The sequence below is a fragment of the Archocentrus centrarchus genome, chromosome 21, assembly GCF_007364275.1.
Source record: "Archocentrus centrarchus isolate MPI-CPG fArcCen1 chromosome 21, fArcCen1, whole genome shotgun sequence".
Taxonomy (NCBI): domain Eukaryota; kingdom Metazoa; phylum Chordata; class Actinopteri; order Cichliformes; family Cichlidae; genus Archocentrus; species Archocentrus centrarchus.
Genome location: NC_044366.1, coordinates 8,122,107 through 8,266,285, shown reverse-complemented (window position 1 = coordinate 8,266,285; position 144,179 = coordinate 8,122,107). Strand labels below are relative to the sequence as shown.

Here is a 144,179-nt window from a genome sequence, read left to right as displayed (position 1 = left end):
AATGCATGTCATTTTCATGGCTTGAAACTTGGCTCATCTGTTCCCGAGTGGCTGGTGTATTTCTGTCTTGTTCTCAACCTCCCAGTGGAACCTCAAGTAACATTTCAGTCTGCAAACAGGCAGCCTGGGAGATATGAGCCTAACAAGCACTGCCTAAAAGAAAGGAAATTAACTTCTTGGGATGCTGTAGTATAAAATCTGTACATCATTCAATTATTCCATCTGGCATGTGTTGTAAAAATATGAGAAAAAAATATTCTCAGGTACATAGGTCTTGTTGTGTACATCTGCAAGTCATGCATTGCCAATTTGTCTTCTCACAACATTAAGTAGTTTCATCAGACCCGTCTCACGCTCTGCGCTCTGGAGCCTTACAGTGTGCTGTCTCTGGAGACGGAGGAGAAACAGAGGCAAATGTAGAGCACAGAGAGATGGTGGGAGAGAGGAAGTGAAGGAGGATATATATATAATATATATATATAATATAGACACAAATATAGTATTGTGCAAAAGTATTGAGCCACCCCTTATTTGGTATGACTCCCCTTATTCTTCACCACAGCCTGAACTCTCTTAGGCAAGCTTTCTCATAATTTCTTTAAGTGGTCTTCAGGAATAGCTCTCCACTTTGTCCTGTTTCTTGACATTTTTTAAGGACACATTGCACACCATAGTGAGATATGCTGCATTATCAGATAATAACTCTTTGAGAATGACATTGTTGGTGCAAAACTATTTTATTCTTGTCAAACGGTGTCGGTGGCCTTTTTTTTTTTTTTTTATAGATTCACCGAAAGACACAGGATCAAATTATGTATTTTTGTGACAGGCTGCTAGTAACAAAGTGCCTAAAGATACAGTTTCAAACTGGTTATTTGCTAAGTTTTCTGTTACATGCAGACACCACATTGGTTCATATCCCTCAGGTGCCTTTTTTTAATGCAAGAACCATTCGTAGGTCGGTAAAAGAAGATTGAAAAAATAAATTTATCGGAAAATTGTCAGGTATAAGGACTGGACTGGAAATGAGTGGAAAAGCAGCCAATGCAAAGAAATGAGAGGTGGCTTGAGACTTATACGCATGCACATGGGTGCACAGGCATGCACACACACACACAGATATACAAATCCTACACACAAGATATTTCTGTGGGTAAGGCTGTATTTACGCCAGGCATTGCTTGAGCACGACTGTCCCCCGCGCTCACATTCACCTTAACGATCTATGCTGCGGTTTGTGTCAGCATCTCAGTTCCTCTCTCATGATTGCTCTTCCTCTTTCATACACTGCTCTGAAAAGTGCTCTTGCAGAGCACGGGTTTCATGATTTCATGCATTTTGTGGTTTAATTGGGGGTGGCAATCACACTAGTCATGCAAACTGGACTTTGAGGGTTAAATGTGTTCTGATGCAGTACAGATGGTTTAGTGTGAGTATGCCCTAAGACTAAATAATTTTTTTTATTTTGTATCCTCTAAAGTTCGCCATGATTTCTGTTTTAGGTTAAATGCTCTATGATGAGGTTAAATTCACATTAAAAAAAAAAAAGCACATAGTACAGAACAGAAATGACCTGAAAGGTGAGGAAGTGTAAAGTCTATCATCCATTTATATTTTCCTGTGTGTAAGAACACCTGCATTTACAGAAACCAACTGAGACCACTTTGTGCCATTTGAATCTAATTAGTAGCCAAAATACTGTGTGCTGGAAAATTCAGAAAATGCTCATGAGGTCACCGGTGTAGGATGCAGTTGAGAAGAAAAGTCTTGGCAGAAATATGTCTCTTACTATTTGCATAGCAGTGCAGAGTGGGAGTTTTTGCTTTTCCTTTTTTTTTTTTTCTCAGAAATTTGAGTTTATCCACACTATTGAGGAAAAACAAGCCCACAAAGAGAAACACTGTTTCACAGAGAGTCCAGAAAACAAACGCACAGTTTGGGGGATTATTTTTGTTTATGCTTTCTTACTTTAAAGCTGACAGTTTAATAACAGCTCACTGAGCTCAGCGCTGCTGCATTAATGGTATAATTATATGCATATGTAAAAAAAGAAATGTACTTGAGACACCATTTTATGGCATTTCCTGTCCTTACATTTATGATCTTTGACAGGAGATAAAAACAAAATATTGACTCAGATGCTATTGTTACTACTGCTGTACCACCACAATGAGCACATGCTTGACGCCTGCAACAACCTATAAATAATAGATAGTTGAAAAATCAGTCTTTAAGGTTTAGATTATACCCACTTGATATTCCAGACATGCTGAAGGACTGTGGCATGATTATTTTGTTTACAGTGACTGGAGCTCTTGTGTTTGGATTTATTTAAATGACAGCTGAAAGTCATTTTTCCTACAAGAGATAATCTTAGTCAGTGCACAGCATGCTGCTGGATGTGTGCAGTATTGTTTGGCCTGATCATAATGATGTTGTGGGTGATCGTTATACTACAGTATGTTAGAGATGTAAAATTCTGCACAGTGCTCACTGAAGTAAATATTTAAATGCTGAAAAGAAGAAAAAAATCCACATTTGCAGCTTGCGGGTGCTGCTGCTTTTTATTTTATTTTAACACAGACATATTTTTTGATCTTCTCTCCCTGCACAAAGCGCTTTGATGTGCATTTGTATGACAGTGTTTCATGAAACTGAACTAAGTGGATCAGTTTTGGAGTTGGTAGAATGATTTTAGCATCTGAATGATCAGGAAATCACCGTAAAGCTGCAGTTAAGCAATAATGTGAAAAGTACATGCTCATCTGACATTAATGTTGTTCCGATCCAGCAAAGCAGCAGAGATAGTGCTTTATTTAATTACAGTGATGTGTTCATTGTTTCTGTTTCTGTTTAAATTGGCATGGCTGTGTGTATTACTCTTTGCAGTCTGCCAAGCTAATCTCACAGCACAATGAAATGCCTCCCACAGCTGGAGCAAGTGTGTGGGCAGCTTTTGAAACAGAACAAAAGGAAATAGAGAGGTACTTACTCTTAGACACACTGTGAAGCACACATAGACACGTGTGAGCCCATATGCATCTGCTCATTCACACACACACACACACACACACACACACACACACACACACCTGGACCTGAACATAAATAATTACATTCAACATAGATGCAGCTCTTTCTTGACGTTTCCCAGAAACGGAAAAGCAGAAACTGCTCTGTGTGACAAATGTGTCTAAAATGTGTGAATGGCACACATTTTAGACACAAACGTGTGAATGTGCAGCAACAACAATTTGCCCTGTGCCTGCAACTCTGCAATCAAGAGAAGTTATGGTTCCTTTATGTTTAATCTTTGTATTATAACACATTTATTTCACATTTAATTTGTGAAATATTGTTGTTTGCTACTGCTTTGTGATGTGTGTGGTTTTTTTATTGTTTTGTTTTTTTTTGCCTGTCGGATTACATGCACAACTGAGGGGGTGACTACAAAGCAAGATTAATGGGTTAGTGGGCTATGGTGAGCTTAAAGTCAGCGTTGTCAGTGTCACAAATGTGGCTCTCTTTTAACCTGGCTAAAATGTGTCAACCTGCTAGTAACTAAAGATGATGCAAGGAGGTCTTCAGAGCATCACAGTACAGCGGGTAGTGGCTACCAGAAACCACTCGCCTATACACACGTTTCCCTACCAGTGGCTACCCGGTGGTCACTCTAGGCCTGCATGAATGGGGCTTTAGCAATCAATTTCATGTCAACTACCAGCAACCCCCAGAAACCACTTGCCAACCACTTGGTCAGTGAATACAGTGGTTGCCAAATGGTTGCTGACCCATCTCTAGGCCTGTGTGCCTGAGACCTAAATCACCATGGTAATTAATGCTGAACCCATAACCTGGTTCAAAGCAGGTTAAGAGTTTTGACTTAAAATAGGCTGGAAGCACCATGTTTTCACTGATTTATTTACAGTGAACTTTAAACATTATATAGATGCTGAAGGAATGTGTTACTGTGTGCAACTTGTTGAGCCACATCTTACTAAAAGCAGTGCATGAAAGCCAGCTGAAGAGCTGTAGCAGCACAAACTCTACGCATCACATTATCACTGCATGTATTCACGTTGTAGTGCAGAAAATACTGTTTTTCATGCTTGGTTCTAAGTCTGATTTACGTTGCTGGAATTGCTGCAGATAGATCACAGATTAGGAAACTGATCAGTTACATTTGTAGGATATTTATCACCAAGAATGCTTATTTATATACTGGATAAAATGAGCTTCACTTTGACATAGCAACAAACTAAAGTGATTTCCACATTTCCTTCATCAGCCTGCTGGAGTGAGACCTGAACACACCGAGAAACTTTTAATGCTTAAATGTGTCAAAAGTTTCAGAGCTCTGATTTTCAGCTATCATATCAATAAACAGCGACAGCACAACGGGCGGTAAAATAAATAAACATTCTTATTCTTCTTTTCTGCTCAGTTCACTTGTGGTGATCATGAATTCACAAGATTAAAGATTTTCTGCAGCATTACTCTGGTGTTGTTTTCAGCAACAAGTGCTCCATTTTACTGTTATTTTTTTGTTTTTTTTAAATATTCCTTATAGACTTTCATCACCCTTCATCTGATATTATGTGATTGGGGTAGGCGCCACTCATTGGTCCATTTTGTGCAGTAGAAGAGTTAAATGGTCCTTTTTATGTGAGCGTGCTCAGAGCCTGAGGAAGAAAGTTAACAAAAGAAAGCTGATCGTGATGCGCATCGCTCAATGCTAACAAAATATTCTGGTGTGTCTAATGTAAGCTTATGGGTATTTGGCAATTGTTTAATCTATATAGATTTGTCACAGTTGTAGCAAAACTATCTTAATCTTTAAGGGTGAGATTTTTTCCAATTAGATTTGTATAGTATGTTATTTCCTAGACTGATGAAACATATGGTAATATGCAGAATTATCTGCATGTTATATATATATATATATATATATATATATATATATATATATATATATATATATATATATATATATATATATGCTACGATTATTCGATTATTCTAATAATAAGATACAACCTGAGATGAACTACAAAAAATGACATAACATAACAAATGACATAACAAAAATGAAGCCAAAATGTAGAATCTGATGTCCATCGCTCTACAGTGAGAAAGATTATTCATAAATGGAAAACATTCAACACAGGTCTCCATCTTCCCAGGAGTGGACGTCCTAGCAAGCTTACCCCAAGCTCAGGCCATGTTGCAAAAATAATTAAATAAATTCATCTCAGACTACGAGCCTCAGTTAGAGTTGCATGTTAAGTTAATTAAATTAGCATGTTAAAGTTCATGACAGCACAATTAGAAACAGATTGAAAGTGTTTCCTCTTCGCTCTAAAAGAGCGTGGCAGCACAGCTTAGGTTTGCAAAGTTGCATCTGAACAAACCTCATGACTTCTGGAACAATGCGATTTGGACAGACCAGAACAAAGTGGAGATGTTTGGCCATAACGCACCACATTTGGAGTAAACTGGAAGCATATCAGCACAAACACCTGTAATAACACACCTCATACCAACTGTCAAACATGGTGGTGGAGGGGTGATGATTTGGGCTTCCTTTGCAGCAGCAGGACTTGGGCATCTTGCAGCCATTGAGTCAATCATGAACTGTACACCAAAGTATGCTAGAGGTCAACCATCTGACAGCTAAAACTTGGCCACAATTGGATCATGAAACAGGACAAATCTACAGCAGAATGGCCTAAAAACTACAGCAAAAAATAACAAGAGTGCAGCAAATAATTTCATTTATCCAATATAACTTAATTTACCACTGAAATCACAATTAGTGTCTGAAACTTTACAACTGCTGAGACATAAATGAACTCTGAAATACTCGTGCAATAGTTAATGAATACTAATAGGTCAGATAGTCAACATGTTAATGGGTGTTGAGGGTCACAGCCATTCTGATCCCATAGAAGGAAGGCTGGAAAGTCATCTCCAGGCTTTTATTTTATTTTTTCTGTATGCTCACAGTGTTTTAGCTCCATGCTGAAATCTTGTTCAGAACCAGTGAGCGGTAAATGGCTGAAGAAATGAGATACAGCTTGGAAACAGCTAGAAGCAGTGAGAGTGGCCATCGAGAGGAAGTTAGCACAGAGCTGAATGATGGAAAGACAAAGAAGCAGCAGAGAAATAAGCAGCTGACACTGAACGCCCACCAGGTCACGAACGCAAACACACACACAGACAGATGGACAAAAAAAAAAAAAGAAAACACACGACACTCACATGCACAGTGAATTAAGAAACAAAGACTAATAAGATGAATCTTTGGCATCAGATCTGTCCTTTATTCTTTAGCTTCAGTGCTGACTGACATTAGTCATTTCCCCTCCACACTATACATGAGTCCTCCCAGATTGACCTGCCTTCCATATTTAGACAAAACTTTCACTCTACGACACATAACATGCTGCAGATGCACAGCCAGAAAAGGAAGGAGGTAAAAAATAAAAAAAATAATGGTACTGCCACTGAAAGGAAAGAAAAAGGATATTTTGTTCTGTAACTGCCACCATAAGATAACCTGATGTGCATGTCAGCAGGAAGTGAGAGAGTGCGCATACTGTAGGTAGATAATGATCCTGTTCAGACCGTTTTTCAGTGTGTGTGCTGTGCCTAAAAATAAAAACCACTGGGAATTGCTCTGATGTAACCCCTCACCCTACTTCAACCTTCAGCAAATGAACACACACACACAGTCAAATCCTACTGGATGCTGATGGTGACAAATACAATTTACCTTCTCTGATTATCTTATCTGCTACACTGGTTTCACTGCACATCTGGGGATTGTATCACTGCATCTGTTGTTGTTGTATAGAAAAAAAAAGGAGAGATGGGAAGTAAGTGTGTGTGGGGGTGAGAGAGGCTGAAAGATGAAGGGGAAACGAGGGGATTCAAACTTCTCTGACAGGATTTTCAGTTTAGATAAACATGAGCGCCCCTTGGCTTTACACATTAATTACTTCAGACACACAAGGATGACATATAAGGATGAGTGATTTATTTAATTGTTGATTATCTGACACAGTCAAGTTTTTTTTTTTTTTTTTTTTTATTTATTCTTCATGTGCTGGTTTTAACTATATTTGGAGCAGTTGTTAGATAACATGCCCTTAAAATTACAGCTTATGCTCAGGTAGTGAGGTTCAATTACATAACATGCAACAGAGCATCACATAGCTGAAGATCCACTGAGTAAAAGACAAATAAATTTAAAGGTATCTAACATCATTTTGATGCTAAAATGTACTATATGGACAATAATTCTCTGGATCTGGACCAAAAGGGTGCATTTAATTTTGTTTTAAAGACTATAAATAACTCAGAGTAAGTGATTACACAATTTATGTCATCAGGTAATCAAATAGTGCAACTATAACATCACTGCACAAACTTGTATCTTTATTATTGTTCATTTTCCCACAAACTACTGAAAAAAAGGACTGTAAGGACTGCACATTTGCACTGAGAAAATTATTATTATTTTTTTCATAAAAACCAATATTTTTATTTGATGCATACTATTTACTGCATTTTACATACACGATACATATACGCTACATACTCACTGTACGCTTTTTTAGGTCCACCTTGCTAGTACAGTGAACTCATGATCAAGAAACTACTTTGAGATGATTTCAGCTTCGTGACACTGAGCGTTATCCTGCTGTAATCATCCAGCAGCTGTGGTGGTAAAGCATCAATGCTCAGGTAAAAAAAAAAAAAAAAAAAAAAAAAAATCAGTAAGGTGGAAAGAAATCAGAATTTATTCCATGTTTAAAAATAGTGAACCCCACATCTTTGAGAGCAGGTGCTTTTGACGTAATACTGAGCCGTATTAGAGGAGGTGAGAGACTAACAGATGAACTACCAGGATTGAATGAAGAGGTGGATTTTCTGCCATTTCTCTGATAGTTTGTTATTCAAGCAAAAAAAAAAAAAAAAATTAGTTTATGCTATTATGGTCTGTTTTTAATTGTTTGTCAAGACTGAAGTTTTCTTTCACCATCAGTTTATTCATATTTTGACTAGTAAAACTACCTACTCTTGTATACAGTATTTTAATGGTTGAATTATGTTCTATTTTGATTTACTACATATTTTTGAATGGCCTTTTTTTGTCTTTTATATTGTTTTGTATTTTCTTTTTAATATTTTTTATAGAACATTGTTGAGTTTTGTTATATGTTTGAGCCTCTGGCTTTTCGATTTTGAGCACCCTCTAGGGGTTAAAGAGATACTTTGCCACAGGTGTTGGCTGGTATTTAATCCTGACTGATGGTGGCTTGGTCAGACTCTGATGAAGACAGAGTCGATCGGTGTTGGCCTGTTTTGCTTGCTGCATTGCTCCAAGAATAAATTTGTTATATGATTTTATCCTAAACAGAGTGCCTCAGCAACTTACTTTCATAACTACTAACATTCAACATCAAGTACAGATTTAAATCTGTTCTTTGACATTATCCTCTATCAATATTAAGTACCAGGTTACAACACTGGCTGACTGCACAGAATTTGCCTGACAAATAACCCATCATTGGAGCCCATTCATCTCTTCCCTAATGTGGTGCTGAGACTGGTGTGGTGTCCACAACGACTCTGCTGGGTCATAATTTCAAGTTTCCCATTATTTCTTTTACTGCATTGTATTTATTTATTTATACCTTTGCTGTTTAAGGATATGGAAACATCAGCTTAAAGATAACTGGGTGGTTAGATTGCATTCAGGCACTGCAGGTGAGTTGGGACTGGAATATCCAGTGGAGAAATATGATTTATAGCACTCAGCCTTCTCATTACTCAGTTGAAGCTGTCAGCTGTCAACGTACACACAGGATCTCCATGAGGCTGTATAGCCACAGGGCAAGGGTACAGTATGATTGTGCATCCTCCAAAACCGAGCGTAATGACAGGCTGTGGGGATGACTGACAGATGTCAGCACTGTCTGTGTCCCTTTTTCAGCCAAGTCAAATCTTTGAAAGGCTGACAGTTGTGTGCTGAAGTTGCACTTTGGGTTTATGTATGCACAAAGGTGTGAGCAAGCAAATGTACCCTTCTCTGCTAAAATGTGCCTCCAGCTTGGTAAAAAGCAGGGAATTAAAAGGTAGCAAACATATTAATACATTTTTATAAATATTTGAAAATTATGTTACAGAGAGGCAGTTCTGTTGCTCACTTTTTAATTATTCCAGGTAATTTCAAGCAATATTTTTTCAAATCGTATTGAAATTTTATTAATTTTTATCTTAATTATCAAGTACTATCCATGTCTTGTAATTGCCCCCTTCACTGTGATTTAAGCTCTACTTGGAGCTCTAGTTCTTTTTTTTCCCCCTCTACATAAATCTGGAGTCACTGTTTTTGAAAATTCAAGAATTTGAAAAAAAGAAAAAAATTATTGCAGCCAACAATTAAGACACCTCAATGAACCCTTTGTTGTCTCAGTGTCTGACGTTCCACAGTGGAAACTAAACACTGACTGCTCGATCAAGACAAGAAACAAGACACATTCGTTTTATTTATATACTCTTTAATATATCTTAAAAAATGGATATACAATCTGAGAAAGAAAATGTTGAGGATTTAAAGAAGAACAGACTGTTAATCTCGTTCCTCTGGCCCTGGAGTTAAACCGAAGTGAAGACATTTCCCAAAAGCATCCTAGGAAGGGAAGGAAACAAACAAACAAAAATCCCCCCCAACACCGCTCACTGCCAAACTAAAGGACACCAATGACAAGATTTCCAACAGGAAGCAAACGTATTATTAAGGCTGATAAAAAGCACAGAGTGTTTGGGGCATGAGGCAAAAACTACCATGACAAATTGCTGTCAAGGTGGTTACAATGTATGGTTTCTTATTAATAGGCAGTTACATAAGCCTTCAGTGTCCGAGTGTATGTTAGACACAGAAAAAGCATGGAATAGCCATATTTTTGATTGCTTTTAGTGGACTTTTTATTTATTTATTTATTTTAAACTCTTGGGTCCTTTATTTTGGCAGAATCCAGTGTTTTATGTTGTTCTGTTTACTTTTGCTAAGAAATTAAAAATAATTTGCGCTGATGAATCCTGGGCCAGAACAAAAAAAAAAAAAAAAGAAGGGAAAGAGGAAACCAGAGCATGCTAACAAATCACATTGTCTCCACATCTCAAACTGTAACTGTCCACATACAACCACCCACCCACACGCGCACACACAGACACACACACTCCAGAAGCACAAAATGTCAATTTTTTTTACACACATACTTCCTACACAAAAATTCAATCTTCTGCCACTACGTTTCTACATCCTTGATAAACTTGCAGATCACATAGACTTTTGCCTCATGCAGACATGTGAAAACAAAGCTGAATGGAGTGAAAACAGGCAATGCTTACAGACTCAAACTGGAGGCACAGCGATAGCCAGGGCTGGGCAAAAGCCACTCACAAACATATGCACTCTGCACCCTCACTGGCAAATGGATTCTCTCTGACACACACACACAAACACAATCATTGGCCAAAATTCACAGCAGCAGAGGTTCATGGAGACAGTGACATTATCTGGTTATTCCAGAATTCCTAGAGGCCATCCCACAGACTAGCGCATGTCTTAATCTGCTCTAGTCAACCGAGAAGCAGCAATACAATTTAACTAGCTAACTAGCACTCGAGGTAGCAATTTAATCCAGTGTCAAACATGCCAACTGCCTGAAGAACATTTATACCAAATTTGTGCAGAGTTATAGCAGTGGGGATGTGACAAGTTTCCTCTTTTTGACTGTGACTAAGCCTACAGTGCTTAACAAATTTATTAGACCACCCCCCAGTGTAAGGTTTATGCCACAGCTGCCCTAAACAAATAGTATTGGTAAATTTTTTTCAGAGATTTCTAAAATATGTGTTTTCCTGTTTTATGGCAGGTAATCTAATAAATTTGTTCAGCACTGTATGGGCCTGCTATATTTTATGGATATCAAGAATGGCACCTTCCTAGTGAAACTGTCTCCTACACAGATTTAAAGCAAGCTGGCTAGCTAGTAATCCTGCTAGCATGTCAGCTTACTGATCATCTAACCATGTGCCTTCATGCAATCTGGAAACTGTGTGCTGACCTAGCTTCTGCAAATAACAGCCAGTTCTTCTGGGCTTCTGATCTAGCCGGTGGTTATCTGGGCCAAGAATTGCTATTCTGTTGGCTGGTTATTGTTTATGAATGCAGATTTAAAAATGAAAAAAAAAGCTATTATAAAGCAAAATTGTTAATTATAAAGTAATTATATGCAATTCCTCATTATGCTCTCCACACAACTGTTTACCTGCATGTAACTGTAGCCTGCTCAATGGTCACTGGTCAGGAGAACGCCGACTGCAAGTGGCCTACAAACAACAGAAAGGTTCGACTACAAGAACACTGTCTCATTCCAGCAGAGTCTGCATACTCATATGCAGATATCCATTTATAGAGTAGTCTTTATGAACCTCTGCTATTGTTTTCTCCACACACATTCAGGTAGTGAAAACATACAGACCACACACAGAGGAGAGATTGGAATAGCGTGGTTTTTTTTTTTTTTTTAGAAAGACACGCTCGCAGCTTGGGGAATCTCCCTCAACGACCAGAATGAGAGGGTTTGTACAGTGCAGTCAAAAAAAATTATTAATCGTTTGGCTCTGCAGACTGAACAGTGACAATAAAATAAAACAATGAGTTTAAAGTGCTGACATCCAAGTTGTAAGGCTGTCTTCACATCTATTGTTCTTCAACAGAGACAAATTTCAAGCCACTTTCACACATGAACTCTGGAGAATATCAGGACTGTCTGGTAGGTGTGGGGACACGTGTAGCACACAGCAGGAACCTATGATACATTCTCATTACTGCAACTACCAGAGTAAGCAGGAGGAAGGGCACATGATGCCAACTACTTGCTGTGAATTCACCTGACATTTACCTGTGCTTTTTGTTCTCAGATGCACTTCTCTCAGTAATGTTTAGGAAGGTTTGGAGCTGCAGTGCAATGTGAAAATGGCTCAAGTGGCTGATAATGACGCACACACTTCAGTCATTATAAGTGTTGCTTATACACACATCCAGGAGTTACATTCATTAAGAGCTGTGTTTCTGTCCACTTGATGAATTTAAGTCTGATAATCATTAACATTTTCACCAACTTCCCTGTTGCCAAATTCTTTACTGTTTACCAGTTAGTTACTTAGTGCATTTAACAGACTGAAATTATACATTAGTTGAATTTAGTTGATTGAACAAGGGCTTATGGTACAGATGTAAACTAAATCCAAATCAGTCCTTTAAAACCAGTAATCGTTTCATTTTAAACACAGAACATGTAAATGAATAGCCGACATGCCAAAAGTACTTTTTGATTGTACTGTTTAAACCTCTCAACAATGGTGACATTTACATGTGGTCACCTGGGCTGTGTTGTAACAGACAGATGGAGGAAAGACAAAAAGAGGCGAAGAGGGCAGTGGTGCAGAGAGAGGAGATGAAGCTGAAAACTGAACAGTGCATTTGGCTGTGGTTTTTGTGGCAGTACTTTATGTCAGTGGAACTGAAAACACACAGAAGGTCTGTTTGTCATCTGTGCGTGTGTGTGTGTGTATACACATGCAGAGAAAATGACAACAAAATGGGTCAGTGTGGTCATTCACATGCTGTCTAATGGGGCTGGGGGGGCTGCAGGCTTTCCGACTCCAGTGTGTCAGAAACCTGTGTGAGTTGTTCATGTGCTCACCTTTTACTACAGGGTGTGACACTGTGTGTGTGTGTGTGTGTGTGTGTGTGTGTGTGTGTGTGTGTGTGTGTGTGTATGAGTGTGTATGTTTGTGAACTCACATGCATTTTCTCTTTAGTGACACAAACATGGCAGGCACTGGAACAGAGAACCAATAGTAACATAATCTTTCTCTTGATTCACCAAATTTTAAAAAACAGCCGTGACTTCTTGTCTTCTTCAGTAAAACAATGCATCGAATTCCACCGCCACATGGCTCGTTTCTGACGGGCTTGCCGGCGAGGTGGCGTCATCCTTGCCACAATGGACAGACATTGCGGTCGTAACACTCAACCGATTAGTTAAAGCATTATTTTCTTTTGTATGCAAGTCCTCTCTTAAATGCGTGATTTTTTTTTTTCTTTATTTTAATTTCATTCCTGCAAATGTGAAGTTTTATTGCAACTGGGTGAACAGAAGGGGGGCATAGCCAGGACTGTGGTCAAGAGGAGGGGAGTGGTAAGAGTCAAAGAGTCAGCTGTTGAGTCACACACGTGGGCGGGGAGTTGGCCAAGATAAGCGGAGGCAAGGTAGAGCAGTTTGGTTGGTTGGTGCAGGCTGAAGTAGGTAGCCAATGCTTTTATCATCTGGCATAGTGCTTGATGTAATCTTGAACCTTATTCCGAAAATCCTCCTGAGGAGAAGAGAGAGGAAGGTAAAGAGAGGAAAAGAGTTAAATGGAAAAACTACAAACACTAATTTTGCTGTGCCGTCTACTATGTTAAAAAAAAAAAAGGAAAAAAAAAAGAAAATGGCTATAAAGCACAAATCAAAAATATCAAAATTGTTTTTTGAACTTTTGAACACATGGTCAAGTGTACATCAATGTGCCTCTACTACGAAACTAAAAATACATAATTGACTTTTGGTAGATGCAGTTAATTCCCTGCTGGACAATAACAGTACACTGATATAAATGTAACATATATAGGGGTACAATTAAATGTATAAGCATTGTTATGCAAAAACAAACACCCCCCCCCCCAAAAAAACAAACAAAAAACAGCTGCTGTATCTTACAACTAAATTTGAAGTGTATATGTGCACAGTATCAGTCCCATCCAGCTGTTACACTGTAGGCTTTAAAAAGTCAGCATTTGAACTAATGCCAGCCTGACTGATTAGATGAGTGTGCATTTTAATGTAACTGCATATTATTTGAAAATGAGGCGCATTAAATGAATAGTTCAAATGAAACCTCCAAAGTAAACCTTACTATTTGGGTCTTTTCCTTTAATTATTAATCGTTAGTCACATTGCTTGCTTGTATAGCTGATCACGGGAAAAAAAAAAAAAAGAGAAAAAAGTTAAAAAATTAAATGCCATTTTGGTTTTTTTACATTTTACGATTACAGTTTGATCAGTTGAGGCATATCCAGTGCAAGAGAAGTGGACCCCTTCACATCTTGATGATAATGTCTGTTCTGACTTGACGTTTCTTGGCCATCTCCCTTCTGGTCCTTTGTGCCTTCTTCTTCCTTTACCATGTTTTTTTCTTCTACTAGATCATGCCCCTTCAGGTTATGCTTGACATCTTTCCACCCCCACCCACCACACATGAATCCTATAAACTCCCCTCTGTCGCTCCCTTGACTCATACCTCCTGGTGGCATCTGGTCCAAGCAAGCTCAGTGTGTGACCTCTACTCTCCATCCTTTTTTTTTTTTTTTTTTTTAAATATAAAAACACCCCCTAGTTGTGTTCACCATTTAAGTTTTTAATTCTTCTCATGTAGTTTGGCTTTTCTTGCCCCCCCAAAAATTATTCCTTTAAATATTGATTCAATTCAGCTGAATTTAATTTTATTTAAATACCTAAAACTGGCTTTAAATTGTAGGGTAAAAACCTGGTTATATTATAGAGAGTAATGTGAAAATTCCCTTTCAGCAAGCACTTTGTGACAGTCAGAATACATTATGACACACACACACACAAACACATGGATTATGATCAAAGACTACAGGCTATTAATTTGAGCTGCAGCGGCTTCCCTCTCTTGTGAAAAGGTTTCCTTTATTTAGTCTCTATAAGAAAATGCAAGGCAAAGCAAAACTTTTCTGTTAGCTACACACACATTATAAATCACTGAAACTGCTGGCCAAACAACTACAACATGGGACATTTTAATGATGTATTAATGATGATGCAGGTATGACTGAGGCAGTGGCAAACAGCTTCCCCAGCAGTGAGGTGCCAATAGTAATGCCTGTGCAGAGACTGCTAGCATTTCCTGAATATGTGGATGTGGGGTAGAAATTAGGGCCTGAATAGCAGCTTAATCTTACTTTATGTTTCTAATGAGAAACTATGCACTACAAGTTCACATGGTCCTTGCATGAATGTATTTTGAGTAAATGACCTTCTTCCCAAAGAACAGCACAAATCACTCTACAGATGTATTTTTACCCATGTTTGCTTTTTGTTTAATTGCTTTCCAAATCTCAACTGGCCATTTTGTTTTGCTATAAATATTTAGCTAGCTCATTTATTACTAAATTAATACTTTTTTTATCTTACTCCAGAGACAACAGAACTGGTTTGTCGACCCACTTCTTAACCCATTTGTGTTGTCCTCTAGCCTAGGACCTTTCCACGAGTCCCCCTCTTGTCTAACCTTGCACTATAAAGTAACTGGCACTGACATCGATGCCCTGATTCATGCCACAGATCGAGTGTGGACAGTTTGTGTGTACGAACAGGGAAGACACACATGAATGCTGAAAAGTTGCCAGGAACAATAACAGAAGTGATGACAGCAGTCTGAGAATTGGTCCATGGAGGGATGATGGATCAGCTATTCTGCTGTTGAAGGATTACTCCCTTAAGACTTTAATTAATGGTGGAAGAGGAATGAGCGCAGTGTGCTGGAGTCTGGGTACCCAAACAGAGTGTGTCTCTAACTGAACCTACTATTTTGGTTTATTACTGGCTGATTGTAATGTTATGTGCAAAACAGTGAAGTGGGATATAGATCGGATTGCACTGATTAATGTACTCAGCCAGTCACACTGCTTGCCTTGTGACACTAGCTTTAAAAAAAAAAAAAAAAAAGAGGAGGAAGAGAGCACTACTGAGAATGGTAAAGTACCTTTATCATTAATTCAGTCTTGGGTTTTTCTTTAGGCATCTAATAAACTGACTTGATGCTTTCAATATCAGTGGTTTAAATAATTACATAATGTCCCCCCCCCCCCCCCCCCCCCCCCCCAAATCTGAGGTAATTTAAGGTATATAGTCAGGCTGTACTGTATATAAAAGCCTGTCATTGCCACCAAGTTTGAAAAGTGGCACTAATGAGATAAATGAGAAAATGATCCCACTTACTAACACCTAAGTGAAAGGAGCCCTATTTAAGTTTTAAACCTGTTGTTAATTAAAAAAAAAAAAAAAAAAAAAAAAAAAAGTATGATTTGAGAGTCTGTCCAGCACCTTGTTGAATCTGTGCCACAAAGAATTGAGGCGGGTCTAAAGGCAAAAGGGGGTCAAACCCTGTAATGCAAGGTCTAATAAAGTGACCAGTGAGTGTCTGTAATGGTTGATAGTTCTATTCCTACATCCATCTGTGTAAATCTATCCAACAACAACCAGGAGAATTTTGTAAAGGTAAAAAAAAAAATCACAAGCTCACAGTTTATCACCTGACTTCTTTTATAGTAAAAACCTGCACATTAATACGTAGCATGACATGTTATGGCCCTCTTATCTCTCCTTTGCAGGGTGAAGTGACACCAGACAGGGAATAAAAATAGGCAAATATGTGATGGCAAAATTACACATTAACTGTGCAAGTAAACACCGACAGTGCACACAGATTTGAATTAGAAACTCTTTGTCAACTAGCACCAATTAAGATGTCCAACACAGATTAGAGTCTGTGGATAAATAACTTTCTCTCCAGAATAAGAAAACAAAAAAATTTTTTATTAAGTTATCACACCAATAGGACGGGAAACAGGATAAGAGCAACAACTCTATTAATGTCTACTCACTATTTGCATACTTTGACCATATAAGTTTCTCTTTCTTTGTTCTCAAATTTTCTCTTATAGCAGAAAATTGGCTCAAACTGCAAATAACTTCATTCACATTCATTAGATTTAATATTGCAAGTGAACTCTGCAGTTGATTAAAAATTTGTTGGACTGGAGCTTAGTTTTCTTGGCTCCATTTCACCTAGAGAACGCAATTAACTCTGCTCCTCCGGTGATCTGCATAGGTACTCAAAGTATGTACCACCATCAGTAGGAAGAGAATGCAAATCAAACTCTGTGGGTTAAAATGGTTGTTTAAAATCTGCTAAAACATAAAAACTGAGAAACAGAGAGCCACTGAATGTATCAGGTAAACAGACTGTGAAGGGAAAATTTAAGGAGAGATATGAACAAGAAAGTAAAGAAAGGATCGCAAACAGAGATGTCAGCACAGGGTTTCTACCAGTATACTGCAAGCTTGGCAGCCTGCCAGTGATTTTTTTTTTTTTTTAATTGCAAAAACTGTAACTGTTAAATATACAAATGCATCTAATTAGCCAACTATTCCCACTAGTCTTTTTAAACATATAAAACTAGCCTGAAAAGAAAAAAAAAACAGCAAAGAAGGAAGAAAAACAGAATGAAGAACCAGCCAAGTGTTATAACTAAATCATGCCCCCCCCCCTCTCTTTTAAGCTGCTAGAGTACATACACTTGTGTCCATTAATCAAGGATTTCAGTACCCTAGATCATTCCTTGCTGTGCATAAATGTGATTTGATGTTATCTCACTGATATAATATGGAAATGTAAACAAACTTCCAGGTATCCCTCTCTCTTTCCGCACCTAACCATCTCAGCTAAAGCTCGTTTAGCATTACAGCAGGTGAATAGCACTATATTAATGGAGATATAGAACATGTAGCCACATCATTTTGTTTGAAAAACCTATACTGGAATTTCACTATGCCAAAGTAACTCTGGGCTTGGTGTTTCAGCATTAAGAATGACAGATCAGTCTGAACAGAGGTGGTGTAGAATTTGGCTGCTCAGAAAGGCTGAAATTGTGTAGATTAAGTCAACAAAGTGCACTGTATGGCTACAACAAAATTGGCAGGGTGTTGGCTCAGCTTTCAGTGTTTCCCTTGCAAGCATGTGATAGCTGCTACACAACAACAACTAGTGTAGTGGCAAAACATTTAAGGTGGAACTTTTGTTTTAGAATAGCAAGTCTGAATAAAACTTCTGACAGTAATTTGTTGGCTCACAGGGTGTAAAGAACTGATTTAACATTTAAACAAATGTGTATCAAAGTGTTTTGGGAAAAATAATTGTAACCACTACACCCCTACCAGTAGCCAAGGAAATAATAATCATTTACTCTGCACTTAGACTGAAACTGACAAATGTGCACTGGGGCTGCTGGAGGCTCAATCAGTACTGAAACTGGTCACCACTCTTGATTCTCTCTGCTTTTTGAACCTGGCTCTTTAACCTCGAGAAAGGCCATGCTGCTCTTTATACCATTCTGTTGTTTCTCACATTCATTTTTCCACTGACTGTTTTCTGATCATTTGCACAAACATTAAAATTAAATTTGCTTAACTTTGTTTCCACTTCAGCAAGTGTATACAGGTAGGGCCCAAGCTCTGTCTCGCCACTTCTGACAGAACATCTTTTTATTGGATAACAGATCGAGTTAAAGTCCTTAATAGAAGTCCCAGAGAAGGGTCATTTAACATTTCTACCTTTGGAGCCCAGAGACGGGTCAAGTGACCTGAAGGATTTTAGCTAACATCCTATAATCAGGTGTGAACAGGCGCTTTTGTTCTGTAAATAAGGCCATTACTGGCGCACCACAGGAGGGGGGAAAGCTTAACTCCCAACTAACTGTCTAGTTAGTTCTAGTCAGTATATTGTATTTTATAATATAAAGATTATATATATTATATTTAGCTTAGTTTTATTTTAGCAAAAAAGCACAATGAATTATTTTTAATATTTTAAATGGAGAATTAGAAATTTTACAGCCAGGTACAGCTGTGAGCAATGACCAGAAGTATTTGTGTCTAAGTCAAGAGGACTGAAATTCCAGCATGAGAAATATACAAAAGAACAACTGTTATTTGTTTAAATGCTTTTTATTTTTGTCATTAAAAACGATACAAAAAATACAAGAAATAAAACAATTCCATACATATTTACACTAGGCACAGTGGGGGGCTGCGTGTGTGTGTGTGAGTGGCATGTCTTTGTGTGACTGGCATTTCAGCACTCACTCAGCAGTCTGTCTGCACTGTCGGAACATACCTGGCACTGCCAGGGTATGTCCCTGGTACATTTGCCACATGTGTATTTGTAGCAGTCAACACATCTCACAGTTGCACAATTGTTCGTGCATCGATGGTTGACCTGACACTTCGCCCTTTTGCCTGGGCTGGGTGTGGAAGGTTGTTGCCGAAGCAGTTTCTCCTTGTGTGCCTTCTTCTCACTCACATGAGAGTTACCCAACTCTTTGCAAGCTCAACCAGGAAGTCCACCCGTCTCTCCTGCACCCCAATGCATGCCTGATAAAGCACATGTGCATTCAGTGCTGCCATGTCAATCATGTTGTAGAACACGGCAACTGGCCATCTCCGTGTTCCTGCACGCACGCTGTACTCCCGCACCATTTGGTCCATCACATCCACACCGCACTTTGTTTTGTTGTATTGTGTGACCGTGTTTGGCTTCCTTTTGGTGGTATCCTCAGTCTCAACCACGCTGTGCATGCTGCTGAGAACGTAAACGGCCTTCTTCCGTTTGGGCGCATACACTGTCAGCGTGGCACCAGTGGTTGAAAACACCTGAGTGGTGAATTCAGTGCGATCCATCTCACTCCCCAACCGAGCTCTCTTTTTTGGTAGAGGGAGAGTCTCCTCATCTGCAAGATAAACAATTTCAAATTAACTTTTTGTTTGGTTCTAAATAAAAAATAGTCAGGAAAATAAAATAGGTAGGTTGAGAAATCTAACCTGAAGACAGCTCTGAGTCCGAATCCGGTTGAAGGTCTTCTCCATCTGAGTCACAAGGGCTGACATTGCTCAGAATCAGTTCCAATGCCTTCTGAGTGGTGAACCTCTTCTGCATTTTGTTTCTTGTGAACTAAATAGGTGAAGCAGTCACCTATTTATCCTCCACAGCACAAAAGGCTGCATGCAAATTTGCATGTGCAAAGTCTCCCAGATCTGCCCCAGCCCCCCACCCCTCCCCACACTCAGGAGCAGCTTACACTCTTTTGCTTACACTTTTTGCATGACTTTTTTTGAGGTGGATCAACACAATTAATTTGGTTAGTTTATTTCTAAACTGTCATTTTGAACCCACTTATCTTTTTTTAAAAGAAAAACATTACTAATTTCTTTTAGAAAAACCTTTGCATATTTCTTGAAACAGATTGTATGTTTTGCAAACTATATGTACAACCCTCTCTGCAGAGCATTACCTACAGGAGAGTCTACTGTAGAGCTGCCTCCATCAAAGATCCCACCCAACCCCAACATGGACTATTCACACTCCTACCTTTTGGCCTGACGGTACAGAAGTGTGAAATGCTTTTGTGAGTTCGCTGTCCTCCCCCCCTGCTGATTCCTCAGGCAATGGCCACATTTACAATTGAAGGGATGCTAATTGGAGCCATCAGAGTCGTCAGTTTGGACTAAGGGTCTTTTGACCCTCTTTCAGGACTTGAGGGGGGAGGTCGAAATCCTGGGGACTTGTAGTGTTAACAGACCGTATCACATACTTATTAAGTCAGCAATCCTGCCTCACAAAACAGAGACAGTAGAAGCGCTACTGTCCTCTCTTTGCCTGACGTTGTTGTCATTCACTGCCTTGCTGCCACAGCAGAGCTCTGATGCTAAACTGACAGAACAGGTACACAACATAAATAAGGTGACTGGAACCACTGAAGACTCTGACAGTGTGCTTGTTAACCTGTGTCAGAGCCTGCTGTGTAAATCCAAAGGGCAGTCTCCCCTGTATGACTTCAAAAATGGACATTAAACCCAAGTAAATCTCACCTGCTGTGTACGAAGAGAGCAGAAAATAAGTTGACTGTTCACTGTTACAAAAATTGTTTGTGTTATTTTGGGATCCTGTTTTACACCACACTCTCCCACATTCACTCATATTCCAAACTTCCTGCACTATAGGTTAAAAGACAGTGAGAAATCATGTCTATGCAGGTGATGCCCGGAACTTCCAGTAAATTTAAGAAGTCCACTCTTCAATCAAAACAACAATGAACGCTCATCCACCAGCTAAATCTTTCAGTCATTCAGGACAGTTCTTTATATGCTGACACAATTATTCTGTTACCTCTGCCAAGGAGGTTGTTTTTGGTAGCGTTTGTGTGCCTGCATGTCATTCTGTCTGTAAACACGATAGCTGAAGGTCAAAGTGATAATGCTCGATAGAGCTTATTAGTAAAACTATGTTTCTTACTGTCATTGTTTGTATTGACAACATATACAGTAGGCATATTGGGAATGATTTAGGTGGATTCCAAATATCACGTTACTCTGGACCCCTGACCTCCTCTTCAAGGTCAAATAAGGTCAAACTTTCATAAAATGTCTTATCTTTCAAACTGTGTTTAAAATTCTACTGCCGTTGTTTGTATTGATAATATTTAGGAAATGATACTTATATATAGGGATTCTATATATCACATTATAGCTTGCATCCAAAAATGTCACATTTTCAAGTTGACTCAAAAATGTGTTACACCTTTAAAGAACGTATTGTCAATAGAAAGAGAATGAGGTGCCTAGTTAGAAATATACTGCAGTATATTATATAATAAGCTCAAGTTATTAATGCTGGTTATTCACAAATCAATCCCTAGCATCCATTATCTACTCCTACATAATGTTTGTGTAATCAAAGTAAATATCTGTCATGCTACTCTTATCAGATTTTTACTGCCCTACAAACTTCTTAAAGTATGTTTAAAAAGAATGAAGAAAACAAAATTAATATACAAAATACAATACTGTTCGCGCCTTGAGGCGACAGTTTGTTGTGATTTGGCGCTATATAAATGAAATTGAACTGAATTGAATTGAATTGTTCCCCTTAAAAAAGTAATCACTGCCCAGGGAGTGAGCCGCCTGGGGGACTTCTGCACTCTCAGAGTGCTTCTTGCTTTTTTACTGTTGTTATTCTACTATTTGACAAACTGGACAGGTCGCCAGTCTGTCGCTGGGCTAACAGCGCGAGACAGACAACCACTCACAATCACATTCACACGTATGAATGTGTGAAGGTGACTGCATGTCCTTGACCTGTGGGACAAAGCTGGAATACCCATACAGACATGGGGAGAACATTCAAACTCCACACAGAAAGGCCAGATGGCAGTGGATTCAAACCCAGGACGTTCTTGCTGTAAGCCAGCAGTGCTAACCACTGCTCCACCATGCTTTCTTCACAAAACCATCTGTTCAAATCTGATCGGATGATACCAATAACTCAGTAAAATTAGCAGGTATTTTTTTTTAAATTGAAGGTTACAAAATAGCATAATGGTAATAGTTAAAACAAACAAACAAACAAAAAATAAGAATATTAGAACGTAAAACTACATTCATGAAGAATGAACACTGTCTCTTTGTAGACAGCCAGACCCAGGAAAAAAAAACAAAAAAACAACCTTGATATATGGTATCCCTTTGTGCTTTAATGAGACCCTATGGGTCACAGCAATCACCATTCATTGACAGAAAGCAGATGAGAAGAAGAGAACCCAGATCAAGATATGGTAAAAGGTGAGTGTGTGTACTTGACATGTCTGATTACTGACTGAAGAAGCTTAGCCACTTGAGACCCAAAAGTGAGCATCTGGGAGAAGCACAGAGTTAGGCTCTAACCGGTCAGTATCAATAACTGTGCAAAGAGGGATGATTGTATGCTCTGATGTATAACCAGTCACAAACTCTCCAAGGCTTGCCTATTACAAGGTCACTCTGCCACCCCATATGCTTTGGGATTTGGACAGATAGTCAATACCACATTATAGTATGCTGCACAAATCTCCCAAGTCTCCCAAATATCCATCCATTCCCTTCCGCTTATCCTGTTCAGGGTCCTCTGTCATAGGGCAAGAGGCAGGGTCCAGCCTGTCGCAGGGCTAACACAGAGAGACAGACAACCATACACACCTATGGGCAATTTAGAATCACCAATTAACCTGACCCCAGTAACTGCACGTCTTTGGTAAGCCGGTAAAGCGGAGTACTCGGAGGAAACCCACACGGACACGGGGAGAACATACAAACTCCACACAGAAAGGCCCAGGCCAAGGTGGATTCAAACCCAGAGCTTCTAGCTGTTCTTCTAGCTATGAGGCAGTAGTGCTAACCACCACACCACCATGTCCCAAATATGTAGGTTCCAATTTATATTTCATATACACTGAGGTTTAAGTGTTGTGTAAGAACGCCCTGAGCCTTCTGAACGCTGATGGTTCAGTTTGTTGACATTTTAACAACATTTGACATTTTCAGATAGTACAGATGTTCCTGTATACTATGCCAGCCACTTGGTTATGGCGCTCCATGTATGCCCTACCTGCTAGCATCTTGCACCCTGCTGTTATGTGCTGGATTGTCTCAGGGGCGTCCCTGCACAGCCTGCACCTGGGGTCTTGCTTTGTGTGGCAGACCCCAGTCTTTAGTGATCTTGTGCTTAGAGCTTATTCCTGTGCTGCCACGATTACTGGCTCTGTGCTGTCTGTCAGTCCAGCTTTGTCCAGCCATTGGTAGGATTTTTTTTTATATCAGCCACTCCTATCTGCCAGTGGTACATGCCCTGTTCTTCCATGCTGGTTCCTGTTCTTGCTCCTCTTCTTTCTCAGGTTTCTGCTGCCTGAGGAATTCACTAAGCACATGGTCATTTGTGGCCATCTTCCTGATGTACTCATGGTTATATGTTGTTTCTTCCAGGATAGTGGTTCTGACACTCGCTAGTCCTCAGCCTCCTTCCTTCTGCTTAGCATACAGTTTCAGTTTGCTGGATTTGGCATACAGCTTGATGTCCATGTAGAGAAGGTGGCTGACGTTTGCTCCATTCCATAGCCTGTATCCGTAGCCAGTCTTGTTAATGAGCTGGCTGAGGGGGTTTAGGCCTATGCAGAACAGCAGTGGCAAAAGAGCATCTCCTTGGTAAATCCTGCACTTGATGGTAATTTATGCAGTTGGCTTGAAGTTGACCTCTAGTGTTGTTCTCCACATTGCCACTGAGTTCCTGATGAAAGCTCTTAGGGCCTTGTTGATCTTGGATAGGTCTAGGCATTCCAGGATCCATGTGCGAGGCATTGAGTCAAAGGCTTTCTTGTAATCAATCCAGGTGGTGCACAGGTTGGTCGGTCTGATCTTATAGTCTCGAGTGACAGCTCTCTCTACCAGTAGGTAAAGTTTTGCTCCTCTGGTATCTCTGCCAATTCCTTTCTGGGCTCCATTCATGTATTGAGCCATGTGCCTACTCATCTTAGCTACTATGACGCCTGACAGGAGTCTCTTGTTGTACTGAGGCAGATTATTGGCTGGTAGTTGGATGGGACTGGGCCCTTCTGGGGATCCTCGAGGATCAGGACTGTCCGGCCTTCGGTCAGCCATGCCGGGTGTGTCTTAGCCATTAGCAGCTAGTTCATTTGTGTTGCCACATTTTAGTAGACTTTTAAAGGGTGCCTCACATAGTCTTGGTGATCGGCCACGGAGGGTCCAGGTTTCCAGCTTAGCCACGATCTTCTCTCCCAGGTCAGCTGCTCTGCCATTCAATGTACCAGGTGTTCTTGGGGCTTGGTACCCAGTTTTGGAGTGTGGGGATGATGATGATCATCCTGTTCTTTGTTTAAAACTCAGATCTCAGGAACCCAGATGAGAGCCAGTCTCATCTTTCACACAGTTCTTTATGCTGGAAGGATCGTAGTATTATTTATAGATAAAGATACAAATTTTTTTTTTTTTTTTTTTAAATAAAGGGTCAAAGAAGAATGCCACAAGGAATTCACACAGAGAAAGATTTTTTTTTTTTCCCCCTTCTGGGCAGCAATGAGCCTTTCGTCAGTGACAGTTACTCTATCATACATTGATTGGTTACTATAAATAGAACATTTTAAATTTAAAATGTATATTTTGTATATACATACGTATACACACACACACACACACACACACACACACACACACACACACACACACACACACACACACACACACACACACACACACACACACACACACACACGAAGATTATCAGACAACATTGTTAAACAAATGTATATGTAAACACAATCACCCTGTCCTTTTTAAAGTAATTTCTGAACTGTTTGTTGTACAGATGTCTATGCATGTACACAGGCAAAAACCCACTCACATCTAATAATAGCACAATACCATTATAACCAACAATGGGCACACACAGTTTCACACACACACTCATACTACACTGATCATAAGGACGCTTCCTTTCAGCCACTTTAACCAGCTAATGTATTCAGAGAGCAGCCACAGGAGGAGCTCCACTTCAAATGCCTCAACACAAAGAAGCACACGCATCTACATTCACAAGCATATTTGTGTACTGACACACTCCCACATCTCTATCCACTCACTGCTGAAGTTGATTACAGCAGGCTTTGACTCAGTGGGAGTGGGTCATGGTTGGATGACTTCAGTTGTTGTGACTCCGAAGAGCCACAACAGGCAGTAAAGCACCACTAAAGCTTACTGAAACCCATTTCAAGACTAGAGATTTCTATCATTAATGTATCAAATGAGTAAATTTGTTAACTCAGAACTATAACAGAAAACAGATAAATGCACTGCCTTTTGGTGATTACAATAAACTTTACCTTCACAAGTGATCTGATTATACATCTTGTTTAACATCCAAAAGTCTGTTTCAGCAGAAATTTATGTAATTAATCAAAGACCCAGCGCTTGGTCAAATCAGTGGGTAGATGGAGTGTCATGATGCTTTGGTCCTACGCAGAGATTTGCAGACCTTCATTTGCACATTGAAGCTGTGTACTGTCACCAAAATATGTGGAACAACTAGTCCGTGGGTTACACTTTTTGTGTTTTTGCTGTTATTGGCTCTTCAGCTTCTTGGAGAAGACCAAAGTTGTAATAGTCAAAGAAGTCTGTAGTGAAGGGAATCGGTTTATCTCAGCCACTGCCTGTACCAGCTTGACTAATAAATATATTAAATTTAGGCCTAAATGTTTTGTGATTGTCACGTTGTGTGGTCACCTACTCTGGAGTGGGGGTAGGGGGCACACGAGAGTGCGCTGTATGTGGTTTCGGGGAAAAGGTTTATTGACCTATCAGAAGCTGACTAGACTGTATGGAAATGAGTGTTTTGACATCCCAATGACCTAATGAACAAGTGCATTAAAATATACTACCTGTTATATGGGTAAAACATGAGAATAGTGCAAGATGAAACAGGACACTGGAAAATATTATTCTTTTCAAACTTTGCTTTTATAACCAGTACTTAATTTGTAAATCATTTATCATTTAAATTTTAAAACGTCATTATCCAGATCAGAAAAACACATTTTAAGAAGAATAATATACAGTATGAGGATGAAAGTAATGGGTCACCTACACATTACATGTACAGAACAGTGTTAATTTCGTATTTTCATCATAGTTTTCATCAACGACCCTTTTTTTCATGTCGAAAACGAGACGATAACTAAATAAAAACTAAAAGGATAAAATGATGACGAAATTGACATTTTTGTCAACAAATGAAAATGAAACGAAAATGCTTGGCTGGGATGACATCCAATCAGAACTGATTTAATTTTGTGACAGGGCGGGACAAATTAGGAAAACATTTGCTCTAAACCCGGAAAGACCAAACTAGCCTGTGATTTGTCTTTACTTCCAATGAAACTAAGTTATGTAAACAATGTCAGCAGGGAGAAAGAGAAGAGCCAATGTATGGACACATTTGTCCTTAGACGTTGTGACAAACAAAACGATATGTAAACCATGTGGGGCGACTATCTCGGGTAAAAACATGACAAATCTTAATCATCATCTGCAAACCAGGCACTCAGGTCTCCATGCAAAGGTAAGCATTTTAATGTCATGCAGGGTAAAGTGTTTTTCCCAGTTTAGCGTTTGTGTTTAGAGAAAATCTCCACACCACGGTGGATTAGCCGTTCCTAATCTTAGTCCTGAACACTGCCCTGTACCTTTCAGAGTGTGTCCTGCTGTAAAACGCTGGTTTTATCTCAGTAAGGTGATGTTAATGATCAGGTGTGTGGGAAGGAGGTGAAACGCTAATGTTAACATTATTAATAATATTCCATAACTTTTAATAAATGTTTAATTTTGTCTAAGTGTGTATAATGACTAATTCAAGGGAACTGAAGAAAAAACATTTACATTTTACACTCTTTATATTTTAGTCGACTAAATTGACTGTAGATTTAGTCGACTATATTCTTACAATAATTCGTTGACTAAAACTAGACTAAAACTATTCAGATGACTAAATTATGTCTAAAACTAAATTACATTTTCGTCAAAAGACCATGACTAAAACTAAATCAAAATTTGCTGTCAAAATTAACACTGGTATAGAAGCTGCTCAGTCATGGAAACATCCCATGAAGCTCCTGCCACACAGATACTGTGCTGAAGTTAATCTCAGAGGAGGTTTGGAACTCTGCAGTTATTAAGTCAGCAGAGCATGTAATATTTGTAGGCAGGTTTACTGAAGGAATTCAGCAGTAATAATGTTAAACATTTATCATGATGGCAAATGTGCTCAGCTAAGAAACACAAAGAAAAGCTAGAGTGAACCAATAAACCACACTCACTTGACAAATCAATATATCAAAGGTGTATGTTTCCAACCATTTAGTGGATGACTGAGTGGACGGTTGACAAATCACTATGTAGTAGAGCAGTCAATAAAAGAACATCCCTTGTTGTTGTTGTTGGTGGTGGTGGTGCATATATAGTGTGTACTATAATCCTATGTGCTTGTATATAAAATTATATCATCTGCATGCAGAGAAGTGAGACATCCTAACAGCTGCAACTTCTGCCATAAACACTTTTTAGACCTTCACCCTTTCAAAAACCCATCCACAGTCAAACCTGCATTTCTAATGGGGGCTCACATGGCAACCATCATCACACACTGTTGGATACACTCCAGTGAACATGGGAAATTGTATGTACAAAAGGCCAAAGGTCAATGATGTACTTCAAAATGCTTTCAGTTTGTCCCTACTGAGGCTCATAATTATTTCAGTGGTCAGCAGACTCCCTGCAGAGTTTGGCTAGGAATCTAAAAAAGACATTTATGCAATCAGAATAATCAAAATGTGTTTAACATTTTTTAACATTAAATCACAGGCAGGTGATGATCAAGTTAAATGTAGATGGGAGGGAAGTAAGGAGATGCAGAGGGAATAATTTATAGATCAATCAACCAGGATAAACACGTATTTTTGAGCAATCTTTTTTTGGGATTCCACTTTTCTCATGGCAGCTCAAATCGTATTATTACCCAATATGCAAAAAGGCTGCTAAATTCCTGGCATTTACCAATATAAGCTTGATTAAATATACTAAAGTTATAGTCAGAATACATAATTAGTTACACAGCATACAAACCATGAAGGAAAGAATAGCGAAGCATGTGTGCATTCAGACATCCAGTTTAGGTCGCTGATTTGACTTACAAATTCCAGAGCCTGCTGCAGAGGCAGTGAATTAAGCAATCCTGCATGAACAAGTACCTCGCTCGAAAATACCATATGCACCTTTCTGTATAGACGGTTCTGAAGTCATAACGTCACTGTCTGCTCAAAAAGGTTGCTGTGTGCTCTTTGTCTTCAGCCCACTGTACCAGATTAAAGCGCACTCAGCTATCACATAATTCCACCTACAAAAGCAAGTGGTGTGTGCAGTGCACCTCTGAAAGTCACAGCAGAAATTTAGTTCAGCAATATAAATTCTAAATAAAATTTCTATGCAGGATATCCACTGCAGCAAGAATTCTTACTATAAAGATTACAGAATTTGTATGTCTGTTCCCTAACTTCTCCTAGACACATTAATCGATCTGGATGAAACTTACTATATAAACTGCCTAGGGGACCAGGATTATCAACATCTATATAGCTTTTGGAAATTATTTTAACACCCTAATCCTTAAAAATTATATATTATTATTAGGGGTGGGACTTTAAAGCGTTAATTACGATTAATTAATTACGGGGAAATTAACGCGTTAAAAATTTTAACGCATTTTAATCGCACTTTGCACCGTGGAACGTTTCTTAGTGCACGAGTTCCCGGCATACAGATTATATCGACGCACAATGTCCAAATTAGGGGCCGCATCCTGCGAAGGACCCGGCCCACGTCTTTCGTAGCCCACGAACACCACAAAGGCCGGAAGTGAGCAGCTAGCCTTCATATCACCTGCCGTCACCTCTGCGTAGCTCATGTCGCCTAGCAACCGTGAGTGCGAAGCACAGCTGTGTAAAAACAGCTGGTTAAACGGAGAACGAACTTTTTCTCCTTTTTGTGGTTTAATTTTAAGTATTTAATTCAAAATAAGCTGTTAAAACAAGCATAACACATTTCAACATCAAGGAATACAGCTGAGAGAATGATTAATTTCCAACTATAACAAGTGAGACATTAATGTAGAATAAAACTATCCAGTTACGATGCTTAACTTTAATTTCAGGAGTTTGTTTATCACAGGAGCACTTCCACCCTTCATTGGTCTGTGTAGTAGACTGGTGGGAAAATAAACAACATTTTGAAGTTCAAGCTTATGTATATTGATTCATTCATCAACTAAACTTAAATTAATATTTATCATGTCAAATATTGAAATGCGATTAAAATGCAATTAATTTCGATTAATTAATTACAAAGCGTGTAATTAATTCGATTAATTTTTTTAATCGAGTCCCACCCCTAATTATTATGTATATTAGCTGATCTCAAAATGAACGGCTCTACTTTACATCCACATTACATGTACATTGTTGTACATTTTTACCTTTATTTTTACCTTTAGTGCAGTGGCACTTCACTGGAATGTGTAGCCATCCATATCTGTAAATAAGTGTTCATCAAATAGTGATGCAAATAGTGCCTATAATTGATTACTTTTTCTTATACAATGGATATAAAGCGTGCAATGCAGAACAATAAATATATGTTTTTATTATTTATTTCTTTGCCGTTTAGAAACAACCGTTTTTGTCGTCTCACTATATACAGTGATATAATGAAGATAAAAACATGATAAATTATTGAAATAATTGAAATAAACCTTTATTGTCATTGCACAATGTACTTGTACATTTGCACAGTGAAACTGGATTACACCCCCCCTCCCCCCTCCCCCCTTGGTGCAATTAAAAGAAAAGAATATGTAAACATTAATGAATTTAAAAGAGCAATAAACAATTTAAAAGAACACAAGCATAATTTAACTATAAGATATCCTATACACAGGTGTACAACTGCAGCATCAGTTATTGCACATGGTGCTTTTGCAACCTAAGTTATTAAACTTGAACGGAAATTAGATCTGCCTACAGGTGAACTATTTTGTTTTTGTTTAACATGGATATGGCCCTGTTATAAAAACTGTCTCTCAAATGGTTTGTTTTTGTTTTTAGTTGCCTGTAACATTTGCCCGAGGGCAGCAGGTCAAACATCCGGAGTCCTGGGTGTGTACTGTCCTTGATGATAGTGTAGGCCCTTCTGAGACAACAAGTGCTGTAAAGGTCCTCCAGGGAGGGGAGTGAGTGTCCAATGATCTTTTAGGCCGTGTTGATGACCCTCTGTATGGCCTTTTCATGTGCTGTGGTACAGCACACAAAACACAGAGATGCAGTACGTCAGAACGCTCTCCACGGAGCAGCGGTAGAAGACGGTCAGCAGTTTCTTTTCCAGATTCAGCCTCGTAAGGATCCTCAGGAAATAGAGATGCTGCTGAGCCTTCTTCACCACCGTTGAGGTGTCGGAACCCCATTGGAGATCTGCATCCATATACACCCCCAGGAACTTGAAGCTGGACACCCTCTGCACACACTGTCCATTAATGCAGATTGACTGCAGGTTGGACTTCCTTCTTCTGAAGTCTACAATGAATTCTTTGGTCTTGGAGGTGTTAATGACCAAGTTGTTCTGAGTACCACTCCACTAGCCTTTGTACCTCTTCCCTGTATGCCGTTTCATCGCCATCAGAGATCAATCCGATCACGGTGGTGTCATCACCGAACTTGATTGTGACGTTGTCTGAGTGGCTGCTGACACAGTCATAAGTGCACAGGGTGTAGAGGAGTGGGCTCAGCACACAGCCTTGCAGAGATCCGGCGTTAATGCTGAGAGCTGTGGAGAGATGTGAGCCAACTCTAACTCTGTACACAGTCTGAGAGGAAGTTTCTTAGCCAACTGCAGATGGTGTATGGAAGACCAACGTCCATTAGCTTAACAGTCAGTCTGTCTGGGAGTATAGTGTTGAAAACAGAGCTAAAATCAACAAAGAGCAGCCTGGCATATCCCCCCTGCAGTTCCAGGTGGGAGATGGTGGCATGGAGCGCTGTTGCTATGGCATTTTCTGTTGATCTGTTCGCGCTGTATGCGAACTGAAATGGGTCGAGGGTAGCTGGGAGGCAGGACCTGATGTGGCATCTCACCAGTTTCTCAAAACACTTCATGATAACTGGTGTCAGGGTGACTGGTCTGAAGTCATTTAGGCTGCCGATGCTGGTTTGTTTAGGTATCGGCACAATTGTGGCTGACTTCAGACATGGTAGGATGAAGGACTGGGATAGAGATGCATTGAAGATCTTGGTGAAGACTCTAGCCAGCTGGTCTGCACATTCTCTGAGGACCCATCCAGTGACTCCATCTGGTCCAGCAGCCTTCCTGGGATTCACCGCCTTCTTTCAGTGTGCTCCTCACCTCATGTTCCTCCACCATGAAGCTGTAACCGTTGCAGTTGGATGATGAAACTGCTGCTGTTTCTGATCGTTCCACGTCAAAACGTGCAAAGAAGTGGTTCAGCCTCTCCGCTAGGACTGGATCATCTTCTGCCTGTGCTGACAGCTTGTAGTGAGTGAGATGCTGGACCCCCTGCCACACTTGCCTTACGTTGATGGTGCTGAAGTGGTCCTCTAACTATCCTCTATCCGCCTTTTGTATTCCACTTTGGCCTTCCTAATCCCCTTATATATATCCATTGTATAACGTACATGTCTGTGTTTTTATACATGTGTGTGAAGAGTGAAGCAAACAAGCACCACTGGCCTGGCAAAAACCGCTCAATAAGTATGAATAATGAAGGCTACGAGCACATCTTGGACACTGGTGATGATTAATAAGTGTGCTGATTTTATATCAGATGACAAACTAGAATTAATGATCAAGACAGAATCAGCCTGAATGTGTCTCACCTTGTCTCTCAGATGATGTTCTGCTGCATCAATGTTCAGTGGATCATCAAAGTTCAAAAGGTCCTGTGGAAAAGGCAAAGAGGGGGGAAACATCAAAAAACCAGAGACCATCTATTGATGGGTCAAATCACACCCGTCTTCGAAGGTGGCCTTTATTTGGATCTTAACTACACATCTGTAAAGTCTGGAAACTGCATCTTGCAACATTAACTGCTAACAATTAGACATACACATAATCTGCCTATACTGTACACTATGAGGAAACACTCTTGCACATAGACAATGTCAACAACAATGTTAAAATACATCAAGAACTGACTGTTTGCAGCCAGAGGACCTCAGATGTTTACTTGCTTGCTTTCTATAATGTCACCCTGGATGCAGCAACTGTGATAAACAAAACAGCAAAAACTGAGGTGTTGCCTTAGATGCTACAAACAGCAAACATAGCAAGTGGGTTATTATAGAGATATAGCGAAAGCCTGTGAAGTTGATTTAGGGCATGACCAGATATTTTAATAACCTTAGGGACTGTTTAGATATGTTTGAAATGCAATGTATTCAAGTTATTCAAGCTTACGTAAAGTGACTGAAATAAATATTACTTTAAGCTGCTTAAATCTGTCTTACTATGGCAGTAAACAACCTATTAAAATGCATTTCTATTTTATTTGAAAATCACATACTTCTGCATGATCACAGTCATATCCACAGAATAAAACATTGCATTTAACTGCATTTAACATAGCTTTGAACGGATAACATTTTTTCCCCAACATGACCCTAAATCTGATTAGTTATCAATTTCCTTCATTTCCTGAAGAATTTGTAATCAAGTAGTCCTTATCTTTCCTTGTAAGACCTGGAACAGGGAGACACCCAGAGCCAGCTGGCGCTGCATCTCAATAATGTAATATGTAATCCAATTTTCTTGCTTTTATTTCCCATTACCTCAAAGTGTTCATCATGAGGAAAAATATAATTTCTCTACAGCTGTAGAAGGGGAAAAAAACAATGATCTTGCTTAATCTGATATGAGTTTAGAGTAATGTCATTAGCATAACCTACATACAGCAAGCAGCTTCAACAGTAAGAATGTATTTGTGAAGGTTTACTCTTCAGTAAAGTGATTTAATTCAATGAGGCCTTTAGGAAGGGCTTTAGTTGGACTTTCCCTAATTATATGTCAAATTAACCAATGAAATTGAGTGTGCATGTGTAAAAACAAGCAAAAACTTACAGTAAACAAGGAGTTCAATCCCCAGACCACATCCTAGAAAAATCAACAAAAACAAATGAAAGAACATTAATGATCAAGAGTCAAACTGTAACAAAGAGCGTATACTTGCTACTTTTTATATACACAATATATTTTTTTTAATCCTCATTCCTATTTCTGACCACCATTTTTGTTTGTTAATTAAATTACATAAAAACTAATAATCTGAATTTGAGATGACATAAAAAAATGACAGCACAAAATATCTTACAAGTGAAGGAATTTTGCATGGAAGTCTGGCAAGACTCATGAAGATCTATAACATCTTTCAAAACCTCAATAAGTCATTTCTGCTTAACTGCTTAACACTAGTTGAGAACATGAGTTTGTGTCTCTAATAGAATATAATATCTGATGACATGTTTGTTGAATAAAACACTTAAAAGGCCAGCTTTCCTTTATTTTTGTACAATTATATTTCTGTTATCTGAAAACACACTTAAAGCTAATAAACTGTTTCCTTGTCCAGAATGTCCAAACATGTTTTCAAAATGACATGGTTACTTTTTCTACATGACCTTTTATATGTTTTAACATGTTTCGTCTCTTGATGGGAGTATGAAGGATTGAGAGTAATCTTAACCAGCAATAACTGGATGTCTTTCATATGTCCCCTGAGACAAAAAACACAGCAGTAGAGTAAAAATGTAAGTTTAAAAATTAGATCAAAACTATGAACCTCGTGGCACTTTTGTTTTGTTTCCCCTCAATGAACCACAGTTACATGCAGGTCATGCTACATCCTACAAAGCTGTAGGCTTGTAGGACCAAATATAAACCCAGGATCATAAATGCCTGGAGAGAGTCAATTAGGAACAGAAATGACACAGTTAGAAATTATATCAAGATAATTAGAAGACACCATTAGCGACTTAAAAGATTGAACAGACTTCATTTCACTTGGAGTTGCTATATACAACTGTCAGCTGGTCTAAATACTAACAATTTTAAATTAATGCTTTCAGGGGTTCCGATTATCTTCATTCATGCCATAAGCACATATTTGTTCATTTACATAATTATATGGATTTCTGAATCATTATTTTGAAACACAAACAACTATCAAGCTCTGAAAGCATCTATTGCACAGTTTGTCATAAAAGTAAATACTATCAAAAAAAAAAGAAAAAAAAGGCTGAATTCACAAAAGAAAGATATATTGCCTTCCATGTATCTCCTCACTGTCCAACACATAATACTAAAATCAAAAGTTTTCTTGGTGAGCTAAAACTAAACCACTTCCAGCTTTTATTAAAGTCAGTCTACAATGATAGGTTATTATTTTTAGACACTACAGATTTCTAAAAGCTATGATAACACTTTCAAATCAAGTCCAATGCATTTCTTAAAGCTATAAAGTATTGTAGCCAGTGATTTGCACACTTCTAAGCAGAAGACAGTTTGTGAGTGGCAAGAAAAAGATGTTTACACAAATCAGTGGTGAAATTCAAAGTGTTTATGTATTAAAACACTTTAGAGAAAACATCAGCAAAACAAGGAAAGTTAAGTTTGTAATTTTCCCAAATAATGCCAATTACTAGAGGCTTTCATGTAGGTTTTAACCTTTTTTCAAGCCGGTTTTCTCTTCAAAAATTGTCTATAAAAATGGTAAAATGTTCAGTTAAAAGAAAAAATAAACTGATGTAACAAAAAAAAATTGATAAAATCTTCCTTTAATTGTTCAGATCAAAAATTTCATGACTTTCGAAGAATTTGCTGATGTTTCAAGAATCTTCTCAAATATTGCAATTTTCAACCAAACACTCTATCTATAATTCTAGAACCTTGTAGAACAAAAAAAAAAGGTAAAATTTGACAGGAATAATGGAAATTTTCTATTGTTTTACAATAAAAATAACACTTGTCAAAGACAGTGTTATATGAACAAAAAAAAAAAAAAAAAAAAAAAAAAAAAAAAACTATGTGCCATTACAACTGATCAACCAATCTCATTTACTAGAAATAAGTTTAGGCTTACAGCAAATAGTTAGTCAAAGAAAACAACTTTGAAATTTTCTTGAATTTTTTGAATTTTATAAAAACTATGGTACACTTTAAACTCTTCCTTAGAAAACATCAGATTTAAACTGTGAAACAAAGATAGCACTCTCATTTAAGAAAGCATAAATAATGATGGAAGTTTAACCAATGCCATTTTTAACACAAAGAGCCTCTAGCAGCATTAATGATTGGTCAGCAAATATGTTTGAAATAAAAGCATGAAACTGCAGGATTCATAATATTGGAACCAGTGATTGTTGCCATTATAAGACCCACAAGGACCTAATCTGTGAATAACCTATTGAAAATAGGGCTACAGTGATTCAAAAATACTAATAAATATTCTTAAATAGAATTAATTAAAAATAGATGCACATGGGCAGTTTTTCTGCTGAAATAGCAAACCTCACAGCAACAAAATGGTGAATATGACATGACTATATTTTTTATGCTCATTGACCTACAAATATACACTGTAAAGCTATTTCATGTAGCAATGTGTGGGCTGAAGCAGTGGAGGCGGCTGGAGTGGTGACCAACAGAGACTGCATCACTGACTTGAGACAATCCTTTTGTCTCCCCCCCTTATGACACTTGCTGATGCACAACCCGAAGTCAACACTTTCACACATAAGACCACATTCACACCTACTTTTAAGTAAACAAACCCAGGTCACATTTTAACTGCAACCAGGGTCACACAGAGGAACAGGCCAGGAACAGATGGATGGCCACCAAAAACAAAACAAAACAAAAAACATTAAGCAGTATATCTGTGAGCATCACTGAAAGCCTTTTATTTCTGTCATGCATTGTACCACCAGATAATCAGTGACAGAAGAAGTTTAACGGTAGGCATTTTTTACTAATAAGTAGTCTAGCTGACAACTTTGCTTTGGATATGTATTCACTTTGCAAGTGATACAAAGCACAGTAAAAATCTGAACAGATTTCAAGCCAATTTAAGGCTAAAGCAGTGTTGGGGGTTGTTCATTACAAAGTAACCTTACTATAATGACTGAAGCATATTTATCTACCCTCTATTTACCAATCTGCACAAAACTTTGTACGAACATACACATAACATTATTAACATCTACATGTAAAGATTTATTATAAATCCCAATTCTTTTGATTTTTTTCCATATATATTATGTTCATCATCCCCCTATAAATGTGATATTGCGTTCTATGTTTGCATTATGTATCATTTGATTGGAATATGATATGGATACGCAAACATATGACACAACTTTTGACTATCAATCCAATCACTCAATTCCCCTATTATCGCCCACCCAACAAATGGCGTATTTTCTCATTAAAAGAGAAAAAGCTTTTTTGGTGACTTTGACTTTGAAAATGAAATTACAAAGTTATATTGCTAAACAGACAGACAAACAGGGGTGAAAACATACCCACCCTCCCCTCCATTGGTGGGCGAGGTAACAAAACCTGAATGCGATTAAAGTAAAATGTTACTTAACTGAGATTTAAGCTTTTACTTGTGAGGTTTATTTCACTCACCAGTACAGTGGTAAATGAATACTAGGCTGTGTATGCATGTCTGCTACATTGCCTGTTATGCTACACCAAACCATACAACAAAAACTGATTATAACCACAGCCTATAAAGACTAAGCAACTCATGAGATCTATAACCCCAAGAAATTGTGACACCATGCAAAATTTAATTAAAAACTGATTACAATGACTTACTTAAATGCAACATAAGTAATGTGACTGTTTATCAAGAGGTTTAAAAAAAAAAAAAAAAAAGGAAGGCATTCGCTACATTCTGAAATGATTAATGGGATACGCAAATGGTTAAGCAATTTAAGAATATTTTTTCTCAACATAAAATTGCAAGCAATTCATTGACTGTGGTACATAATATATTTGAAGTTTATACACAAAAGACAAAACCAATTTTGAACTGCAATGATTTCCAGGCCCTCGGGCAGTGATGCAGTAAAAAGGCACAATTTAGTTGGTGAAATCAATGTGTGCGCTCAGAAACTCTTTTCAAGAACACTGATAAATACTTTCATTGAACTGCATTCACAAATTCAAGGTAAAAACTCTACAATGGAAAAAAAAAAAAAAAAAAAAAAAGACATATATACTACCCCGCCTATTTAAGATCTTGGGAGATGAAGATATCCTGCAGTCCGACAAATCAAAACTGGACATTTTTTGAAATCACAGGTTTGGGGAATTGTTATCAGCTCAACTGAAAAACCCGCATCCTGAGAGATTTCTGTGTTTACACAGCATCCCTTGGATTGAAATGGGGCTATATATATGCCTTTCACAAATCACCACCATGCAAGTTACATAAGCAGCTGAAAAAAGAACAGTGGGGATATTTAGTTTTTTTTTTTTTTTCAAAGAGGAAATCAATTTGTAGATGTTAAAAGTAGATGTGTTTAAAGTCATTACACCATGTGGTCCTATGAAGTTTTTAGGTAGGTAGGTTATAAGACTACCTTTCCCAACCATTCTTCTATGAATTCTTATAAAATTAAAAGATAAAAACTGAATGAGCTACATTGTCTTTCTGCTTTAATTAATTTAAAAAGCTAAATTAATTTTTAGATATGCATGTATTTTATTATTGATTAATGTGCAAGATTTTTTTTGATTAAAAATTATTTTTGATCTATTTTTCATATTGTGCAAAAAGAAAAGAATGTATCTTCTTCAGAGAAACATGAGGATAAATAACAATGTCTGCAGAAAACACCAAAAATAGGGCAAGGGAATAAGGCTAGCCTGGACTGACACATATATAAAACCTAAAATAGGAAGGGAACTCTGAGGATAAGACAAATCCTGACAGTAACTTCCGAGAAGAGCCTTTGCAGGAAATGCAAGGGTATTCAAAGAGGATTTACTGAATGACCCTCTAAACTTGGAAATCCTGCACTGGAGGAGGAAAGCCCACCCAGTACTTCAAATGCATACATGCATATATTAGCATATTTCTATAATTACAGGAGCATGCCAGTGCAGTGAGTGAGTGGGAGCATTTTTGATATAGTCTTGAATCTCTGCAAAGGGGTCTTATTTAACATGGAAAGCAGACCTCCACCCTACAACTACATTAGGTTTTAGCCCGTAGTTTCTATCAAACATGATCTTAGTCAAATCTTAATGGAGCTAGAGAAGGACGTCCTTGCTTGAAACTTCAGCAGCCATTTCCTAAGAACTCCAAAAAAAAAAAAAAAAAGTGCTAAATTGAGTGAAGGGTGAAGCATAAAAAGTGAAGGCTCTCTTTTATATGCAGCTGAAAAGATTTTTTTTAATGTGAAGCTTACCTTATACAACAGTGCAATACTTGTGTGTGTCCTAAGAGAATGCCACAGCTCTGAGCTGGATTTTCTTATGCTTCTTTGTACATTTAAGAAAGTGAAAAACAAACAAACAAAACAAAAACCAAAAAAAAAAAACTTTGTGTCAAGGAGTGTCATGCTCATGTCTTTTCGGTTTTAAATCATTTACAACCCCAATTCCAAAACAATTGGGACACTGTAAAGTGTAAATAAAACATAATACAATCATTTGGAACTCTCAAAAACCTATTCACAATAGAACATAGAAAAAATGTTTAAAATGAGTCATTTTACCATTTCATGAAAAATATTAGCTGGCTTTGAATGTGATGGCAGCAACACCTCTCAAAGTAGAGATGGGTGACAAAAGGCTGGAAAAGTAAGTGTTACTTTAAAAAAAAAAAAAAGCAACTGGAGGAACATCTTGCTATTAATCAGGTTAAATGGCAACAGGTCAGTAAGATAAATGGGTATAAAAAGGCCATCTTAAAGAGGTACAGATTCTCAGAAGTGAAAATGGACAGAGGTTCACTATTCTGAAAAAAATGTGACAGAATAATGCTGCTCAACTTAAATTTGCAAAGACTTTGAATATCTCATTTACACTGCATAATATTATCAAAGGACTCAGAGAATCTGGAGAAATCTCTGTGTGCAAGTGACAAGGCTGAAAATCAGTATTGCATGCCTGTGATCTCCGGGGCCCTGAGGCCGCACTGCCTTAAAAACAGGTATGATTCTCTTTTGGAAATAACTGCATGTGCTCAGGAACACTTTCAGAAATCATTGTTGTGAATAAAGTTTGCCGTGCCATCCACAAATGCAGGTTAAAACTTTATGATACAAAGAAGAAGTCATGTGAACGTGATCCAGAAATGGTGCCATCTTTTTTGGGGCCAAAGTTCATTTAAAACTGTAAAGCAGAAAACTATTCTGTGGTCACATGAATTGAAATTTAAAATTCTTTTTCAAAAACATGGATGCTGCATCCTCTGGACTAAAGAGTAAAGACACCATCCAACTAATTAGTAGTGCTCACTTTACAAGCCTTCATCTCTGATGGTATTGAAGTGCATTATTGTCTATGGAATGGACACCTTGCACACCTGGAAAGGCACCATTAATGCTGAAAGTTATATACAGGTTTTAGAGTAACATATACTATGCTCCCAACCAGACAATATTCTCAGGCACATTCATATTCAGCAGGACAATGGTAAACTGCAAACTGCATCTATTACAACAGCAGGGCTTCATAGTAGAAGAACTTTCACCAAAACATTTGGGGTATCACAAAACAAAAAAAGATGACAAATAACCCTCAAGACTGTTAAGCAGCTAGAATTGGACAAGAGTGGGAATTCCTCTCCTAAAAGTCCAGCAGCTGGTCTCCTCAGTTCCCAAACATGTAAAGACTGTTGTTAAAAGAAGTGGGGATGCTACATAGTGGTGAACTTGGTTTTGTTCCAACATTTTTGAGATGTGCTGGTGTCATCAAATTCAAAATGACCATTTAATTTTTACATTAAAATGATACATTTTCTCAGTTTAAACATCTGATGTGTTTTCTATGTTCCACTGAGAATAAAATATGGGTTTGTGAGATTTGGAAATCACTGCAGTCTATTACGCAGCATCCCAACTTTTGCAGAATAAGGGTTGTCTACCAAGTTTTATGATATCTATATTTACACAAGAATTATCTTTATTTTCTTAAAGATTTGAGCACATTATAGCCTATGTTGCAGGGTGTCAGACTGCCCTTAAAAATCACTCATAGCAGGGACAAAGCAAAATGAGAGAAGACCTAGCCTTGTGGGATAGCCATGTTTAAAACAACCCTGTCAGACTATGGCACCACATGTTGTGTGTTCTGTGTTGGATAAAATTTACTCCAGACAGTTGATTATCAGTTATCATGAGCTGAAAGAGAAGCTCATAAATAAAATGATGCATTGAGAATAGTCCAAATGTTTGTTTGTTTTTTTGTCATAGGGCCTATCACTGTGAGGCAGTCACTGCTAACATTAGCAAGTACAGGCAAACTGGACTGGACCCTTAGCTTTTAACCACATGTTCTGTAAAGGTACCTGGACTTGACCCCTAGTCCACACATAAAACACTCTGATGATCATAAGTTACAGAGTAACAATTACAGTTAAAAAATATAAAGGGAAAAAAAAAAACTCTATTGAAGAAACTCAAATTACTTACCTTTAATGTTCTAGTGGGAGCCCAGCCTGTGCCGTCAATAGAGTGCTCCCGCAATAAGCTGCACAAAAAAGAAATGTACAACTATAATAATTTGCAATACTGTAAATGTTTGTACATTATATAAAAGACACTTTGTGGCAGCTTTTCATTGCTTTCTTAGAACAGACTACAAAATTGTTTTTGTTATGCCCATCTTTGGGAACAGAGGTGTTCCCAAAAGATTAAGATTAAAAACTTGTTTTACATCAATTTCTAGGCCAAAACAGAAACTGACAACATGAGATAAAATATTCCAAAAGTTATGCAAATAAGAAGCCGTAATGGGGACATCACACATAATTTACCTTAAACAGATCTCTCCATTCTCCGTGATATTAGGATGCCATATTCTGGTCAGACATCTCACTTTAGGAGGCTGGAAGTTTTCACACAAAGAAAACCAACAAATTAGGAAGAGAAATAAGAGATGCAGAAGGAAGGAAGGGTGGAAGGAAGGAAAGAAGAAGGGAATGTAGGAGAGACAGATGATTATTTTAATATTAAGTAATGTTTTATAAACAAGACAAGTCTTGATTCATTTTCATTTAAAAGCAAGAAAATGTAAATAAATGTATTATTAAACTAACAGAAAGGTGTATTAGCAGTCAAACATACATTGATGGCTCTCCAAACTTCCCTAAGGACAGTATACACCCTCCAAACCATCTTCTGCACTTCATTAATCAGACTTTATTAAACAACTGACAGGACTCCAACACAAAAATATCAAAAATAAAAACCAGTTAGAAAACAAACAGGAATCATGTTAATATGGTTAAAATGTTTCAAGTATTTTCTCTTCAAACATTTTAACCATAAGTTTCTGCTTTTATGAGATTGTTCTATAAACAACAGTCAAAAAGCTTAGCCCACAAAACTCAGCCAACTATGGTCCACAGATGGTCTATTCATTATTTCTGGACAACAAGGATACTTCTGAGCCTTTGATGCCCCAAATCCCAATGTTTCAGGGTTTTTAAACTTCTCAGTTTTCTTTGTTATTTCTAGGCTACTGTAAAATTAGTATAACATTTCATCTGAATTTCAGTTTTCCTCTGGCTTCACAGGAGTGGTGGCAGAGATATTGAAAAGTATAAAGAACAATGTCAAGGTTTCTTTTGATCGCTTCTTTATGCAAATGCCACTTTACTGCAATTCACTATTCTACATTCTTCTACAGTATTATGAACAGAAGGCTAGAGCATATATGCCAGGTTAATGCTTTTTTCCCCCTCCATTTTCTTGTAACAAAGCCTACAAATTTTTCTCAATCACCTTAAAATAGCCTCTCTCATAACTGTAGCTCAGAGCGTCCTTACAAACACTCAACCAAAACACATTAGCTGGGGTCTCCCTCTTTTTGAAACCTGTGTTAGGAATAAGACTACCATTATTTTCTATGATCAGCAAACTATCTCATTCACTGTAACACTATTCTTTCCCTAATCTTTTTTTCTCCTTTCTGGAGCCATGGTTGTGTACGCTTCACTCAGTATTTGGCAAGCTGCTGAGACTTACAATGTCTTGACTAAAGTGATAATGATGTTTTAGTATTTCAAGATGCTGAGTGTTACAAGTATGGACAAACAATAAAAACATTAAGCTGACAATGACCACAATACCAAACACGTCTATGAACTAAAGGTTGTTTTTTGTATCCTTGCACACATTTGTAGAATCATTCTGATGTCCTGCTCTTTACAAAACTGGATACCAAAAAACTGCATGATGTGTTTTTAGAGGATATTTGGTGGAAAATTAAATTATATGGTTTTCATTTCTCAACTTCGCCTTTTCTGTATTATAAAGTTAACTCTTACACTGATTTCAATCACATTTTGAATCCTCTGTTATTTCTGCAGAGGACAAACTTAGCACCTACATGTGACAACCTGCAATTAAACTTGGAGACTTGCAGTCAGCATATTCAAACCAGAACGAGGCTCATAAACATAAATAAGTACTGCTGCATTACATTTAACAGGAACAAGAAAAAGTAAAGTGAGGGGCATTTCTGGGACAGGTGGTGCTCAGAAAGTCCAACAGTTATTCACTTACTCGAATTTGAAAATCTTATCCTTTGCTTGTAGTGAAATGCTGTTTAAGAGGTCAATCAGACTAGAAAAGCACAATGCAAATGCCTGTTCATTTACCATTAATTACAAGTGTGTTTGAGTTACAGTTTATCAGCTGATTCACCAACTTTAAGTTAATGGCTATTTGAAATTAGCAGGTTGTTTTTTTTTTTACTTGTAAACCCATAATTAATAGTTTCTAGCTCAAAAGCAAGGTGAATGTCAGTATCAGCTAAGATTAGCAAGAACTTTTTTTTTTTTTTTAAGTGTCAGTCTGATAATGAATGAGCACATTTGTTATTTCCATAACAGCTGACATTTTGAGTTGTAAGGTCAATCTGATTAACTGTTCATAGAAATTATTTTCCTTGGTGATTTATTCGTTACAGCTCCACAGCTCCAAGCAAAGCTTCATTTCAGGTTAAAAACACACATCAAACTGAAAAGCATTTTTTTGTGTTCAACATTTTATCATTTAGTTTATCATATTTATCATATAGGCATACAGGCATGTGGGTGTAATAATGGGTGTATCAATTCCAGTGTAAAAATAAGTGTTTAATTGGTTTTTCATTACAGGGTTTCTTCCAAATCTGAGGACAGGAGACCTATGAGTTTATTTTGCTCTACCATGAGAAGAAAGTCCTATTTACATGCTGGAGAGCACAGACTCATGGCTAACCTTGTTAGCATGCAGTAATGAAGGATTTAGCCTATTTTATAATGTTTAAATGCTTAACTACTGGAGTCAAACCAGTAATAAAATTTGCCATATTTTTTAACTCACTTTTAAGTCACTTTGTCTTTACAGTCCTAACATTAGGATCTAAACAGCAACAGTAAACTACTTCAGTAAACTGCTGCAGCTTCTGCTGAAATAACGTCTTCAATGTTGAAAGACTTTCAGATGCTTAAACCCGGCAGGGGTTAAACTTGCAACTTGGAAAAACTGGCAGAAACTCTGCATTAATTAAAATCCCATCCAAACAACATTTTCTGTTTTGAGGTGAGTTTCTGAGTCATTGCTAAACAAATTACTGTTAGTTTCTTTGTGCACTTTCCTTTTTATATAACAGCAGAACTAAATTGTATTTGCTTTTGCTTATGGATGAAAACCAATTAGAACAAGCTCTAACTCAAATCCTACATGCGTTGAAAAGAAGCAATAAAATGTCACTCATAAGGGACTGTTGCAATATAAATTTACAGGTATGAAATCAGTATAGATGATTGGCTTCATATTTTAATTGAGGATTCTTTGGGTGGGAATTGTGTTTAACAAGAGCTACCTAAAGCAGTAAAGTAATTGCTCTCTGTAACTACTAGCAAAGCTTAGAAGGATTATCATTCTTGTTACTCTGCTGTAGCAGTAAATTTATGTAGTAAATCCACTTTGACTTTATTGCAGGAGATACACTGATAAGGCACACTACTAAATATTCACCTCTCTACCCTGTCAGGCTTCTGCAACTTCACTTAAAAACATAACTTTATGATTTCAATTTATGCAGAAGGAATTGTGAAACTATTACAAAGCACTACATATATGTCTATTGACATATATGGTGAATGAAATGGTGAATCTGCGAGGAAATGTGGAGCAAAAGGAGAAAAAGAATAAAACATTTACTAGAAAACAGCAGAGTATCAAAATAAAGCATTGGTAGGAAAAATGAATAGAAGAACAAACAAAAGGAAGAGGTGAGAAGGCTAACACACAGACACCCGCGGGCACAGAAATGTGCTTTTCAAACCAACCCACAAGAGAAAAACTGGACTACTCACCACCATGTTATAGGCTTCAGGGACATCTATTTCAAATTGAAACCTTCCACTTTGGTAGTAACCCTCATCTGGAGAAAGGAAGGAAAGAAATATTTTCAGTCATCTACAAGAATACATGATTCCTGGGAAGAGATAGCATTCATTCATCATCAAGTACTGGTGATGAATATCAAAAATCTACACTAGAAGGATTGCAAAGTACTTTGGAAAATGTGCAGGAAAATTGTTCCCACTAAAGGTGGAAACAATACGTTTGTTTCACCACTTGAGGCAAAGACACCGTAAAGTTCAACCAGGATATGAAGGGATGTGAAGAGAAGATGCTAGCAGCTGGTGTGCGACCCAAAAGTAAACAAAAGGCCGAGCACCACTGGAGCACTTGCTAACTGCACTCCATATGCCAGCAAAAGCAAAGAGTGGATTGAACATACTGATACAACTACATGGTGGAAATACAGGGATTTCAGCAGCCGGGTAAAATGGTAGACCCAAGATACAACAACCAGGTAGAAAATACTGTACTGTAGCTCATTGGAAAAGGAAGACGGAAATGCCCTTTATTTTGTTTGCACTAATAAATGCTACTGAATGCAAGCTGACACCCCCCCCAAAAAAATATATCGTCAGAGATATATCATTTTCAGGCTCTTTCATCCACCCTTTAACAAGACAATGTTTGCATTAAACAGTCTGAATGGTTCTACAAGTCTGTTGAAGCCACTGGAGGCAATGGAACACCATTCTTCCAAAAATCCATCCCTTTTCTTCTGCTTATCCTTTCCAGGGTCACGGTGGGGCTGGAGCCTATCCCAGCTGTCATAGGGCGAGTGGCAGGGTACACCCTGTACAGGCTGCCAGCCTATCGTAAGGCTAACACAGACAGACAACTATTCACACACACATCCACACCTACGGACAATTTAGAATCACCAATTAACCTAACCCCACTAACTGCATGTCTTTGGACTGTGGGAGGAACCAGAGTACCCATAGAAAACACGCAAATATGGGGAGAACATGCAAACTCTAAACAGAAAGACCCGGGCCAGAAATATTTCCTTTATTTGGCATTTTTATGATTGTGTTGAATGCTGTTTGACACTAAATTTCCCATGTGTGATTAACTGGGTGATCTGCTAAACATTAAGATTATAGTATACAATTCACGTCATACTGAATTTCCCCATTGTGGGACTAATAAAGGAATTACTTATGTCATTATCATCGTGAAACCATTGAATGACCCCTAATGCCCTATAGATGGAGAGCCATCATTGTTGAAGGAACCACACTTATCAGCGATGGTAATGGTTTCATCATAGGACAAAGGTGATCACCCAGAACAGCATTGTATTGATTAGCTGTGACCTCTTTCCTTTGAAGTGGAAACTAAACAATACCAGCAGATTACCTCAGCGTTGGTTGTTGTGGTCACCTGTACACTGTTGAACCAATTTCTGACATTAATTAGGCACTGTCATCAAAATTTAGGAGTTGGTCCACATTTATTGGCATCTTTCCTGTAAATCTAAATACAGATGCCTCTGTGGTCACTGCTCCTAATAGAAAAACTAGCCAGCTGAGCAGTTTTTATGACTGAAGCTCATTTCACTCATGCCCTTACAAGTCACTTAGATCATACTCATACCAGCCATGGTAGCTTTGTACTGCAGGAAAACATGAATTCCCCCACTCCCCTCTGGCCTGCACTCACACTGCGCTTAACATTCCAGGTCCACAATCGCTTTAGTTCATGTATTTTGCTCCCAATGTTTCACTCCACTGCTCTTCTTCCCCATGTGTCTTTATCTCACACTTCAAGCAGAACCCCTTCCCCTCTCTGACCACAGAATCTGAGTTTTGGAGTTAAAGAAAAGAGCTCTAATCTAAGTACTCTGTGCCTTAATTGTGCTCATTTTTTTCCACTCACCTTTTTTGAATATATCATTACTTAATGCAGTGACTGTTTTGGTTATGCTTGATGGATATAGCTACAGCTGTTACATAGAGGTTAAATGTGCTCAGACATGTTAAAGCTTGCCTAGTTTAAGTACATTACAATCAGTTTCCTTTGCCATCTAGACACAAATCAGGCTTGTATAGATAAAGAGCATGATTAGCTGTTATTCACCTAATTATTCAATGAGTGTTTTCATTGTTTCTCACCCAATTTTTTAAAGATTTTTGCAGATTATGTAGACTGTATCTGACTGTCTCACTGCAGTATACTGCTGGATGAGGTCACACTTCAAGAATAAATTAAGAACTGTTCATATTTCTTACCTGGCATTTTTTTTTTCTTTTTTTTGGTCTGAGTTCTCTGTGAAAGGACCCCTGCAGTGTCAGTGTAGGTGGATGTGAGGGTTTACACAGAACCAGAAGCCACTGCACCCAATCAATCTGTGACAGGGGAGCAAATGAGTGGCCCAGTTGAAGGACTTCAATCTTAATCTAGGGGATAATAATCTCAGAGAATCTGAATTACATTTGACCACATTCTGCAGGTTAAACATCACTAATTTCAGCTTTCTGTCTTGGAATAACCAACTACTGTGAACATATAATTAAACTACATGCAGAGAGATCTATGGTTTTTGATTCAGCAATCCACACACTTCCTCAGATTCTCATGTAGCCTTAAAAACTCATTACGGGCTTGTTCAGACACAGGATCAGTTTAAAGGGGTCTTTAATTAGCTGCATGGCATTTACATTTCTACTCTCATCTTATAAGGCCAGATGACTTGAAAAGGATAGGCATAAAATAGCTACGGTGCCATCAAGGATCACAGGAGGAGGAAAAAAAAAAAATTCGAGAACAGAGGTCACAAAGGTGGACTGTCACTCCTGACAGCCTGCTGAAATTAAGGTGAAAGAGACTGAAAGGAAGGAAAAGCACTTGGTAACTGACCATGAAATGATCTTACTCTGTGTGTGCACGTCTATGCGCTCTACTTTACCAACCAGTGCTCAACAGATTTTCAGATACTGTAAGTCAACTACAGTATAATACGATTAGGCCTGCTCCAGCAATGTAACCAGCAATCATTTTGTTAGAACTGCACTGGAAAGGAAAGTGTATGTCTATTTGTGTGTCAGCTGACTTCAGAAATATCGGTTTTCTTAAAATCAGTATTGACCCCAAATATTCAGCATCAGGTGGGCTTTATTTCAAGATTTAAAATGTTTTTTTTTTATATTCACATTCAAAATTGCTATTATGACCCCCACACCCTTTATGGTCTCATGTGTACCCAAACACTGAGCAATTTGAGATAAGGACTTTGCAAAAGGTGCCATCAAAACCTCACTCGGTTCTATTCCATGTAACAATGACAGGGGGACGGTTTAATTAGACTGCACAGTCTCCTCTGTATTTCAAAAGGGAAAGGACACAGGGAGAGAAACTGTGTGGCACAGAAACAGCTTCAACATCAACAATAAGGAAGAAAGAACCAAAACCAAGACATAACAAAAGTAATAAACATTTTTCAAAACCCAAAACAAAAGAATAATATAAGTAAGAAGAGGACAGAGTGCATCTTTTTTCCTAACAGCTGCAGTCAGGAGTCATAAATAATTCATAACTGTCTCCAGTACACTGGAACACTCAGTATTTGTTGTGACTAAACACTTGACTTCTCATAAACACTAAAACAAATAATCTTAGAACTGAACTCCAAATTTTCCAAGTGATTTTTTTAAAATGATTTAGCATAATTATGTATATTGCTTATTGCCTATTTAGGACACTGAGGTGATTGCTGCCTTGACAGTGCTTATGTTCACAGCAGTTCAAATTTGGGATACAAAACCAGCACATGATCATGGTTGGCCGGCTTTGTTCTTTACACCAAGTATCCTATTTAATACATATATGCCACCCTTACTGGGATCAACAATTTGACCCCCTAATTGTATCGCCCTACCCTGACGAATTAGTGCATTTGTGATTTTCCAGTTGGGAATCCAACGTGTGAAAGTGATACCTGCAGCGCATGATTGTGTTTACAGATAATTACCGCTTTACCGAAAGATATTTTGAGCACATTTCAAACACAATATAATGACGGAGAACATCTAAAAGCTAAAAACATGACAGCAAAAAATAAATACGAAAACAGAACGGAATAAGAAGGAAGTCATTTGTTCACATTCATTTGTCCTCTAAATATAAAATGCTGAAAATATGTTGGTTCTGACAGTCTGACATTGCCTAAAGCTGTGCGCAAGCTGTGCATAACTGAACTTCTGATGACTGTGCTGCTTTGTAGCCCCTTTCCGGCCATTTCTCAACCAACACCACCACAAAAAAATAAAAACAAAAACAAAAAACAAAAGAAAAAAAAAATGCAGTTGTTTCCTCTAAAGTACCTCTCACTGTTCTGTTAGCTGGCGCTTTTGTTCTCCATGTTTATCAGTCTAATAACGTCCCACCAGGCACCAGCAAACACTGGCAAACAGCTTAATAACCAAAAATCAAAATGCAGAAAGTATTCAAGCCAAACAGAAGACATAAAAAAGGTCAAAAAGCCAACTGTTGTAATTCTGAAGTTGACTAAATCTGAAGATACGATTGCTGCAAAAGGCCACTGATACAAGATGCAAATAACAAGAAAAGCATAATCAATTTTTAAATGTGCTTTACCAAGACTGCCCTTTCACTGCCCCCGAACTTTATTCACACTTCCAGATCTGTTCATACATTCTGTATGCAGATTTCTGCAAGTGCATAACAATACCGTAATTATCCTTCCACGCAACACAAAGACCAGGCGATTGGTACATCAGTTTTCCTTCATCGTTGCATTTCTAATAATGATAACAGTGACATGTGAGAATGTGTTCACCCCGGCATGCTGCTGGTGTCCCCATTCCTCAGAGACTGAGGGGTCACGGCACAAAGTGTTTCATGGGAAGAGAAACAAAACTACAGACATTCCAACAAACAGGCTCAACTAATGTGCTGTCTACCACCTGCCCCGCTTCAATTAGATCTGGGAAACCAATCCAATCCAAGCTATGTTTTTTGATAGTTGCATTCATGTGTTCGTAATATGATTTTGTGTTGGTTATATTTGGTCTTTGGGTGATATGAATGAGATGATTTGAGTGAGTCACTCAACGAAAAATGATTTAAAAAGCACTTTGGTACCAAAAATATAAGAAAGAAAAGCGACATTTTTTGTTTAATACATTTGAATTAATACTTGTAGTAATGTAGCATAATAAGCATAATGACCTTGAGATCTATACTTGTGACTGGAAGAGAGACACTTTCTCTGAAGGTGGACTTTTTTCATGTTTTATATTACTGGATAAAATTACATGAAACCAATTATTAAAGATAGGGGTGGGCAATACAATGACCTTGTGTCTTAAATGACTTTAAATTAGCATATAATCTGCTTTTCACAGGAATCACAAAGCTGTATTAGGAAAATATAACAACCTTTCCCACACCAGGATTCTGACTATACTTATTAATATCAGTGCACCAAAATGCTTCCTCACCGTGGCTGAGCCAAATGAATTTGGCTTTTTGTGACTAAAAAGCCAACAAGAACTCTTTATCAAACCATCTAACAAGTTTAAATATGTCAAAGTAATATTTTCAAAAGCTGTATGCAGCCACATTGCTAGCATTAACTTTTATCTTCTCTCTCCCATAGTTTGTGTTTTGTCATTGGTCTCTCTGTGTTATTCCTTCCTCCCCTCTTTCTCTTCAGCCCCCAACCAGTCATAGCAAATGGCTTTTAAATCAAACAATCAAGATGTGATTAAAGTGCAAACCTTCTGATTTAATTCCAGAAGTTTAACAAAAGTATAACATTAACTGTTTAGGAATTAGAGCTGTTTTTGCACAGAGTCCCCTGTTTGCCAATGATTGGGCAATTCACTGACAAACAGTTTAATGGTCAGTGAGGCCAGTTCCCTTATTATTATTATGACAAATTAAACGAGCTGTGGAGTTGATTATGTTGAACTTGCATTTGGTTTTTTTTTTTTTTCCCCACTGGAAGTCTCAATATGAGGGCCAAAGAGATATCAATACAAGTGAATGAGGCCATTAATAAACTAATAAACCCATCAAAAAATGCAAAAAAAGAAAAAATTAAGAGCAGCCTTCACGACTTCTAGCCAAGTCAAGGACAGTCTCAAGGAGGTAGGCATTATCAGAGTCTACAGACACCTTCAAAAATGTAATTACAGAGGGTTTACAGCAAGGTGCGAACCACTGGTGATACTCAAGAACAAGAAGGCCATTTGTAAAAAACAACATAAGAACATAAGAAACACCACCTAAAATAGCCTCCACAGTTCTGGAACGAAAAAAAGAAAAGAAAGATTCTTTGAACAGATGGAGCCAAGATCAACTTTGTACCAGATGAAGAGAAACGTATGGAGGAGAAGAGAAACAGCTCATGATCTGAAGCAAATCACATCATCTGTCAAACATGGAGGAGGCGATGTTATGGCATGGGCATGTGTGTGTCTGCCAGTAGAACCAGGTCACTAGTGTTTACTGATGATGCGACTACTGACAGAAGTATGAGGATGAATTCTGCAGTGTAAGCTACTAAAACATTTTAAAAATACAAAAAAATCCTAGTTGTCTAGGCCCCACAGAGAGTCAGCTTTGAAATAGTGGGCCCCTGAGGCTGTGATTCACTGGGTGAAATGTCACCCAAACTTTGATAATAAAATTCAAATGAATACAGGATTCGCTAACATTATCATATGATCTTTAAGCCACAGTATTTTCCCCTAATATTCCAACACATTTGGCAGTAAAGGGATAATGCACAGTCTGCTACATTCTGAGCAATGCATTTCACTCCGTTTCTAACCTATAACACGACGTAGCGAGTTTTATAGCAAAAAATTTTAAACCTTGTAGCAAATATTGCTTATGCAGACCAAGCAAGAGATAACAAGAACAGAATATAAAAAAACATGGGAACAATGTTTTTATTAAAAAAAAAAAAAAAAAAAAAAGAAAATCGCTTAGCCTTGAGCTAAAAATTTCTCTACATAACAAGTCAAGCTGATTTTACCTCACAGTGCTAAGAGATATCAGGCAGCCTGCATCTGGAGGAAAGTTCCTCTTGCATTTGATTTTTCGTTTTCCTGCCTGACTACAATTACCTTCCCTGAATTAAAGTTACTTCGTGGATGTCAACTTTACTCACAATTCTTAAAGGAAAATTATCCTGAGACACAACTTTATATAACACTTCCTTTAAAAAAACAAAAACAAAAGCTGCACTATTGCTAGACATGTTGCTAACTGTACAGTGACAGCAAGCACCCAAAATAAATTACAGTATAAAGCTGCCATAGCACCATCCTTCAACATGCATTACAGAGACTAAAAATATACTCCTGTAACAGTGCTTCTGTTTGCATGCTTTAAGATATACATGTAGCTATTAGTATTTTGTGTTTTGACAGTAGGCAATATTTTGTTTTTTCCTCATAACTGAAATATAAATGACCAACAAATGATCAGGGTCATTGTGTTAAACACTATACTGGTACAAGTGCACGAGGTCTGAGGGAGCAGCACAGGAGGAGGGCAAAAAAAGAGGAAGATTAAACAAAGAGAGAAAACAGAATTGGCAAAAGAGAAAGGAGCATGCACCTGAGTGTGGTGCAGGTGGAGGGGAGGTAGCAGACGCCAAGAGAGACAACGGTTTTGAATAATTGAGAAAAAATTTTTTTTTTTCCGAGAATTCAATCTTCTTAGCAACATCTCTTACAATAACCTGACACCAAGCCTGTTTTCTAATTGCTGATCTTTGCTTTTCTCTGCAGATATTGCTTACAAAGAACTTTGTGAGCACTAACCTGAAGTTTCAGAGCCTATTCAGTGGCAAAGAGATGGATGAATCACAGAGACACAATCCCAAGAGCACACATTCATATGTGCACACTTATGCAAGGCTGAGGCAGCTTACAATTTTCAAGTTAATTTATTAGTTACCAAATAATAAAGTAATGTAAAATCCTAAGCTGAATGAGCTCCTAAATATCTATTAGCAAATCTACCAGACCAAAAAAAAAAAAAAAAATTCCAGTGTAAAAAATAAGTTAGATAAATAAGACCTCATTAAAAATGTAGTTCTCTAAAGTCATGTTCAAGCTTTAAAAAACTGCTACTAATAAATGAAATTAAAATGCTTTTGATTAGACTAAATGGTACAATCTCAATCTTTTTAATAATAATTTGTACCCAATATATTTGTGCCTCCAAATTATTCTATTATTTTTGTGACTGCAATTAAATTTAATTCATCTAAGGAATAGTGCGAGAATGTCAACTGAAAAAGGGAAACAGCCAATTCATATGAAAAACATAAAGAATTTAGCATGATAATTTTGTGTTATAACCAGTCAAAACCTAATACAAAATCCTCACTATACTAGAAGTATAACTGTCACATATGGATGCTTTGTCAGGACTCACTGGTGTCACGTTTTAATGTACTTGATACACTTAAGTTTAATTTTTCAGAATGCAGGGTTAATGTTGTAATTAATAATCATTTTCTTAACCAAGTAGTTTCCTCTAAACCTAACAAAACAGCAATATAAGCAGAGAAAAAAGCAAGTGAAAATAAAGTGGAATAACATGTAAAATACAAACTTAAATGGAGACATGAACTGCAGTCACTTAGTTAACAGTTATTTCTGTTGGTTTTGCAGATAATCATCTAATTAATCCTCTCTAAAGCATTCTTTCAGATGGTGCAGTTGAGGCACCCATGCAAAGTGTTGTTGTAAATGATGAGGTGGCGAATGTGGACGTATCCTTGCTCTCAAATACAACAAGAAATCAACTCAAACTTTCCCAAAACCACCTCAAAAGCAAGACCAGCCCTCATCCAAATGACCTCAGTGCACTTACTCAGGTCCCTGGCTGTGCAGCCGCTAAGTTTGAAGTGGACTGAATGAGTAGCTGTTGAGAAATTCAAAGGCAAAAAAAAAAGACATCTTCCTTAAATTAATAGCTAGATTAAATAAAATTTATTTCAATAAAATATATTGATTTCTCTCACTGTATTGCTCAAACATGGCTGAGATTTGTCTCAGTCTATGCTTTGTGTTCTCCTTACCACATTTATTTACGAAAATGAAAACAGACTGTTACATGAGGGAAATGAGAAGGAGACACTGGACAGGAAGAAAGTTTGTGTATGATGGATAGAATGCAGGAAGTGGGAGGTAAGAGAGCCTCGAGAGATCTAGGTAAAGCCACAGCGGCATGTTTGGTTTGTACAATATTCGACAAGTAGCCCACTGTGTTTGAAACAATGCTGATTAAGCACAACTGCCTTGGGGAGAGAAGACAGAGTTGCAGTAATGTGAAAGTACAGAGAATGCTTAAGTACCTTTCAAAGGGAATACTTTAGGACACAAAGAGATTGAGAAACAAATTGCTAACACTTGCAGTCTCCTTCTCCCTCACACAAAATAACCTCAACCCTAACAACATCCTATTAGAGATTCCGTTGCTATACCATTAAATCTGGGTGGTCATTTTCATTTCATATATTTAAATGAGACAGATGTAAAAATTCTACTTTTAAAACTAGAATAACTTTTTTATTAAATGTGTACCAAAGCAGTTTACAAGTAAGATCAACACAGTCTCTTATTTTCTTACCAGGAGAAACTGCCAGCTGAAAATGATGCAGCTTATCCTCATCTGGGAAACTGGCTTTGCATGTGCCTGGACACGAACAATGTGGGGAAAGAGAGACAGAAAGGAAAAAAAAAAATTAGAGTCAGATGTTAACGCCAGAAGCAGCTGTATAGAGGTGTATCATTACCACTTGCCTTAGTGGCAAATATCAGCATGAAAATCAATGACATACTGCATTTTCATTCAATCCCTTCTAAGCCCTTCATTTGGTGCAGGATTTGTGCCTTGCCTTTAGAAGTCCCTGTGGCATCATATTCCCCCCTGGTGTCCAAGGACAGGTACTACATTTAAAACCATTAAAGAACCTCTCCTTTCATTAAGTTACATAATTACCAGCTTTTCCACAAAAAGAATCCCTTTACGTCTTGAAATTGGCTTCACACCACACCCGATGAAAAGATCTATAAATACGCAAATGAGCCCCAGCCTCTATCCTGCAGCTCTGCTGAGTGCTCACCATTGACTTTGGTCAAACACCGTAATAATACTCTCTCCTGCACAATGACAAGTTATAATATTAGAGGAATTCAGCAATACAAGTTCAAACCAGAAACGAATTTTTAAGAGGATCAAATTATGCAGGGTTGGCTACCGGTCAATGCATCAGAATGTTAATATAATGCATTTTACACGCCGCTCCCTACAAGATTAGAAAAGAAGCCACAGCATCAGAACCGATGTATGTCTTATATTAGATTTTAACTTCTCTCCAACTGCCACCCTGACAAGTTATTCCCAACCAGCAAGCTGACGGGATTGATTCCTTTGGCATTTTAATTAATGAATCAGTGCTGTTAAACAGCCCTAGAGAAATAAAAAGTGTCCTACTCGCTCTATGGGAAGACTACATATTGCATTTAAACTATAGTTGTCAAATAATTAATGACTTTACAACCTTTCTTAACCTCACACCTGAATTCTTAATGTCAACTGAAAATGATGCTTTAAAAAAAAGTGCAAATGTTGAGTGATAAGGTTCACATAAACACATCCAAAATAACAAAAAACTATTGTTATTATAGAGTATGAAGATGTGAACATTTAAACATAAGACATGTTTGTGCAGAGAATGTAATCTCTGGAGAACAAATCACTGTGTTTTCATTTCAGTAGTGTTAAATAGTCGAAATTAACGATGCTGCATGGATGTGCAACAGAATCCCAGCTTTCACCTGGACAACAAAATTACTTTGTAAAGGTTGTCAGCCAAAAGTACATCCCTGTCTTTGGATCTAATTTGCCTCCAGTTTGCTTCTTATTTTCCTATCTACCCTCCATTTAACATATTGCTTTTAATAGGCAAAGATCTTTGGTTTAAGTTATTGGAGTTTTCAAGAAAGCGACAGACATAAAAGTGAAAGACAATGCAAACAAAAATGAATCATATCTGTCACTGTTCTGCATGCTGATGTTCCTCATGGTGTTCACAGCAGACTTGGGTTGAGAGAAATCTAGATTTTGTACATCCAAATTTTTGAAATCACACTGCATTAATCACTGCATTAATACTGGGATGCAAAGAACCAATAATCTGAAGTTTTCAGATTTTCAGATACAGAAGTTCAAATAAGCTGCAAACCCCAGACTGCAGCAATGGGTTTAAACACTAGTGTTCTGTTTGGACTGATTGTGTCTTATCTTAAACTTGAACTGCACAAAAACATTTCCAAGAAAACTAATCAGATTTGTTACTTCCCTGTAGGCACCATGGGCATGAGACATTGTTCATCTCTCTGGCTTCCATGCCCCTCAAGGTGCAGAGTCAAATTCATCAGACCACAAACAAAAACCAATAAAAGCAAGAATCCTGGTCTAGGCCACAGCAATTATACTGAATGCTGCACTTGTGCCTAACAGTAACCAGACAACTAACCGAAGTAGACCTGATATATTGGAGTGGAACTTCTCAAATAAAAGCCTGTACTGAAACAGTAGCCAGACGTCTACTTAAACAAACACCTCCCCAAAGAGCAGCAACATAGTGAGCATTAAACCTCTCCAGGCACACAGCACTTTCATTTATATTTAAAAACATGAACCAATTCCAGCTTAATACAGCAACATTTATGAGGCAGACAAGCTGGCTAAAAATGCACAGCTAAATAACGTTAAGCTGTTTTTCTTATCGTTTCAAAACACCCATTCGTCAATCATTTGGATTAATAAGCCTTTAGTGAACACAATTCCAAACACTCATTTAACAAACATTATAACCATAAAGTAATTCTGATCACATTACCAAATTTAAAATACTGGTTGTTGCTGAATAGTTTTGTGGCAATTTAATAAGAGTTTAAAGTAGAGGTTCAAATAGCCGTTACTTAAAATTAACAAAGCAATCTGTCAAAAAGGGAGAATATGAAGCACATATTGGTTTTTCTTCCTGCCTCCTTTATACCTTAACTGAGGAAATTAAGAGCCAGAAGGAGACTATGAGGATTTATGGTAAATTAAGTCAATTACTCAGTTGTCACAGTTTCAGCCGCATTTGACTAGAGGAAGACATAGGGCTGAAAAGACAAAAAAAAAAATAAAAAAAATGCTGCGTGTATGAAAGTGCAAGACATACTTACTAGGAAGATTGGCTTCAAGTTCGGCAACTTCTGTTGGCAGAAAATAAGAATAATGAGTGAGAACAGCAAAAAAAGAAAGAAAAACAGGGTGAAGAATGAGTGACAGAGACAAAAAAAAAGTGATATCCTTATAGAGAAAGAACTCACACTCCCACATCGGTGTTTTTATAATGAAGCCATGTTTTAGTAGCTGCACTGTCAGGAAAGTTTCTCTGCATAAAACATAAAGTCTAATATGAAATTCATGAAAAAAGAAAAAAAAAACCCTCTTACATATGGCACAGTGCAGCAGAAGGCGCACGCAGTGAGTTTCACAGTGGGCCAAAAGTGGAAAAAAAGGGAGATCGGGGGGGAAAAGGAGGACAATACATGAAGAATAAAAGGTTGTTTTGTTCTTGTTGCCAGAGGGTGAGGTCTGGCTGAATTTTTAAAAGCGTTCAGGTTCTGTTTTGTTTTCTCACTACTGACACACTTTCACTGCTAATTTGTGTCAGCTGGTTTAACACCTTTACCTCCCAGAAACAAAACACACACAAAAAAACCAACTTGTTTTTATTCCCTCTTCTCTGGGCAGCCTGTGCTGCTGTTTTGGTTTGCCCTGCTCAGAATTTTATGCTTCCATTTACATAAATATGATCTCTCAGACGTGCAGTTTAATAATAACGTAATTCAAGTCACAGGAGTTTGTTCTGTTTCTCAACACTCTCCCCCTCCACACAGGATATGCGTACAGATTCATCTACTTAACAGCTTCCTCAGAGATAATACAGACTTAGTGTTTTGCCCACAGAGACCAACAATGGGCTTTTATCAGATTAAGAGTATCTCAAAAACAAACTTTAGCCAAAAGTCAAAGTCCCATTCATATATTGAAAACCTTCCTCCTTCCTTCTGGCTGAAGGTGCATCTCTTTAAAAAAAATATTTGTGTACTTACATTTTTATAAGGTCAATTTTTCAAGATGGCTGCCACTACCTTTCTTTTTTAATGCATCTCGGAGGCCTACAATCCCTTCTACTGTAAATCACCAAATTATAGAGCCAACATTTAAACACTGCTCAGCTAATGTTGTAATTCCATCATCAGTGGGATGGATACTAAACATCGCAGATATGCCAGGGCTGCAGCCAGTGATCAAGGTGAGAATGCATCATTTGAGGAGTTAATTTTATGGTCAAAAGGTTTACATACACTCATCATAGGCATTAATATTAAGGTAGTTTTGGGGCTTTTAATGATTTCTTTGCACTGTTCTTTTTCCAGGGTGAAATGATTATATACTCAGCAACGCTCTAAGAAGGAGAACCACAGATTTACACAATTTTAAACTTTTTTTTCCCCGTGTTTCTCAACACTTATTTCCTAATATTATTTTGTGTCCATGAACACAATTTTTAATCAGGTCGCTCTCATATCAGTTGATTAAAAAGTAAGAAACACTCCATATATGGAGGTTGGAGTTGTAGAATAAGTCATCTTGACCTTCATGCTGAAGCAAGTTCAACTCATACACATCAGAGTTTTTTCACCTATTGTTTTTAAACACATATTAGAAAAATACTGTGCATTTTTTTCCCCCCATTTACATAAACCAGACCAAACACAACAATAATACAATGTTGTGTTGTGTGTAGCTTTTCTGTTGGAGGGCTGGAAAGTATCCTTTTATAGTGAGACTTTCAGCATTAGCCAGCCTGAAACGTGTGTTAGTAGAGTTAAAGCTTTAGGAGTGTAAAACCAAGGAAATAATCTTCCTGCCCACTTTAAGAGTATGACAGGGACAGTATGATTACATGCCTGATAGTAAAGTTACACAAAGGTGAGTTTGAAAGTTACCTTATTTTAAAAGTTATTTTCTGTCTTACAAGACAAAATGATTGTGATAAGGACTCTTCTCCTTGGAATTGTGGTATCTCAGCAAAGACGATGACCATAAAAGAGCTTTTCTACAGTTCTGTGCTGGAAAAGAGCAGACGGCCTGTATTGATATGTAGCGATGTCTGTTCAATGACGGATTTTGAAAACTGCCCATTTCAATATCAAGAAAGTAATAAGCCTGTATTTCTTGGGTCTTATTGTATCATTATGAGCTGCAGCTGCCATTATTCATCCATGTGTGACTGGCAAAGCTGTCACCTGCAGGAGGTCTCAAAGAATTTTCTTACTGCTGGTACCAGAGTTGTAAATAGACAGAAAAGGAAGCACATATGAGTTACAATTCGCGTATTTTTTCCACACTGCTCAAACAAAAATTTAAATTACTAACGATTATATTAATGCTGATAATGCTATTAATACTAATGTATTACCTATAACAAATATACAAGGTGCAATCAAAAGTTTCCATGACACCACCCATTTAAAAAGAAAAGAATACTTCTGGCCAGATCATCTCTGTGTGCACCTCTGGACAGCTTCCAGCACTGCTGCTATTGTAGAGCCCACACTTAAAGTCCCGTTTTAACTACTTGCACTCTGCCCTGCTATGGACTAGATCTCCTGTACTGTGTCTAAAACGCAACTCTTCAACTTGAGTTTCAATTTGAAGAGGAAGTTGAGTCATGGAGAGCAGAAACTCACAAACAGAACAGGTGGGCAGGGCATGGGTGTCCACTAAACGTTTAAACGTTGCTGCTCTCGCTAGTCAGTTAAACTACTTGTTCCCATTTTATTACTGTACAACACCATTGCCTGCTGTTTTGGAAATGCTACTACATCAGACGCTGCAAGCTCAAATTTAAAATATGATTTGAACATGATTAATTGTTTCAAACAGCTCTTGAATACGGACGCAATATTTGTACAGACAATATTTAACCTCATTCATTACACTGGAGCCAATTTAGACTGTTTCCTGAGCATTTTATTACTGTGACACCAGTCAGATTTTGTTCATCCATTTAAACCATTAGTAAATTAGTTGCAAGGAACATCTCTACTATTCACGTTGCTCTACACAGTGAATGCTTTGTCTCTGTAGTCATAGCCAGAGAGCCAACAAGCATACAAGTGAATCTCCCCCGAAGCAAGTGAGCACAAATGCTGGGAAAGGCTGCAGCCAGTCCACTATGCTAAGTTGGTTAAACAGTTAAGAAGATGATGGATGGATTGACGCCAGACGCACGGATCGATAGCACAAGTGGTCAAAATAGCTCTAAGCAGTTGCACAGGAAGCTGTTCAGAGGTGCCAAGGAGATGACTTTGAAAATGATTTTAAAAAAAAATTAAAAATCAGACACTATTATTTCTGAGGGCAGAAATAATACAACCCTGTTACAACCCTGCTGAAAGCTTGTTTTGTTCCCGTACTTCAAAAAAAAAAAAAAAAAGTGCTCTAAACTGAAGAAATGTTAAATGGACATAATGCAGAAACCCAGGTACCTTTGGTAAGGAGGCGGTCTCTGATTGAGACCCTGTGGGTGGAGTCTGAGGCTCCGGAGGCACGGCCTGTCTTTCCTCCGTCTTCTTTCTTCAACTTACTGGCCAGTGTTAGCATGGCTACGTTGGTGTGATATGACTGTCCGAACCACGGTGCGCCGTGCTGCAATGCACTGCTGCTCAAATGCCTGCCAATCACACAGACCATAAAGAATACAGTGCTCAGTTGTACCATAATACACAGAAGCAGAGACATAACATAATGACATAGTAGTCAAATAATCCTGAATTACATGAAAGGAGTTTGCGTTTTCACTACAAATAAATGTTACTACTACTTCTTTCGGCAGTTCTTTTTACGGATCGCCACAGTGGATCAGCTCACCCTGTTCCTAGTATCCTCCTCTGTCACAACCAACCCTTTGCATGGCCTCCTTCACTACATCCCTGAACTCTCTCTATGATCTTCCTGTTTGCCTCCTGCCTGACAGTTCCATATTGTCTAATTGATCCACTATCCTTCCTCTACACATGTCCAAACCATCTCTTGCCTCTCTAACTTTATCTCTGAACCACTCAATCTGATTTACTAATTTCTCATGCCTCTCCTTTTCACTGCCAATGAAAAAAAAAAAAAAATCTGCCTCCTGTCTTCACCTCACCCACCGACAGGTGGAGAGGTTATGTTTTCGGTAGCGTTCGTCTGTTTGTTGTAATGTCACTTCTTAATTCCAATTATTCAAACATTCACACTGGTTTCCTCTGCAATCTAAAAACAAGCACAAAGACGACCCATCACTGATGGGGATATCCTCGTGCCACTGATGAAAATATTAAATAAAATTAGAAGTCTGGATAACATTACAGCCCCCTTTCATAATAGAAAACCCTTGAGCAGACATCTTATTACCTTCTGCAAGCTTATTTTGCCCTAAACTTTTATCCAAGTACTACTAGTTGCCCCTAGGTTAGTAAAGATATAATACATATTCCAGCAAAAATATGTTTTCAATGTTAACAATACTCACTAAATCAAAACAATTTTAAGCGTGCTGTAAGAGATTCTGTGATTATCTTTTTTCATTTCTACAAATACGTTTTGGTAACCACATCCTAGAATAGACAAAAAAATTCCATGGTAAACAAACTAGAGAAAGTACATGCTGCACTCTTGGGGTGTATACTCCATAATGTCTTTCTATTTATATAATCTTTAACAATAAGCCAGATATAATGCATACTTACAAGGTATTCACATCATATTATACTGTACTGTGTACAGGAGTATTACTACATAATGCACCCATACTACATAATCTGCTTATATCAAAGCATTCTGTATAACATCACTATAATCATAATGCAACCATCTTGTTTGCATTTGAGCAATATTGCTGAGCAGTAGGTATGGCTTTAATATTGCTCAATGGTGAGTCATAGTCTGTACTATTTATGGCCATGAGTTATCCCTGACCAACATGTTAGACAATGCTCAGCCAATCAGAAGACAGGATCACAGGCTACTCAATAAGGTTGCAGCCTAGAACTGATTTACTCTTCATTGGGATTCCCCAGTTTCTCACTATCTAGCTACTGCCAGCTGTTCAGTGACCTAGATCAGTTGCTACATATGGGAAATCCCCACTTTCTCCATTTCAGTCAATAATGGTCAAGTAGGTATAGCCAATCACACAGCACAATATGATCACATGACTAGCCTAGGCCAATCAGGCATGAGAAAGATGCTGTATCTCTCTAGCATAGCATTAGCAGCCTGGGATCCCCCATGTTTTGTACTCTACAGATAAATACAGCTAAAGTGTACAAAAGGGTACTAAACATCCAGGAATATGAATATCATGTTGCACATCTTAGAAGCGTAAAAAAAAAACACATGCAAATTTCATCATTCAATTCCTCGAGTCCATAGACCAAAAAAAAATTAAAAAAAGACTTTAAACCCATATTCAGCCTGTCTTACATGCAATTCTCAAAGCAAACTTGTAACTAGAACTGGAAGACCCTTTATAGAAACCTTATCTTTTCTTTGAGTCTTAAGTCTTCTCCTTGAAAACCTGACAATAGATTAATATGACTAATGAGACAACTTAATAATATTGAAATATTAAAGAGCCTGATATTAGAGAGCCTAACTTTGAGTGCATCTCCTGATGATGTGGACAGACATGTCTTAAATCTTCTGAATTATAGATCACATATTTTCATAAATTACATAATTTCAATTCAATTACATTTTATTTATATTGCAACAAATCACAACAACAGTCGCCTCTAGGCGCTTTATATTGTAGGCCAAAGACCCTACTAATAATACAGCAAAACCCCAACAATCAGACAACCCCCTATGAGCAAGCACTTGGGAACCATGGGAAGAAAAATCTCCCTTTTAACAGGAAGAAACCTCCGATAGAACCAGGCTCCTATTCTACTTTTAAATACCTTAGGAACCCCAAGTAAGCCAGCAGTCTGAGATTGAAGTGTCCTGTTGGGGTGATATGGTACTGTGAGGTCTTTAAGATAAGATAAGGCCTGATTATTCAAGACACTGTATGTGAGAAGAAGGATTTTAAATTAATATGTGCAAAACATATCTTAGTCAAAAATGCCTCCAAGATTACTCATGTTGTTACTGGAGGACAAAAGTATCTGGTTAAACACCACGTTTCAAAGATTTGTAGGGTCGAGTACAATAACCTCCACTTTGCTTGAACTTTGAAGCAGGAAATTAGTGGTCATCCAGGCCTTTATGTCTTTAAGACATTTGCGCATTTTAACTAATTGATGTGTCATCTGGATTCATGGACAGATAAAGCTGGGTATCACCTACATTGCAATAAAAATGTATGCTATGTCTTCTAATAATACTGCCTAAGGGAAGCATGTATAATGTAAATAGAACTGGTCCTAGCACGGAACCCTGTGGAACTCCATAATTAACCTTAATGTGTGAAGAAGACTCTCCATTTACATGTACAAATTGGAGTGTAGATAGCTAGATAATGGATAACATCTTTTTGATCTTGTAGCTACAGTCTGGTTGCAGGGGAGGAGTTAATTTAGTGAGAATCCTGCTTTTTTGTTTGTTTTTGTAATGATGCACTAATCCAATATTTGAATGCAAAGCCAATCCTGACTCAGAAAGCAGGATAGGGTATAGGGTAGTAGAACACCCATCAGCAGAAGTCTCCACAAAGCATAAGGACTTTGCAGACATTCCTTTTGACTGATAAGATGGTTGCTGTGTCAGATTAAGACATTACAGTATCATAACTTATTGAAGGGTCATATGACTACAAGCCCAACATTTTGGCCCACAGTCATAAGTTGGAGGCTTTCGCAATGAGAAAAAAGATGGACCTTGATTCCAGGAACACAAATGTAAACAAATAATAGCGTCTGAGGCAGGGTGTGACCCCGGCTGCTGTTCAGGATATAGAAAAACAAAACACAAACAGTTAAGGGTAAATCATCAGTGGGTCACAAATAGAGGACAACAGTGGTTTGCTGTCACTTAGACTATTCCATCTTTTTCCTAACATATTAGACTTTTCTTTTGAACAACATGTATTCTACATACAATATTTGTCATCTAATCTGATCTAACATCAGACTTGATCCCTTTTGCTCTTTTGAAAACATGCGTCACTGCCCTCTTACTGTGATAAAGCTCCACAGACAGTGCAGGCTGCAGCTCACGGTCAGGGTCTAGGCTCTGTGAATCCAGTCTGAGAGACATGGGAAGCAGATCGTAAAGGTATCAGTTATCAGTGGGGACCGTGAAATGTGCGCCACTGGGCCTGACTCAAGGCCCACCTGCCTCAGCCGTCAATCACTGCTGCACCGTGGTGTTGGTCTCTGACACACAGCACCTGGATGCCAGTCAGCTGTAGGGGCAGTAAGCAGGCAACATATGACACAAGTTCCTCTTGCTTTGCAGTAACTTATTCACCTGGGTTTGCCACATCATTTGCTACAAAAGACAATTAATTCCGTTCAAGCGATCAGCAAAATCGTTTTAAAATATTCCCTATAACCTAAACCAAAGTTGACCCAAACTAGAAGGATCAGCTGCCTTCTTATAACTCTCAAACAAAACAAGGGCGCAGTCCACAAAATAAACCCTTGTCCGGCGCTGAAAGCGACTCAAACACCTTTAGGACTCATACTAAAACTTTTATAAGTGAAGTCTCTGCCTCTTCTCTGTACTCTGGGCTGCTTGTGTTACCGTAGAGAAAAACAAATCGCTCACACTGCCGGCACGGCTAGCTGGTCACCGAGTACCAAGCTTATAAGCAGCCTCGGCTCGGGGTTATTCCTCTCTAAACGCAGGTGATAGCACCAGTCCAGATGAAAGTTGTCCACAAAGTCTCTGTGCTAACTGCTGTTAGCCTGTGTTATCTGTTTGTTACCTGCTGTCTCAGAGCTAGCACTCCGTGCTACACCATAATCAGCCGCCCCTCCTCTGTTCTGGTCGCTGTCTGCAACTCCAGCCGGATGTGATAGCAGCTTCGTGCGTCTGCAAATAACCTCAAAAATGACGCCCTGGAGGCACGAAGTGGATATAAACTGATTTAGGAATCAGCTGTCAGAACTTCGCTCCGGTGTCATGGGCAACGGAAGTGCAGTGAATGGTTTCTTTATTTTTGTCCGTGTAGACATGGCATCCGATGAACAGTTCCGCAGGGCGGCAGCCGTCTTCTAGTTCGTTCTGGTAAGTTCCAGTTTGAAACAAGCAGTAGATTAATGATTTAAAAAGATACAAAAAAAAGAAAAAGAAAAATTTTTAAATTACAGTGTATCATTTCATTTACACATTTGTACATTAGATATTACAAGAGAGAACCATCAACTGAACCATGAACTGGACTGATAAGTTTGTGTTTTCACTGACGGCACATGCCACAAATTCAAGCTGTTAAATAAATTCATTTCAATCAAAATACAGGTCTACCACAGTCCAATGCCCCTTTAGTTTTATCTTTTATTTTTTGGACTTTACATCTATTTAACCCCCTTCCTCCTCCTCTTCCCCCTCATCCTTAGAAGAGCTATTCTTACTCACCAACTTTATCTTGTAGTGCAGCCTTAAAATGTTTTTGTTCATTGTCACTGGAATCTGAATCTGAATGGCTTACAGAGAAAACGCTCATTCTGTCTCTGATTCCTGCACCCCTCCTTTTTTATGCCATAAAATAACTTTTCCACCACAGAGGAAAACATTGTTTACATAGTCATAATAGTAATATGTGCAGTGAATATTAAGATGTGAACCATGTGAAATAAATTTTGAACACAGTGATCAACTTTCCATCTTAATCTGGCAATATCATTTGTTTCCAAAGGAACTCAACAACATAATCTTTTGACAGTTTATCAATATTCTGTCATGTAACTGGTTGAATGCAGATTCACTGGCAGGACACAGAAAGAAGTTTAAGCAGGTTTATTCACAGTGTAGGAGGGCACAAAACAGGCAGCAAATGACAAGACCAGAGATTGGTCAGGGGAATCACAAGAGAGTCCGTGGGCACATACTGCCTTCTAATAGCTCAGGAGAGGGCCAGAGTTTCTGGAGCGGTCCATAGCTGACACAACAACCCAGCAGCAATTGATGTCTCTCCTCAGTCTAAAATAACCAGCAGTGATGACTGCATGAAGAACAGGTGAGTTAATCAAAGAATCCATTGCAGCTGAGAGCTTGGCAGGAGGGCGGGGAGACCAGGAAGGAACACCTCTGAAACAGGTAACCACTGACCTGTATACACAGATAGAGAAACAGAAAAAGGGAGAGAAAGAGAGAAGGCAGGCCAGCACGAGAGGACCCAGGGACCATCACACATACAAAAGCAAAGGTCTTTATTAGGAACCAAGTTATGTGATCCACAATGCACATTTTAAAAGAACACAAATTCAACAGGTAAAAGAAAAGGAAAGCTGTTATATAGACACAGAGGTGTAAACACAGTCATGTGACTGAAGGGAAACCAGAACACAGGACAGTTTTTTGAGAGTGAAATAGTAGAGCACATTTGATTAACTGTGTAAAATATCAGGACATAAAAGAAAACACTGAACAAAACTAGAGAAACAGCAGTGCAAGTGAATAGTTTCAATATGTCTTTGTTAATATAAAAAAAAGTCTTTTTATGAAGAAGCTGGAATCACTCAGTCAGGCCATGTACATGTTTAGCCTAGAGTTGTGTGAAAGGGTTTTCACAGGACTCTGTGCAGCATTTAAATCAGGGTGAGGTCTGGACTGTGACTGGGCCATTGTAATGCCTTGATTTTTTTTTCTTTCAGCCATTCTGTTGTAGATTTTCTGCTGTGCTTGGGATCACTGTCTTATGGTATGACCCAGTTCCAGGCACAATGTAGCTGTTAGACAAATGGCCTCACTTTTGACTCTAAAATAATTTGGTGTATAGAGGAGTTCATGGTCGACTCAGTGACTGCAAGGTGCCCAGTTCCTGCGGCTGAAAAACAAGCCAATCACCACTGTGCTTTACATTTGGTATGAGGTGTTTGTGCAGATGTGCTCTTTGGTTTTCTCCAAATGTGGTGCATTATGGCCAGACATCTCCACTTTGTTCTCATCTCACCAAAGGACATTGTTCCATAAGTTCTGTGGTTTGTTCAGATGCAACCTAAGCCGTGCTGCTATGTTCTTTCTAGAGAGAAAGAGGCTTTCTCCTGGTAACCCTTCCAAACAAGTCATACTTGTTCAGTCGTTTTCTAATTGTACTGTCATAAACTTTAACATTTAATATGCTAACTGAGGCCTGTAGATGTAACTCTTGGGTTTTCTGTCCACCAATGCACAGTCTGACCTTGCTGGGATGGCCACTTCTGGGAAGACTGTAGTATTGTGTCAACATACATGTAAACGCTCTAGAGGAGCAAACTGCCAGAACTTCTGTTCTTATAGAGGTGGTCAGACTTGCTGATGATCAGTTAATCAAGTGCATTTGAGTAGCCGCACCTGGCTGCTACCTGCCCTCTTTAAACACAACAAAGCAAATTTAAAGAAGTCCCTTTTTTTTTTTTTTAAAGCTCTTGAGCCTACCGTGACCTGGATGACTGAGAATCTACACATACCTGCTTACCCTCTTAATTCCTTTGGAAGCAGTGAGGCCAGAATTTCCTTTTCACACAACTGTAAATGCAGCGACACAAAGAGACTGCAGAATAAAGAAAAATGTATTCTTCCTTGTGAGAGTGTTTTCTTGCATTGCAGTGCAGGATTAGGGCTCGTGAATTTACATGATGCATATATGTATGTATGAATGGCGCTAAGGAAGAAGCATCTACGAGATGAAATTGCCTGTTTGCCCCATCCACGCAGACACAAAAGCACACACACATAAATATAAAGAGGAGCATTTGCTGTTTGACGGAACAGAGCGTTCTTCTTGGAGCAACCCCAGTTCACCCTAAAGTATTTGGACAAAGCTGTGACTCATTCAGCCACTTGTTATGGGAACATGGGTGGTGCTGTCAGTGAAAACAAGTGGATGCTCTTGACTGACCTGTCTGGTTAGCTAAGGGTTTTTAAAAAGAGGAGCGTGTTAATCTTGCAGCGGGTGCATATTCTGTATTTCATCTACATGTGTTTAGACAGGTGTTGACCATCAGGCTTTCCGGCCAAAGTATTTGCCCCGTGACCGTGTTATGTTCCCTTACTTTCCTCACATGGTGTGCTTCACACATTGCTTTTGTTATTCAGAGGATGTCCAGTAACAACAAAGCGTACATCTGCATTTATTTGTGGGAGTGTTAGTGCTGCACTGTAGAGATGGAGAACCAAAATAAATATTTATATTAAATCATGCAAAAATAACAACCAACCCATGAGGAAATAAATACCCACATGAATCAAGGAGAGTTTAAGCCTGAAGAGAGTGAGATAAAGAGCACGGTCAGAAATCCATAAGGAGTCAGGAATTCTGGATTATGATGACAGTTTTCTGAATATAATAAAGAATGGACAAATGAAACTTTCTGTCCTTAAATGCCCCAAATCCAGTACTAAACATTTTTAAAAAATCTAATAGAAAAAAATAGCATAGACTACCACTTCTGGGCCTCAGGGATCAAAAACAGAGTAAAGAGGGGGATTTAAAATAAAGTTTGTTGCACTTTTATACCCAAAGGAGACAATTAACTGACAGGAATGTCCCTTAAGGAATTTCTGACTTCTGTTTATCTTTTCAGAAACATCTTGAAAATGAAATGTTTAATTAGCTTCTGTCAGCTTTGATGTCTGAAGCCCATCGGTGACTTGGAAAATATTCAGCTAAAGTGAGAAAAAAAACAAACAAAAAAAAACAGCTGCATGTTCTATAGAAAAATATTAGGATTTGTCTTCTGCTGCTATGTTGTCTACAAGTCAGTGGCTTTGGAAGGTCCTTGAAGGCAGATCTTTAATCTTCATTTCCCTTCTGTGACTCAGATTCTCTCACCCTGCGTTATTATTTTATGACTCTAAAAATCTGAGGCTGTGTACACTCCTCACAGTGCACGTACAATTTTGTGTACTCACTCAATTTAATGTCCAACTAATTTGGCATTTGAAGTCCAGTTGTGGCCACTGCTTACCCCATTTGGTGACTTTATGATTAAATTATAGCAATACTAATCTGATTCTCTAAACCACAGAATACCAATCATCACATTTCCCTGTATTTATTCACTTCTGATTATAAAACTGCCTTGAAAATACTTTAGTTTATTAGACACAAGCAGGCACCAAAGTGGATTATTTAAACAATCTGCAGCTTTGTGAGGCCGTACTTAATGAACTCGTACTAACATCCTACTTCCTTGATCCCCAGCCAATAAAATAAAATAATAATGCTAAAAAGAAATAAAGTAAATGAACCTAAATTAATGACATTCTTTTACATGCAGGTCCCGGTGATGTCAGTAAATCATCAGCTTTTTTATTTTTTAAAAATGAATATTGATTCAAATGAACTGGCATCCTAATTTTCCCCCCTTAATGCCAACTCCAAATCTTAAAATACTGATGAACAAGTTCAACAGACACTGAACTCTCGGCTCAGCCAAATTTTGTAGCTTGAAATGGTGCTGAATACTTTGATCATTTCTGTCTGACCCAGGGTTTGAGGTATCTTTGCAGGGAACATAACTCTTCCACCCAACCAGTGCAGGACCATTTTTCATTCCTTTTGGACCGACTATTGATCAGGCTCAGGATGACGCACCCTAACACAGGGCAACCTCCAACCAGGAATAAAGAGAACTCCCCCCTCTACTGCCACCTGAGACTGATGAGGCCAAGAAGCTGGCTGAAAGCTTTAATAGTTCTTCCTCACTCTCTTTATAGGGATACCCCTAACAAGCTCAGATCACAGGGTTCCCTATTCCACATCTTCACATATTATTTATCTTATTTTTCCTTTTGGTTGTTTGACCTACTTCCTTGTAGGAAGTGGCCCTAATTCAGGTTCACTTTTGTTTTCCTTCTTAAATGTAAGGTCTTAGGTTTAATTCTTCCAGCATCAGCATAAAAAGGATAATCCACAGGTCACCTGAATAATGTGCAAACTAAACTAAACTGCTGCATGTCATTTCTACTGATTTTCTATGCTTATAGCCGGGAACGGCTTCAAAAAACAACTGTCTTTGTTATTGCTAATTAATTTTCTAATTGGCACATTAAACAGCTGAAGCTGCTAACGGGAGAACCACAGACTTGCTCCTATTTGTTCATAAATCAAAGTATTGAAAAAAGGAAAAACAGAGTTATGACATAAATTTTAAATAACTCCTGAAACACCTCTGGTTACTGTGAATGTACAATAAAGTCATGTCTGGCTGTCAATTCAGATCACACTGTGGCTGCAGCTGCAGTGACATCAGCCCCAGAGGCTCCAATCTTAATCATGCAGAAACAAAAAGTTACACTTGGGGCTTTGCTCTCCCCACTGGACCAAATGACCCAGATGTCGGTACAGTTTCTACTCAGTTTAAAGGAAAACTTATCCACAAGAATATGAGTAATGCACAAGTTGTGCCATTTTTTTTTCTTTATACTGTATTTTTTTTTCTGTTGCACAGTTGCTGTTATCAAACAGGCTTTATGGAAAATCAAGACATACTGTACGTTACTTAGTTTGAATGAATTACTATTATGTGAGAATAAATGATCCATCCATCCTTTGTCCATCAATGGAGTACACTGTGGGCAAGATGCCAGTCTATCACAACACTAACGCATAGATACAGTCAGCCATTGACACTCAGGAGTCTGACAGGGAGGGAGGCCATGCAAACACAGTGCTGACCATCATCTTGCTGCCTTTTCTTTTAGACTAATTTATGTAAATAATGTAGAATAATTTTATAAAGTGATCTGAGCTCAAATTCACTTCAGTAGTTATGGTTGAGCAGGGTAAGACCTGTAGTTTAGTGTTGGTGGATAAAACATGCCTGACACCCTTTTGTCAAATCAGAAAAAGACATACATTTTGTGACAAACACAAAACAGGCCAACAGTTAGATAAGTGGCTCCAAACATCCACCTTTACTCATGCCATTAGATGTGCGGTTATTTTCTTAGGTGAGCTTTAGAAATAGCCAAGAGCGTGAGCAACATGATCTGGAAAAATGCTGAAAACAGAATTTTGACAAGAAATAGACACTGATGGCAGTATTTGGTCATCCTGTCCTTGGGCATGTGGTACGCTGATGTGTAATCTGCAGCATTTGCAAGTACCAAAAAAAAGCAGACTTATTGAATTATGTGAGGACCGTTTGTGCTTCTTTGTGCTCACTTTACGATGGATGCTCTATTTGGGCATTATTAATATCCCTGCTTTGATTGTTAATGCATAACATTCAGGGCTGCAGACATGGAAACATCTGTAGAGCAGAAACAACAGACATGCTCACTGTTTGACAGAATATCTCAGTTGGTTTGAAGTTGGTCCAGCAGATTCTGCAGAACAGAATGAGTTATTATCTGAGCCTGGCATCTCTGACGTAAAGCAGCCGAGTTTTCTTCTGTCACAAATCACCACACGTGCTGTTCGACAAAACTCAAACTCTTCCTGAGCCCTTTTGCTTCTGTTTAATCATTGTTTATAGAAGAGGAACAAAGGAGAAGGGAGAGGATGCAAATGAGCTCCAGCTCATATTTGTATATTCAAATATATAAAGTAGTTTTGTTTGATGATCCATTGGGATCTGTGTTTGATTTCTAAGTTATTCTTAGCTTTCACATTATTTTTTTAGTAAGTTACCATTAAAATCAGAAACTGCAACATAGCTAATAGGTTGTATATGCATGAGACTGAGACTGTGCATGGACAGAGTACCCTATTGTGCAAAGGCACAATTCAAAAGCAGATCAATAAAAATAAATCACTTCAAGCTAAGCTTTGCCAGCAGCTTGACAGAACAGATGTGGTTTCAAAGGACAGGCAGCTACAGCATGCTGCTTATAATGAGGTCTGAATGGAGCCCATACACTTGAAACATGAGACATAAAGGAAGACCCAGATATGCCACATAGTGCCAAGTTTTTAAATATGTATTTTTAAACATCAATTTCTTGTATTTAGTGCACAAAGGTAATATTATACAGTACCAGTCAAAAGTTTGGACATACTCACCCATTCACATGAATGAGTGAGTGTGCAAATATGCCTACTTGGAACGCCTGAGTCAAATCATGACCTCAAGTCATGCCAGCATCAACAAGTGGCACCAAAGCACTGACTGTTTAACACTCCTGCACTGCCGGTATAATGTATTTATAACAAAAGTCTTCAGTTATAAAGTCAGGGGACAGAAAGACGCCAGGCATCACAAGAAATTAATAAAGGCTGGTTAACCACAAAAAACATGACAAAGTTATTAAGATAAAATTGGAAAGCCAAACAGGGGATTTATCTGCTGAAAAGAAAGCTCACAATCACTCTGTGCAAACAAGAAATAAAAAGGCGTAAGTCTGGAGGAGACCATAAATCCACTGCGGTCTGTAATGTGATAAGACCCCAGAGAAGTTGAAAAGTTGAAAAAGAACTGTTGAAAGTGGTAGCCTCTCCAAACCTTATTGAAATTTATGTTTCTGGAAACTGGAAGCAAATAAAATGTTCTCACTAAGATTTCGCACTAAACAAACTTCAGAAAAGTTGTGGAAAGCTTTCAAAGATTGTGATAGCTGAAAATGGCTTACTGACATTAAGATTAACCACAAGGGCTTCATTTACACCCTCTCATAAAGTGGACTTCTTGCCGTTCACAGAGGCACAGATTAACTGTGAAATATGAACATGTTACCAAGGGGGGAAAAAAAGCACAGGACTTCTCGGTCATGCACCTAATATGAAGCCCAGCAGGCACCACCTACTTGCAGTGATGATGTATCTGATGATGTATCCCAGCAAACAGCACGTGGGTTTTTATTGGTGGTCCTTTTCCAGGTCACAGACCTATGAAAAGCTGATCGGAATAGACTCATCAATAGAACACACGATCAAGTGCCTCCCTCTAGTGGCACTTCATGAAAACAACACATTAAACTGTTCATTTTACTTTTATTTGAAGATTACAAATAGCTTAATAATTCAAATATGTGTTCACCTAAATCTCACATGTTTCTGAGCATTTACCAAATTAACCATCCATATACACATATAATTCTGAAGGGGAAAGTAAATACTATGTGCTTATAAGAAAGAGTAAACATTCAACAGCTAATCAGTCAATCTACACAACCTGTCTTTGCAACTTTACTATAAAAAGGCTGGTGTTTGGAAAACATGTAGCTTAACTTAGCACAAACACAGGAAATAAGCTCTCTAATTAAACTTCATATACTATTTGTCTTTGAAATTTAGAGTTCAACCTTGTACATTAGTATCTTGTCCTAAATTTTAAGTATCAAAGAGGAACATCTTTGTACTGAAAAGCTGATTTAAAAACAAAAACAGGACATTAAGTATCCTAGCACTCTTTTCTGTGTCCTTAATTAGGTTCATAATAAAAAAATAAATAAAAAATGGAGGTGTCAGGCTTCCTGCGGTTTGCAGACCAAAAGGTAGAAATACTTGACAGCTACCACCACCTCTGTCTCTGCAGAGGTCACCTTCATTACAGACATCAGCCTATGCAGAGAAACACAGGAAACAGAGGAAACAGGGTGCATGATAATTCAGCTCAAGGGAGTCATTTAGAGAACACTGAATGCCAGACTAACTTTTAGTGTAAAACAATCACGATCACCCACAAAACTTGCTTGCGTTTTTGTCATGTTGGTTACTCTATGTACTGTAATACCTTTAACACTGAGGAACATTAAACTGTGAATACACATGATTATTCATGTATGTGTATACTGTGTAAAGGATCTTATGCAAAGGTCACAGTTTACCTCTGATAGATGTCCTGGGAGAGTTTGGTGGCCTTCTGTGGGTCATCTCTCAGCAGAGCCTGATAACTGGAGAAAGACTCCACCAACCCCATGTAGCTGGACAGAGGCATGGTTAGTCTGTCCCATACACACTCCTGCCTGTAACACAACAAACACTTATCTATATATGCACTGACTGTATACATGATACACAGAATACACATTTTTAAATTAATTTTTTAATTGTATTAAACTTTGAGTTAAATATTTACAATATTTTCTGTAAACAATATAATCATTACAAGATAATCATATACAGTCATATAGAGGTAGATACACTCCTGACCAAATCTTAAGACCAGTTAAAAAAATTGCAAGAATTTGCATTTTGCACTATTGGATCTTAAGAAGGTTCTAAGTAGAGCTTCACAATGCTAAAAGAAGAAATTGGTGCAAGAGACAAAAACTTTTAAAACTTAAAACGTTCATTTTATGTAAAATTTGGCTAGGGTAATTAAATTGACAATATATTGTTCACTGCTGGAATAATGGAAATTGGAGAAGAAGAATAATACCTCATGTTCTCTAAGTACAATTTCTTTACCAAATGTTTTTTTAAATCTACCTGAAAATCCTTTCAAAACACAATCGCTGAACAAATACGTGCTCTCGAGTTTTCACCATGTAGTTACAAAAAGAACATTTGTTTGTAATATTAGGGACATATTTACAAATAACAGAATTCAGTTGGTAACATTTATGTGTAATTTTGAATAATCTTGTTGGGCAACAGATACTTTGTAAGGAAGAGTAAAAACAGAGTTCCATATTTTGTCATTAATAGTTTGTTCGACCCATTTGCGTTTGCCTGCTGTTCCGGATCTGGGAGTGAGTGACTTTCTGATGAAGGTGTTGTTGAACTTTTTGTCCAAGATTGAGACGGCCTCAACAGTCACATTAAAGTTATTTAAAGTAACAGAGTCACATAAATCTGTGCTGCATTGTGACAGAGACATGATGCCAGATGACAGTGCATTTATTATAGTACTGTGCTCCTGTTTTGAGACAGGAACTCTGTATTTCTGTACAAAATCCCCATAAGAATATGGAAGCCCTTCAGAATTAAAAAGCTGTTTCACATGTAGGATGTTGTTTCACAACCAGTTTTCAAAAAATAATGATTTGTTGCTGTGTGTGATGTTGACATTGTTCCACAAAGCATACACATCAAACATGCCAAGGGGATCTTTTAAAAATGTAAAATGAACATTAAATAGTTAAAGTAACAAATAATTTATTTGATTTCTCGCTGAAAATGTTGGAAAGGGAAGCGGGAAAACTTATGTTACATTAGTCCTGTTGGTATGATAATTTTCAAAACTTTCTACAGTAAGATTATGTTTTAGGATTAGGATTACTTAACAAAGAGAACCATGGGGTCACTCACCATTCTTTGTCAGGGTAAGGAATAGTTTCATAGGCCTCCCGGTACAAATCAATAGAGCTCACACCAAGGTGGGGGCTGCGGTATGGATGCAAGGCTGCATAAAACTGATTAAATTCAACAAAAAAGGGATCATTTGTATTTTTCATGACTTCACAAATAGCATGAACCAGATATACACAATAATAAAGTATCTATCTATCTAGTCCCTCAATTAAGGTTGTTATACCAAAAACATCCGCTAGATGGCAGTGCATTTCATTTTAGTTTCTTAACAACAAAGTGATCCAAACATAAAGACACTGATGATTTATCGTATATTTCCTCTACACTAACAGATGTTTCTCTGGATGATGAGACAGATGAAGTTGGTGCTGTTGCATAAAACACCTCCAAACGCAAAGAGGAAATGCATCCTTTATATTCCTTAATTGGCTTTAAGTATTTTTACATTTCATTGTTTTAATAATCCAGTAATATTGTACAGCCATTAGACTGTGAAGAGTGGTAACAAAAACACTACACAACACAGGGGTTAAGTCTATCAGTGTATGTTCACGGCAGTTTATTCTGGGTGAATATTGTGTGAGCACCTCTTTGCAGACTTGGTTTAGTGAGTGCAAGCAGCAGTCAGGGTAGCTGAGCTCCATGTCAATGGTGTAGTTGAGCAAGGCTAAGCAGCCATGGGGCTTCAGGACCCTGTGGACCTCTCGGAGAAAGCGTGGCCTGTCAAACCAGTGGAAGGCAGACATGGCCGTCACCAGGTCCACTGAGCTGTCAGCAAACGGCAACTCCTCGGCCACACACTGTCTAAAGATGGAACAGGAGCAAAGGCCAAATCAAACTTTTGACCAGCTGCAGGATCATTTCTCAGCTTTAACATGAAAAACACGCAGGGTGTTTATGCTGGACTTCTGACAGCATGAAGCTCAAACTAGAACAATGTAACCCTTGTCCTGTCAAAGTTGGTCATGCTGTGAGGCCCATATCATGGAACATTGTCCTACTTGAGCCAAGACTCACAAATGATGTGATATTAATTGTGGTGCTTTTTTTTTTTTTAATATGCTTTTTTATACTTGTTATAAAATATTTTACAGACATGAGTTCTGTTAAATTCAGTCCTTTCTTACCTATATGTGATGTTTGACTCTTTAGCATGCTGCAAAGCCTCTTCTAGCTGGGCAGGACTCACGTCAGTCCCCACCACAGAGACAAAGTGTTTGGCCAGGAGTAGTGTGCCCTGTCCTGAGCCGCAGCCCACATCTACTGCCAGCTCAAAGGGCCGACCTTTCTGACAAAATATTTATTGTAAATGCTTGATGACAATATTCACTCGAAATGTTAATCAAAGGAGAATGCCAGCATTTGTGTCCTGCAAAAGTTCATTATTAAATTAGTGACAAGAGAAGGGGCTCATCATATTGCCACCCACTTACATGCTTTTCCAGGAAGTTGAGCACTTGTTGAATTAGATGATCTGATGGAGCGATCCTGTACCTCCAGTAGGAAGAAGCATGCTCCTTGCCTTCAAACAGACGGTAGGCCATAGCAAGCTGAAGCCCTTTTAAACAGCTGCAAAAGCATCAATTTGAATAATAATAATTATTATTATCTAGTGTATTTTTTTTCTGTGTATTTTTGTTTCTACCAGATCTGAAAAGTAAACTTCTACGCTCACTGTGAGAATCAGCAGTCAGTCAGATACCCACATGCAGCGCACAAACCCAAAAGAGACACACAATGGGGTGCTGGAGAACTGGGAGGACCCAGTGCTGCTGCCAAAACGTGCTGTGTTTCATGATTAGGGTCTTTAACCCTTTAATATTCTGGTCAACCATTTGGTAGAGCACATTTTGAGTCCCTGTAACTCTGAAAGATGTACTGAAATTAACTTTACCTCTTTGAGCCATCTCTACCCCTTTTAAATATTCATTGTTGTTAACATCAAATTTGATCTTGTGTCATCATATACTTGAAATATGAGATCTTGCAGTTGCCAGTATCTAATTTTGACTGACTATCATCCTCCACTCAATGACACGTTGTTTAGAAGCAGCGATACATCCCAAGACCCTCATAACCACTACTAGATCAGTGTGACAGGTGGAATGGTGCTACTGTTACAGGCCCCACGTGTCAGGATTACTGCAACAGTGATGTGCGCAATCTGAAGAACAACAGAACAGGAGAGAGCGATGACGACCGGAGCACTGCTGTAAACGTCCAGACTGCGTCTTTTATTTGTTATAACCAACAAACCTTTCAATGTACAATGTACTTTCAATGCTTTCCTTTACTATTCTTCATAAACTTTATCTTACACACAAGTAATAATTAACTCAAACACATCTCTTTTGTCATCTCTTCACATCACCAACTGTCACTTAGATGGAGACAACTAAGGCACAGTGTATTACACAGGATAAATCAACTGGTTTTAAACCTAATTGCATTTAGCTGCACATTAACTGGTTTAAACATCAAAATGTACACTGAATTTAACCTACTAATTACCAAAAATACAATTACAATATTTACAGTAAATATAACATTTAACATCATTCCAACTTTAACCCTTTGAATTTGCATGCTTAATGTACAAAGAACAGTTTCTCTCTCAATAAATTCAGTTAAACTTACTTTGCTCTCAAACTCTAAGTTACTTTATAAATCACAAACTAAAGCACTGAATATTATTCAAGCAAAACAAAACAAAACTCCTAAAACCGGAATTGTTAAGATATCGCGGTCTTTCGTTCACCTAATCCCGCGAGACTTCCCTAGCGCGGGCTAGCATTCTGCCGATCTAAACCTCGGCTGACTAAACTTGTAAACATTAGCAGAAAAGTGCACAAAACTCTATCACAGTGTCATCTCCTGATACAATAAGAGGTAAGCACCTTACAGAATAGTTTCGGTGTAGTTTTACCGTGTACTGACCTGAAGAACAATAGAACAAGAGGGAGCACTGCTTTTAACGTCCAGACTGTAGTGATGGGTCGGTCGCGAACGATCCGGCTCTAAGAGCCGGCTCTTTGAAGTGAACGACGGGAGCCGGCCCCTGGTAGTGAGCCGTTTTTTTTTTTTCTTTTCGTTCGTTTGATTTTGATTTTGATTTTTTTTTTTGTGGAAGCCGCACGTGATTGGTTAAGATGAATGGTAGCATATGATCGTCTACACTGAGCGAGAGGGGAGGGTCCACGGACACACTGCAGTGAGTAAACAAACACCAGAGAGGGAGGGGCGCTTGCAAAATTCGTTCGGAGACAGGAAAGAGCTAAAGGAAGTTGCTAGAGGCTATGCTCAGAACGGTGAGGAAAATGAGTGACAGAAAATATAGTAAAGACTGGACACATTTTAACCTTATACCTCCAAATATGTCGAAGGAGACACAGCATACTTCAAAAGTGCCGGCGTTTGCGGACTTCTGGCAACAAATACCGTAATACCACTACATGACTGTGAAGTGCAATTTATGAGCTTTCAGGAACCGTTTGATTTTTTTCGATAGCACGAGTGGTCACAGAGTTATGGTAAAAAGCCAGCTGATCAAGTTCCTTTGACCAGCTGACTCTGCAGTGAGATGCTATGTCTTAATCAGCTGTTTGCGGCTAGTAAGGTCAGGAAACCCGCGATTCAGCAGCGAACGCCTGGTGTTAAAGGATTAATGTGATAGACAGACAGGGTGTAGACTGCAAATTTAAAATTTAATATCAAGCAGGCTGCACAAACAACCTGCACAGGCATATACGAATTGTTCATCCCTCAGTGCAATTAGAAGAACAAAACAGGGCAGGTCATCAGGCAGGAGAAACAGGATCAACTCCTCAAAGGCCCTTGTTTTTTCTGATTTCCAATCTTTTGTTTTATAATTTGTATTTAGAGCACTCAATTATATGTTGAGTATATAAAGAAATGTTTGATATAGGCCTAATGTATGTTTTTACATTAGTAATTCATTTTACACTTATTTTTAAAAATTAAAATCTAAGGAGCCATTTGGGAGCCGAAAGAGCCGACTCTTCTTTAGGGGCCGAGCCTAAACAACCGGCTCTCTGAAAAGAGCCGGAATTCCCATCACTACCAGACTGCGTCTGAGGCAGACAGGAGGTCCGCCCAAGACCAATCCAGCGCAACGCTCACTAAACAAAGGTTCCGCTTCGCCGCTATTTCTCTCCCATCCACATCAGGACAGAACTCAATACAGGCAGTTTAATACGCCAAAGTGCAAACAGAATATAATTTGTTCGTTTGTTTCCTTTGAAGACAGTATAAATTGCATATGAAAAATATTTCAATGTTACAACAACCAAAATAATGTGGTGATATTTTTAGGAGCACCACACTACCACTGTCCATAGGGTTTGTAAAGGTGTAAACCACAGAAATACAATATATTCCTTGACTTGAATGCACACCAACAGTGCCTTGCAAAACACTGCCACAAATTAAGGGGATCTAATGCCCCAAAACTTGCTGTTGCAGGTGCTTCTGTTGCATTAAACACATTTGAGGAAGGTTTATGGCTTTTGCTGAGAAGATTTAAGAGAGTCTAAGAATTTAATTTGATTTCCACTGATCTGGTTATGTAGTCTGAATTTTACTATAAAGAGCAATTACAACAATTTGGTAGAAATCCCTATTTAAAAAAAAAAAAAAAAGACATGTTGTTTGAACAAAAAAAGTTTCCCCAATTAATAAAAAATACAAAGAAAAAAAAATGTCATGATTTGGCCTTTAAAGTGCTAAAGAGAAATCAGTTTAACATTTTTATGTGGTTATTTTTTTTGTTCATTGTTATTTTGTTATTTTCTTCTTTCCCTTCAAATTGGGTACTAATATTCTAGATCTTGAAATCAAATCATGGCATTAACAATAAACTGAAAACTGGGTCAAACTCAAAAGCGCTGAGAAAAGGATCAGATTATGGGTCATGTGATGGCATGTGGTCCTGTCAGACCCAATAAAACCCCCTGGAGTTAATTTGGGTGAGTGAGCGTGAATCTTTACCTATTTGTTTTGTGTGCACGACACTTTCTTAGTTAAGCTGTTTTTGAAGCCTGTTCATAATGCTGTAGAGGAGCCGGTCTTTTCAAACAATAATAAAGACAGCACATATTTTCTTCTCCTCAATACAGACTCGTGTGTTGGTCAGCATTTCTTGTTCATTAGAGTAAAATGTGTCCGTACTTCACCTTCTCCAAATTACTGTACCTAAAAGTTTTAAATGTTACCTACAACACCTATTTTTATTTTTGTAAGGGCACTTTATTTTGATGTCTACTGGCCTGGGTCTTACAAAGCATGGTATCACATATACTTCACAGGAAGGGTGCTCCATAATGCTAATCTCCCATGCAGTCCATGATATAGGCCACTATTTTTAGTTTCAAGTTTTCTGGCATTGGGGTACCTTAGAGGAATGAAGGGATTATTTTCATGAGAAAAAAAAGAAATCTAAAGAAGTAAATGTGATGAACTTCAGTGATATTTCTTCTTGGACCCAGGATCATGACAATATTTGCCGGAGAAAACCAAACATGTTATTCACACACCCTTTTGTGTACAACCGCTAGAGGTCGCTTAATTATAAGATGCAATTATCGGTGGTAAAAACGAGCCTGCACAAATAACCTGAGTCAGTTTTACATTGTTTCTATTGGAAATAATAAAGAAGGGACACTGTAGTTACAAAAAACAAGTAGGCCGCCCACAATGTCATAACTTCCCACATGTGACACTGTGGTAGGCTGGTTAATTTCAAAAGATCTTTCCAGGCATGTAACCTCTGAGTGTGCATGTCAGACTAAAAGGGTGGCACTGGAGAATGGTTGTCGGGTTATTCACGACAAAATGAAACACATGTCCTGTTAAAAAACAGCATCTGCTGATGAAACCAAGGTTTATTTATTATGAGTATTCATTCAACATGAACACTCAGCACATCACTGAAGTTTATATATCTCACATTGATACACACTGAATGATGAAGTGTTGATTAATGTGGTTTGGATGCCAGGATGCAGTAATACTCCAGTTCATGCTCTATTTCAGTGTCAGGAGATGTGACTCCCATCTCTTCAAGGAACCTGTAAGAGGTGCAGCGACACAAAACTGTTCAGTTTAGATTCCCAAAAAGTATAACTAACATTACACTAAAAGGCATGTACAGTTAAAATATCTGAATGTGCGTGTGCAAGTGACCTCTTCTGAGTGTTGAACAGCAGGTCTTCAGCACCTTTGGGGTCTTTTAAAGTGTAGGCTTGGACCATGGACCAAGTCTGAATGAAACCCACCAGATTGCTCACTGAGATCAAAGACTTTGCTTGAAAACAATCAATCCTGTTGGAGCAGTAAAATAAATACAATTATTTGGATGAGAAAACACCAAAAATATCTTCCATAAACCACAAGATTGCTTTGTAACACCTAGCTTACAAAATTACTTCAGCTTAGGCTTCCATTAACAGGTTAATACTGCTTCAGTCTGTTAGGGGCAGCAGATAACGGTAGTTTATTCAGCTAGATTAGACATTGTTTAAGGTTAGGTTTACCTTTCTTTGTCTGGAAAGGGAATGGCAGAGTACAGCTCTTCCAGCTTATTATCAGCTACAGCTACTGGGTTGCTTGTGTATGGCTGCAGCGACTGCTTCATCTGAAAGTGAGTTAAGACAGATGTGTTTAGGAGTTAAATTGAGCCCCTGTTTGTTAAATGAATAAATTGTTAATTCACTTCAACACAATTTTATTTATACAGCGCCAAATCATAACAAACAGTCACCTCAAGGCACTTTATATTGTAAGGTAAAGACCCTACAATGATTACAGAGAAAACCCAACAGTCAAAACGACTCCCTATGAGCAAACACTTGGCGACAGTAAGAAGGGAAATCCCCCTTTTAACAGGAAGAAATCTCTGGCAGAACCAGGCTAAGGGAGGGGCAGTCATCTGCACCGACCGGTAGGGGCTGAGGGGAGAGAGACAGGACAAAAGACATGCTGTGGAAGAGAGCCAGACATTAATAATAACTAGTGATTAATACAGAGTGGTGTATAAATAGAGTAAAAAGAGTGAAATGAATGAATGAAAAAAAATACTCAGTGCATTATGGGAACCCCCCAGCAGCCTAGGTCTATAGCAACATAACTAAGGGACAGTTCAGGGTCACATGATCAAGCCCTACCTATAAGCTTTATCATAAAGGAAAGTTTTCAGCCTAATCTTAAAAATAGAGAGGGTGTCTGTCTCCCAAATCCACACTGGGAGCTGGTTAAACAAAAGAGGGGCCTGAAAGCTGAAGGCTCTGCCTCCCATTCTACTCTTAAGTATCCTAGGAACCACAAGTAATCCAGCAGTCTGAGAACAAAGTGCTCTATTGGGGTGATATGAGGTCTTTAAGATAAGACGGGGCCTGATTATTCAAGACCTTGTATGTGAGAAGAAGAATTTTAAATTTAATTCTGGATTTAACAGGAGCCAATAAAGACAAGCCAATATGGGAGAAAAATGCTCTCTCTTCTAGTTTCTAGTCCCTGTCAGTACTCTAGCTGCAGCATTTTGAACCAACTGAAGGCTTTTCAGGGAGCTTTTAGGACAGCCTGATAATAATGAATTACAATAGTCCAGCCTAAAAGTAATAAATGCATGAATTAGATTTTCAGCATCACTTTGAGAAAGGATGTTTCTAATTTTAGAAATATTGTGCAAATGCAAAAAACCAGCACATATTTGTTTAATATGACATATCCTGGTCAAAAATGACTCCTAGATTTCTCACAGTGTTACTGGAGGCCAAAGTAATGCCATCCAGAGTAAGTATCTGATTAGACAAAATGTTTCTAAGATTTGTGGGGCCGAGCACAAGAACATCAGTTTTATCTGAATTTAGAAGCAGGAAATTGGAGGTCATCCAGGCCTTAATGTCTTTAAGACATTCCTGCAGTTCAGCTAACTGATGTGTGTCATCTGGCTTCATGGATAGATGAAGCTGGGAATCATCTGTATAACAATGAAACTGTATGCAGTGCTTTCTAATAATACTGCCTAAGGGAAGCATGTATAGTGTAAATAAAATTGGTCCTAGCACAGAACCCTGTGGAACTCCATAATTAAACTTAGTGTGTGAAGAAGTCTCACCATTCACACAAACAAATTGGAGTCTATTAGATAAATATGATTCAAACCACTGCAGAGCAGTACCTTTAATACCTATGGCATGCTCTAATCTCTGCAATAAAACTTTATGGTCAACAGTATCAAAAGCTGCACTGAGGTCCAACAGGACAAGCACAGAGATGAGTCCACTGTCAGAAGCAAAAAGAAGATCATTTGTAACCTTCACTAATGCTGTTTCTGTACTGTGATGAATTCTGAAACCTGACTGAAACTCTTCAAATAAACCGTTCCTCTGCAGATGATCAGTTAGCTGTTTTACAACTACTCTTTCAAGAATCTTTGAGAGAAAAGGAAGGTTGGAGATTAACTAAGACATCTGGGTGAAGTTATGCCTTTTAAAGTAATGATTTAATTACTGCCACCTTAAAATCCTGTGGTACATAGCCAACTATTAAAGATAGATCATATTTAAGATTGAAATATCAATTAATGGCAGGACTTTGTTGAGCAGTCTAATATCACATCTGAGTAGGTGTAACTGGGTGTCATTACTGCTGACATAAATTATTATCTTACCAAATCTATGTTTAGCCTTGGCCAACGGTTTCAAATTTCCTTGAATGTCACCTGCTGTGGCCCCTGGAAGACATGGTTGCTGGTGAGGCTACCTTCATGTTTCTCAAAACAGAGTTGCCAATAACCAGAGGTTATTCCTTGGCAGGTGTCGCCAAGTGGGGAAAAACGGTTAGAGAAATGAACGAGTTGGTGATTTACTGGGGGCTTCTGTTTAGGACTATGCTTCCCCCTCACAGTCACCCAGCCGGCTTACTTTCCAGTGTTGTGTTATTTTTAATTACTCCCTGGAAGTGGCCACTTGTGCATCTGCATTTGTGATGCATGCTGGATCTCTTCTGTGTCAAAACGGGGGCCCTTCAACTTGAATTTTGGCTATAAAACTTAAGACGAACAGGTGGTAATCAAAAATGAAATTTGAGTGCCCAAATAAAGCCTTTTGCTGTGTGTTAATGCACAATACCAGGTCCCACTGTTCTGGGTGTTTAAGTTGAATGTCCTTCTTCTTCTTCCTTCTTATTGTGTCAGTCTGATGCATGAGTTGATGTTTCCTCTCTGCACAAGTTTGAGCGCCAGGGTGATAATGCAAATGCACCCATAAATTTTTGAGTAGAACTGGAGATTTTCTTAAAACTAAGAGGAGCACTGAACATGGTGCATAGACGCACAAGGAAATGAACTTTAACATTACTCTAATTATCAGTAGGCATTGGAGTCTGCACCTACCTCTTCATAGATGTTTTTGAGCCTGTCTCCACAGTCCTGGTAGTAGAGTTTGGTGTTATGATCACTGAAGCCCAGCAGAGCCATGCAGCCTCCAGGTTTCAAGACCCGACTTGCTTCTGCTAGAAACCTTGGCTGATCAAACCAGTGGGCTGCTGAAGCCGCTGTCAGAAGGTCTACAGATGCATCTGAAAATGGAAGCTCTTCTGCTGTCCCCTTTCTGCAAATGCAACAGACAGATCTCCTATGTAGACTACCAGTGTTAAGAGATACTTCTACCTAGTTAGCTAAAAATATAGTACCAATCAGCACCAGTACCACTGAGTCAGATGAATACCTTCGTCTATTTTTTAAACCCAGTTTTCCTCTTTTATGTTTAAACTTCATACATACCCCCCCCCCCCCAAAAAAAAGGAGGAATGGTTTTAGAGGTTGGGTTTTCATGGCTGAGCAACTGTGTCCAAGCCTTACATGGTATAAAACACGATGCCACTGAACTCTAGAACAGTGAAGACGTGTTCTCTGGAATGATGAATTACTTGTTAGACGAATCTTCTGGCGGTCTGGCGGTTGCCATGAGAACAGTACTTGACCCAATGCAGTCTGACTGCAAGTATAAAGTTTGGTGGAGGGGGGATTATGGTGTGGGGCTGGTTTTTTTAACTCCCTATAGATAAATAATGGGATGTTACTCAAGCTCATATGTGTGTTAAGGCAGACAAGCAAATACCTTTCACAATATAGTGTAAGAAACAGATGCTGTTCATTTCTGTTCACTACACACACTCCCATAGGCAGAAGACTGTTAGCTTAGCTTACCTACACACACTCCTACCTGTATGTGATGTTAGAGTACCCTGGCACAGCTCTGGCTTCCTCCAATTGACCCTCACTGATGTCAAGACCCACCACTTCCTTGAAGTGCGGTGCCAGTAGACGTGAATTCTGACCAGTTCCACATCCCAGATCGACTGCCAGCTCATGTGGCTGTCCCTTCTGCAGATATAAACAGGACTTTAGTGCTTGTTAATACCTTTCCTTAAGAAAGGGCTTCAAATGCAATGATAATATGCACTGTGTTAACATTTCATTTTAGACATAGCATACCTTTTTATCTAAATACTGAATGATAACATCCATGAGCCCTTTTGGAGGTGTAAAGCGATACTTTTGGTAGATGCCAGCATGATCCTTCCCTTCAAACAGCCGGTATGCCATTGAACTGCCTTTTCACGCTTCTGCTGCTCTTTACAACTATGGCTTTTCTAATCTGTGCTGCAAAACAGCCTTCTTTGTGGAGCAAAGTTCGTCTTTGTTGTCCTTCAGTCTCTTGTTTGATGTTAATTGCTGTTCTTTTAATGTAGTTTGCCTTCTGTATATCTTCTCTTGTCTTCTTGCTACAGTCCTTGTTAAAGCTGTTCCCTGTCAGGACACACACACTGCACTCTTGTTTGCCTTTGACTTCGCACACACTTGCTGAAGTTGCGTTTTTCCACACCTATCTTGTTTAAAAGAGAAGCAGGGGGAAAAAAAAAAAAAGATCACAGATCTGACCAATCATTAACATCAAGCTGCACTCTCAAAGGTAAGCGTAGAGGTTCATTTAAAACACAGCAAAATGTAAAACTGACACAGAAAAATGTTTCTTACTAGTTGAAAGGTGCCTCTGAAGCCAGGAACTAAACTCAGCTGCAGATTTGTTAACAATGCATAACAGAGGCAGGACCTCCTCCTTAACCCTTTCATGGAGGAATTTCTACAGATTGTACTTTAACTGCCTTATACTGACATATTAACAAAATGGACACATTACATTTTTTTGTCACTACACTGCATGAGTTCAAGTTCAAACACAAAACATGATTATGACTGACACCCATTTTTCCATTCAGATTTTTATTGCATTTTATGTTGGAACCTAATATCCCAAGTTCCTTACAGCATATCTTGAAGATAGATACCTGAGGAGATCAAAACAATTTATTTTAACAAAGTGTCAGCCAGGATTCATGGATTAAAAAAAAAAAAAAAAGATTCTTATCTTAATTCTGCATTGTTTTTTCCAGAATATAACATGCAGTAACACCTGATGGTATAACCCTTATGCCAAGTTCCATTATTTTTTATATTGTAACAACATAATAGCGTGACACTGGGAAGTCTTTTTTAAGAGAATTAAGGACATCCCTTCTGTGGGGCTCCAGGTGGCCTAATGCCAGTTGGGCACAATGTATTTGTCTATAACGTTAGATGTAATGCAGCCCCTTTCTGTTCATTTATAATGGTCTATGGTTCATTTATCATTTCATGCTTGAGTCCAAAGGCCAGCTTTGCTAGAAAGGCATGTGCCATTATTTGCTAGAAAGGCACGGCGCTGGGAATGCCTGGCAGAGACCCCGGTCTGCAAGATCTTCGACTCCCACCACTGGTAGAGCTTCAACAGCATTCCGAAGGTGTCATGGTGTGCTGTGTGGCAGGAGAGGGCAGACCCCAAAAATGCAGGACTCATAAGTGAACCTAACTAAAAGGGTTGTTTATTGAGACAGGATGACTGAACAGAGCTACACAGGGTTGGACGGGAGCCAGAACTAAAAAAACAGACCTAAAGTACAGGGAACACGAGACTGCCAAAATAAAACAGGAAACACTTAATGAGGTATAGGCTTAACACAGGGAACTGGCACACAGAGGAAACCAAACAGGGACCAAGGCACAGGGAAACAGACAAAGAGAAACACAGACATAGGACAGAGACGCCGACAAGTCAAAATACTGGGAATATGAAAACACAGGAGGTCCCGGATATGAGAAAAGGACAAAACAGACACAAGAACACTGACGCAGGGGAGACAGGGCCAAAGGGAACTAGAAAACCACAACTGATAACAAAGCAAGAACTAAGATGAACAATGAAACCCAAAACAAGCTTGGAAATAACAAAACTCAGTGAAAACATAACTAAACACAAAACGCTGGGCACACGGACCAGGACCATGACAGAGGGAGGCTGAGGACACTGAGTCTGAATGGACCATGTTCTGCACATCCATTGTTTAAGCTGCTGCTCAGAGCTGTGGTTGCAAGGTGGTTGGTGCCTGTCGTGGTGGCCAGATGGTGGTCACAGAAGTGAAGGGAGCCATCAAGCTGAAGAAGGAGTCCTATATGGCTTGGTTAGCCTGTGGACTCTGGAGGCAGCTCATGGGTACTGGTAGGCCAAGCGGACCGTGGCTTGGGTGGTGGCTGAAGCAAAAACTCGGGTGAGGGAGGAGTTTGGTGAGGCCATGGAAAAAAACTAACTTGAAGCGATTCTGGCAAACCGTCAGGTGACTGAGTGCTATCCTCACATCTTTTATAGTGCAGGTGGGGCACTGCTGACTACAAATGAGGCTATAGTCAGTTGGTGAAAGGAATACTATAAGGACCTCCTTAATCCCACTGACATGCCTTCTGCAGTGTAAGCAGGGTCTGGAGATGAGGGGGATGACTTGCCTATCACTTGAGGTGAGGTCACTGAGGTGGTTAAACAACTCCTTGGTGGCAGGGCCCCTGGGGTGGACATCTGTAAGTCGAACCTCGGGTTCAGGAACAATGCGGTTTTCGTCCTGGTCTCAGAACACTGGACCAGCTCTTCATCCTCTCAAGGACATTTGAGTACGCATGGGAGTGGCTCATCCAGTCTACATGTGTTTTATGTTCTTGCAGAAGGCATTCGACCGCGTCCCTCTGGGTATCCTGTGGTGGTTGCTGCGGGAGTACAGAGTATCTGGCCTGCTGTTGTAGGTCATTCAGTCCCTGTACAACTGCAGCAAGAGCTTGGCCCGTATTGCTGGCTATAAGTCAGATTGCTTCCCTGTGGATGTTGGACTTCATCAGATCTGCTCTTTGTCACCAATTCTGCTCATAATTTTTATGGACAGAATTTCTAGGCCAAGTGGCGGAAGGCTTCCACTTTGGTGGTCTCAGAATCTCATCTCTGCTTTTTGTAGATGATGCAGTTCTGTTGGCTTCACCAGATGGTTGCCTCCAACTTGCAGTGGAACGTTTCACAGCTGAATGTGAAGTGGCTAGCATGAGAATTAGCACCACTAAGTCTGAGGCCAGAAAAGGGTGGAGTGCCCACTCAAGCTGGATGGATGTTGTGTTAAAAAAAAAAAAAAAAAGATCTGTAAATACAGCATCTGCTGATGAAACCAAGGTTTATTTATTATATGTATTCATTCAACATGAACAGTCAGCACATCACTGAAGTTCATATATCTCACAATGATATACATTAAATGTAGGGCCGGGACTTTAACGCGTTAATTTCGATTAATTAATTACAAAGATTTTAATGCGTTAAAAATTTTATTAATCACATTTTTTTAAAGTTTGGAGCTGGAACCTTTGTATTCGCGTGTTCTAGCACGCCTGTAAATCTGATGCACAAGCGACATTCGCAAACAACAACGATGGACGACAAAGCTAGCTAGCAAGCCCTGCCACTTCTGTCCCATGTGAGACGGTGTTCTCACTTGCTGGGAACATCATCCAGAAGAAAAGAGCAGCCTTAAGATCTGAAAATGTGAACAGGCTCGTTTGTCTCAGTAACTGGCTCAAGGAGAAAAAGTAGCCTCAGTGTTATATGTTTTGGTTGTACAAAATATTGCAGGTTGAATGTTGTGTTAAATTCTAAGCTCTTAAATGCAATATGTTGTTTTGCCATAATTCTGTTGTTACTTTAGAAATAGCACTTTAATTTTTGTTTACACCAGATGTTAAACTCTCACAAGAGTTGCAATATTGTATAGTTGTTTTATTTATTTTTAATTTTTACAGCTCTGTACAAGAAATGGTGCTATCATTATTGTCTAGTGTGCTGTTTACATTAATTTTTTTTATTTTTCAAATAAGTTAAACAATCAGGGGTTCCTGAAATACTTGAAATCTGAATAACTATAATAACACTTTGCCCAATCTGTTGGTTTAATAACAATTAAAAGAAAAACTTTCAAAAAGCAATAAACATGTTTGTTGTTAAGCACATACATCTATTCATTCAAAATTTTAGTAGCAAAAGGATTTTTTTTAATTGAAAATGTTTAATTTGTTGATATATGGATTGCGATTAATTGTGATTAATTAATTACAGACCCTGTAATTAACTCAATTAAAGTTTTTAATCGAGTCCCATCACTAATTAAATGCTGAAGTGTTGATCAATGTGGTTTGGATGCCAGGATGCAGAAATACTCCAGTTCATGCTCTATTTCAGTGTCAGGAGATGTGACTCCCATCTCTTCAAGGAACCTGTAAGAGGTGCAGTGACAAAAACGGTTCAGACAGTTTAGATTCCCAAAAAGTATAACTAAAATTACACTAAAAGGCATGTACAGTTAAAATATCTGAATGTGTGTGTGTGTGTGTGTGTGTGTGTGTGTGTGTGTGTGTGTGTGTGTGTGTGTGTGTGTGCAAGTGACCTCTTCTCAGTGTTGAACAGCAGGTCTTCAGCACCTTTGGGGTCTTTTAAACTGTAAACTTGGAACATGGAACAGCTCTGAATGAAACCCACCAGATTGCTCACTGAGATCAAAGACTTTGCTTGAAAACAATCAATCCTGTTGGAGCAGTAAAAAAAAAAAAACAATTATTTGGATGAAAAAACACCAAAAATATCTTCCATAAACCACAAGATTACTTTGTAACACCTAGCTGACAAAATTATTTCAGCTTAGGCTTCCATTAACAGGTTAATGCTGCTTCCCTCTGTTCGAGGCTGCAGATAATGGTGGTTTATTCAGATAGATTAGATGTAAATTAAGGTTAGGTATGTGTCTGTGTTTACCTTTCTTTGTCTGGAAATGGAATGGCAGAGTACAGCTCTTCCAGCTTATTATCAGCTACAGCTACTCGGTTGCTTGTGTATGGCTGCAGCAACTGCTTCACCTGAAAGTAAATTAACACAGATGTGTTTAGGAGCGTAGGAGTTAACGTGAGCTCTCGTTTGTGAAATTTTTTTTGTTAAGTTTTTCATGGGCGCAAACCACTCAAGTCTGCTGCTGAACCCACAAATGCATTTTCCTTACAAATGTGTAACCATTTAAGGCAAAATAAGCACATTTTCCAACAGTATAAGATTTATAGAAGAGAAGCATTGTTACAACAAAGAAAGAATCAACTAACATAAATTTCCTTACTCTTTGTGTAAGATGTTTAAGATGTGTAAGATGCAGATGTTTAACCTTCTCCAATATATCCTAGGGACTTCTTCCACTTTAGAGGGATTCAAAATAAAAATGAATTACTGCTTTGCTTCGTTCCCTGGGATTTAAGTTGAAAGGCTCAACCTGTCAGTGACTCCAGTACAATCCCAGTGGAGTGTGTTTAACCTGTTAACTGGCAGTGTACCGCCCTTGGTACATTTGTCATGCTTCAGAGTTTGCAGGTTCATATCATCACAATAATGCTACAGTCCGCCATCACGATGGTTTTATATGGCAGGCTAGACCCTCCCAATTGGATTGACACCTCATACGGCCAACCATGTTAAGAAATGGGTTTTCCAGAGCCAATAAAAACCAGAGAGCGTCACGTAGCTTCTCTGGACATGCCCCAAATGTTCTCCAATCGTTCTGATTGGTCAACTCTGACCCAAAATCAAAAACCACAGCTGTATAGCCAATAAAATTCCTGACACGTGGGTATATGGCACCTTGGGGTTTGTTTTCACATGAATCCACAAGCTTCAAGCGTAATCAGTGCTCCCTCCATGTGTGAAACTGAGCAGGTTTACAATACTTTTTCTCACCAACGGGTTGTCAGAATGCGTCAAAAACAGGCTGTATTTATTCAACAAAGTGACTAAATGACTTACGAGAGTGGATTATAATTTATTAGAGGACTTCGTCGCTGATTCGACTGGTTTTACGGCTGAAGAATCCCACAATCAAACAGCTGTTACTCACAAAAGGTGATTATAGTAAGTGTAACTTTTTATTCTCAGCTCGTCTTCGTATTATATGCAGTTTAGATGTAAATATGAATGTAATGGTGAGCTTGACATGCACCATTACACAAAAAATATCACTGTATGCTGTTGTTACGCCACTTATATTGTGAGTGTGTGTGTGCGATTATGTGTGCTGCTGTACATATGGAAATTTACAATAGCAGTCTTTGGGGGCAGGGAAGGTGTGCAATAGGCCTCGATGGGGCTTTGACGGGGGTCCTTATTATGTTTATTATGGCAGGATGCAAAGGACAATGGCTCAGAGCTGATTTTTATGTCTATAATTATAATTAATTCATACTATCAGTAAAGTTGTGTATAGCAGAGGATTCCTCTGTGTATTATATTTCATTAGAGCCCTCATTGATGACTGTATGTTGAAGCATTGAGGAGTTACAGCCATTTGAAGTTTGTATATCAGGCATCGTCCCATTGGTGCCACTTGGAGTCTCCAAATGGCACAAGTTGAACAACACCTGGATATCAACACACAAAAACTTGTCCAAAACAGTAGGTTTTTGTGCTATTTTGATCAAATTTGAAATACAAGTAGACAAGACTTCATTCTACAGTTTAATTTTATTTTCCAGTCCATACCTTCAACACTCAGTGTGTAGTTACATAAAAATAAACATGAAAAATCTAGGGGAGGCAAAAATTGTCTAATTTTTCTTGTGTTCCAAACTTAATAGCTACATAGTAATTACAGTTAAAGCATTTTTGACTGCAGAAATGAAAAATATAGCTTGTCATCTTCACAAAGAGACCAAGCTTTTGCATGTACTCCAAAGAGTTCAAGAACAGCAGCTGATTTAATTTGGGTATACTTTCGGTGCCGCCAGTTAACAGGTTAAGTTGACTGCCACAGAGCTGAACCCCAGTGATGTTTGGGGCAAGGCAAATTCAGAAACTATAGGTTGCTATTTTTGCCTTTGGCATTTATAGTGTGTATAATTTTTATTTCTAACTCTAACACTTTTATTATTCTTATATGTGGGTGTGTAATTTTATATTTATATATATTTTAATCGTTTTCCTTTTCCTTCTCCTTTATGACTCAGCAAAGTTCAGGAGTTGGGAGGGGGCTGTGGTCAAGCCAAGCCATAGTTCTGTGACCAAGCCACCCCTTTCCTTTGCATGGTTTGAAAATTATTTACTGTTTTTTTTTCATTTGGCACCTTTTTTGTTTTTTGGATTTGTGCAAGTGTGTGGCGTGTTTGTTTTTCTCCTTTTTTACAGTAAATGGAGTGGAGTGTTCTCCCCTCTGAGTTTTTGTTGTACTGAGGACCTATTTGTATTTTATTCATATTTTATCACCTTTTATTCTTAATTGTGGCTTATACACATTTTTATTTCATTCAAATGGTTTTTATTACATCTGTAAAACTTTACCTTGTAATAAAATTTCCCCCAAACCTGTCTGTTTTTTAAATTCTAACTGGATAAATTATGAGTCACTTCTGTATTTTTTTAACCCAATCTCCTTTTTCCAGACACTTTAAACATTTTTTTTTTTTCAAAAGTAGTGGACTTTGAGGTGTAATCAAAAAGTGGACTTTCCCCATGAAATTCAAAAACCTTACTTGGTTTAACTTCAGCCACTAACTTATTTAAGGCTGTCTCTGAATCACTTTCAGTTCACCTGCTATTTTTAATTACTTCCTGGAAGTGGCCACTTGTGCATCTGCATTTGTGATACATGCTGGACCTCCTCTTTGTCAAAACAGGGGCCCTTCAACTTGAATTTTGCCTATGAAACTAAAGACAAGCAGGTGGTGATCACAAATGACATTTAAGAGTCCAAAAAAAGCCTTTTGTTGTGTGTCAATGCACAATACCAGGTACCACTGTTCTGGGTATTTAAGTTGAATGTCCTTCTTCAGACACCTCAGGACATTACAGGAGCTTTGTCAAGCACTTGAAGTGATGTGCTATGTTCAGGATTGCACATTATTCTAATTATCAGTAGTCTTTGGAGTTTGCACCTACCTCTTCATAGATGTTTTTGAGCCTGTCTCCACAGTCCTGGTAGTAGAGTTTGGTGTTATGATCACTGAAGCCCAGTAGAGCCATGCAGCCTCCAGGTTTCAAGACCCGACTTGCCTCTGCTAGAAACCTTGACTGATCAAACCAGTGGGCTGCTGAAGCTGCTGTCAGAAGGTCTACAGATGCATCTGAAAATGGAAGCTCTTCTGCTGTCCCCTTTCTGCAAATGCAACAGACAGATCTCCTATGTAGACTACCCACATAAAGATATTATTCTACCTAGTCTGCTAAGGGATGATTCACATCGACATTTTCCAGAGCGTTCAAAGCGTACTGTTTTTCAGACCCCCTGTTTCGTATAGATATCCAGCATGACTTTTTCATCACATTGGGATCTGATGTGTTTTCAAAGTGTTTCTTTAATTTTTTTTTTTTTTTTGAGCAGTTTAGGTTTGCTATTTAGTAAGTACCTTGAGCAGGGAATTTACAGTACCAACAGAAATGACCCTCAAATTATGGACTACTATAAAAACATAGCCCAGATATTAAACAGCAATAAGGGGAACATACATGTCTCAAAGGAGTGGTTTGACATTACATCACAATGTAATGTTACATTACATTACTTTCTTGCTGTGAGTAAGATACACTATATTGCCAAAAATATTCACTCACACATCCAAGACCTTTGGGATATAATAGAGCGGAGACTGCGAGTCAGGACCTCACAAGTACGTGTTTGGAAGAATGGTCAGAAATTCCCATAAACACTCCTAAACCTTGTGGAAAGCCTTCCCAGAAGAGCTGAAGCTGTTGCTGCAAAGTGTGGGCCAGCATCATAATAAACCCTATGGATTAAGAATGAGATGTCACTCTAGTTCATGTGCGTGTTAAGGAAGACAAGCAAGTACCTTTGGCAATATAGTGTAAGAAGAAGGATGCTGCTCATTTCTGTTCACTAAACACACTCCCATAGGCAGCAGACTGCTAGCTTAGCTTACCTACACACACTCCCTTTACCTGTATGTGATGTTAGAGTACCCTGGCACAGCTCTGGCTTCCTCCAATTGACCCTCACTGATGTCAAGACCCACCACTTCCTTGAAGTGCGGTGCCAGTAGACGTGAATTCTGACCAGTTCCACATCCCAGATCGACTGCCAGCTCATGTGGCTGTCCCTTCTGCAGATATAAACAGGACTTTAGTGCTTGTTAATACCTTTCCTTAAGAAAGGGCTTCAAATGCAATCATAATATGCACTGTGTTAACATTCCATTTTAGACATAGCATACCTTTTTATCTAAATACTGAATGATAACATCCATGAGCCTTTTTGGAGGTGTAAAGCGATACTTTTGGTAGATAGTAGCATGATCCTTCCCTTCAAACAGCCGGTATGCCATTGAACTGCCTTTTCACGCTTCTGCTGCTCTTTACAACTATGGCTTTTCTAATCTGTGCTGCAAAACAGCCTTCTTTGTGGAGCAAAGTTCGTCTTTGTTGTCCTTCAGTCTCGTTTGATTTTAATTGCTTTTCTTTTAATGTAGTTTGCCTTCTGTATATCTTCTCTTGTCTTCTTGCTACAGTCCTTGTTAAAGCTGTCAGGACACACACTGCACTCTTGTTTGCCTTTGACTTCCCACACTTGGAGTGGAGTGGAGTTTTTCCACACCTATCTCATTCAAAAGGCATGCAGAGAAAAAAACCCCACAAACAATCATTAACATCAAGCTGTAGTCTCAAAGGTAAAAGTAGAGGTTCATTTAAAACACAGGAAAAAGTAAAACTGGCATAGAAAAATGTTTCTTACTAGCTGAAAGGTGCCTCTGAAGCCAGGAGCTAACCTGAGCTGCAGATTTGTTAACAATGCACAACAAAGTATTGAAGCTATGCTGTAGTGACGCGAGACTTCGATTGATTACGAGAATCTTGGCAGCGTTGAGCATGACGGTGCTTCATTGATAACAAACATTAGTTTTCTCTGCCAATTTATTTACAGAAAGCCTTAAAGTAATAAAATATAAATATAAAATATAAATATAAAATATTTCTAGATAGATTTTCAATACTTTTAACATGCTGGAGCATGGCGAACAGGATCTGGACAGTTTAGTGTTTCGAGCCAGTTGTCATGGGGAAACCGGACAAGACGCCGACTCCCTCCACCAACAAAAGAGCTCCGTCCACCAAGGGGAGCCACCCTGAAGACTCCCCAGATGCGGCCTCTCCACATACTAAGCAATGTCGTGGACATTTTGGAGTCAATAAATACCAAACTGTCTAGCTTTGATGCCCACCTGGCCTCAGTAGAAATCCTCCACAAAGAGTTTCAGGCTCTGTGGGAGTCTGTAGAGTTTCGCCAGCAGCAGGTGGAAACACTCACCGCAAAAAACACTGTCCTTGGAGAGTCAGTGAAATCCCTCACTGAGGGAATGACCTAAAAGGGTTATCGAGCTCCAGGCCCGCAGCATGAGGGAAAACCTTGTGTTCTCAGGCATGCTAGAGAATGAGAGAGAAGACAGAAGAAGATCCTGAAACTACAGTAGAAGTGATTATACAAACTCACCCAAAGCTCCTGGAAAGGCATCACCTTTCACCGTGTTCCACCGCCTGGCAGGGAAGCAACCCGGAAGATGCAGACCCAAATACGAACACTTCAAGCAAAAAGAGCTTCTCAAGAGTGTGAATGATCAGTTTCCAAAGGAAATCCTGGAGTGACACAAAGTCCTGTTCCTGATCCAAAAAAAAGTTACTGGAAGGAGGCTCCCGGGCTGTCATCGCAGTCGCTAAACTTTATGTCAATGGACAGGTATACCGTGACCAGATTACTATGCCATGGCTGTATTGATTGATCAGGTGATCTGTATACACAATGCCTTTTTCTGATTCGTTCCTTTTGCTCTCATTTTCATCAGTTCACTGGGTTAATAACAGCATCTCCTAAAGCCCCAGGTTCAAATGGTTTTCCAGCAGTTTTATAAAGAATTCTGTGCTAGCACCCACTTTTTTCAGAATGGTGACTCAAATTGAGAATGATCTCACACACAATCTCCAAACATGAACTCTGCCAACATTCGCCTGCTTCTTAAACCAGGCAATCACCATCCAGCTACCATCCAATTTCACTTGCAAATACAGACCTTAAAATAATTTGCAACCTGCTTACCAGAAGATTTGAAAAGATCGATCTGGTTTTGACAAGGGTAGACACTCAGTTAGTAATACACATAGACTAATAAATGTAATAGATTACTGCTCCATTAACAAGTTAGAAACCACAGTTCTCTCCTTAGATACAGAGATAGCACTGACCAGGTAAACTGGAAATTCCTATTAGCAGTCCTACACTAATTTGGATTTGGTCTATTTTTCAAAAACTGGATCAAAACAGTAAAAGGTCCCCAAAGGCATTGTTTAGGACAAACAGTTTTACTTCCCTAAGTCTGGAGTCCTCATGAGCTGAAAATTTAAAAAATTATTTGTGTGTTACTCATTGTAATAATTTACTTTTTATTGCATTTTATGACAGAGCCTAATATCCCAAGTTCCTTACAGTATATCTTCAAGATAGAAACCTGAGGAGGTCAAAACTAATTTATTTTTAAAAGGTGTCATTAAAAAAAAAAATCTTATTTAATTCTCTATCTTTTACCAGAATATAACATGCAGTAACACCTGATTTTATAACCCTTATGGCAATTTTTATTATTTTTAATATTATAACAACACAATAGTGTGCCACTGGGCAGCACCGTGGTGCGGTGGTTAGTACTGCTGCTTCACAGTTAGAATAACATCTAGAAGGCCTGGGTTCAATTCACCTTGGCCCAGGCCTCTCTCTCTCTCTCTCTCTCTCTCTCTCCCTGTGTCTGCGTGGGTTTCCTCCAGGTACTCCGGTTTCCTCCCACAGTCCAAAGACATGCAGTTACTGGGGTCAGGTGTGGATGATTGGACGGTGTGGATGGCTGTCTCTCTGTGTTAGCCCGGCGACAGACTGGTGACCTGTACAGGGTGTACCCTACCTCTCGCCCTTTGGCAGCTGGGATAGGCTTCAGCACCCCCACGACCCTGAATAGGATAAGCAGAAGAGAATGGATGGATGGATGGACTTCTTTGGGGCTCCAGGTGGCCTAATACCAGTTGGGCACACTGTATGTGCATATAATCTTAGGAGCCATAGGCGTAGGAACCGGGGGGGACGGAGGGGACGTGTCCCCCCCAATATTGGAGACAGGCGCATTTGTTCCACCCAAATATTACACCGCGGAGGAGAAAAATACTTGATTTTGAAATCTTTAACTTGTGTGCTTTTATTTTGAAGGCGTAACAATTATCTATGCATTAGTAACAATTATCTATGTATTGGTAACATTTGTGTGTGCACTGGTAACATTTATGTGTGCATTTGTAACAATTATCTATGTATTGGTAACATTTGTGTGTGCACTGGTAACAATTATCTATGCATTAGTAACAATTATCTATGTATTGGTAACATTTGTGTGTGCACTGGTAACATTTATGTGTGCATTTGTAATAATTATCTATGTATTGGTAACATTTATGTATGGACTGGTAACAATTACATATGCATTGGTAACAATTATCTGTGCTCAAGCCAGTTTGCCCAAGTCTTACAATTATAAAACATATACATATGTAAATTATACATGCAATAATATAGGCGTACACAACACTATTTTTCCAAGAAACATTTGAAAAAGAAGAAAGTAAAAGATCAAATATCATTTTTTTTAATGCTTTGCTCAGAGTATTCATGGATCTGTCAGGTTTCCAATATGTGTCCCCCCCAATAGTAAACTCATTCCTACACCCCTGTTAGGAGCCCCTTTCTGTTCATTTATGGTGCCATGTCATTTATCATTTTATGCTTGAGTCCAGAGGCCAGCTTTGCTAGAAAGACACGTGCCATTTTGATGCTATGTATATTGCATCAAAGTGAGAACGTTTATGACTGCTACATCATAGATTTCTACAAACAAGTTCAACAGGTCAGTCAGCTGGTTTCACTTGTACATTTGTCACAGTTTGTTGTTCATCTATTGACCACTTGCTAAACTGAAAAACATTTTTGTTTTGATTTGGTAACCCAGCACAGCCCTCTGGGCATTGCAAAGTATGTTTAATTGCTCTTGTGGGATAATAAAGACGATGACCTGTTGACCATTTCCAACTTGAGCAGTAAACCATCCCATGGGCTCTCATTAATTTCAACCTCATTAAACATTGTACCAGAGGAGCTGAATTAAACACACGTTTATGGACTACAACTTACCCGTGCTCACTATACTGACACTAATCCCCCATGCTCTGTATTTTGGCACCTGAAGGAGATACACCTGAGGATTCATAGTCGTGATGGACATCTAGAGTGTCCAAGGGGACTCATGCAATTCTTTTCAATATACTTGCATCATTCATAGCCTGTGTGTGTGTTTGTGACAAGTTGTTTTGAAAGTTTATCCTAAAGACTGCTTGAAGCTTTACATATTTTTGCCTGTTCTAATAAATCCTTTATGTATGTGAATCCTTTTGTAATATTCCATTGCACACCACTGTATGTATATAAATACACATGTATGGAGTTCATACCTTTAGTTGCTGCTTGTTTGTGGGTCTCTCTGCATCTAGTTTTGTATTTAGTAACTGGAAATGGGTTGAGATCAGGTGACTGACTTGGCCATGGAAGAAAATCCTATTTGTTTGCCTTGAAAAGCTCATTTTTGATTTTGCAGTATACAGAGTATTTTTTCCACTACCTCTATCATTAAGCACATCAATAAATATTAGTTGATACCGTTCCATTGGCAGCCATACGTGCCCAACAATGCCTCCACAATCTATGAGAGATGATATGGAATGTTTTGGATTTTCAGCTGTTCCTTTCTTTCTCCATACTTTAAATATAACTAGTGTTTTGTACCTTGTTGTAACCTCTCTACATGAAGGTGTCTTGAGTGTAGATTTTCATAGTGATAAACCTCCTCAGTGTTCTTGACTTGGTTAGGTGTTGTGAAGGGTTTTTTTATAACCAAGGAAAGAATTCTGTGATCATACATTTTAATTATCTTCTGTGATCTTTCAGGCTTTTCAGTGATGCTGAGTCAGCAGTGCATTACTTCCTTTAGAGAATGTACCAGGCTGATTTGGCCACTCCTAAAGTTTTTGCTCTTCCTCTCTGTGTCATAGTCCTGTACTGGTTTGTCTTTGTTTTGGAATCTCTAGCTCTCCGAGTCCAGGAAGAGCTAAGCAGATGTCCCTCCTCCTTCTAGATGGAACCAGAGTTCCGTTTCCCCAGAATCCCCTATCCCGTGGTCAGTCCTGCACCCATAGACACCTCAGAATCCTCACTCATTATTGCAAATCTCCTTTGAACAATAAAGACAGTAAAGATCAACAATCCAGTCTCTTTGAGTCTTGCATTTGAGTCCACCAGTAATTATTGGTCCATGCAGCCTGTGACACTTTGATAGTTTATTTTGATTTTTTTCACCCTAATGATCGTTGACCTGCACTCTCTTTGGACCTCATACTGAGAGTTTCATTGAAAAGCTGCCAAATGCAAGTTCAACATATGGAATCAATTCCAGATATTTTAACTGCTTAATTTGTCACAAAATAACAAGGACACGAGGCTCATTTTCCAATGAGACTACTTGCCAGTCATTTGTCCAACTACTTTTGAGCCTCTGATACGGGGGGGAGGGGGGGCACATATTGTGGTGCACTACAGTGGCAGTCCCTATTCGTGAATAGTCTGCTGAGCTCAGTGAGCTGAGAAAGATGTCCGATTTATATTTGTATGGTCTTGAGCTTACAATATAAAGCGCTTTGAAGCAACTATTGTGATTTGGTGCTATATACGAGATAAATAAAACTGAATTGAATCGTGAGTGAAAAAACAAAGTATAACTGGCAACCTGGAAGTGTTTGGGGTTTAGGACAGGTGATCCAGGTTTCCCTTGAGAAACAGGCTAAGACTTAAAACTGGAATGATCCCCCAAGTGACATCAGACAAGCATCAGTTGTGACTGTCTTTAAATCTAAGCTCAAGCTGTCCTTTTGGAAGCGGCTGCTTGCTGGAACTATGGTTGGAGAATTGGTTGTTACTGTGCTATTTTTAGTAAATGTCCACATGCCTGTGCTGGTAATGAAATGGTTCAGCTCCACAGATAAAGGCCCAGTTTCTTTGTTACAGAGCACTTCATGTAAGCAGCCATCTATCTTAATTACCATGTTGTTTTACTATATCCATTAGGGTATAGCTGTCAGGTTACAGTGCAGGATACACATACTGTAGCCCAGAGATATGAACAGATGGAGGTGCATGTGGGAAAATAAATGTCTAAGGCTGTCAGATAGGACATTAGTGCATAGTCAGTGTGATGTGGGAAAGCCTTCAGTAATAGGTAAATTTAAGGTTAATAGCGGTTGTCGGTATCATGGAAGTTGGCAGCGCCTCAAACCAAGCAGAGTATTCCCAGTAATGAAGTATGTCTGAAACATGTCTGAAGCAGGCTATCTTCTGCTCTCTGCTACAAGTCAGAAAGTGCGATTTAAGATATGTCCCAAACTGATTTTCCCTACACTGTATGAAAACACCTGCAGACTGTGAGCACTGCATAACCCAGCCAGCACAACCCACTCAACCAAGAATAGCACATATAGTAACAATATAAAAATTACTTGAACAAACTACTATTTCTTATACCAACTAGAGGCATCAAAAAAGTTTGTTTACTCAGAATATCTCCTACATTTCTAGCTCCAATGATTTATATCACCAGCAGCAGATACCTACACTCACCAGCCACTTTATAAGGTACATCATTAACACAAACATCTAATCTGCCAGTCACAAACTCAGTGTATTTAGGCATGGTTAAGACAGTCTGCTGGAGTTCAAACAGAGCATCAGAATGGGGAAGAAAGCTGATTTAATTGACTTTTGATGTGACATGACTGTCGGACTAGTCTGAGTATTTCAGCAACCTGATTTTCCCGCACAGCCATCTCGAGGGTTTACAAAGAAGAAGCTATTTTTGGCTGCTCCCAGTTTTTATCTGGTAGAGTTTTATGCCAGATGCCCTTCCTGACACAACCCCAAAAGGGACATGCTTCTCTAGCTGGAATCAAACCAGCAACCTTTCATTTGCCCAGTAACTGTGTTACCCATTAAACTATGGCTGGCCCAGAAAAGAGGAACTATTTAGTGAGTTCTCTGGGCCAAATGGCCAAACTGCATTTACCTGATAGGCAGGTCGTAGCAGCTCAAATAACCACTCGTTACTTTGAACAGCAGAAAATTACACTGGGTATCACTCATGTCAGCTAAGAAGAGGAAACTGGGGCTACAATTTGGCTCACTAAAATTGGAAAACAGATCAGAAAAACATCGATAAGTCTCAATTTCTGGTAGGGTCAGAATTTGATGTAAACAACATAAAAATATGGATCCATCCTGCCTTGTATCAATGGTTCAGGCAGCTGGTAATGGTATAATAGTCGGGGGGACATTTTTCTAGAACACTTTTGGTCCCTTTATCATTTATTCATTGCTCAGACACCACAGCCTACCTGGTGACCACAGAACACAGAAACTGTGATTCTATTATGTCCATATGGAACAGAATCTGAGAAATGAATCTGCATCATGTAGAATTAAGGCAATTCTAAAGTCAAAGGGAGGTCTAACCCAGTGCTTACAAGGTATACCTAATAAAGAGTCCCATGAGTTTATCACTATAATAAATAGAATGTGTATATACTTTTTAAAAACATATAAATATTATACATAATGTGTAAATGCTGTTGTGAGCAAACTGACATGGTCCGTTTTAAATTCCCTACGGAGTGATAACTGTCAACTGTTGTCATGCATTTTCGTGTGACTAGTTAAAGAGGCTCTCAGCACCTCTCCTAATCCACAGTGGTTACCTGCTCTTCCACAGACCACACACAGACATCACGAGGAACTTTTAGTTGTAGTGAATCTTTTAAAAAAAAACAAAAAACAAATGTATGTTTTACATTTGTTAACTGACACAATATTTTTGTTCTCTTGTGTAGTTCTGTGTTGTTCAGTGTACCTGTCATTGCCTCAGCTAATATTAAAACCGACCTGTGACTAAACAGGAAACTAAAAGTTGCAGCTGCACTAAGGATACTCAACAGGTTATCATCAGATCATCTGCTGTACTGCCTATGGGGTAAATGGAAAACTATACTCATCCACCGTATTTTAATCTTACAATGTTCATGAACATAAGAAATTACCGCTACCCAATATTTGTCTTGTGTTTCCTGTTGTATGCTTTTATTATCTCAGCGAATCTTGTCATAGTAGTAGTAATATCAAGAGAGAAAACTTTACATGAGCCCATGTACATTTTTATTATGTGCCTCTCGATGAACTCTCTGTACGGCTCTGGTGGCTTTTTCTTCAGATTTCTAAGAGATCTTCTGTCTGACTCTCAATTGATCTCCCGTTCAGCTTGTTTCACTCAGATCTATATCATTTACACCTATGCATCCTATGAGCTTACCATTTTAGGTATAATGGCATATGACCGGTTTGTTGCTATATGCCAGCCTTTGCATTACCACAACAAACTAACTTCAAGGATAATCTCTAAGTTGCTTGCCTTTGCATGGATCTATCCAGCCTTTTCAGTTGCAGCCTGTGTTTATCTGGCCTCCACACTTCCCCTGTGTGGCAATAAGATACCAAAGGTATTTTGTGCTAACTGGCCTGTTGTAAAATTGTCATGTGTGCCTACAGTGATCAATAACATTATTGGCATGTTTGTGACCATAACCACAGTGTTTCTGCCACTTACTTTTGTCTTGTATACATATATGCAAATTTTCCTTGTTTGCAGGAAGCGCTCTTCAGCGTTCAAGGGCAAAGTCATAAAGAGCTGCATGCCACACATTATTACTTTTGTCAATTATTCTATTACTGTGTTTTGTGATATTGCCCTCAGCAGAATTGACCTTGAAGAGCTCAATCCATTTCTGGGCATCATTCTGTCACTGGAGTTTGTTGTGATTCCCCCAATTTTGAATCCTCTCATGTATGGCTTAAAGTTGCCAGAAATTAGAAAATGTATCTTAAGAAAGATACCATGCCTAATCAGATAAATCTTATATAGCAATAAGAATGGTGTAAATAACCTGTGTTGTTTCTATTAAAAAATGTTCTTTCATTATCTCCTTGAAAGAATCAAATAAACACACATTAAAGTTAAATGGGGATAATAGTTCTGCTAAGAATAACTTTGTTTTAATAGTATAAGTATATACAGATAGATTCACATTTGATCATTAATGTTAAAGCATGCTCCCTTTGTTTTCCTTGTTGAATGTCAAAAATGCTTTTGATGTATTTAGTAAGTCTGATGCAGTCAGGTGCACATGAATGACAAACAAATGGTTTTTGATATAAAGTGGTGTAATTTTGTTGATATAAATGTGAAAATCAAGCATAGAAATTGATGTCAATCCTTTTTGCCCTTCAAAAAAGTGACCATAATAAATGTGATGTACTCAAACGAATGCTAAAATGTGCATTTTATTAATGCAAACTGTCTGTTTTACTTTTTGGAATAATTTTGTCATATCAAATAATTTTGTTAATATAAATGTGAAAAGTAAGCATGAAATTGGATGTCTTTTTTTTGACAAGACAACACGAGATTTGGACAAGAAAACATTCGATGCCCTTTAAAAAAGTGACAATCAATAAATGTGATATACTCAAACTAATGGGAAAGTTAGTATTTTGTTAAATATTTAATTGAATACATTTTAACAAATTTGTCACATGGAAAAAATTCCTGCAGCCCTACAATTTTTCCACCTCCAAATAACAAATATGTTCTCCCCGTGTCTGCAAGTACGCCTGCTTCTAGTTTATGAACTGTTGTCTGTCTGTATGTGCTGGCCCATAATGGCAACCTGTCTCAATATATGACAGCTTGACCCTGAATTGGATAAGTGGACACAGTGCAACAAACCATATCACCACACAACCACACAAAGATGCTTAGCTGGGATCGACCGTCACACCATCCCACATGCTGTACCTGCGTTACAGCTCTGTTTTACTGCTGTTAAAAATGCAATCACTGATGGGCTCTCATTCTGACCAGATTCTCCAAACACTTGAAGACATATTGCTGTAATGAACTTCTTATAATCAGGCCTTCTGAATATCAGCTTTCTGACCTACAAGCTCTATTATGTTTACAATTTAATGTACCAGAGGCAGTACAGTGGTGCAGTGGTTAGCCGCTTAACTGCTTGTACATAATGTGCCAAAGGTAGCAGTTGGCTTTATACTCTTTCATAATACCAGTCTCAAATGTTATTTTCAAACTATAGATAGTATATAAATGTCACGAAACGGCTGTGTGGCAGGCAGGAAGGAGGACCCCAGTGCAGGATACTTGAAGCAGAGGTCAAATATAAACTCAGCTTTATTTACCAGTGCAAATAAAAGGCCAGACTGGGCAGGACCAGTGGCATGAAATGCAAAACAAAAGTAAACTTGACTTGAAATCCAGAAACAAGGCAAACCAACAGGAATCCCAAAGTGAGGACACAATGACGACAACGCGACAACAGGCAGAGAAAATACGGGACTTAAATACACAGGAGGGCTGATGAGGGAAGTGGAAACAGGTGGGAACACAGGTGACGCTGATTACCTTGACGAGACCAGGGGAAACCAAACTGAACACAACAGACAGGGATCAGATGACTATCAAAACAGGCTCCACATCCCTTCTCTGGAGGGATTTTCTCCCCTTCAGTGCCGGCCTCCAGCCAAGAGGCTCCGTCTCTACTGCTGACCTCCTGGCCCACCACCAGAGGGTCTCCGTCACCTCCATTGTTGCTGACCTCCTGCCCTACCTTCTCATTACAAGGCCCCTTGCCAAGATTCCGGAGAGGTCCTGTTTCCTCTGTTGTTGTCAACCCCCCTGTTAAGCCACTGGAGTGCTCCTGCTTCTCACGCTGCTGGCCTTCAGTCTTGCTTCCTCATTTCTGGGCCCAAGCCAAGCCTCTGGGGGGGCTTCGTTGCCTCGGTCATTGGCCGCCTCCGTTGCAGTGTACTGGCCAGCAACCTGAAGGGTTTCTCTGCCTAGCTCCTCCTCCAGGTCGACCCCCTAAACTGTTCCTTTGCTTTGCCTGGCACTCATGAATTGCTGGTTGCTCTGACCTGTGGCAGGGCCAACTTCCTGAACTGCAGTCCCTGTTATCTGGACCTTCATGTTCCCTGTTTTTTTGTTTGGATCCTTCGCTCTGCACACTCTTATTACATGACAACACAGCAAGCAGTGGTATTTGCTAGAAAATATTTAAAAAAAGGTTATAAAAGGCACCAGCACTGCGCTGAGAGACCCTGTTTGATGGCCTGAACTAGTTTTAGCTGATATAGTCAGTAGTGACCAATACACCTGTGAGTCAAAGCAGCCACAGTCTTAATTTGAGTGACTTTAGCCTTTTGAACAGGCTGTAAACATGTTAAACATCTTAATGTGAAAAGTGTGATTAACTACTGGAGCCAGCCTCAAGTGGCCAACTTTGGCCCCTGGAACATAATCACCTCAGTACTTATAAGAAATTGTTTTTAATCTGCTTGCCTGGTTAAATAAAGGTTATATTTAATATTTATTTCAATTTTCAATTCTTATGTATGACCAGGGTTTATTTTTATGTCCTGTTTGGTGATTATTACATTTGAACATACATGAATACTCAGCGAACTTCAAAAGTAGTGCGGTTTCATTCCTGACCATTGATTGGCTGATCTGAGATCTCAGTCCGGTAGTGCTGTAGTCTACTTTGACAGCCGCATGTGGTGGTTGTTGTTGTTGTGTATTTTGTTTTTCCCTTTGAGCTTACCTTCACTCTCCGCCGGGTGTCAAGCAGTTAGATTCCACGGATTTGGCGCTTCAATCAGTGTTCAGCACCTTTACTCTTTTTCATATGGGTCAGGACTCAGTGCGGGAAACGCTGGTAAAAGCGGATCTCAGCCTAACACAGGGATAATTTATCCTCCAGGCTCAGCAAGTCCAACGTCGCCTCGGGACACTCAGCTGGGAGGAGCAAGCTACCGGATCAGGAATTCATCAAAGAGACAGCTCAGGGGTGGACAACCCCAATTCACCCTGGCGCAGTAAGTCACACATGCTGGTTAAACCTGGTGGATCTGCCTGTTTGTTGTTAAAAAACTTCAGGACACTTTGTTTGGAAGTGCCGGGAACACTTCCTTGTTTTGATCCCGCGTTGGCTGGAAAACCCGAAGTGGAGTTTTTTGGGAGGCGTTTCTGTCCTTTGAACTGACTAGAATGAACTGGGGATTGATAAAACCCGGAGTGGATTTCTTTTCCTTATAAATGAACTGAAGTACTCAGAGTGGACTGAAATATATGGGACTATCCTGAACTGAAATTCCTGAGTTAATGGTTGTTTTTTATGTGTTTTGTTGTACGGTATGGGTGTTTGAATACATATATAGTTTTTTGTGTCATTGATAAACAGAATTGGGTGTTTTTATTTGATGTTCAGAGTTTTAAGTTTCCCATTTCTTGCACCCTTTGTGTGGTTTGTAAGGTAACAAAGCTGTCAATCTGTAAAATCTTACATGTCAGGAGACAGAGACCTGGTTGGCACCCCAAAAGACCAAACTTACTGTAAACCTTAGACTGTCACACTTTACTTGATAAGGACGAAGAGAGGAGCGGGGAGATCAGATGCTGTGAGGCATGGGTTACACTTATTTCTCTCAGTCAATAATGTCTCTGTAATAACAATTTTTTTTTTCAAGTTTAAATTAAACGGTGAACGGTGAATTATTTCTCAGTTTGCTGTACTTACATCATTACTTACATCATTTCCTGGTGAATGTTTCTATTGGTGTGACCATCATCTTGGACAGGAATCTCCATGAACCTGTGTATCTTCTGTGTGTGTGCTTTTTTTTTTTTTTTTTTTTTTTTTTTGCATTAATGCACTTTATGGGACAACTGATTTCTGAATGAATGAATGAATGAATACCTTTATTAGTCTCACAGTGGGGAAATTACAGTTAACAGAACACCCATCAAAGAAATACAAACAACAGAACAAACAGGGGAGACAGGTGTCTGAGGTCATGCAGCCTTTTTACCGACGCTACCTTTAGCAGGAAAACAGAAAGAGATACAGTAGGATAGGTAGGTTCAAAAAATTTCTACTCCAAATTTCTGTGGGCTCTGCTCTCTCCTGTCCGTGCTATTTCAAATTCTGGATGCCTTATTCAGACTCACCTGATGCATTCTTTTGGACGCAGTGGACTGTCGATTCTTGTATTCATGGCTTATGACAGATATGTGGCTATATGTCGACCACTGAAGTACCACTCTATCAGTCAAAGTAAAGAGTCATTAGGTTAGTGTGTTTTTCTTGGTTAACAACTTTCTGCATTATAGCAAAACGTGTTTTTTTTTTTTTCTAGTATCAAGGTTAAAGTTATGTAGCCCATTTAAACTTTGACACACGGCTGGTCTGCAAAACAAAAAAAACAAAAGAGCCCAAAAACAAACCCAAAGTGTAAAAAAGGGTTTCTGTAGAGATAGGGCAGGTTCGTGGGTGAAACCGTACCAGGATGAGGTATCGGTTAGGATACAGGAAGAATGAGGAGAGATGATCTTTGGTTACTGGCTTGCCGCCCAGTAGCTTTAATGATGTCTGAGTAGTTAGTTTTTCTCGTCATTCACTTAGCTCTCAGAACATCCAAAAAGGGGGGAACATGCAGTCCATATGGCTCGGGCTATAGCACATGGTTCAGTGTGGTGTGGCCGCCATTACACTATTTCGCCGTTTCTCTCTCTCTCGCCATTCCTCTCTCACTCGCCTATCACCTGATACGCTAAGGGCGATCACGTAACATCGGACGAGCTAGCTGCAAGATTTAAAGGGCCTGCACAGTTTCAGACTGGACCTTTCATACACAAAGGAAACAAAAAGCGGCAGCACAAAGCTGGGAACAATCCACAATGAAAAACAAAGCGAACCAAGCAAAGCAGAAAGCCAACCAGTCCATGGCACAAACTAAACAGTTCTGGGGGTTGACCACACTGCCAGCGGCAATGCAAGGCAAGAGGCCGACCGCGCTCCTAGCGGTGGCGGTGGTGAGGACGAAGGCGAGCAGGAGGCCGACCATGCCCCCAGCGGCAGCAGCGAGGATGAAGCCGAGCAGGAGGCCGACCGTGCTCCCAGCGGCGGCGGCGGAGAGGTGGAGAAGGTGCAGCGCTACCTGAGGGGACCACAGCTCAAGGGCAGACGGAAGGGGCCGAGGGCACAGAGGGGACCGGAGGGACGAAAGGGACCGAAGCTAAGGGGAGCGAAGCTACAGGGGGAACTGGAGGGAGCGGCGAGTACAGTGGCACTCGCCTGGCTCTGAGGGGACCTGTGTATTGAAAAGGCCCCCGGTGATGCCGCTCACCTTCCCTGCCTAAGCCGCAGGTACTCTGATTGGGTGGACTTTTCCTGGCTCCAGCCGCTCACTCGCCTGCCTCTCCACATGCTAGCCCCTCTTCTCCTCAGCAGTCAGTGCAGCAACAGAGGAAGAAGAGTTCCTGGCAACGGCAGAGAGAGTTTTCTCCGGAGACGTGTGGTTTAACGCCACAGGAATCGTTCGACCACTTCATGGGATATTATGGCCCTTCATCGCCGCAGCTGCGGATTATCACGCCATCGACGCAGCCGCGGATATCCACACCGCAGCCGCGGAGTCCCGGTCAACACCACTGCTGTCACAGCCTGCTTCAGTGGGGTGCGCACGTGGCTCTCAGCAGCGAAAACATCAGGCCCAACCCGCTGAGACAGTGAGTAATTTTGTTGTGTTTCCGGGGGAAATTTTGAAAGAAGTAACATGTCTGAGATTGTGTCTGAAACTGTGTGGCTAATGGTATTCTGTCTAAAACTATTTCATACAAGAATGGGATGGACTCTACTGCTCTCTCCCTCTCTGATGAGGAGAGGAAGACAATCAATTGTGTAGTGGACACTTTGTGTTTTGAACTGCTATCTGACCCGTGTGAGGAAGAGCAGGAAGCTAGCTTTCCATGTCTGTTGGATTCCTTGCACGGGTTAGTGAAGGATTATTTAATCACCAATCTACACCTTCTGCCCACAAAAGAGACTGTTCCTAATAAACTGGCCACAGAAGAGACTGTGTTTTTAGAGACAATAAACTCTGAAAAACTGTGAGCTGTGCTCCTGAGAGACAGGTGGGAGTGGTCAAGGACAGGCCCACTCCTGCTCTGTTTACTCCATAGGGATGGCTATGGACTAGTCAGTCCCTGCTCCCGTATCTGCTCCGCGGGTGGGAGAGGCCTAGGACAGGCCCACTCCTGCACCCGTATCTGTCTCTTGGCAGTCCAACCTCACGGAGCAGCAGAGGGCCCTCATAAGAAGCCTGGGTCATCTGAGGAGATGACTGTGTGCCCTACAGAGTGGCCTCAGCTTTTTCTTCTGTCACGGTTGCTGGTGCAGGCAAGGCAGGGAGGACTTCAGAGCAGAACACAGGCGAGAGCGAGTTGGAACTTAAAATTTTATTGACAAGGCTATAACTCAAACAGGCTGGTCAGGAGCCAGCTACGCAATGAAAACTCGAAACTTGAAATCCAAAACTTGAAACTCGAAAATACGAAACACACAGCAGGGGTGTCAACCTAGACGTTAAACTGACAAGGACCCGAACACAGAGCTAAACAACACTGAGACTTAAATACACAAGACGGAATGAGGTGTGAGTGGAAACAGTGGGGCCAAACAGGTGAAATGAATGAACTTAATACAGGAAGCAAAACTGAACACAACACACAAGGAGCATGAGACTACCAAAATAAAACAGGAAGTGACCAACAAAACACATGCAGACCTAACACAGAAAACTTGACAAAGAAACAACAGGAAGAGAAACTAAACAGAATGTCCAAACAAACTGAGAAAACTATCTATAAGAAACACTAAGAAGCACAACCCAAGAAAAACAAAACAGAGCTATACAAAAGAAACAAAATACTGGGCCACCGGACCAAGACCATGACATCTTCTGTCTCCAACACCATCTTCAGCGTCGACAGCACCGCCATAGTCTTCAGCGCCTGCAGCAGAGGCACCGCCACAGTCTTCAGCGCCAGCTGCAGCAAAGCCTCCGCAGCCCGAGTCCACACCAGCCACAGCAGCTCTCCTTCAGTTGCCAGAGTCCGCAGCTTCTGAGCCTTCAATGCTGCAGCCTGCATCTGCACCTCGTCTGTCTTCGCCACCAGTACCTTGTCCAGAGCCTGAGGGTCCGGCTTAGTCCGAGCCTCGTCCGGAGCCCGAGGGTCTGGTGCAGTCCGAGTCTCGTCAGGAGCCTGAGGGTCCGGCGCAGTCGGAGGCTCCAGGGACCGAGTCAGTGCTCCCTGCCAAGCCACCCGAGGGGTCCCGTCGCCTTCATCGATGCCGGCTACCAGCCATGCCGCCTGAGTGTCTTCACCACCGGCCCCAACAACCCGGCTACCTCCGTCCTCGCCGCTGGCCACATGGCTGTCCTCCAGGGTCCTGAACTGAGTCCTGTGCATCGGCGCCGCTGAGATCGCAGACGGTCTGCTGTCTCGTCTCACTACCGCCGCTGGCACTGCAGTTGACCTCCTGTCTTGTCTTGCCATTGGCACTGCAATTGGCCGCCTGATCAACCTCGTCTCCATAGGGTTCCCTGGTCCTAAAGTCCAGCCCCTTGGCCTGGGTGGCACCCTGAAATTGTGGGCTGTTTTCCGGCCTTGTGCCGTTGCTTTTTGTTCTGGCCCTGTGGTTTCGTTTTGTTTTGTTGTTTGGTTCTGTTCTTTTGACCTTGGCTCCCCTGAACTGTTTAGACCCTCTTTGTCCTTATCCCCTGTGTTTTGTGTGGACTGCTTTTTCCAGCTTTGTGCTGCTATATTTTGTTCTGGCCCTGTATTTTTGTTTTGTTCTGTTCCTTGGCCTAGGTGGCCACCTGGACTGTTACTGTTACTTCCCTGGCAGACCCCCTGAACTGTTTGGACTTGTGTTTTGTGTTATGTTTTGATTTCTAGTTTTCTTGGCTTCCCCGGTGTTCAGTGTCTAGTCCGCATCTTTGTTTCCTTGTCTGACTTCCTGTTTTATTTTGATAGTCTCCTTGTCCCGGTGTGTGATGTTCTGTTTTGCTTCCCCATTGTCATTAGTGTCATTTGGTTCACCTGTGTTCCAAGCTGTTTCCACTCCCCTCATCAGCCCTCTTGTGTATTTAAGTCCTGTGTTTCCTCTGCTTGTTGTCGTGTCCTTGTCAGTGTTCATGTCAGTGTTTTGTCAGCAGTTGACTCCTGGTTCTGCTATGTGCTTCCTGCCCTGGATTATGCTTTTGCTGTTTGTTTTGCACTCAGTAAATAAAGTTTTAATTTAAATGAAGCTTTCTGCCTTGTAGTGATGAGAAAATGAAGCTTTTGTGAAGCACTGAACCACTTGAAAAAGTGTTTAGAAAATAGGTTCATTACTAGAAGTTTCAATTATAGCGCCCTCTCTTGGAAACATGCAGTGCTTTCAATTACACACATTTGTGCACTTGCTCACACACCTCAATGATCTGAAGCATCTTTGCATTGTTTGAGGCACACACGTTATGACCAAATATCATGATATCAGATTCTATTTACAAATAAAGATGGATGAATGTGTGTGTGTTGTGTTATTGAGCAGAGTGCCGGGAAAACATGGCATTAACTGCATTAATTCATAACTCAGCAGTAAGTGTTGGCCATAACAATGCTAAAACTGTGCGAGAATGAATCTGGCTGACTGTCTCGCTCTCTCTCCTTCATTCGTAACCAGCGGATCACCTGAACCAGTCAGGTGATTCATTCCGAGACTGAAGCGGTTGCTGCTTAGGGCGTCATATGTCACGTGATTGTTTTTTTTTTTTTGTCCTGAAGCAAGCTTCGAAACAGTGATTCTATGGAGTTGTGAGCCCAGGGTTCGAAGCACATATCAAAGCTTCGGTTTCACACTACCGCCTTGCATATCCTGCATTGGGGTCCTCTTCCTTGCCTGCCACAGCGTATCATGACATAAATTCATCCCAAAGGTGTTCTACCGGGTTGAGGTCTGGAGTCACGTTATTCCACACCAAATTCACTCAACCATGTAATGCTGGAACAGGAAGGGGCCATCCCCACACAACTGGACACAAGTGTCATCCTATCATTGTACCACGGTGGAATTTACCGAGCTACTGAGAGCAAACCATTCTTTCACAAATATCTGTAGAAGCACTCTGCATGCCTAGGTGCTTGGTTTAATACACCTGTGGCCATGGAAGAGATTGGAACACCTGAAGTCAATTATTTGGACAGGCAAGTGGATAATTTTGGCAATGTAGTGTATGTTTAGTACATGCAAACTCCCCTGTGATTTTCCAAACCAGAGAATCATCATTGATTGGCTGGTTTGAAATCCCAGTTCACATGTTGCTGTAGTCTACGCAAGATAGAGAAGAGAGGAGGAGAGAGACACAGACACAGTCAGGAACTGGGCTACACTTAAGTCTCTCAACCATTATGACTAACGTCTCTGTAATTTCAATGTTTTTTCTTTCAGGTTTCAATGAAACAGTGAACTACAGGTTTATTCTGTTCTTTCTCAGTTTGCTGTGTTACTGCATCATTTGCCTGGTGAATGTTTCTCTAAATGTGACCATCATCTTGGACAGCAACCTCCATGAACCTATGTATATTCTGCTCTGTGCTTTTTGCATGAATGGACTTTATGGAACGACAGGTTTCTACCCCAGATTTCTCTGGGATCTCCTCTCTGATGTTCATGCTATCTCATATTACAGTTGCCTTATTCAGGCTCAGGTGATTTATTCTTTTGCCTGTGGTGAACTGTCAATTCTTGCACTCATGGCATATGACAGGTATGTGGCTATATGTCAGCCATTGAAGTACCACTCTATCATGTCAAAGCAAAGTGTCATTAAGTTGGTGTGTTTTTCTTGGTTAACAAATTTCTGCATTATAGCAACAAATGTTTTTCTAACATTGAGGTTAAACTTATGCAGCCCATATATTTCCAGACTCTTCTGTGTGAATTGGAGTATTGTGCAACTTGCTTGTTTTCCAGAACAAACTGCAATTAATGGCATAGTTACAAACATTACAATAATTGTTTATTTGCTCCATGGTGCTTTTATTGTGTGGTCCTATATGTATATCATTAAAACATGTGTCAATTCCATAGAAAACAGAGCAAAGTTCATGCAAACATGTGTCCCACATCTACTCTCATTATTTATTTTTGTTGTAACTATACTCTTTGACATTATAAGTTTGCGAATTAGTTCAAAAGAGTTACCTCAAACCCTGAAAAACTTTGTGTCGATAGAGTTACTTGTCATACCTCCTATTATGAATCCTCTCATTTACGGTTTCAAACTGACAAAAATTCGTAAACGAATTTGTGTTATTTTAAAAACTAAGTGACTTGTTTTATTTACTAAGGACACTCATTGTCTTAAATCACAGGCAGTCAGACTGGTTCTTGCATTGGAAAAAAGTCTAGGAAAAGGTTGCACTTTATAGATTTCAATTTGTCTTTTATTGCAACTTGCAGTCTGAAAATGTGTGTAATAATGTAAGCAGACATAAAGTTGAATATTCATCTGAGGTGGATTCCATTTCCAAAATATCTTTGCACTGAATGTGTTTTTGATGATACCTAGTAATAACATAAATGTACATTTTCAGCCTCTCTTCTCATTACTGTTTCATATAATAAACACCTGTTACTTTTGTGGAGACAGTACATGGGAAAGGGATCAAATGACAGATTGCTTTAGATGGGGCAGAGCTATCAGAGTATCGTTCTGCTTTGATATAATGCTGTCTTATAAAATGAATACAGAACTGCAAGAACGTGAAGCAGTTTTATCCACAATTCAGCATTATTTCCTGTAGGTTTGAAGGCAAACCCTTGTTTTTTTTTTTCATATTCAAATAGCCACTAAACCTCCAAAACTTTAGCTAATAATCTAAGCAGTTAGACTGTTACAATATTTGTGTGCATATCTTAGATGTCTAAGCAGTTCTAAAATTGTTTTATGTTCATACCTCAGATGTATTTTTGATGGTCAAAAAAAGATAAGCCTACAACTCTCTTCTCATTACTTAACACGCACTTGTCAGTGACTGGTTATGTGCAAATTACAAAAAGATTTCCATTTTAGTTGTCAAAATATGAATGTATTCTACACAACCCCAAAGATATAGTAAGTTTAATCCACAGTTCAGCATTAATTCCTACAGGTTTAAGGGGACCCTTTTCTGCTTGGTTGAAAGATTTCATATTCACTGCATCACTGTTCAGTTTTTTTTCTTTTGGTCGTTCTTCTCTGGATTTTTTTTTCTTGTTTGTATTCAACAGTTATCTTCTGAGAAATGCTGCAGAATAAGTAATGAGGTTAAATGATTAGATAAAATGTCATATTTGAAAATCTATATATTACATCTGGCTATAAGTTTCACATCAGAATACATCGGTACAGAAAAAGCTGTGTAATTGGACTCATACAAGTGAAGTCAAACAAATGAACATCATTTAATGCAGCTCTGTAATTGATGGTTGTCTGTTGTACTTGACCCATAGACATCAGACTCTTCAGATCTAATCTGGTGATGCTCATCTGGCCTGTGCTGTATCTCTCTTCATCCATGGCCTTTGTGGGACCTGCTCACTGACTTTGTCAATTAAGGAAATTGCAGCAAAAGTGTTGCAAGTTACTGCCACAGTTATTAACTTTAAATTTGATTTAAATCAGTTGATATTAAAATTATGTTTTTCAAGCCACAAATAGCCTAGGATAACGGGGGGGGGGGGGGGGGGGGGGTCTTAATTAACACAGATGGCTGGTAAGAACATTCAGAAAAGACGCCCACCAGTAACCCCCCCTTTACTGGTGGATGAGGCTTTATGGCCACACCAGGCAGGCTGCAATGAAATGACCGGCTTAACCACAATAAAATTCTATGTCCAAGGTAAGACAAGTTCTTCTGAGCTGTAGCAGCTCAGCTGTGTCTACCTCAGAAGACTGCAAAATGAAATAGAAACAGAAGGCAGACTGGAGCAAGCCACAGAGCAGGGATTGTGTTTTGAGGCTCTCTATTGCATTCATGTAGTCAGTTTTCTATTCTGATGGCTAGGGAAATATATGCTTCAAAGGATGTGGGCTCATCACAGGAAGCCAATTTGTTTTTCATTTGGTCATTTGATCAATGAATGAATGAAGGCCCCTTGTAGGGCTTTAAACCTCCATCTGGTCTCAGCTGCCAGGGTACACAACACTATTTCGCTGTTTTTTTATTCAATCCAATTCAGTTTTATTTATATAGCACCAAATCACAACAAACTGTCACCTCAAGGTGCTTTACATTGTAAGGTAAAGACCCTACAATAATTACCAAGAAAATCCAACAATCAAAATGAACCCCTATGAGCAAGCACTTGGCAAGAGTGGGAAGGAAAAATTCCCTTTAACAGGAAGAAACCTCTGGCAGAACCAGGCTCAAGGAGGGGAAGTCAGCTGTTGTGACTGGTTAAGGCTGAGGGGAGGGAGACAGGACAAAAGACATGCTGTGGAAGAGAACCAGAGATGAATAATAACTGATGAGTAAATGCAGAGTGGTGCATAAACAGAGGAAAAAGAGGTGAATGAAAAAGAAACACTCAATGGAACTAAAATACTGTCATTATCACGGCATGATTCCTGCCCAGCTTGATTTCAATTGCAGTTAAAAACTGGAGTAAACATCAGCTGTTAGCTGCCCACACATGAAATTGTTTATAAACAGTGGCTGCCCATCAGTTGTCCGAGGTGAACTGAGGTAGTTACAGCCTGGAGGGACGAGTTCAGTAAACGGGCTACAATGCAAGAATGAAAGAATCAAAATCAATGGTCACCTGACAGACAGTTTCAAGCTTGGTAGGGGTACACGCCAGGACTGTTGCCTTAGTCCTATACTTTTTGTGATATTCATTGAGCCAATGGCACAAGCTATTAGACAAAACAAGGAGCTGGAAGGAATAACTATTGTGAAAAAAAATTATAAAATTGGAATTTTTGCTGATGATTTTATAACATAACTCCAGAATCCAGACATAACTCTCCCCAGACTTTTGAAAACATTGGATGATTATGGCCAGATGTCAGGTTACTGTATAAATATCACTAAAACACAATTTATCCCCATTAACTTCATGCCAAATAAGGCAATCAGGCAGGAATACAAACTCAAATGGGATGCTAAATCAATGAAATACTTGGGTGTCTCCATCACCCAAGATCTGAGCAAGCTATATAATATAAATTATGACAAAATAAATAACATGATTCACAATGATATTACAAAGTGGTCATTGTTAATAATGGATTTTAGTTCTAGAATTGAGGTAGTGAACCTGCTGCAAAGGTTGTTATATCTTTTTTTCGTTACCAATCTATATCCCAGACTCTCAGTTCGCAGACTGGGATAAGATGATATGCCGGTTTATATGGGCAGGAGTTCGACCAAGAGTAAAATTTAAAACACTTCAACTTGGCAGGGATTACGGTGGTCTAGCACTGCCTAACCTTAGAGAATATTACTTTGCAGCCCAAATGTGACACATTTTTTATTGGTGCTCTCCGGATTATCAGGCCAAATGGAAACACATTGAAGTAAATATGGACCAATCTCAACCTCAGACTAGGCTTAGTGCATATGATCATTCAAAGGTGGGGGTCGTATAGTGGAGGAAACTTTAATAATATGGAAAAAGGTTGTTAGGAAATATAAACTAGAAGGTGATAGCAAACGTCTTATTTGGCCCTCATGCACCCCTAAGTTTGGACCTGGCGTGATAGATATTACATTTACAAGATGGAGAGAAAAAGGAATAACAGCTGTGTGTACATTTTTAGAAGGAAGAAACTTCAAGACATTTGATCAACTCAAAAGAGAATTCAGTCTAGAAAATAGAAACCTGTTGAGATATCTGCAGCTAAGACATTTTTATGACAGAAATTAAAACAGGGATTTCAGCAGGAGGTAATGAGTTGATTGATGTGTTGATTGCTGCATACAAACAAACTCCTAGACGAATCGTGTCCAAGCTGTAAAAGAGTTTACATAAGCAAACTGGTATAAACTCTCTATATGTTAAATTAAAATGGGAGCAGGAAATGAATATTCAGTTGTCTGAGAGTGATTGGTATTCTATGTGCAAAACACAACAATCCTCTACTAGCTCTAAAGGGTGGAGGGAATTTGGTTGGAAGATTCTGATGCATTTTTTTCACCACCCCTTATATCAAAACTAAGCAATTAAGAGTACAACAGCAATGCTGGAGACAATGTGGAATGTTTTTTGGTCATGTACAAGACTGCAACCATTTTTAGACAGAATTCTGAGGACTTTGGAGGATATATTTGACTTCAAAACCATTAAGGATGCGAGAATAATGTTCCTGGGTTTGATACCTCACGCCATATCTCAGACTGAAGATGCCTATCTCTTCAAAATTTTGATACTTGCATACAATAAGGCAGTTACAATAAACTGGCTGAAGTGCGACCCTCCAAGCTTCGTCCAGTGGCTAGACACTTTCGAGGAAATATACGCTATGGAGAAGCTGACCTACTCTCTCAGGACTAAAGCAGGGACCCATGTAAGACTATGGGCTAAGTGGGTATTGTATAAGAATAGTGGGTCAAATTTCCAGTTTTCATGAGACCAGCCTAATAAGTTAGCAATATAGATAATACCCCCCCTCGTTCCATCCATCCATCCATCCATTCACTTCCACTTTACCCCCCTTGTTTTTTGTTTTTTGTTCTAATTGTGTGTTTTGGAATGTCTGTTTCATATAAAACTTTAAAATTTAAATAAAGAGTTTTTTGGTTTTTTTTAAAGGGCTACGAAGAGGTGGAGAAAAAACAACATTAACAAGCAAATCTCACTAGGAATTTCAATGAGAATCAGAGCGCCTTTTCACTGCCACTAACACAATGATGTTCTGGTGAAGAGTACATGTTCAAGCTTGTCCTTAAATACAGAGAGGGAATGAGCATATGACAAGCAGGTGTATCACCTGAAGAGCAGGAAACAGGTGGACTCCACCAGCAGGTGGTCTCCCAGGTGGGGTCAACCCAAAGTTCACCTGAAAATAAAGGGAGAGGAGAAGAGTGGAAAGAGAAAGACAGAGAAAAACTTCAAACCAGCCTTGGACCATGACAATTATGTTTAATTGGCATAAACACTATTAAATCCTAACGGTATCCATAAGACAGCATATTGTGCAAGTGATTAAAATATGTGATCATGAAAGCAGTTTAAAAGATTATTTGATACTCACTTTTCAAAAATGTGCAAATTTGTCTTGTATTGTTATATGTTTAGTACATGCAACATACTAAATCCCCTGTGATTTTTCAAACCACTGAGTCTTCATTCCAGATCATTGATTGGCTGGTTTGAAATCCCAGCTCACGTGTTTCTGTAGTCTACACAAAACAGAGAAGAGAGGAGAAGAGAGACACAGACACAGTCAGGGACCGGGCTAAACTTAAGTCTCTCGACCATTATGAATAACATTTCTGTTATAACAATGTTTTTTCTTTCAGGTTTCAATGAAACAGTGAACTACAGGTTTATTCTGTTCTTTTTCAGTTTGCTGTGTTACTGCATCATTTGCCTGGTGAATATTTCTCTAATTATGACCATCATCTTGGACAGCAACCTCCATGAACCTATGTATATTCTGCTCTGTGCTTTTTGCATAAATGGACTTTATGGTACGACAGGTTTCTACCCCAGGTTTCTCTGGGATCTCCTCTCTGATGTTCATGCTATCTCATATTACAGTTGCCTTATTCAGACTCAGGTGATTTATTCTTTTGCCTGTGGTGAACTGTCGATTCTTGCAGTCATGGCATATGACAGGTATGTGGCTATATGTCAGCCACTGAAGTACCACTCTATCATGTCAAACCAAAGAGTCATTAGGTTAGTGTGTTTTACTTGGTTAACAACTTTCTGCATTATGGTCATAAATAATTTTCTGACTTCTAGATTGACGTTATGCAGCCCATATATTTCCAGACTATTCTGTTTGAACTGGAGTATTGTGCAACTTGCTTGTTTTCCAGAACAAACTACAATTAATGGCATATTTGTAAACATTACAATAATTATTTATTTGCTCCATGGTGCTTTTATAGTTTGGTCCTATATGTATATCATTAAAACATGTGTCAATTCTACAGAAAACAGAGCAAAGTTCATGCAAACATGTGTCCCACATCTACTCTCATTATTTATTTTTGTTGTAACTATACTCTTCGATGTTATAAATATGCGCCTTGGTTCAAAAGAGTTACCTCAAACCCTGAAAAACTTTGTGTCAGTAGAGTTTCTTGTGATACCTCCTATTATGAATCCTCTCATTTATGGTTTCAAACTGGCCAAAGTTCGGACAAGAATTTGTGTTATTATTTTAAAAACTAAGTGACTTTCGTTTTGACACTCTTTGTCTTAAAATCACGTACAGTTAAATATCAGACCAGTTCTTTGATATGTGTTGAAAAAAGTCTAGGACAAGGTTTCATGTTATAAATTCAAATTTGTGTTTTATTATTACTTATAATATTTATTTAAGTTGTAGTCTAAAAATATGTGTAATAATGTAAGCAGATGTAAAGTTTTAATGTAAAGTTTTAATATTCATCTGCGTATCTGAGGTGGTTTCCATTTCTAAAATATTTTTGCACTAAATGTATTTTTGATGATCTAGTAATAACACAAATGTACATTTACAGCCTCTCTTCTCCTTACTAGTTCATATAATAACAGACAGCTGTTAGAGTGCCATTCTACTTTAATATTATGCTGTCTTATAAAAGTAATACACAACCACAAGTATGTGAAGCAGTTTTATCCACGTTTCACCATTATTTCCTGCAGGTTTGAAGGCAAACTTGTGTATAGCCAGTTCATCAGCTTACACTGATTTTTATTTTTCTTATCTGTTAACAGTTATTGGCACACTTTTTTTTCCATATTGAAAACAAACATGCTCAATCAAACATGCGTCATGTTGTTGTCACTTTAAGGAAACAGACATTAAGTTGCATGTCTTTTACACTTTTTGATGGATTGTAAGTTGTCTGAATCTTTAGCTAATAGTCAAAGCAGTTAGAAAGTTATAATTATTTTGTTCATATCACAGATACTTTTTTGATATTCAAATGTAAACCTACAACTCTCTTCTCATTACTTTTAAACATACTAACAGACGCTTGTTGGTGACTAGTTATTGTGGCGACTGCATGTGCAAATGAGAAAAGGAGGATTATATATGAATTAGGGGTGGGACTTTAACGCATTAATTTCGATTAATTAATTACGCGGAAATTAACTAGTTAAAATTTTTAACGCATTTTAATCGCACTTTGCACCGTGGAACGTTTCTCAGATTATATCGAAGCACAATGTCTAAATTCAAGGGCCGCATCCTGCGAAGGACCCGGCCCACGTCCTTTGCAGCCCACGAAGACCGCAAAGGCCGGAAGTAGGAAAAAAAAAAAACGCCGTGGGCTTCATAGATAATTGGCAAAATTTCTGGGGAAAACCTGGTCTTGTTAGGAGAGACGGCATCCATCCCACTTTGGATGGAGCAGCTCTCATTTCTAGAAATCTGGCCAAATTTATTAACCCTCCTAAAAACTGACTACCCAGGGTTGAGACCAGGAAGCAGAGTTGCAGTCTTACACGCCTCTCTGCAGCTTCTCTCCTCCTGCCATCCCCCCAAAACCCCATCCCCATAGAGTCGGTGCCTGCTCCCAGACCACCAAAAACCAAAGCTAAAATCAGCAAAAAGCTATTTAAGCATAAAAATTCAAAAACAATAAATAATACAGCTTCATCAACTGCACCAAAAAATAAAACAATTAAATGTGGATTGTTAAACATTAGGTCTCTCTCTTCCAAGTCCCTATTAGTAAATGATTTGATAATTGATCAACATATTGATTTATTCTGCCTTACAGAAACCTGGTTACAGCAGGATGAATATGTTAGTTTAAATGAATCAACACCCCCGAGTCACAGTAACTGTCAGAATGCTCGAAGCACAGGTCGAGGAGGAGGATTAGCTGCAATCTTCAATTCCAGCTTATTAATTAATCAAAGACCCAGACAAAGTTTTCATTCTTTTGAAAGCCTGACTCTTAGTCTTGTCCATCCTAATTGGGAAAATCAAAAACCTGTTTTATTTGTTATTATCTATCGTCCACCTGGTCCTTACTCAGAGTTTCTGTCTGATTTCTCAGACTTTTTATCTGATTTAGTGCTCAGTTCAGATAAAATAATTATAGTGGGTGATTTTAACATCCATGTAGATGCTGAGAATGACAGCCTCAACACTGCATTTAATCTATTGTTAGATTCAATTGGCTTCTCTCAAAATGTAAAGGAGCCCACCCACCACTTTAATCATACTCTGGATCTTGTCCTAACATATGGCATAGAAACTGAAGACTTAACAGCATTCCCTGAAAGCCCCCTCCTGTCTGATCATTTCTTAGTAACATTTACATTTACTTTAATGGATTACACAGCAGTGGGGAATAAGTTTTATTACAGTAGAAGTCTTTCTGAAAGTGCTGTAACTAAGTTTAAGGATCTAATTCCTTCATTGTTATGCTCTTCAGTGCCATGTGCCAACACAGTACAGAGCAGCTACCTAAACTCTGCTCCCAGTGAGGTCGATTATCTCGTCAATAGTTTTACATCCTCACTGCGTATAACTTTGGATACTGTGGCTCCTCTGAAAAGGAAAGCTTCAAATCAGAAGTGCCTGACTCCGTGGTATAATTCACAAACGCACAGCTTAAAGCAGATAACCCGAAAGCTGGAGAGGGAATGGCGCCTCACTAAATTAGAAGATGCTCATTTAGCCTGGAAAAAGAGTTTGTTGCTCTATAAAAAAGCCCTCCGTAAAGCTAGGACATCTTACTATTCATCATTAATTGAAGAAAATAAGAACAACCACAGGTTTCTTTTCAGCACTGTAGCCAGGCTGACAAAGAGTCAGAGCTCTGTAGAGCCGAGTATTCCTTTCACGTTAACTAGTAGTGACTTCATGGATTTCTTTACAAATAAAATTTTAGACATTAGAGAAAAAATTATTCATAACCATCTCAAAGATTATTCTTCATGTTCGGCTGCTTTCAGCACTGCTGGTATTTGTTTAGACTCTTTTGCTCCAGTTGATCTTTCAGAGTTAACTTCAATAGTTACTTCCTCCAAACCAGCAACATGTTTGTTAGATCCCACTAGACTGTTCAAAGAAGTCTTTCCAATTATTGATGCTTCAATCTTAAAAATGATCAATCAGTCTTTATTAGTTGGCTATGTACCACAGACCTTCAAGGTGGCTGTAATTAAACCTCTACTTAAAAAGCCATCACTTGACCCAGCTGTCTTAGCTAATTATAGGCCAATCTCCAACCTTCCTTTTCTCTCAAAGATTCTTGAAAGAGTAGTTGTAAAACAGCTAACTGATCATCTGCAGAGGAACGGTTTATTTGAAGAGTTTCAGTCAGGTTTCAGAATTCATCACAGTACAGAAACAGCATTAGTGAAGGTTACAAATGATCTTCTTAGAGCCTCTGACAGTGGACTCATCTCTGTTCTTGTCCTGTTGGACCTCAGTGCAGCTTTTGATACTGTTGACCATAACATTTTATTACAGAGATTAGAGCTTGCTATAGGTATTAAAGGTACTGCACTGCAGTGGTTTGAATCATATTTATCTCATAGACTCCAATTTGTTCATGTAAATGGGGAGTCTTCTTCACACACTAAGGTTCGTCATGGAGTTCCACAGGGTTCTGTGCTAGGACCAATTTTATTTACATTATACATGCTTCCCTTAGGCAGTATTATTAGAAAGCACTGCATCAATTTTCATTGTTATGCAGATGATACTCAGCTTTACCTATCAATGAAGCCAGATGACACACATCAATTAGTTAAACTGCAGGAATGTCTTAAAGACATTAAGGCCTGGATGACCTCTAATTTCCTGCTTCTAAATTCAGATAAAACTGAAATTCTTGTTCTCGGCCCCACAAATCTTAGAAACATGGTGTCAAACCAGATACTTACTCTGGATGGCATTACTTTGGCCTCCAGTAACACTGTGAGAAATCTTGGAGTCATTTTTGACCAGGATATGTCCTTCAATGCACATATTAAACAAATATGCAGGGCCGCTTTTTTGCATTTGCGCAATATTTCTAAAATTAGAAACATCCTTTCTCAGAGTGATGCTGAAAAGCTCATTCATGCATTTATTACTTCTAGGCTGGACTATTGTAATTCATTATTATCAGGCTGTCCTAAAAGCTCCTTGAAAAGCCTTCAGCTGATCCAAAATGCTGCAGCTAGAGTACTGACAGGGACTAGAAAGAGACAGCAGATTTCTCCCATATTGGCTTCTCTTCATTGACTCCCTGTTAAATCTAGAATAGAATTTAAAATTCTTCTCCTCACATACAAGGTCTTGAATAATCAGGCACCATCTTATCTCAAAGACCTCATAGTACCATATCACCCCAATAGAGCACTTCGCTCTCAGACTGCTGGCTTACTTGTGGTTCCTAGGATACTTAAGAGTAGAATGGGAGGCAGAGCCTTCAGCTTTCAGGCGCCTCTTCTGTGGAACCAGCTTCCTGCTTGGATTCGGGAGACAGACACCCTCTCTGTTTTTAAGATTAGGCTTAAAACTTTCCTTTATGATAAAGCTTATAGTTAGGGCTGGATCAGGTGACCCTGAACCATCCCTTAGTTATGCTGCTATAGGCCTAGTCTGCTGGGGGGTTCACATAATGCACTGTTTCTCATTCACCTTATTTACTTTGTTTATACTGCACTCTGCATTTAATCATTAATTGATATTAATCTCTGGCTCTCTTCCACAGCATGTCTTTCTCTCCCCTCAGCCCAACCGGTCGTGGCAGATGATTGCCCCTCCCTGAGCCTGGTTCTGCTGGAGGTTTCTTCCTGTTAAAAGAGAGTTTTTCCTTTCCACTGTCGCCAAGTGCTGCTCATAGGGGGTCGTTTTGACTGTTGGGTTTTCTCTGTATTATTGTAGGGTCTTTACCCACAATACAAAGCGCCTTGAGGCGACAGTTTGTTGTGATTTGGCGCTATATAAATAAAAAAAAAAAAAAAAAAAAAAGAAAAGTGAGCGGCTAGCCTTCATATCAGCGTCACCTGCGTTCACCTCTGCGTAGCTAATGTCGCCTAGCAATGTGAGTGTGAAGCACAGCTGTGTAAAAGCAGCTGTTAAACGGAGAACGAACTGTTTCTCCTTTCTGTGGTTTAATTTTAATTCTTTTATTGAAAATAAGCTGTTAAAACAAGCATGACACATTTCAGCATCAAGGAATACAGCTGAGCTAATGATTAATTTCCAACTATATTAAGTGAGACATTAATGTTGAATAAAACTATCCAGTTACGATGCTTAACTTCAATTTCAGGAGTTTGCTTATCACAGGAGCACTTCCACCCTTCGTTGGTCTGTGTAGTAGACTGGTGGGAAAATGAACAAAATTTTGAAGTTTAAGCTTATGTATATTGATTCATTCATCAACCAAACTTAAATTAGTATTTCTCATGTTAAATATTGAAATGTGATTAAAATGTGATTAATTTCGATTAAAAAGCTTGTAATTAATTCGATTAATTTTTTTAATCGAGTCCCACCCCTAATATGAATATGAATATATTCTATATAACCACAAGGATATATCAAGTTATAGCCACAGCTCTGTATTATTTTTCAATAATCAGAGACTGTTAACAATGTTCCTGTGTCCCCCCTTTCTGAACCTGTTTATTGTTCACCTGTGCAGGCATCCTTAGATACTATTTTTTGTGCATGTATCCAAGCCCCTCCAGAGACTGTTGATATTTCACTGCCAGCATTCTCCCCTGTGTCTGAGCACCATGCACCCATTCCTCTTTAGAGGGTGGAAGTGGCAAGGGCCCAGTCTGTCCCTACACCCAGCAACCTGAGGATCCTGTGCAGCCAGGACAACCTGGACATACTCAGCTGGTTTCCCAGTCATGGATTAAGCATGATCCTAGACTAAAAGGAAAAAAATCAATGAAGACCACAATAGGAAAAAGTATTTTAGACATAATTAGACATAATTCCTGTACGGGAAACTGGGCAACTGAGTTCTGAGCCAAAACTGAAGCATCTCACGAGTCTTGAGCCAGAACTGTAGCAGCCTTTGAGTTATCAGATCATGTAGTTCCCACGCCAGAGGGGTTTTATCACAATTGTCCAGAGAATTCTGAGAGGGCTGCCAAAATTACAGTCATCAATAACTGTGGCTCAGGGCGTAGAGCAGGTCATCTACTAATCAGAAGGTTGGTGATTTGATTCAGGCATGGACAGCTTGTAGAAACTTCTTAGGCAGCTTTTTCTTCACCACACTTTTCGGCTACTTTCTGCTAGAATGTAATTCTAGATGTTGGGTGTTGAAGAAACCATAGGTCTCACATCCTCTTCATGGAACCCTTGTCCCCTTATGCAAGTCTTGTTCCAGTAACCCACTTCTCGTTAGTTATATATGATCATAAAAGTAAACAAAAAATGTGTTTAATACGTACTCAAATTTTTCAAGAACCTGGAGATTTCTGCTGTGTATTTTTGGTATATGTGACGTGCTAAATCTCCTGTCTTAATTCCAGATCATTGATTGGCTGGTTTGAAATCTCAGCTCACGTGTTGCTGTAGTCTACACAAGACAAAGAAGAGAGGAGAAGAGAGACCAGACACAGTCAGGGACTGGGCTACACTAAGTCTCTCAACCATTATGAATAACATTTCTGTAATAACAATATTTTTTCTTTCAGGTTTCAATGAAACAGTGAACTACAGGTTTATTCTGTTCGTTCTCAGTTTGCTGTGTTACTGCATCATTTGCCTGGTGAATATTTCTCTAATTGTAACCATCATCTTGGACAGCACCCTCCATGAACCTATGTATATTCTGCTCTGTGCTTTTTGCATGAATGAACTTTATGGGACGACAGGTTTCTATCCCAAATTTCTCTGGGATCTCCTCTCTGATGTTCATGTTATCTCATATTACGGTTGCCTTATTCAGAGTCAGATGGTTTATTCTTTTGCCTGTGGTGAACTGTCAATGCTTGCAGTCATGGCATATGACAGGTATGTGGCTATATGTCAACCATTGAAGTACCACTCTATCATGTCAAACCAAAGAGTCATTAGTTTAGTGTGTTTTTCTTGGTTAACAACTTTCTGCATTGTGGCCATAAATCATTTTCTGACATCTAGATTGACGTTATGCAGCCCATATATTCCCAGACTCTTCTGTGTGAACTGGAGTATTGTGCAACTTGCTTGTTTTCCAGAACAAACTGCAATTAATGGTATAGTTGCAAACATTACAATAATTGTTTATTTGCTCCATGGTGCTTTTATAATTTGGTCCTATATGTATATCATTAAAACATGTGTCAATTCTGAAGAAAACAGAGCAAAGTTCATGCAAACATGTGCCCCACATCTAGTCTCATTATTTACTTCTTTTATTACTATACTTTTGGACATTATAAATATGCGCCTTGGTTCAAAAGAGTTACCTCAAACCCTCAAAAACTTTGTGTCGATAGAGTTTCTTGTCATACCTCCTATTATGAATCCTCTTATTTATGGTTTCAAACTGACAAAAATTCGGAAACAAATCTGTGTTATTTTAAAAACTAAGTGACTTTTATCTTATTTAGTAAGGCCACTCATTGTCTTAAAATCACACACAGTTAAATATCAGACCAGTTCTTTGATATGCATTTTAAAAAAGTCTAGGAAAAGGTTTCACTTTATTGATTTTAATTTGTGTTTTATTACAAGTTGTAGACTGAAAATGCGTGTAATAATCTAAGCAGATATAGTTTTAATATTTATCTGTATCTCCGGGGTGTTTTTGATTTTGCATTAATGTATTTTTAATGATCTAATAATAACACAAATGTACATTTAGCCTCTCTTTGTATTACTGTTTCATATAATAACAGACACAAGTTCCTTTTTGTGGAGACTGCACATGTGAAAAGGATCAAAACACAAACTGCTTTAGATGTGGCAGTGCTATCAGAGTGCCATTCTACTTTAATATTATGTTTTCTTTTAAAATTAATACACAACCACAAGTATGTGGAGCAGTTTTACCCACAGTTCAGCATTATTTCCTGCAGGTTCGAAGGCAAACTCTTGTATGGCCAGATGCAGGATTTCAGTTCGACAGTGTTCAGTCTGACTTTTATCCTTCTTCTCTGTTTTGTCTTGTTTACATTTAATAGTTATTGTCACACTAGAGGAGTTTTTTTTTTTCATGTAGAAATAGCCCAAACAAACATGCAAGTAATTTTGTTGTATCCTTAAGAAAACACTTACACAATTACATGGCTTTTAAATTGTTTGATGGATTGCTAGTTGTCTGAAACTTTAGGTAATAGTCTAAGCAGTTCTAACATTATGTTTTGTTATGTTCATACCTTAGATGTATTTTTGATGGTCAAAACAAACCTAAACCTACAACTCACTTTTCATTTGTTTTTTAACATAATAACAGACACTTGTCAGGAACTAGTTATTGTGCAGACTGCACATGTGCAAATGGCAAAAGGAAAACAATTTTATTTGTTACAAAATACAAATGTATTTGATACAGCCTCAGCATCATTTTGTACAGGATTTTTTTTTCATTATATTGTGCTCACACAGCCAGTTATCTATTCTGACAGCCAGTTATCTATTCTGATGGCTAGGGAAACAAATGCTTAAAAGGATGTGAGCTCATCACAGGAAATCAATTTGTCTTTCATTTAGTCATTTGATGAATGAATATAGGCCCCTTGAAGGGCTTTACTCCACCTAGTCTTAGCTGCCCGGGTATATAACACTCTTATTGCCCCATTTTAAATTCAAGAACCACATAGGAGTGTCCTCCTCACAGAGCGGGTGGTCAAAAATCTATTTGACTTCAATGTATAAGAAATGCATAAGTCTAAGTTGGGTTTGTAATAAAAAAGGCTTCAGCCAAAGCTTTGTCTTTGGCTTGTCCAAATAAGATAATTTGGATGAATTGTTGGGCTAGGAATGGGGAAAGTAACTAAAGACTAGCAGGCACTGAATTAAAAGAAAAACCTTGCAGCTAAAGGCATGTTGTGGAAAACTGGAGAGGTTGGGTCTCGAGGCTTCAGGACTGGGGCTGTGTGGGAGCTTAGGCAAGTTTGAGTGAATGGAATCTACTCATGCTACTCATCTGATCAAGGTGCTAATGAGTAACCTGCTGCTGCTTGACTAGCAAATAAAGGGCTTGATCATTTCAGCCAAGCAAAACTCCTTGATTAGACAATACAGCACAAATATCTGCAGATTCTGCAGAGTCCATCTGGTTGGATCATTTTGTCATAGCCAATAAGGTTTACTTTTTCAAAGGTCTCTAAAGCAGTACCCAGACCACAGTGCTCGGTTATCAAAAAGTTTATTTTACAGGCACTCAGCTCAACAGGGGAAGAGCTTGGAGCTGAAAGAATCTCTGGGGGAGTAGTGTCTATTCACAGAAAGCATGGTTAATAAGGTTTACTTTTTATACCTACTTTTTCAGGTTTCAAAATTCATCACAGTACAGAAACAGCATTAGTGAAAGTTACAAATGATCTTCTTAGAGCCTCTGACAGTGGACTCATCTCTGTTCTTGTCCTGTTGGACCTCAGTGCAGCTTTTGATACTGTTGACCATAATATTTTATTACAGAGATTATAGCATGCCATAGGTATTAAAGGTACTGCACTGCAGTGGTTTGAATCATATTTATATAATAGACTCTAATATGATCATGTAAATGGGGAGTCTTCTTCACATATGAAGGTTAATTATGGAGTTCCACAGGGTTCTGTGCTAGGACCAATTCTATTTACATTATACATGCTTCCCTTATGTAATATTAGAAAGCATTGCATACATTTTCATTGTTATGCAAATGATACCGAGCTTTATCTATCGATGAAGCCACATGACGCACACCTGTTATTTAAACTGCAGGAATGTCTTAAAGACATGAAGACCTGGATGGCCTCTAATTTCCTGCTTCTAAATTCAGATAAAACTGATGTTCTTGGACAAATCTTTGAAACATGGTGTCAAACCAGATACTTACTCTGGATGGCATTGCTTTGGCCTCCAGTAACATTGTGAGAAATTTTGGAGTAATTTTTGACCAGGATAAGTCCTTCAATGCTCATATTAAACAAATATGTAGGACCGCTTTTTTGCATTTGTGCAATATTTCTAAAATTAGAAACATCCTTTCTCAGAGTGATGCTGAAAAGCTAATTCATGCATTTATTACTTCTAGGCTGGACTATTGTAACTTGTTGTTTTAAAGCTGTCCTAAAAGCTCCCTGAAAAGCCTTCAGCTGATCCAAAATGCTGCAGCTAGAGTACTGACAGGGACTAGAAAGAGAGAGCAGATTTCTCCCATATTGGCTTCTCTTCATTGGCTCCCTGTTAAATCTAGAATAGAATTTAAAATCCTTCTCCTCACCTACAAGGTCTTGAATAATCAGGCCCCATCTTATCTCAAAGACCTCATAGTACCATATCACCCCAATAGAGCACTTTGCTCTAAGACTGCTGGCTTACTTGTGGTTCCTAGGATACTTAAGAGTAGAATGGGAGGCAGAGCCTTCAGCTTTCAGGCGCCTCTTCTGTGGAATCAGCTTCCTGCTTGGATTCTGGAGACAGACACCCTCTCTGTTTTTAAGATTAGGCTTAAAACTTTTCTTTATGATCAAGCTTATAGTTAGGGCTGGATCAGGTGACCCTGAACTACCCCTTAGTTATGCTGCTATAGGCTTAGGCTGCTGTGGCATTCCCATATTGCACTGTTTATTTTCATTCACCTTATTTGATTTGTTTATACTTCACTCTGTATTTAATCATTATCCATCCATCCATTCGCTTCCGCTCATCCTATTCAGGGTCGCGGGGGGGCTGGAGCCTATCCCAGCTGTTATAGGGTGAGAGGCAGGGTACACCCTGAACAGGTCGCCAGCCTGTCGCAGGGCCAACACAGAGAGACAAACAAACACTCACATTCATGCTCTCATTCACACCTATGGGCAATTTAGTGTAGCCAATTAACCTAACCCCAGTATTTAATCATTAGTTATTATTAATCTCTGGCTCTCTTCCACAGCATGTCTTTTGTCCTGTCTCTCTCCCCTCAGCCCCAACTGGCCGCGGCAGATGACTGCCCCTCCCTGAGCCTGGTTCTGCTGGAGGTTTCTTCCTGTTAAAAGGAAGGTTTTGCTTCCCACTGTCACTAAGTGCTTTTTCATAGGGGGTCGTTTTGACTGTTTGGTTTTCTCTGTATTATTATAGGGTTTTTACCCACAATACAGAGTGTTTGTTGTAATTTGGCACTATATAAATAAAACTGAATTGAATTGAACTGAATTTATTAAACTCAACTGAACTGAATTGAGTGAATAGCTGGTTAACACTGAGCAGGCCAGGCGAATCCGATGGAAAGGCAGCTCATAACCATGGCTTCCATTTTAAGTTTTTATTTATTTATTTTTTTAAAAGCATGATCACTGTCCCTTATTCAATGATGATCTGATACAGAGTGCAAGGCTTGAACTGGTTCATAAATACAGAGAGAAAATGAGCAGATAACAAAGCAGGTGTGTTCATATTGCACCAGCAGGCCATCTCCCATTTGTGCTATGTATGTTTCAAATGTGTAAAATATATAATCCCCTGTGATTTTTCAAACCAGTGAGTCTACATTCCAGATCAACGATTGGCTGGTTTGTAATCCCAGCTCACATGTTGCTGTAGTCTACACAAGATAGAGAAAAGAGGAGGAGAGAGACACAGACACAGTCAGGGACTGGGCTACACTAAGTCTCTCAATCATTATGAATAACGTCTCTGTAATAACAATGTTTTTTCTTTCAGGTTTCAATGAAACAGTGAACCACAGGTTTATTCTGTTCTTTCTCAGTTTGCTGTGTTACTGCATCATTTGCCTGGTGAATATTTCTCTAATTGTGACCATCATCTTGGACAGCATCCTCCATGAACCTATGTATATTCTGCTCTGTGCTTTTTGCATGAATGGACTTTATGGGACAACAGGTTTGTACCCCAAATTTCTCTGGGATCTCCTCTCTGATGTTCATGTTATCTCATATTACGGTTGCCTTATTCAGATTCAGATGGTTTACTCTTTTGCCTGTGGTGAACTGTCGATTCTTGCAGTCATGGCATATGACAGGTATATGGCGATATGTCAGCCACTGAAGTACCACTCTATCATGTCAAAGCAAAGAGTCATTAGGTTAGTGTGTTTTTCTTGGTTAACAACTTTCTGCATTGTGGCCATAAATACTTTTCTGACATCTAGATTGACGTTATGCAGCCCATATATTCCCAGACTCTTCTGTGTGAACTGGAGTATTGTGCAACTTGCTTGCTTTCCAGAACAAACTGCAATTAATGGTATAGTTGCAAACATTACAATAATTGTTTATTTGCTCCATGGTGCTTTTATAATTTGGTCCTATATGTATATCATTAAAACATGTGTTAGTTCTATTGAAAACAGAGCAAAGTTCACGCAAACATGTGTCCCACATCTAGTCTCATTATTTACTTTTGTTGTGACTATACTCTTGGATATTATAAATATGCGCCTTGGTTCAAAAGAGTTACCTCAAACCCTTCAAAACATTGTGTCAATAGAGTTTCTTGTGATACCTCCTATTATGAATCCTCTCATGTATGGTTTCAAACTGAGCAAAATTCGGAAACGAATTTGTGTTATTTTAAAAACTAAGTGACTTTTATTCAGTAAGCACACTCATTGTCTTAAAATCACAGACAGACCAGTTCTTTGATATGTACTGAAACAAAAGTCCAGGAAAAGGTTTCATTTTATAAATTTTAATGTGTTTTATTACAAGTTTTAGTCTGAAAAAGTGTGTAATAATGTAAGCAGATGTAAAGTTTTAATATTCATCTGCATATCTGTGGTGGTTTCCATTTCCAAAATATCTTTGCACTAAATGTATTTTTGATTATCTTGTAATAACATAAATGTACATTCACAGCCTCTCTTCTCATTACTGTTTCATATGTTAACAGACTCCTATTACTTTCGTTGAGACTGCACATGCGAAAAGGATCAAAAGACAAACTGCTTTAGATGTGGCAGAGCTATCAGAGTGCCATTCTACTTTAATATTATTATTATTATAAGCAGTTTTATCCACAATTCAGCATTGGATGAGGCAGGGCAGGGCTCAAAATAGTTCAGGAGGCCGCCCAAGCCAAGGGACCAGATCTAACGGCCAGGGGTGAAACAGATCAGGGGGCGGACTGCGATCCCAGCGGCGATGATGTGGCAAGACGGGAGGCTAGCTGCGGTGCCAGCAGTGCACATGACTCAGTGCAGGGGGACAGCCGCGTGTCCAGCGGCGGGGACTAGACAGAACAGGAGGCCAGCCATGATCCCAGCAGCGGCAACAGGGCAGAACAGGAGGCTGGCTGCAATGGAGGATGGCCGCATGCCCAGCAGTGAAGGGAGAGGAGGCCTTGTAGTTGGTGCTGGTGGTGACGACCTTCAGAAAGCATGGCAGAAATCAGATACCAGGTTATGCACTGCAAAAACTGACAAAGTCTCACAATCTTACATTCTGCCAAGCAGTATTTTTGATCTTGTTTTGAGAGTGATAATCAAGAGCTAACTATGTATGATTAATAAACTTTTGTCTAAAGGCTAGATATTTTGTCTTATTTTTTTCCAGAAATCTTACCAAGTGTAATTGTCTTACTGCTCTGGCAGATTATTTCACTTGATTATAGTCTGAATCTTTCCAAAGTAAGTGACATAATCTGCCCTCTTCTCGGGCTAGTCAACCTTCCCCAAGGCACAGCTATGGGTGCAGAGACAGTCCCCGCCGCCCCCATCTGAAGAACAGGTTCGAGTTGAGCTTGGTACCCTTTCACCCAAAGAATAGAAATGGGTGCAGGGTGAATGTTGTAGGTTTTTGTTCCTGTTAAAAGGTTTTCCTTCCCACCATCATCAAATGCTTGCTGATAGGGGGTTGTTTTGACGGTTGGTTTTTTTGTAAAATTATTAATCCTTTTTCTTACATACAAAGTTTTGAATAGTCAGGTACCACCTTATCTTAAAGAACTCATACTACCATATCACCTCAGTGTAACACTTTGGTCTCAGGATGCTGGTTTACTTGTGGTTCGTAGGATACTTAAGAGTAGAATGGGAGGCGGAGCCTTCAGCTTTCAGGCCCCTCTTCTGCGGGACCAGCTCCCAATCTGGATTTGGGAGACATCCCAAATCCAAATTTAAATAAATAAATTAATTATACCTAATCCTCTGTTTTTAAGATTAGGTTTAAAACCTTCCTTTTTGATCATACTTATAGTTAGGGCTGGATCAGGTGACCTTGAACCCTCCCTTAATTATGCTGCAATAGCTGGCTGCCGGGGAGCAAGCAAGTTGCACAATATTCCATGTTTTTTCCCCAGTGTTTTCTTTTTTTCCATTCACCTCTTTTCACTCCCTATGTGTTTAAACTAAGGGTGGGACTCAATTAAAAAAACTAATCGAATTAATTAGAAGCTTTGTAATTAATTAATCGCATTTAATCACATTTCAATATTAACATGAGAAATATTAATTTAAGTTTAGTTGATGAATGAATCAATATACATAAGCTTAAACTTCAAAATTTTGTTTATTTTCCCACCAGTCTACTACACAGACCAACGAAGGGTGGAAGTGCTCCTGTGATAAGCAAACTCAGCATTTTTGTTTGTACTTTCATCTGGAAGTTTCTTGTATTTAAACTTCCCATCCACCAGCGTAGTCTCTTCCGTCATCTCCGTAGCTGTGTCCAAATTCAGGGGCGGCATTCTTCGAAGGACCCAACCCACCGGGTCCTTCGCAGCCCATGAAGACTGCAAAGGCCGGAAGTGAGCGTCTGTGAAATTGGACGGGCTAGCCTTCATATCTGCGTCACCTGCCCTCACCTCAGCGTAGCTCATGTCACCTTGCAACCGTGACAGTGCGAAGAACCGCTGTGTAAAAGCAGCTGGTTAAACGGAGAACGAACTTTTGCTCCTTTTTGTGGTTTAATTTTAAGTCTTTAATTCAAAATAAGCTGTTAAAATAAACATAGCACATTTCAGCATCAAGGAATACAGCTGAGCGAACGATTAATTTCCAACTATAGTAAGTGAGGCATTAACGTTGAATTAAAAATGTTTAATAAACATTATGATGCTTAATTTTAATTTCAGCCAAACTGATTTGCTCAGGAACAAATGAAACACTGAAACAAACCAAACACCAGCCGTTAGAGATCATCTGAGTGAGTTATATCTGTGTTTAACTTCCACTCAGCGGCGAAAACCAGCGAGGGGGTTGAAAATGATGCTACGGCAGTCGGGTGTACTCTCTGGCTAAAGCGAGCCTGGATAGCCCGGTCAGCTGACAGCTAGCGAGACCAGCTGCTGGTAGAGCAGCAGCAATGGACAGCTCCGAAAACAGCGGAGCACTTGTTGCAAATAAGCGACATGAATTTGGACACAGCTCATCACGCTCATCACATTGTGCATTGATATAACCTGTATGCCTGGAACTCATGCAGTGAGAAACATTCCATGGTGCAAAGTGCGATTAAAATGCATTAAATTTTTTAATTCGTTATTTTCCCTGTAATTAATTAATAGTAATTAACGCGTTAAAGTCCCACCCCTAGTTTAAACACCACTCTGTATTTAATAATTAGTTATTTTTTATCCTTTTTTCCTTTTTCTTACTGTTAAAGAGAGTTTTTCCTTCCTACCATTGCTAAGGGCTTGCTCATAGGGGGTCATTTTGACTGTTAGATATTCCCTGCAATTATTGTATGGTTTTACTTAGTGGTAACCCCTAAAATAGATGGTTGATGCTGGAGGTGAATGGAGCCATGAAGCTGAGGAAGGAGTCCTATCATTCTTGGTTAGCTGGTGGGACTCTGGAGATAGCTGACAGGTAGAGGCCAACATGGTTTGGGTGGTGGCCAAACCAAAAACTCTGATGTGGGAGGAGTTTGATGTGGCCGTGAAAAAAGACTTTTGGATAGCTTTGAGGCAATTCTGGCAAACTGTCAGGGGATTCAGGAGGTGTTTAGTGTAGGAGGGCGCTGCTGACTTCAACTGAGGCTATAGTTGGGCGGTGGAAGGAATACTTCCAGGACCTCCTTAATTCAACTGAAACACCTTCTGTAGCAGAAGCAGAGTCTGGGGATGAGGGGAACAACTTGACCATTACTGGGGGTGAGGTGGTTAAACAGCTTCTTGGTGGCAGGGCCCCTGGGGTGGACAAGATTGGCCCAGAGTTCCTGAAGGCTCTGGATGTTGTAGGGCTGTGTTGGTTAACTTGCCTTTGCAACATCGTATGGAGATTTGGGGTGGTGGAGCTGGATTGGCAGGAGCGATTGGAGTGGGTTGTCCCTAACTTTAAAAAAAAAGGTGGAGCAGAGAGCATGCTCCAACTACCAAGGGACCATGCTCCTCAGCCTCCCCGGAAAGGTCTTGCCAGGGTGCTGGAAAAGAGGGTCCATCTGCCAGTCGAACCTCATCCTGGTCATGGACCACTGGACCAGCTCTTTATCCTCTCGATGTCCTCTCGGATATTTGAGTGTGCATGGGAGTTTGCCCATCAAGTCTACATGTGTTTTGTGGACTTGAAGAAAGCATTCGACAGCATCCCTCAGGATATCCTGTGGTGGGTGGATGTCCATAAGTGCACATGGCACCAGGACACCCTAGGTCGCAGGTCGATGATTGATTTTGTAGTCGTATCATCAGATCTGCGGCCGTATGTTCTGGACACTCGGGTGAAGAGAGGAGCTGAGCTGTCAACTGATCACCACCTGGTGGTGAGTTGGATCAGGTGGTGGGGGAAGATGCTGGACAGACCTGGCGTGCCTAAACATATTGTGAGGGTGCGCTGGGAACACCTGGCAGAAGCCCCAGTCTGGGAGATCTTCAACTCCCACCTCCAGCAGAACTTCGACAGCATTCCGAGGGAGGCTGAGGACATTGAGTCCCAATGGACCATGTTCCACACCTCCATTGTTGAGGCTGCTGCTCAGAGCTATGGCTGCAAGGTGGTTGGTGCCTGTTGTGGTGGTAACCCCCAAACCAGATGGTGGTCACCAGATGTGAAGGGAGCCATCAAGCTGAAGAAAGATCCCTATCAGGCTTGGTTAGCCTGTGGGACTCCGGAGGCAGCTGACAGGTATCAGCAGGCCAAGCGGAATGCAGCTCGGGCAGTGGCCGAAGCAAAAACTCGAGTGTGGGAGGAGTTCGGTGAGGCTATGGAAAAAGACTTTCGGATGGCATCGAAGCGATTCTGGCAAACCGTCAGGCGACTCAGGAGGGGAAAGCAGTGCTCCACTCACACGGTTTATAGTGCGAGTGGGGTGCTGACTTCAACTGAGGATATAGTCAGACGGTGGAAGGAATACTTCGATGACCTCCTGAATCCCACTGACACACCTTCTGTAGTGGAAGCAGAGTCTGGGGATGAGGGGAAATGACTTGACCATCACTGGGGGTGAGGTCACTGAGGCAGTTAAACAACTCCTTGGTGGCAGGGCCCCTGGGGTGGACGAGATTTGCCCTGAGTTCCTGAAGGCTCTGGATGTTGTAGTGCTGTCTTGGTTGACATGCCTCTGCAACATCGCGTGGAGATCTGGGGCAGTGCCATTGGATTGGCAGACCGGGGTGGTGGTCCAAATCTTTAAGAAGGGAGACCAGAGGGTGTGCTCCAACTTTCGGGGGGATCACACTCCTCAGCCTCACCTGTAAGGTCTATGCCAGGGTGCTGGAAAGGAAGGTCCACCCATTAGTCAAACCTCGGATCCAGGAGGATCCAGGAGGAACAATGTGGTTTTCGTCCTGGTCGTGGAACACTGGACCAGCTCTTTATCCTCTCAAGGATATTTGAGTGGGTGTGGGAGTTTGCCCAACCAGTCTACATGTGCTTTGTGGACTTGGAGAAGGCATTCGACCGCGTCCCTCAGGGTATCCTGTGGGAGGTCCTGCGGGAGTATGGGGTGCCGGAGTATGGGGTATCTGGCCCGTTGTTGCCTGGGAATGCCTTGGGGTCCCTCCGGATGAGCTAGAGGAGGTGGCTGGGGAGAGAGAAGCCTGGGCTTCTCTGCTTAGGCTCCTGACCCCGTGACCCGGCCCCGGATAAGCGGAAGAGAATGGATGGATGGATGAACTGAATTGAACTGAATTCTATTAAACTGAATTGAACTGAATTGAGTGAATAGCTGGTTAACACTGAGCAGGCCAGGCGAATCCCATGGAAAGGCAGCTCATAACCATGGCTTCCATCTTATGTTTCTTTTTAAAAAAAAAAAAAAAAGAGTTACCTGCTGCCACTCATACAGGGTTTCATCTACTGGGCCCATTACTGGTCAGAGCGTACTGTCATGAGATAATATATTGTGGAGATGAGGCACCAATTGCAGAAATGCCAAGGAAGTCTGTGGTTAACTAAAAGCAAGCCTTTTATTGACAGGCTGAAAAAAAACTACAGGGAACTGAAAACTATAGATTTACTGAAACCTAACCCTAAAGTGTAATATATACAGAAAAGTAGGCAGAAGATCTGAGAAGAGACAAGGGGGGACTGAGACAATAAATACACAGGGGGCAGCTGGGGACAACAAGACGCAGTTCAATGAAATCACTGGAGATAGGACAAAGGAAGCAAAATTTAAGGAAAAGCACAAGGAACACAAACAATCAAAAGAAAAGGACGTGACATAGCTAAACAGGGAAAACACAAAGTGAACTTGATACAAGGAACCTGACATATGAGGAAGCAACACAAGGACAAAAATTATACTAAATCAATTAGAAACCAAGAACAGAGCTAAATATACTAAAAGGAAAAAAAATGCAAAAATAAAAACATTAAACAAAACTAGAATCTCATACAATAATCAAATAAACAGAACACTGGGTCTAATGATCCAGTACCATGACACAGGTTTGTTTATCCCAGGAATATTACACTGGGATTTTGGTTTGACTTCTTACTTTAATCTCTTGTCAAGAATAGATGAAAAAGTGAGTGGCAGGTATGTTATAGGAGCAGTGGAGGGTGAGCAGGCAGGTGAGTGATGGGTAAGTGAAAACACAATTCTTTTAACGGGAACAGACCAGCTCAGTGTTGCAGGTGAGTTATTCTTCTGAGAGAGGAACTTTAGGAGACCAGGGACTTGGAGGGAAGAGGCAGAGAAAAGGAAATTTCAACTTGCATCAGAAAGCATGATCACCTTATTCGGTGATGATCTGATACAGAGTGATAGCTTGAACTGGTCCATAAATACAGAGAGAAAATGAGCAGGTAACAAAGCAGGTGTGTCACCCGAAGAAGAAGAAGAAGAAGAAGAAGAAACAGCCTTTATTGTCCCACAGAGGGGAAATTTGGGTGTAACAGCAGCCGCAGTTATTATAAATATAAATAAAGAGAAGGAAACAGGCAGATTGCACCAGCAGGTCGTCTGGTAGTGCTGACCCAAAGTCAACCTGAGAATAGAGGCAGAAGAGATTGGGGAGAGAAAGAAAGAGAAAAAGTTTTCAAAAACCTGCAGATTTGTGCTATGTATGTTTCGTATGTGTAAAATATATAATCCCCTGTGATTTTTCAAACCAGTGAGTCTACATTCCAGATCAACGATTGGCTGGTTTGTAATCCCAGCTCACATGTTGCTGTAGTCTACACAAGATAGAGAAGAGAGGAGGAGAGAGACACAGACACAGTCAGGGACTGGGCTACACTAAGTCTCTCAACCATTATGAATAACGTCTCTGTAATAACAATGTTTTTTCTTTCAGGTTTCACTGAAACAGTGAACTACAGGTTTATTCTGTTCTTTCTCAGTTTGCTGTGTTACTGCATCATTTGCCTGGTGAACATTTCTCTAATTGTGACCATCATCTTGGACAGCAACCTCCATGAACCTATGTATATTCTGCTCTGTGCTTTTTGCATGAATGGACTTTATGGGACGACAGGTTTGTACCCCAAATTTCTCTGGGATCTCCTCTCTGATGTTCATGTTATCTCATATTACGGTTGCCTTATTCAGATTCAGATGGTTTACTCTTTTGCCTGTGGTGAACTGTCGATTCTTGCACTCATGGCATATGACAGGTATATGGCGATATGTCAGCCACTGAAGTACCACTCTATCATGTCAAAGCAAAGAGTCATTAGGTTAGTGTGTTTTTCTTGGTTAACAACTTTCTGCATTATGGCCATAAATACTTTTCTGACATCTAGATTGATGTTATGCAGCCCATATATTTCCAGACTCTTCTGTGTGAACTGGAGTATTGTGCAACTTGCTTGCTTTCCAGAACAAACTGCAATTAATGGCATAGTTGCAAACATTACAATAATTATTTATTTCCTTCATGGTGCTTTTATATTTTGGTCCTACATGTATATCATTAAAACATGTGTCAATTCTATTGAAAACAGAGCAAAGTTCACGCAAACATGTGTCCCACATCTAGTCTCATTATTTACTTTTGTTGTGACTATACTCTTGGATGTTACAAATATGCGCCTTGGTTCAAAAGAGTTACCTCAAACCCTTCAAAACATTGTGTCAATAGAGTTTCTTGTGATACCTCCTATTATGAATCCTCTCATGTATGGTTTCAAACTGACCAAAATTCGGAAACGAATTTGTGTTATTTTAAAAACGAAGTGGCTATTATTCAGTAAGCACACTTATTGTCTTAAAATCACAGACAGACCAGTTCTTTGATATGTACTGAAACAAAAGTCCAGGAAAAGGTTTCATTTTATAAATTTTAATGTGGTTTATTACAAGTTGTAGTCTGAAAAAGTGTGTAATAATGTAAGCAGATGTAAAGTTTTAATATTCATCTGCATATCTGTGGTGGTTTCCATTTCCAAAATATCTTTGCACTAAATGTATTTTTGATTATCTTGTAATAACATAAATGTACATTCACAGCCTCTCTTCTCATTACTGTTTCATATGTTAACAGACTCCTATTACTTTCGTTGAGACTGCACATGTGAAAAGGATCAAAAGACAAACTGCTTTAGATGTGGCAGAGCTATCAGAGTGCCATTCTACTTTAATATTATTATAAGCAGTTTTATCCACAATTCAGCATTATTTTCTTGCAAGGTTGTTGGCAAACTCATGTATAGCCAGGTGAAAGATTTTAGTTTATGTGTGTTCACTCTCACGTTTTTATCTTTCTTTAGATTAGGTCGTCTCGCAAGTTGTGCTGACCCAAAGTCAACCTGAGAATAGAGGCAGAAGAAGAAGAAAGAGCTTTATTTGTCACATACATTTACATGCAGTGAAATTCATTCTCTGCATTTAACCCATCACACACATGGAGTATGTAGTACACACAGCACAGCATGGAGCAGGGGGCAGCCAAAGGGCGCCCGGGGAGCAACCTGGGGGGGTGGGCTTGCTCAGGGACCCACAGTGATGCCAGCCCGAGGATTTGAACCAGGGTCCTCTCAGTGATGAACCCTCTTCTTCTCCCCTAGGCCATCACTCCAGCTCCCCAGAGAAAGAAAGAGAAAAAGTTTTCAAAAGCCTGCAGATTTGTGCTATGTACTCTGATGTGGGAGGAGTTTGGTGTGGCCGTGAAAAAAGACTTTTGGATAGCTTTGAGGCAATTCTGGCAAACTGTCAGGGGATTCAGGAGGTGTTTAGTGTAGGAGGGCGCTGCTGACTTCAACTGAGGCTATAGTTGGGCGGTGGAAGGAATACTTCCAGGACCTCCTTAATTCAACTGAAACACCTTCTGTAGCAGAAGCAGAGTCTGGGGATGAGGGGAACGACTTGCCCATTAATGGGGGTGAGGTGGTTAAACAGCTTCTTGGTGGCAGGGCCCCTGGGGTGGACAAGATTGGCCAAGAGTTCCTGATGGCTCTGGATGTTGTAGGGCTGTGTTGGTTGATTTGCCTCTGCAACATCGTATGGAGATTTGGGGTGGTGCAACTGGATTGGCAGACTGGAGTGGGTTGTCCCTAACTTAAAAAAAAAAAGGCGGAGCAGAGAGCATGCTCCAGCTACCAAAGGAACATGCTCCTCAGCCTCCCCAGAAAGGTCTTGCCAGGGTGCTGGAAAAGAGGGTCCATCTGCCAGTCGAACCTCATCCTGGTCACGGAACCCTGGACCAGCTCTTTATCCTCTCGATGTCCTCTCGGATATTTGAGTGTGCATGGGAGTTTGCCCATCAAGTCAACATGTGTTTTGTGGACTCGAAGAAAGCATTCGACAGCATCCCTCAGGATATCCTGTGGTGGGTGCTGCCGGAGTATGGGGTGTCTGGCCCATTGTGGTGGGCCATTCAGTCCCTGTACAATTGCAGCAAGATCTTGGTCTGTATAGCCGGCATTAATTCTGACTCATTTCTTATGGGTGTTGGACTCTACCAGAGCTGCCCTTTGTCACCAATTCTGTTCATAATTTTTATAGAGAATTTCTAGGCTTAGCAAAGTGTCACAGGACTTCTGCCTTGGTGCCCTCAGAATCTCATCTCTGCTTTTTGCAGATGAAGCTTTCATCACCAATTAGTATAATTGCACTAATGTCTTAAAAAAATAAAGGCCTGGGTTACCCGTAATGTCCTGCTTCTAAATTCAGATAATATTGAAGTTATTGTACTTAGTCCTACAAATCTTAGAAACATGGTGTCTAACCAGATACTTAGTCTTGATGGCATTACCTTGGCCTCCAGGAACCCTGTGAGGAATCTTGGAGTCATTTTTGATCAGGATCTGTCCTTCAGTGCACATATTAAGAAAATATGTGCAACTTTTCTCTTCCATTCACCCAATATCTCTGGCTGTGCGGCAGAGGTGAAGCAGCTCAAAAGGCTGGCCACTGAGCCAGTGGCAAAGATGGACAAACTCTGGAGGACCCTTCTGGTAGCTGGAGGCCAGTGTTATCAATTTGGACCCTCCAAGGGTTGACTTTGACAAAGAAGATAAGATCCCTAGGCAGAATGACGGTGTAGAGGACTTTTGGAGAGCTGTCCAGACCACCAAGACACAGTCGAGTTTGGACCCTCTTTCTCAGGCTCTGGACACTCAGGTGGCTCAGGACTCTCAGGCTCTGGCAGGACCCATTACAAATCTCTGTGCCAACTATGGCTTGAACAGGCTGCAGAGACCTGGTGACAGAGACCTGCAGGTGAAGCAGTAGTCTTTGCCTAGAGCTTGATGACACAGGAAGCTCCAGTTGCATAGGCTGGGGCTGCAGTGCAGAACGTGCAGCTGTTTCCTCCTTTAATTGAGTTGAATTGAACTGTCTGGTTGGTTGAATGAGACTTGTAGTAGAAAGTGCTTTGAGTGCTCAAATTGAGTAGGAAGCTGTACCAGTCCATTTACAATTACTCCCTCCTCACTAATCCTCTACAATTCACTAACAATTCATTAACTTTCCTCCTCTTTCCCATAATTTATTTTCTAATTTACACCACTCTGTATTTAATCATTAATTATATATTTCTTGCTGGCTTCCACAGCACGTCTTTTTTCGTGTCCCCCTCCCTTCACCACCAACCAGTTGCAGCAGATGGCTGCCCCTCCCCAAGCTGGGAGTTGTTCCTTCCCACTGTTGGCAAGTGCTTCCTCAAAGGGGGTTGTTTTCATTTTTAGGTTTTCTTTCTGTATTATTATATGGTCTTTACCTTACAATATAGAGCACCTTAAGGCAACAGTTTGTTGGGATTTGGTGCTCCATAAATAAAATTAAATTGGGAGGCAGAGCCTTCAGCATTCAATTTACTTTTAAACATCCTAGGAACCACATGTAAGCTAGCAGTCTGAGAGTGAAGTGCTTTGTTAAGGTGATATAGTACTCTAAGGTCTTTAAGATTAGATGGGCCTTTATTATTCAAGACCTTGTATGTGAGAAGAATAATTTTGAATTC

At 39.3% G+C, this 144,179-nt stretch overlaps 10 protein-coding genes across 17 annotated transcripts; 6 read left to right on the top strand and 4 right to left on the bottom strand.

The window, feature by feature from the left end:
- Positions 1 to 12,855: 12,855 nt before the first annotated feature.
- Positions 12,856 to 65,394, bottom strand: ube2f (ubiquitin-conjugating enzyme E2F (putative)). Of its 3 annotated transcripts, XM_030758655.1 has the most exons (11): positions 65,118 to 65,394; positions 60,691 to 60,875; positions 57,310 to 57,339; positions 54,698 to 54,763; positions 45,028 to 45,095; positions 41,473 to 41,543; positions 41,129 to 41,186; positions 33,540 to 33,572; positions 32,300 to 32,362; positions 31,831 to 31,940; positions 30,246 to 31,667 (listed from the first exon to the last, which is right to left on the bottom strand). In XM_030758655.1, exons 2-11 carry the CDS (start codon positions 60,803 to 60,805, stop codon positions 31,256 to 31,258), a joined length of 1,026 nt encoding a protein of 341 aa, XP_030614515.1. In that variant the 5' UTR covers positions 60,806 to 60,875; positions 65,118 to 65,394; the 3' UTR covers positions 30,246 to 31,255. The 3 variants fall into 3 exon arrangements, with proteins under 3 accessions (XP_030614516.1, XP_030614515.1, XP_030614517.1); XM_030758656.1 differs by lacking the exons at positions 30,246 to 31,667; positions 31,831 to 31,940 and adding an exon at positions 12,856 to 13,458 and having other exon boundaries at positions 65,118 to 65,386; XM_030758657.1 differs by lacking the exons at positions 30,246 to 31,667; positions 31,831 to 31,940; positions 32,300 to 32,362 and adding an exon at positions 32,463 to 32,686 and having other exon boundaries at positions 65,118 to 65,387.
- Positions 65,395 to 73,254: 7,860 nt separating this feature from the next.
- Positions 73,255 to 78,562, bottom strand: LOC115800908 (putative methyltransferase DDB_G0268948). Of its 2 annotated transcripts, none has more exons than XM_030758522.1 (7): positions 78,474 to 78,562; positions 76,970 to 77,105; positions 76,664 to 76,824; positions 76,124 to 76,340; positions 75,534 to 75,637; positions 74,108 to 74,245; positions 73,255 to 73,841 (listed from the first exon to the last, which is right to left on the bottom strand). In XM_030758522.1, exons 2-7 carry the CDS (start codon positions 77,078 to 77,080, stop codon positions 73,745 to 73,747), a joined length of 828 nt encoding a protein of 275 aa, XP_030614382.1. In that variant the 5' UTR covers positions 77,081 to 77,105; positions 78,474 to 78,562; the 3' UTR covers positions 73,255 to 73,744. The 2 variants fall into 2 exon arrangements, with proteins under 2 accessions (XP_030614382.1, XP_030614383.1); XM_030758523.1 differs by lacking the exon at positions 78,474 to 78,562 and adding an exon at positions 78,174 to 78,428.
- A 2,569-nt stretch (positions 78,563 to 81,131) lies between these two features.
- Positions 81,132 to 107,232, bottom strand: LOC115800998 (putative methyltransferase DDB_G0268948). 5 transcript variants are annotated; one of them, XM_030758676.1, is made up of 7 exons: positions 106,850 to 107,232; positions 86,053 to 86,447; positions 85,781 to 85,941; positions 84,949 to 85,165; positions 82,088 to 82,188; positions 81,738 to 81,875; positions 81,132 to 81,622 (listed from the first exon to the last, which is right to left on the bottom strand). In XM_030758676.1, exons 2-7 carry the CDS (start codon positions 86,161 to 86,163, stop codon positions 81,532 to 81,534), a joined length of 819 nt encoding a protein of 272 aa, XP_030614536.1. In that variant the 5' UTR covers positions 86,164 to 86,447; positions 106,850 to 107,232; the 3' UTR covers positions 81,132 to 81,531. The 5 variants fall into 5 exon arrangements, with proteins under 5 accessions (XP_030614536.1, XP_030614537.1, XP_030614535.1 ...); XM_030758677.1 differs by having other exon boundaries at positions 86,053 to 86,443; XM_030758675.1 differs by lacking the exon at positions 106,850 to 107,232 and adding an exon at positions 86,596 to 86,832.
- Positions 89,210 to 97,688, bottom strand: LOC115801000 (putative methyltransferase DDB_G0268948). The gene is made up of 7 exons (XM_030758679.1): positions 96,303 to 97,688; positions 95,212 to 95,591; positions 94,940 to 95,100; positions 93,923 to 94,139; positions 90,770 to 90,870; positions 90,405 to 90,542; positions 89,210 to 90,234 (listed from the first exon to the last, which is right to left on the bottom strand). Exons 2-7 carry the CDS (start codon positions 95,320 to 95,322, stop codon positions 90,144 to 90,146), a joined length of 819 nt encoding a protein of 272 aa, XP_030614539.1. The 5' UTR covers positions 95,323 to 95,591; positions 96,303 to 97,688; the 3' UTR covers positions 89,210 to 90,143.
- Positions 103,154 to 104,083, top strand: LOC115800634 (olfactory receptor 6N1-like). Its single transcript, XM_030758115.1, has one exon. The coding sequence runs from the start codon at positions 103,154 to 103,156 to the stop codon at positions 104,081 to 104,083; it is 930 nt and encodes a 309-aa protein (XP_030613975.1).
- A 6,312-nt stretch (positions 107,233 to 113,544) lies between the features above and the next one.
- On the top strand, positions 113,545 to 114,468 carry LOC115800631 (olfactory receptor 5F1-like). Its single transcript, XM_030758112.1, has one exon. The coding sequence runs from the start codon at positions 113,545 to 113,547 to the stop codon at positions 114,466 to 114,468; it is 924 nt and encodes a 307-aa protein (XP_030613972.1).
- A 5,117-nt stretch (positions 114,469 to 119,585) lies between these two features.
- LOC115801033 (olfactory receptor 5F1-like) lies at positions 119,586 to 120,530 on the top strand. The gene has a single exon (XM_030758727.1). It carries the CDS (start codon positions 119,604 to 119,606, stop codon positions 120,528 to 120,530), a length of 927 nt encoding a protein of 308 aa, XP_030614587.1. The 5' UTR covers positions 119,586 to 119,603.
- Positions 120,531 to 126,915: 6,385 nt separating this feature from the next.
- LOC115800630 (olfactory receptor 5F1-like) lies at positions 126,916 to 127,839 on the top strand. The gene has a single exon (XM_030758111.1). It carries the CDS (start codon positions 126,916 to 126,918, stop codon positions 127,837 to 127,839), a length of 924 nt encoding a protein of 307 aa, XP_030613971.1.
- Positions 127,840 to 132,055: 4,216 nt separating this feature from the next.
- Positions 132,056 to 132,982, top strand: LOC115800629 (olfactory receptor 5F1-like). Its single transcript, XM_030758110.1, has one exon. It carries the CDS (start codon positions 132,059 to 132,061, stop codon positions 132,980 to 132,982), a length of 924 nt encoding a protein of 307 aa, XP_030613970.1. The 5' UTR covers positions 132,056 to 132,058.
- A 7,050-nt stretch (positions 132,983 to 140,032) lies between these two features.
- On the top strand, positions 140,033 to 143,449 carry LOC115800628 (olfactory receptor 5F1-like). The gene is made up of 2 exons (XM_030758109.1): positions 140,033 to 140,952; positions 143,212 to 143,449. The coding sequence occupies exons 1-2, from the start codon at positions 140,033 to 140,035 to the stop codon at positions 143,447 to 143,449; spliced, it is 1,158 nt and encodes a 385-aa protein (XP_030613969.1).
- The last annotated feature ends 730 nt before the right edge of the window (positions 143,450 to 144,179 follow it).

Excerpts from the sequence above, each read along its gene's own strand:
- LOC115801000 (XM_030758679.1), bottom strand. The coding sequence starts at position 95,322 with ATGGCATACCGGCTGTTTGAAGGGAAGGATCATGCTACTATCTACCAA. Across the intron at positions 94,140-94,939 it reads TACTCTAACATCACATACAG|AAAGGGGACAGCAGAAGAGC; the intron begins GTAAAGGGAGTG and ends TTGCATTTGCAG. Across the intron at positions 90,871-93,922 it reads TCAAAAACATCTATGAAGAG|GTGAAGCAGTTGCTGCAGCC; the intron begins GTAGGTGCAAAC and ends ATTTACTTTCAG.
- LOC115800628 (XM_030758109.1), top strand. The coding sequence starts at position 140,033 with ATGAATAACGTCTCTGTAATAACAATGTTTTTTCTTTCAGGTTTCACT. Across the intron at positions 140,953-143,211 it reads TGTGTTATTTTAAAAACGAA|GGTTGACTTTGACAAAGAAG; the intron begins GTGGCTATTATT and ends GGACCCTCCAAG.
- LOC115800634 (XM_030758115.1), top strand. The coding sequence starts at position 103,154 with ATGGAAAACTATACTCATCCACCGTATTTTAATCTTACAATGTTCATG.
- LOC115800998 (XM_030758676.1), bottom strand. The coding sequence starts at position 86,163 with ATGGCATACCGGCTGTTTGAAGGGAAGGATCATGCTGGCATCTACCAA. Across the intron at positions 85,942-86,052 it reads TTCAGTATTTAGATAAAAAG|AAGGGACAGCCACATGAGCT; the intron begins GTATGCTATGTC and ends TTATATCTGCAG. Across the intron at positions 81,623-81,737 it reads CTGTTCAACACTCAGAAGAG|GTTCCTTGAAGAGATGGGAG; the intron begins GTCACTTGCACA and ends CACCTCTTACAG.
- LOC115800631 (XM_030758112.1), top strand. The coding sequence starts at position 113,545 with ATGACTAACGTCTCTGTAATTTCAATGTTTTTTCTTTCAGGTTTCAAT.
- LOC115800908 (XM_030758522.1), bottom strand. The coding sequence starts at position 77,080 with ATGGCCTACCGTCTGTTTGAAGGCAAGGAGCATGCTTCTTCCTACTGG. Across the intron at positions 76,341-76,663 it reads GAGTCAAACATCACATATAG|ACAGTGTGTGGCCGAGGAGT; the intron begins GTAAGAAAGGAC and ends TTCCATCTTTAG. Across the intron at positions 74,246-75,533 it reads CCTTACCCTGACAAAGAATG|GCAGGAGTGTGTATGGGACA; the intron begins GTGAGTGACCCC and ends GTTGTGTTACAG.
- LOC115800630 (XM_030758111.1), top strand. The coding sequence starts at position 126,916 with ATGAATAACATTTCTGTAATAACAATATTTTTTCTTTCAGGTTTCAAT.
- LOC115800629 (XM_030758110.1), top strand. The coding sequence starts at position 132,059 with ATGAATAACGTCTCTGTAATAACAATGTTTTTTCTTTCAGGTTTCAAT.
- ube2f (XM_030758655.1), bottom strand. The coding sequence starts at position 60,805 with ATGCTAACACTGGCCAGTAAGTTGAAGAAAGAAGACGGAGGAAAGACA. Across the intron at positions 31,941-32,299 it reads AACATCATCTGAGAGACAAG|GCAGAAGATGATCCAGTCCT; the intron begins GTGAGACACATT and ends CTGTCAGCACAG. Across the intron at positions 31,668-31,830 it reads TCCAACTGCAACGGTTACAG|CTTCATCCTACCATGTCTGA; the intron begins CTTCATGGTGGA and ends TCTATCCCAGTC.
- LOC115801033 (XM_030758727.1), top strand. The coding sequence starts at position 119,604 with ATGAATAACATTTCTGTTATAACAATGTTTTTTCTTTCAGGTTTCAAT.